Source organism: Urocitellus parryii, chromosome 1 (assembly GCF_045843805.1).
Source record: "Urocitellus parryii isolate mUroPar1 chromosome 1, mUroPar1.hap1, whole genome shotgun sequence".
NCBI classification, from domain to species: Eukaryota; Metazoa; Chordata; class Mammalia; order Rodentia; family Sciuridae; genus Urocitellus; species Urocitellus parryii.
Window position 1 is genome coordinate 235,468,885 of NC_135531.1, and position 144,179 is coordinate 235,613,063.

Genomic DNA, 144,179 nt, shown 5'->3' on the forward strand with positions numbered 1-144,179 from the left:
AATTGTAGACAGGTGAGGTATGGCTGGTGGAAGTAAGTCTAGGGATATGGACTACAGTTTATTTTGTCCCCAATTCCCTCATTCCCTCTGTCCCTCCCCCTCTCCTTCCTGGTTGCATAAGCTGGACAGCTTTTTTTATGACACCCTTGCACCATGGTGTTCTGCCTTACCTTGGGCCCAGAGCAATGGAGTTGGCTAACCATAAAAACCATGAGCCTAAAATATATTTTTCCTCCTCTAATTTATGCTTAGGTGTTTTGATCACAGCAACAAAAAATTGATGAACACATAAATAAAAGTCCTTAAAAATGATGCATTTAGTGGTGATTTTTCACTATCTATTTTTGTCTTGAACTGTAGCTTTGTCTTATTTCATAGATGATTTGAAACATATTAATTGGTATTCACTTGTAATGTTTTGCAGATAAAAGTTTTAAATATGTTATTTCATACTTTTACTTTTTAATATTAAAAGCTACATAAGTGGCCAATAAAACAGTTTCAATTTGCAGTAAAAACTTTGCACCTGAATATTTCTATATTGGTGTATAATTTTGATATTATTATGTGCTTAAATTGAAATTTAGACAATATAGGCACTCATGTAATTATCATCAAAATCAGGACATAGAATATAGATTTAATCCCAGAAATTACCTTTACGTCCATTCACAGTGAACTCCTTACCTCCCCAAGTCATAGATTTCTATTACATCTTAGAAATTTCATATGTAAATGTACTCTCCTATGTTTTGTTTCTTTCAATCAATGTAATATTTTGGTATCAATCTATGTTATTTCTTGTATCAATGATTATGGAATTATTTTCTAATTTATAAATATAAGATAAATTGTTAACATTCAAGTTATAACAATTTTTTTTCAGGTTTTCTCTTATAAATAAGCTGCTTATAACATTCCTGTACAAGTTTTTGTGGATATGTATTTGTACTTTTCTTACTAAATAAGAGTGAAACTTGAGTATCTGAGTTTTATTTTTCCAAATTGTTTATACCACTATATATTTCCAGTAGTAATATGTGTGCTTTGCAGTGTCTTATTCATTTGGGGCTGTTATTTCAAAGCATTACAGCTTTAGTGATTTATAAAGAACATTTATTTATTATGGAAGCTCTAGGAGTTGAAAATCTGAGATCAGAGTGGCAGCATGGTCTATTTCTAGGGAGAGTCCTCTTCTAGTTTCTATCATGACCTAGTAAAAAAAGGGTGAGCTACCTCTCTGGAATCTTGATGTCAGGGCACCAATCTCATTCATTAGGATTCTATCCTCATTGCCTAATTACTTCCCAAAGGCCCACTGTCAAATATCATCCTTGGGAATTAGATTTCAACAAATGAATTTTGAAGGGGCATAAACATTCAATTCATTACATCCAGATACTCCCCAAACCTTGGCTTTACCAATTAAAAACCAAATGCAAAAGAAGTAGTATTTCTATGTGATTTTAATTTGAAATTCTATGATGACTAATGCAAGAGTTATCTGAATATTCTTGGTACAACTGCTTTTCCAGACATATGCACTGTGAATATTTTCCCTCGGGATGCAATTTCCTTTTCATTTTCTTAATAGGTATCTTTTTTAAGAACACACATGTTAAGTTTGAAGGAAATTTAATTTGTCATTTTTAAAATTTAATGGTTCATTTTTGTCTGAATCCTAAGCTTTCAACAAATTTTTTTGCTTACTTCTAACTTTCCAATATTAATTCTATTTTTCTCGTAAACGTTTTTTATCTTTTATAAATTCTGTGATCTCTTTTGACAAAATTTTTGTGATTTTGTGTTTACTGAGAAATAAAGGTTGAAGGGCATTTTTTTTAAAAAAAATAATGGATGTGTACTTGTTTTAGCACCATTTGCTAAAACAAATCTTTCTTAATAAATTATCTTGGCACCTTTATCAAAAATCCATTGATCATATATGTGTGGATCTACAATTAGGTATCTATTCTGTTCTACCTTTTGTCTTATAAATAACAGTATTTCCTCATCTGACTCTAAAGTAACCCTCCACCCCCCAAAAAGAGCATTTATTCCTATCATGTTCTTTCTGGAAAAATTTCCATATAGATTCTAAAGTTAATTTATCAATACATGGAAAAAAGTTTGCTGAGACTTCCACTTCCAGAGAAGTACAGGATACAACAGAACACTTTTACTCTTCTACATGAAGCAACCAAAAAAAATCAATTAAAATAGTTTGAAAGACACTGGCTAAAATTTAAGAAAAATAATTCTGAAGAAATGGGGAAGAGATACTACAATTGACTCTCATTATAGACTTGGGAGATTTTTCCAGGTCTTTTATAGGGAGTAGAATGTGGGTAGAAAATAATGGAGTTTCTAAACTAAGGGCATGGAGCTGAGAGTTTGGGAACAACAAAGAGACATATTGGAGAAGAGAGCTACAGTGAGGGAATTCTAGAAATCTGTAAATTACTTCCTCTGAGTACTCAGCCTCATATCTATTACTTCATTTACGTGAGAAACTACTTGACCCTGGGAAAAAAGCTACCTAGAGAATTAGAGGTCACAGAATTCAGCATTCCCATAGGACTGAGAATGATTCCTCTTTCCAACAGTCAGATTAGAAAACAAGTTTCTTAAGGATTTGGGTAGAGCACACCAAAGTGTCACCTCAGTACTACAGAACAATTATTGTAAACTGAGCACCTTCACTACCACCTAACAAAGCTAAAAGCAAGACATGCAATAAAACATTTTTAAATAACTTAATTGTGTTTCAAATGAACACTCAAGAATATTTTTTGGAAACCAAATGTCTCATATGTATAAGATGAAGCTCACAATGTTCAATATCTGATCAAAATTCAAAAGGCACATAAGAGCAGGGAAAATGTGTTTCTTAAAGCTAGCATAATGCTATTCTGGAGTTGTCAGCCAAAGATGTTAAAACCATTATTATGACTGCATCCCACTAAAAAATTTACAAAGAATGTTGAAATAACCTAAAGAGTGATCAAATCAAAATTTCTAGAGATGAAATCTTCAGGTGTATGATAACAAATATACTGGATGGTATTAAAGTCATATTAGATGTCAGAGAATATACGTTTGAATTTGAAGTAATAGCAATAGAAATGAGACACATTTCTATTGCTACAGTGAAACATAAGGAAAATAATAACAAGTAATGAATGATGAATCTGTGAGCATTGGGAGAATTTCAAATAGCCCAATACATGTGTAAATGCAATGTCTTAAAGAAAGGTAAGAAAAGGGGAGCAGAATAAAACATTTGAATAAATGTCACCTACATTTATTCAAATTTGGTTAATCATGAAGACTTATAACAGGAATTATATTAATTAAGTTGTGATTTAAAAGAAATATATTATAGGCATAAAAGAGATACAAATTGTGAAGTAAGCTATGAAACAAAGACAAAGATTACAGCTGGATTTGGAGAAAAATGAAAGTGGGATAACAATGGATTAACATATTTAAAGTACTAAAACATATTATCAATTGAGAATTTTATACAGATCACATTTATTTATTTATTTGTTTATTTATCTATCTATCTATTTATTTATTTATTAGAATTGGGGATCAAAACTACAGCTTCAACACGCCAAGCAAGCACTACATACCCAGTATGCCACAATTTTATCTTAAAGAAGGTAAGATACTCTTTTGGACTAAACAAAAAAAAATATTTATCACCAGTATATCCACATTAGAAAAATACTTGAATGAATGACTCCAGAAGATGGGATGATGCGACAGAGAAGTAAAAATCTATGCAAAGAATTAAGAACACTAAAAATGGTGGGTGGATGTATACATACAATATTTTTTCTACTTAAATATCATCAAAATATGTTTGGAAGTTTAAACAAAGCAATAACAATGGATTTGGGAGTTAAAATATGAAAGATAAAATATAAAAATATGGAGTAAAATGAATGACAATAATAAGACACAAATTGGGAACAGCAAAATCTAACCATAGTATTTTAATGTTTTTGCATATGAAGTTTTATTTATTACTTGAAGATATAGTCTAATACATTGATTCTATATAATTTTGGCTCTGAAGCAATCAGTAAAATAACAGAAAACACACATGGCTTTATTTATTTAGTAAAAAAAAGGGGGGGATAATTAAAAAATGGAAAAAATAACAGAGAAAATATATATGTAGCCATATCATTAATCAAATTAAGTTTAAATGGTCTCAATATAACAATTAAAAAGCAAAGATTGCCAGATTATATATATAATTACAAGCAAGTATATAAAGAAATTAATTTCAAATATGAATAAACAAATTAATAATTGTAAAAGGATAGAAAACAATAGAACATGGTAAAATAAAATTATATTCATGGTAACTATGTAAGTATTAGAAAAAGTAGATTGCAGATAAAAACTTTAGTAGAGATAAAGAAATTTATTTCATAATGATAAAAGAATTAGTTTCATAAGGAAATAAGAATCCTAAAGATTTTTATTCATATAAACTCATATTTATTCATATAAACTCATTTATATAAGTTTCAAAATATATGACACACAAATGGATAGCTTTACAGGTAGAAATAGACAAATCTACAAATAGATGTTTCATTTCAGTATCACTCTTTTAATAATGAATGAAACAAGTACTTCTTATTTGTACCATATCATTATATTATTTTTAAAAAATTTACAGTGAGGAAAAGTGTGTCCATACAACTATAATTTTGTTTTACTTTCAGTACATTATTTGATAAATTACAAGACATTCAGTATTGTAAAGTTAGGCTTTGTGTTAGATGATTTTCCCCAATTTTCTAATAAAAGTATTCTGAATCTATCAAAGGTAAGCTAGACTGAGATATGGTAGATGTTTGTTAGGTTATGTGTATTAAATATATTTTTGACTTATGAGGTTACATTCATGATATGCCCCCATTGTAAACTGATGAGCATCTACATTTTGTTGAGAAATTTGGGATCTTATTTCATGAGTGATATTGGTATTTTTTAGTATATCCATGTCAGGTTTTTTGTTAGTGTTGCTTGACACATAAGTTATTCTGAAATGTGTTTTTAAAGTGCCAAAAAAATTGAGACTTCTACATAAAATGATGTTATTGATTTCTAATCTGTTATGGAAAGATTTACACGTGCATTTACACATGTGTTGGGCTATTTGAAATTCTCCCAATGCTCACAGATACATCATTCATTACTTGTTATTATCTTCCTTGTATTTCACTGTAGATAATTTCTATTGTTATTACTTCAAATTCAAAAGTATATTCTCTGACATCTAATATGACTTTAATAGCATCCAGTGTATTTGTTATCATACACCTGAAGATTTCGTCTCTAGAAATTTTGATTTGATCCTTCTTTATGTTATTTCAACATTCTTTTTAAAACTTGTTCTAAGTTCCCAGCATAGAGTCTGTTTGGGGGGTTGGCAAAGTATTGCTTATGGGCTGGCTGCTTGTTTTTGTGAATTAAGATTTATTAATTTATTAGTTAAATATAGCCATGCCCATTTAAGTATGTATTATTGATAGATGCCTTTCTACCAAGACGACAGAGCTGAGTAGCTTACAGTTCTTAAAATACTTGCTAATTATCTTTTTAATAAAAATATGTCTTATTGCTTATATTTTATTGAATGTGGTATGGACATTTTGAAAGATGTATTTTCTTTCATTGGGATAGTGTTTTATAATTATCAATCAGCACAAGTGAATTTATCGTGTTGTTTCATCTTTAGTATCCTTATCAGATTATGGTGTGTGGTTCTATCAACTCTTCAAATAGGAGAGTTTAAATATCCATCAATGATAGTAGGGGTTTCTATTTTTCCCATTAGTTTGGTCAGTTTTCATATTATTATTATTTTTTAAAAATATTTGTTTATTAATGACAATTATTTTGAAAAGAGCATGCCATCAAATGTTAGTGAATATGTGACTTGTGTCATGGAAAAAGTCATAAAAACAAAGTATAGATACCTTATATATAAAATTCAAAGACCTTTTACAATAAATTCATCCATGCCACTCCTCATACAAATCAAGATAGGATTATTTGAATTCTAGAAGATTTCCATTCCCTCCCAGATATGCTTTTTCCTGAAGTTAAGCATTATTGGAACTCCTAATGTCATAATGTTCCTTATCTTAAAATGTTTCACAAATAGAGTCATACAGTACATCACATTCTTTTCTGTCTACCTTTTTTCAGTCAGTCGCAAATAGTTGCTATCTCTTTGAAGGGACTGCTAATTATTTGAAGGTATTGTATGGAAGAATAGAAATCAAGGGAGGAAAAATGTAATAATTATAGCAACAACCTTGGATCTAATCCAAAAGTCAGTATAATGTAGACACTGTCTCCCAAATTTTCAATAGAGGGTACATTTTGGGTTCTTTATGTGTAGTCAAATTATTTATGATTGTTCAGTAATTATTTGCTTACTGATCTCATTGGTTCTTGGGGTAAGAGTTGGAAATTCATAACACAAAAGTAACATAATTATTTTATGTGCTTCTAATGATATAAAGTCTGTGAATCATAAAAAGTTTGGAGAACTTGATAGGGTGGAAAATGTATTAAATAACAAAAAATTACATAGAGGACTGGGGGAACTGAGATAATAGATCACAGAAGGACTATTTTTTACTCACATTGATATGTGAGTACATGATACTTAATTTTATCTAAAATTTAGCAATGTAAAACAGTCAATTTGAAATTTAAATAACTGTCTTTGGAGAAAACCTAGTTTTCATCTGTCCTCTTTAGATACTTCAGAGAAAAGAAAGGTTGGACGTGTACATATTTTACTCCCTTTGCTCATTAATTTTTAAAGTTCCATCTTTGAACCGCCTGCCTTACCATGATGTTTCACCTGATTGGTTATGGCAGACACATTACTGTCATGTCACAAAACATGCTGCTTCAGAGAGCTGATTAATTTTGAATACTTGGTTATAGATGAGAAAACATTGCTAAGTTTGTTTTAGAATAAAGAATCTATGTGGAATTAATAATGTAATATACAAGTTCAAGCAAAAATTGTTTATGTGCAACATTTATATTCATCATATAATCACTGGAGTGATTTGCCCAAAAGGCAAATTGATAAGGTAGCTAAATTGTTTCAGGCATCAGGGACATAATAATTAATGTTTCACTTATTTTCACTACACTGAAAAAAATGTACTTGTAAGCCAAAATTTGGACAATGTGGAAAAGTTATTACTTTAGAAATAAATTGTAGATATTTAATAATTTTTGTTTAAATTTTAATCTCTTAAGAAAAAAGTACTAATGATTTATAGTTTTCAAAATTCTTTCCAAATAAATATTTGCCTGAGTATGCATCAATATCCCCCATAACCTTTCCTCCATTTATGTGCTAAAATGGAGTTTTACTTCAAATGCCTGTGAAGTTATGTTATGAATACCAAATTCATTAGCAGGAATTATCAGGAACTAGGAAGTTGCTTTGGATCACACTATTTAAAACCCTACATTGAAGAAGAAAAAGAGAAAATGAAAGAGAAGGGAGGTAAGAGGAACAGGAACATTAAATTTAAAGGAAGTGAGCTGGGATTGTGGCTCAGTGGTAGAGGATGTGCCTAGCATGGATGGGGCCGGGGTTCGATTCTCAGCACCACAGTAAAAAAATAAAAACATTGTGCTGTGTCCATCTACCAAAAAAAAAAAAAAAATATTCATTCTCCCTCCCTCCCTCCCCCCCCCTCTCTTTCTCTCCTTAAAAAAAAAAAATTAAAGGAAGTAAGAAGGAGAGGCATGGAGAGAAAATTTTCAACAATTTGATTTGGTGTGTAATTCCCTTTCCTCCAAGTCTTGTCTTCCTTTTTTCAGTTACATTTTTTAAAAATTAATCTTCACTTGTCAAATCATAGTCTGGGATTCAGAATTGGAAGTCTCTAATTTGTATTTTAGGCTTAAAAATCTTGTGGCTTTCTCTAAGGTTTAAATCCACTCCTATTAAATCAATTGCTCCTAAACATCAGACAGAAAGAATTAGCTCTCTTTACTGGCTATATGTCTTTACTGAAAATACATGAATGGATGATCCACATTTTTTTTAAAATTTGCGGTTCAACAAAAAGATAATAAGTGTTAATTGAGAATAAAATGCTAAGGTAGTCTAGGTATGTATAAAGCAATAAGGCCTTGTACCAAATTATCAATAAAACAGACTTCATGCAATAATGCAAATATACCCTAAAACTTATCACTTGTTCTTAAAACCAATGATGTGAAAGAAGATAGCCTGGATAGTATGTCTTATCAGAAAGATTTACCAACCTGAGACAGTTTTACTACATGCCAACAATATAATTTTCTATTTGTTGTCAATACTCTCCAGACAAAGGCTAAGAAACACACTTACTTGTCCTTTGGAAAGTTGAGTTTATTGCTCATCCCAGTGAGGGAGAAGACTCACCAGTGGAAACTGTGGGATATCTCAGTGAGAGAGTGTTAGGGAAGACTTCTTAGAATTCAGGCTTTAGTGGGGACAGTCTAATAAAGCAAGGGTTCCCTCTGAATTAGGAACTTTCAGTAAACAGGAGCCCTTTTATGATGGGATATCTTAATAAATCTTATCCATAGAGTGGGAAAATAGGGAGCAAAACCAAATCTGTAGTTGTAATAGGCCTCCATTATTATTAGCCTGGAATAAGGATGTTTTGAATTTTGAAATTTGAACACTGTTTATGTTTTGTGTGTGTTTAGACATGATGTGTTTTCATCTCGCTCCATTGTGGTGACAGAGCAAATGTGCCTGTTGTTAATGTTCTATTAAATTGTCGGGTTCAACAGAAGAATGTTGAGTTAACTGTGATGCTAGGTCAAGGCATGGATGTCAGAAAGTAGATTTCTTTCTCCTTATGAAGAGTCATGGTGTATAGTGTTGGAACTCAGTGCACAATTATTATTCCTTCTAGTAATGGCAAAGACAAATTTTCTCTCTTTTGTCTTTTGATGAAGTCTTTCAATTTTTCTGTGTATTGAATCATTTCATCTGCAAACAGGAATAATTTGGCTTGATCTTTTCTTATTTGTATCCCCTTTCTTTCTTTCTTTTTCCAAATTTCTCTGGTAAGAATTTCTAGTACTATCTTGACAAGAATGGTGAAAATGGTCATTTTAATATTGTTCCTGGTGTTAGAGGAAATATTTTCAATTATTTTTCATTCAGCATTATGCTGTGAATTTGTCTTATACTGACTTCATTGTGTTGAGGTAATCTTTCTGTACTTATTTTGTTTACAGCTTTTATCATAAAGAGATGCTGATTTTCATCAAATATTCTTTTCACCTTTTGTGATAATTCTATTATTTTAATCTTTCATTATTTTATATGTACTATAGCTATTGATTTATGTTTGTTGAACTATTTTTTTCATCTAGAATAAAATCATCTTGGTCATGGTGCATGATACTTTTTCTGAGCTTTGCATTTGATTTTCTGGTATTTTCTTGATAATTTTACATCTATGTTTGTTGGAATTATAGCTCTATAGATTTTTTATTATGTTACATTTTTATATTCAATTATATGGCAATGCTGGCCTCAAAGAGTGAGATTGGAAAGGATGCCTTTCTTTTAATTGTATGGAATAGTTTAATAAGCATTGGTATTATTGTTTTTTAAAAAGTTTGGTAAAATTTAGTCATAGAACTATCTGGTCCTTACCTTGTATTTGTTGGGAAGTTTTTATTACCAATTAAAACTTGTTAATTGTTATTTGTTCATTCATGCTTTTCATTGATTGAATTTTGGTAGGTAATATGTGTCCAGAAATATTTTTCATTTCTTCTTTTTCAATTTGTCAGCATATAGTTTTTCAAAGAAATCTCTAATGATCCTATAAATTTCTGTAGTATCAATTGTAATGTCTCCTTTGTTATCTCCAATTATTCTTTTATTTTCTTGGTTAGAATAAATAAAGGTTTGTCAGTTTTACTTATTTTTTCAAAGAACCAACTGTTTGTTTCATAGATCTTTAACATTGTTTTTATTTTTGGCTCTATTTTATTTACTTCTGTTCCTTCTTATATCTTTCTTTATACTAATTTTGGGTTTAGTTTACTCTTGCATTTTTAAGTCCTTGAGATGCATCATTAATTATTTATAGAAAATATTTATTTTTATTTATTTAGGTAGACTATGCATATATATATATATTTTTTCTTTATAATTTTCAGTGCTGGGGACTGAACTAGGGGCCTCATTCATATTAGCACTCTACCACTAATCCACATCCCAAGCCCTGATTTTTTACTTTATATTTAAGCACTCGTTGCTATACACTTCCCTTTTCATACTGTCTTTGCTGAATCCCATAAGCTTTTCTATATTGTGTTTCCATTTTCACTTGTTTCAAGAAATTTTTAAGTTTCCATTTTGATTTCTTCAATGCCTCGCTGTTTGTTCAAAAGTGTGTTGTTTGATCTCCATGTATTTGTAAAATTTATAAAATTTCTCTTCTAACTGATTTCTAGTTTTATTCTGTTGTAATCAGAAAAGATATAGGATATAATTTTTTTTGCATTTTTAAGACTAGTTTTGTAGGATGATATATGATCTATTCTAGAGAAAGTTTCATATGCTAATGAAAATGATGTATATTCTGCCTATTGGGTACAGTCTTCTGAAATGTCTTTTAAGTCCTTTTGATCTCAGTGCAGTTTAACTCTGATTTTTTGTTGTTTTGTTTTGCTGTTGATTTTTTTGTCTGGTTAATCTATCCACTGTTGAGAGTGGAATATTATAAACCCAAAGTACTTAAAATATTGGAATCTCTCTTTTCCTTTATGTCTAAGAACACTTGTTTTATAAAATCGGTTATTTGGACATTAGGTATTTATACTTATATCTCCTTGATGAGTTGTTCCTTGTCCATTATTTAGTGACCCTTCTTACATCTTTTGGTTTATAATCTATTTTGTCAGATATATGTATAGCTTTTCCTAATTTCTTTAGGATTCCATTTACTTGAAATATCATTTTCTATCATTTCATTTTCAGTCTCTGTGTGTATGTAGTGGTGAAGTGAGTTTCTTGTAGGCAGCATGTTGTTTGGTCTTATTATTTTGGTAAATAAATCCTTTCTGTCAGTCTGTGTTTTTTATTTGGAGAATATAATCCATTTATATTCAAAGTTCTCAGAGAAAAGTATGGGCTTATGTCATGTAATGTAGATTTTCTTCAAGTGGTCTTAAATATTCCTTATTCTTTTTTTTTAAAGTTATTTTTTTATTTTTTTTTATTTTTTTTTATTGTTGGTTGTTCAAAACCTTACATAGTTCTTGATATATCGTATTTCACACTTTGATTCAAGTGGGTTATGAATTCCTTATTCTTCCTCTCTTATTTATCTTTGTGGTTTGATGGATTACTACATTAATAATTTTTTATTTTTATTTTTTCTGTTTTTTGTTTATCTATTCTTCGACTGGAGTTTATATTTTCATATGCTATCATGATGGCAATAATTTTATTTCACTTCCAGATATATATTTTTCCCTAAAGCATGTTTTGTAAGCCTATCTTATGATCATGAATTCTCTCAGTTTTTGCTTATCTTAGAGTGGTTTTTTTTTTTCTCATTTGTTTTTGAAGGATAGCCTTTCTGTATGTAGTAACCTTGGTTGGTAATCATTTTCTTTCAGGAGTTGGAATACATCATTTCACTCCCTCCTAGACAATAGGGCCTCTAAGAAATCTGCTATTAGTTGAATGAAAATCTTCTTCAACGTGGCTTGAATTTTTTCTTCCAGATTTTAATGTCTTCCATTGTCCTGCATTTTTGAGAGTTATTTTGTTATTTGTTGTGCTTAAGATCGTTTCAGGTCATGTTTATTTGTGGTTCTGTAAGCCCCCTGTATATAGATGCCGGTATTTTGCCCAAATTAGAAAATTTTTCTGTTTGTAATTTATTTACTAGGTTTTCTATGCCTGTAACTCTTATTTCATTGCCTTTGGACAGTCTGATGATACAGATGTTTTCCTGCTTAATGGTTTTCCAAAGATCTTAAAGGATGTCATTAGATTGTCTTCTTTATTCCTTCCTGTCTCCCTTTCTTTCATCTCAACATATTATTTCAAAAGACTTGTCTTTAATCACTGATATTCTCTTCTGCTTAATCTAGTCTCTTATCAGGGCTTCGAACTATATTTTTTATTTTCCTTATTGAGATCCTCAGCTCAAGGATTTCTGTTTGGCTCTTTTTCAAAATCTTTATTGTCTGCTGAATTTCTCAAACATATTCTGCATTGTCTTCCTAGTTTCACTTAACTGTTTATCTATCTTTCCTTGTATCTCTTTGAGCTTTCAAGAAAACATCATCATTTTGAAATTTTATGAAGCATTCCACCCATTTCTATTTCTTTGGAAACTGTTAGTAGAAAGTTATGATCTTTTGGAGGTTATGTATTTATAGGTATTTATATAGCAGGACTTTTGACATATATGTGCAAAGCATTTTCTTTCCTATGGTCCTCCATTGAGATTTGTGCATTGGATGTATCATATTTCTACCACTTTTATGGGATGACCTCTTAATAAGCAGCTTCTCCTAAAAACATGTCTTGAGTGTTGGTTTGTTATGCAGAGTTTGCTTTATTTCCAGCTGGGCACCACGGCATAGCCTTCCTATAGTTTCTTTGGATGTGATTAGTGAACCTGGGCACTGTTCATGTCATGTTGATATTGGATATACTCACTGTCTCTGTAGATTTTGTAAGAGTCGGGATACTCTACCAGTTCATGTAGGTGTGATGTTGAAAGAAGAGTGTGTATGGTGTCCTCAGGGTGGATACTCCTACAGTGGGAGTGTTGGGTCCTACCAGCTGATGGAGTTTTCCTCAGGCATTGCTGATATTGGATCTCTTACCTGTGAGTTCTCTGGCACTGGTGATATCAGTTGTGGCAAAGGTACTAAAGCACTTGACTTCTGACTAGACAGTGGTATGAGCCCAGGTGCTTTATAAGATAAGATTATGGCAGGAACCATAGCACCCTCTCTGTGTTGCTCGTGCCCAGTTTTGTGAGTAGTGTGTAATCAGACAAGGTATAGGGTTGATCAGTGAAGTCCTTCATTCTATGGTGGCAGCAAAAGTTTTAATGTTTCTCTCTGTAGTACTGTGAGCATGTCCACCTAGGAATAGGATCTTGGTGCCCACCCCTAACTGTGCATACCTAGGAAAAGGGAGATGACTGAAGGTTTTATCCCCCAATTCTTATAGCAATAATGCTCACTACTGAGTGAGAAGAGGAGGGTTGTAGCTGGAGCTGAGCAAAATTTGTCTTGGGGCCTACCTTGGTTGTATGTGTCTGCAGAGAGATGGATGGTTGGGACTTTTCTCCCCCAACTCTCTCAGCTATAGTTCCTATCAGGGAGTGAGCAGGAGTGGGTCACAGCTGGACCTGAGAAAAATTCCTCCATGGACCTCCCTTGGCTGTGTACACTCAGAGGTGGGGTGACAGCTTCTATTTTCTCCCCTCTCCACCATTTCTTTAACTGAAGTGTCTGTGGGAACAAGTAAACACAGCAAGCACCAGGCAAAATTTCTTTCAAGATCTCTTTAAATCATGTGCCTTGTAGGATGGGGCATCCAGAACAGGAGTTTGTTCTAGACCTCTCCAGCATGTCACTATGGGAAGGACACCAATGAAGTCATGGAGTTCTTTCCTCATCCTATCAGCAACAGGTTATGGGAAGTTTAGGGTCAGGGAGGGTGGGAACAACATTGTGACTGCATTCAGTCCTGGCACTAGTGTGAATCTCCACATGACTGGTCATGCCCTTTATCTCAGTAGTAAGCTCCCCAATCTTTTGATTTATTCTTGAAGGATGCACCCTTTGTTTCCCCCATTCCCCTCTATGTCACAACACCTGTTTCCCACAGTATAGCACCCTCAATGGGTTTGAGTCCATTACTCTGCTGAGCTTAGTTCACAAAGTAGCTACCCACTTATCCAGTGCATTGGAATGTATCTGGGATCAAAGAGAGAGGAATATGCAGGAGTTTCTGACCCTTAGAGCACTCCACATTCAGAAAATAACTCCCTTCTCAAGATGCTTCCTGGCTCTACCACTATGGGCATTTGCTGGGAGATGATGTGAAATACTTTTCCGAAGCATGGCTACTCTGCAGATTTCAGGTTACTTATCCAGTCAGGATGCAAGCCTCTGAGAGTTGTGAAACTTTGCAATAGCTAGAATTGCAGTATCCATGCTGATAGAGTTTATCAGGACTCTCTCTTGCATCCTTACTCCTGCAGAAGGATGATTCTGACCATGGAGCTGGGTTGCAGGTATTGGGATATTTTGTTTCTCTTACTATGCTATTTTCCCAGGTCTCTGGCTTTTACAAGCTTTCTGTGTTTTTCTCCTGTTGCTTTACAGTGTTCTCCCACAATAACTAGCCTCAAAATGCATTGTACACCTATTGCTTTGGTTCTTTGTGGAGGTACAGCTGAGTTCTTTCTATCAGTCGCCCTCAACTCCCTCCCATTACATTTTTCATTGATTTTAAGATGTTTAGTTAACCAAAAGTTTTATAATTTTTCTTAACATATTTAGGTTCTTGACAACTATTGTGGAATTTATGAAAAAAAACTACATGAGAAATCTAGAGATACAGTGTTCAATGGTATTTTAGAACATCTCTGAATAGGTAGACAACCAATTACATTCTTGTAGTTTTCATCTATGGACTTGTGTACATTATTATTTGGGGAGAGGATTGTCAATGATACAGAAGTCTCACTATTTTCAGTAACTCTTCTCAAAGCTTTAGATAGTTCAGACTCTAATCACTTGGAGAGTGAAACACCAATTTTTCTCTAAGTTGACAGGAAAACAACTTCTGTAACAGATGCAGAAATCAATACAGAAGTTATCATATAAAACCTGAAGTTTGTTTTTCTTTACTTCAAAAACTTCATTTTGACTTACATGGTACTGGGTAATAAAAATAAAACCAAACCACAAAGACTTCAAAAATCCAAGGATCCAGGACTTCACAAAACATTTTTAATTGTCTTAAGTATTCTTGAACAGAGATTCTAATATTTAGTTTTCACAAGATTATCTAGAAAAAAAAAAATGTAAAATACATATCCTAGGGCCTCTTCTTATACCGAATGAATCTGAATTATCAGAGAGGATTCCTAAGAATTGTATGTAATTTCCCCCCATTTCAGTATTTCAAGCCCCTCTGCAGAATGTTCTTTGAGCACTGCTGCCCTACTCTAACTCATTTAGGGTGGAAAACAATTGAGAAATCAAAAGAAAACATTCCACTCATAGTCAATGATCCCATAGGTCCTAGTAAGGAGAATATTTTGATATATTGAAACAAGAAAGTATTAAGCCTACTTAATCATTTTAAATTCTTTTCCCCAGAGAAGACATATTTGTTGTTATTCTCTGTCCATGACTGGAACTGTCTGTATTTGTGCTAAACCTGTTTCTTCGACTCCCAGCTGAGCTAGTTTTAAGGATCAGAAACTAAGTTGGCATCTGTCAGTGGTTCTTCAATATCACTCTGTTAGAGATAGAGATAGAGAAAATTAATCAAAAGTCCTCTCAGAGGGTTCTGGGTGTATTTGGAAGTGACGTTTTTATAAATTGCTTGCTGGTCGTGTGTGGGGTGAAGCAAGATGGATTGATGTCAGAGTACCTACAAGTAAGGGACAGTTTCCCACACTTACTTGATAACTGTCCCTCTGATAAATCCTGTATTATTGCTTCCTGCTGATAGCATGATATGCAAAAATCTAAGTAATCAAATTTCTCCTAAGTTGGAATTTAGAGTAATAAAGAAAAGTTTATAAAAAGTTAGTTTGTCTTATTCAAAATGTGAATATATAAATAGCTGAAGTAGGATTTTTTTTTTAACTAGCCATCATGCATCATGTTTTCTTTCTTTGTTTTTTTTTTTTGAGGAAACATATGACGCCTATAATATAATGTATTTACAGAAGTGAAAATCAGGGCTGGGGATATAGTTCAGTTGGTTGCATGCATGAGGCCCTGGGTTCAATGCCCAGCACCACAAAAGAAAAGAAAAGTAAAAAATAGTTGAATAAAAAAAGCTCTCCAGCATTTCTAAGTACAACAAATCTTTAAAATTAATAACATAAACTTCTGGCAAATAATTTCTATCCATTTGTTAGTCTATACTATTGGAGAATATAGGCTGAATATAATTTTCATAGCTTACATATTTGAGCTTCTCTTCATATTTGAAAATTTAAAAATTAAATTAAATATAAAATATTTAAATTACTAAAATATTTAAATCTTAAATTAAATATAAAATATTTTTCAACTGTTTATTGACTAGTTTTCCAATTTATTTCAAATATCAATTTCTTAGCCTCATACTTCCTAATATGAAAATATTTATAGCAAGTCTTAATATAAGTATCCATTAAGTATGCTTATTTATTTTCTGTGAATACTTAATATTTTTACAAATTTTCACTAGTTTTTTGGAGTGTGGCAAATTGATGGTACTGATAAGAGAAATACACATAGATCCACCTAAGTATCATTGTAGAAAGTGATGAGAGAGTTTGTGATTGTTTATTGCTGTAATTTGTGCTTGAAATATTTCATTGCTCCCTCCTGTGATACTGGAGCACATCATATTAAGGTCAATAAACTTCCCAATGATTCTACAAACCAGACTAGCTCACTGTTACACTGAGACCAGAAGGACCTCATAATTAGTAAGTAATATGTATTAAAGTCAACTTGTTCAAAATTGTATTGATAATTCTACTTCTTAGTGGTTGCTTTGGTAAAATTATATCCAAAATTAACTGAGCTAAATATTGAATAGAATAATATTTGTGCCAAATATATTCAAAATAGCACTTTATTAAAGTTTAAATTTATGTCTTAGGGTAATACTTACTACTCTTTTCATTAAATAACCCTTTTCTATATAATGGGTGAATTATCACTCCAGGAATACACTCTGTTAGACTGTACTGCTACATTCAGGATATTGAACATGATGACACTTTCATGTTTATGTTAAATTCTTGACACTCTTATGAGACAAAGCAGATGACCCAGCATTTATTTGCAGACACTTTTTTGTTCACTTATTTCACTCTAAGGCTGTTTGATCAGAGAACCAAATTTTGATCTTCCCTGACATACTTTATATTTATAAGAGTTATTTTTTCCAGTATTATAGCAGAAATTTTTAAAATGGAATTTACATTTAGTTCCATGCTTTGGAAGATTTAAACATGATATAGTTTTTATGGTCACTGTGACTATTTTGCTTAACCATTCATTGGAATCTACATTCAATGAGATTTTGCCTACCTCCTTTTGAATTTTTGTTATATCAGTTTTAAATATCAGATTATCTATGAAAATAAAAGTTTTTTTAAATTTTTTTTTGTAAAATGGCAGAAAAACTACTCTAATACAAGGGTTTGCTTCATAGTATATTTTTATGAAAGTTTGGAAAAAACAGAGAGTAGCAGGAGTAAATAAAAAAAAATAACTTTGAACAGAATGCTAGATATAACTTTTCAGAAATTCAATGGGTTTTCTCTGTAAAAAAATTTATATAAAATGTGAGCCTTCGAGGCCCATGACCAATTACATTCCTTGGCTGTGCTTTCTTTTTCAAAGTCTTTCTCAGCTATTTCTCCTTAATCAAGCTGCGTTCAATTTTCTTCGATCCATAGTTAATAATAGAAACATTAAAACAACCTTCCCTTGTTGATAGAGTGAGATAGTTTTTCTTTTTCATAGCTATGTTAAGGTAAAATAAATAAATAAATAAAATGCACATATTTGAAGGATGCAATTGATCAGTTTTGACATGTATGTAACCAATACAATCAACATAAAAAGCATTTCCATTACTTTTCAAAATTGAGATCATGGAGAGTGTGTTTCTTGCAATGTCTATTAAATTAGAAATCAATCACCTTAAAATATATACAACCTCACCCCAACATGTCAACTCTTTCCAAATTAAATGTCACATTTACAAATATCTCAGAGGTCAAGGAGGAAAGCCCAAGAAAAGTAAATAAAATGTGCTTTTGACTACGTGATATAATAAAAGCTTAAGATATCAGGGTCTCTGGGATGAAACAGCACTCAGTTGAACATTAATAACTTAAAGTACTTGTATCAGAAAGAAGCTAGAATAACAATGAAATTACTTTCAAATTATGGGGTAGAAAGGAAAAAAAGTAGGAGTAGGAACAGATAATATATGAAATACAGAAGAAATAATAGAGCTAAAATTTGATAAAAATCAAACAAGTCTAACCAAGCAAAAAGCAAGAACATAAAAATTAATACCAATGGAAAGGGAGCTATCAAAATAACCCTATAGATACTAAAAATATGTTAAGGTAATATTGCAATTGTAAACAAACCTATGTGATAGCTTACACAACATGGTCTATATTAGAGAAAGATCCATGTGCTGCTGAAAGTGTATTCAGTTATTGATGATGAAATATTCTATATATGTCTGTTAAGTCTAAATTATCAATTGTATATTTTTTAGTTTTATAGCTTCTTTATTTAAATTTTGTCACCATCCAGTGGTGACAGAGGCATGTTAAAGTTACCCAGTATTATTGTGTTGTGGTCTATTTGATTCTTGAAATTGAGAAGGGTTTTTTTGATATACATAGCTGCTCCATTATTTGTGGCATAGATACTTAGGATTATTATATCTTGTTGATGTAGAATTCCCTCAAGTAGTATGAAATAGCCTTCTTTATCCCTTCTGATTAATTTTGGTTCAAAATCCATTTTATCTGATATGAGGATAGAAACACCTACTTATTTATGTGATTCACGTGAGTGATGTTTTTTTCCCATCCTTTCACCTTCAATCTGTAGATGCCTCTTCCTATGACGTGAGTCTCTTGGAGACAGCTTATTATTGGGTCTTGTTTTTTTAATCCAGTCTGCCAGTTTGTGTCTTTTGGTTGATGAGTTTAGGCCATTAATGTTCAAGGTTATTATTGACATATGATTTGTGTTCCAGTCATTTGGGTTTATTTCTAGTTTTTAATTTGAATTAGTTTCCCCTTTGATTGACTATTCCTTTAGCGTAGTTCCTCCCTTTGCTGGTTCACTTTTGTTTATCTTCATGGAATATTTTGTTGAGAATATTCTGCAGTGTAGGCTTTCGATTTGCATTTTTTTTGCGGGGGGCGGGCGGAGGACTGGGAATTGAACTCAGGGACACTATCACTGAGCCACAACCCCAACTCTATATTGTATTTTATTTATAGACAGGGTCTCACTGAGTTGCTTAGTGCTTCACTTTTGCTGAGGCTGTTTGTGATCCCACATTCCTCCTGCCTCATGCTCCCAAGCCACTGGGATTATTGGTGTAAGCTGCCACACACGGCACAACTTATTTTAACTTTTGTTTATCATGGAAGGTTTTTATTTCACCTTCAAATCTGAACCTTAATTTTGTTGGATATAGGATTCTTAGTTGGCATCTGTTTTCTTTCAGGACTTGGTATGTTATTCCAGGACCTCCTAGCTTTGAGATCAGTTGAGATCCAAATTGGTTTCCCCTTATATGTAATCTGATATTTTACTCTCACTGCCTTTAAAATTATATCCTTATTGTGTATGTTAGGCATTTTCATTATAATGTGTCTTCATGTGGGTCTGTTGTATTTTTGTACATTTGGAGTCTTATAAGCTTCTTATATTTGATTTTCTATTTTATTCTTTAGGTTTGGGAAATATTCTGATATTATTTCATTGAGAAGATTATCCATGCCTTTGGTTTGTATCTCCATGCTTTCATCTATCCCAATAAATCCTAAATTTGGTCTTTTCATGTTAGCCTATAATCCTTGGAAGTTCTGTTCATGGATTCTTATCATGTTCTTTTCATAGTTAATTCATTTTCAAGATTTTATATTTTTGTCTTCATTCCTTGCCGCAGTCTGGCTGGGCACAGAATCACGAGCCACTCAAGCAGGAACAAAACTTTATTTTTGAAAATGCCGCCAATACCCCGTATGCGTCTGGCCAGCAAGTCGGTCCACCCCGAGGTTGCATCTACCGGAACCCGGGGCCCAGGACCTCCCCCGGAATTCCCTCCTATTATCCTTCCCCAACCAATGGGAACTCTCCAGGAGTCCCGTCCTGTACCAGGCCAAGGTGAACAGCAGGAGTCCAATTTCCATATGAATGTAAATCTTCTCAATGGCTAGCTGGTGTCACCTTACAACCAAAAGTGCCATGCATCATAATACTTTGCTGTGGCTCCTAGCAATTCCTAAGGTTCTATTTTCAGTGTGGTCTCATCTGTTGGCAATATTTTAATTTGGTTTATTTTTTCCTTCATTTTGATAGTTTCTGCTTGGATTTTTTTTTTTTTTAAGAATCTTTGTCTCTTTGTTGAAGTGATTTTTCACTTCCTGTATTTTCTCTCTGATTTCATTTCTTATACCATCCTTTACTTCACAGAACAGTTTAACTATGTACATTCTAAACTCCTTCTCTGACATTCTTTCACTGTGGTGTCAATGGGTTGCTTTAGTGAAATATCTTGGTTAGTTTGTGGCAATTTGTTCCCTTGCTTTTTCATGCTATTTGTTTTTCATTCAACAGTATGAGTCTGAGCCAGTAGAGTTTCTACCCTGTGGACTTATAGTATCACTGAAGGTTTCTAGTACCTTACTGTTTTGGGGGAGACAGATAATAACAACAACCAATGCAAACAATATTCAGCATTAAACCAAATACTTTCTCCTCTGATGTCTACAATGGTAATTATCACAATAAACATAAATGATGCAATCAGTTATTGGCTACAATAAAAACAGCAAGCTTGCAAAAGGGTTTACAATTTCAAATGGTAGACAGGGAGGGAACATAAGTGATAAAGAATGTGATGATTATGAGAGAGGAGTAGAGAAAAAGTATAAAATTAAAGGAAGAAAAAACAACAGAGTTGGCTATCAGCAGAAGAAAGGAGAGAATCAAGGGAAACATGAGAAAAAAAATTATGTATACACACAAATATATATATATATATATATATATAGTAAAATTTTTTATAAATAAAAAAATAGAAATAAAAGAATACAAGATAAAACTAAAATATGCTACTCAAGCATGAATAATAACTGGCTTCAAAAATGCAAGAAATGAGGGAAAAAACAAATATGAATATGTATAAATGTCCATGTACCATTAAGGTCACAATTAAACACAGGAAAATAATTTTTTAAAAATGTTGATGAAAAGTTAAAGATTTATTTCCATTGGAATGTAAAAGATTCTCAGTTTCTCTCCTTATTTGTTTTAGGTGGGGTTGTCTGGAGCATGATGCTCTACCTCCTGGAAGTGAGAGTGGTATTCCTATAGGCTGAATTACTGGAGGCAGGGTTTAGGTTTAGATGGGCTCCAGGCCCTTCACCAAATGCCAGTTAGTCTGGTGATTTTAAATCTGTTCCTACTAGCACCCAGTACTTGCTGGTCCATGCTGGAAAACCGTACCCCAGTGATCTCCCCTGGATTCCACTTGTGTGGTTGGGAATCCAATTCTTAGTCCTCTATGTCACCTTTGAACCCCATGTTTCCTGGTTTCAGGTTCAGTCTCCAAACAATCTCTCCCACCCCAGCTCTATGGAATTCCTGGCAGAGGCATTTCTTTCAGTCAGTCCTGGGAGCAGTCTGATTGGAGGGGGAGGCATAGAGCTGGGTGGGTTTCCATGACCAACTGTCCCCTGTAGAAACCTATTCCCATGTTAGATTTTCTCCTGGTCACTCAAGCACACTTCATGCCTTGCAGTGTGTGTTTACTGGTCCTGTATTTTGGGCCAAACTCGGGTTTGCCAGGAATTGGCCCCCTCAGCTGCCAATCCCATGCAGTAGCTGCAAAATGGTTCCTTCTTTTGTTCTCCAAATGCCACCTGGAGAGATGGTGGTTTCTTTCCCTGCATGCAGATATTGTACAGTGGATATCACAAGTTTGCCCAGGCAATGTCCTTGATCTCGAAGTGCTCCATACTCAGACATGCCTTATAACGCCCGAAAAATGTGGTTCTCTTAATTCCCTTATCCCTCCACTATATTCATGAAGAGACAACTCCAGCTGGTGCTTCCAACCCAGCCATGGCAGTAACTGTGCTTCTGGGGATTTCTTCCTTACTTTATTATTATATCCAACTTCCCAAGCGTCCAGTCTGCTTTGAATGTTCAGTTTTAAATTCCATAAAGTCCCTACACTTTTTTGTTCCCCCACCTTGCCGAGAAGCTGCCTATCTTCTTTCTTGGTTTCACTCCACAGAGAAGCCAGGAAATTGACCTCCTCTATTCTGCCATCTTGAAAATCCCTGAGTGATAGGTGTTGTTTTTGTACAAAACTGCTCCTTCCACACATTGGTGCAATCATTTGACTCATCATCCAAAACACATTTTCATGACTTGCAAACTGAGGAGACATCTTCCATGGATATTAATACATTTATAACTGAAAAGACTTGGTAATCAATTGGATATAGGATTAGAGAATCAAAATTGATTTCATGTTCCTAGAACTGGTAAGTTTGATATTCTTTATGGAGAGAGAGATTATTTATCTTAGTTTTAGGAATAAAATAATGAAATCAGTGTTTAGCACATCTAATTTGAAGTACTGAGTAGATAATTTTAGGGGAGGTATTCTACTTACCTAGGCCACAGATGAAAATGGGCAAAGAATTTGATGTACTGGAAAAAAAAAATCGTTCGTTTAAATAATGTGCTTTAAGATCTGAGCTGTTTAGGGAAGGAAGTAAAAACTAGATAGAATTAATATAGGAAATAAGGGATAAGAACTGAAGATTTAAGTATGGTTAAATAAAAATTAGATAAATGAGAGTTGAACGATGAATGGTAGTATTTGGATTTTATAAGAATTGAGGGATGACTGGATGTAAGGGGATGACTAAATTAGGAGTGAAGTTATTGCTGGTAAAAGTGTGAAAGTATCTTATAATTTGAATGTATATTCCACATTATCAGAAGCTACTAGAATCACGTTGATATTTAAATTGGCAAATAATAATTTGACAATGAGGCACCATGAAATTGACAGATTAAAATGATAATGAGAAAAGCAGTTATATTTATTGGATGGAATTGAATTTCATAGGAGAATGTTTTATCTAATGTTGTTGAAACACTGATAATCTGGAAGTGGCATTCAAGAGTCAGAGTCACACTAAGCCCATTTCAAATGAAAAGTTAATGGGGTACAGAAAAATGAATTTGTATTTCTATTTAGAAGGTGAGTAGGTTTAGTGGCACTCCCTCCTCCTCCAGAGAATCTTAACTAACCTTCTCCAGAGACCCTTACCATAATAGTCTTATTAATAGAATATCAGAAAAAATTCTGCAGAAAGCTCAATTTACTTAGGACGTCCTATTTGTGAGGACTTCCTATAATTTGTCTTGCAAAAGCTAAGTTTGGCTATAGTCTTGATGATGCCATTTCTGCTTTTGTGGTAAAACTTGTAAATCCTCAGACTAATCTAAAGAATGGGACAAAAATAACTTCATGTGAACTCAAAAAATTATATAGACTTTTTTTCAGTTTTATTTATTTTTTATTGGTTGTTCAAAACATTACAAAGCTCTTGGCATATCATATTTCATACATTAGATTCAAGTGGGTTATGAACTCCCATTTTTACCCCGTATACAGATTGCAGAATCACATCGGTTACACATTTTTACATAATGCCATATTAGTGACTCTTGTATTCTGCTACATTTCCTATCCTCTACTATCCCCCCTCCCCTCCCCTCCCATCTTCTCTCTCTACCCCATCTACTGTAAATCATTTCTCTCCTTATTTATTTTCCCATTCCCCTCAAAACCTATCATATGTAATTTTGTATAACAATGAGGGTCTCTCTCCATTTCCATGCAATTTCCCTTTTCTCTCCCTTTCCCTACCACCTCATGTCTCTGTTTAATGTTAATCTTTTCTTCCTGCTCTTCCTCCCTGCTCTGTTCTTAGTTGCTCTCATTATATCAAAGAAGATATTTGGTATTTGCTTTTTAGGGATTGGCTAGCTTCACTTAGCATAATCTGCTCTAGTGCCATCCATTTCCCTGCAAATTCCATGATTTTGTCATTTTTTAGTGCTGTGTAATACTCCATGGTGTATAAATGCCACATTTTTTTTATCCATTCATCTATTGAAGTGTATCTGGGTTGGTTCCACAGTCTAGATATTGTGAATTATGCTGCTATGAACATCGATGTGGCAGTATCCCTGTAGTATGATCTTTTAAGGATTTCAGGGAATAGTCTGAGAAGGGCAAGAGCTGGGTCAAATGGTGATTCTATTCCCAGCTTTCCCAGGAATCTCCATACTACTTTCCAAATTGGCCGCACCAATTTGCAGTCCCACCAGCAATGTACAAGTGTACCCTTTTCCCCATATCCTCGCCAGCACTTGTTGTTGTTTGACTTCATAATGGCTGCCAATCTTACTGGAGTGAGATGGTATCTTAAGGTGGTTTTGATTTGCATTTCTCTGACTCCTAGAGATGGTGAGCATTTTTTCATGTACTTGTTGATTGATTGTATGTCCTCCTCTGAGAAGTGTCTGTTCAGGTCCTTGGCCCATTTGTTGTTGGGTTATTTGTTAGCTTATTGTTTAATTTTTTGAGTTCTTTGTATACTCTGGATATTAGGGCTCTATCTGAAGTGTGAGGAGTAAAAATTTGTTCCCATGATGTAGGCTCCCTATTTACCTCTCTTATTGTTTCTCTTGCTGAGAAAAAACTTTTTAGTTTAAGTAAGTCCCATTTGTTGAATCTTGTTATTAACTCTAGGGCTATGGGTGTCCTATTGAGGAATTTGGAGCCTGACCCCACAATATGTAGATTGGAGCCAACTTTTTCTTCTATCAGACACAGAGTCTCTGATTTGCTATCAAGCTCTTTGATCCATTTTGAGATAACTTTTGTGCATGGCGAGAGGAGGGGATTCAGTCTCATTTTGTTGCATATGGATTTCCAGTTTTCCCAACACCATTTGTTGAAGATGCTATCCTTCCTCCATTGCATGCTTTTAGCCCCTTTATCAAATATAAGATAGTTGTAACTTTGTGGATTAGTCTCTGTGTCCTCTATTCTGTACCATTGGTCCACCCGCCTGTTTTGGTACCAGTACCATGCTGGTTTTGTTACTATTGCTCTGTAATATAGTTTGACATCTAGTATCACTATACCGCCTGATTCATACTTCCTGCTTAGAATTGCTTTTGCTATTCTGGGTCTTTTATTTTTCCATATGAATTTCATGATTGCGTTCTCTATTTCTATAAGAAATGCCTTTGGGATTTTGATTGGCATTGCATTAAACCTATAGAGAACTTTTGGTAATGTCGCCCTTTTGATGATGTTAGTTCTGCCTATCCATGAACAGGGTATATTTTTCCATCTTCTAAGATCTTCTTCTACTTCTCTCTTTAGGGTTCTGTAGTTTTCATTGTATAAATCTTTCACCTCTTTTGTTAGGTTGATTCCCAAGTATTTTATTTTTGTTGAGGATATTGTGAATGGAGTGTTTTTCCTCATTTCCGTTTCAGAAGTTTTGTCGCTGATATACACAAATGCCTTTGATTTATGCATGTTGATTTTATATCCTGCCACTTTGCTGAATTAATTTATTAGTTCTAGTAGTTTTTTTGTAGACCCTTTTGGGGCTTCTAGGTATAGATTCATGTCATCCACAAATAGTGATAATTTAAGTTCTTCTTTTCCTATTTTTATGCCTTTAATTTCTTTCGTCTGTCTAATTGCTCTGTCCAGTGTTTCGAGAACTATATTGAATAGAAGTGGTGATAGAGGGCATCCCTGTCTTGTTCCAGATTTTAGAGGGAATGCCTTCAATTTTTCTCCATTCAGAATGATGCTAGCTTGAGGCTTAGCATAGATAGCTTTTACAATGTCGAGGTAAGTTCCTGTTATCCCTAGTTTTTCTAATGTTTTGAACATAAAGGGATCGTGTACTTTGTCGAATGCTTTTTCTGCATCTATTGAGATGATCATATGGTTCTTATCTTTAAGTCTATTGATGTGATGAATAACATTTATTGATTTTGGTATATTGAACCATCCTTGCATCTCAGGGATGAATCCTACTTGATCATGGTGCACAATTTTTTTGATGTGCCTTTGTATCCGATTCGCCAGAATTTTATTGAGGATTTTTGCATCTAGGTTCATCGGAGATATTGGTCTGTAGTTTTCTTTTTTTGAGGTGTCTTTGTCTGGTTTCGGAATCAGGGTGATGTTGGTCTCAGAATGAATTTGGAAGAGCTCCCTCTTTTTCTATTTCCTGAAATAACTTGAAAAGTATTGGTATTAATTCTTCTTTAAAGGTTTTGTAAAACTCTGCTGTATACCCATCTGGTCCTGGGCTTTTCTTGGTTGGTAGTCTTTTGATTGGTTCTTCTATTTCATCCATTGATATTGGTCTGTTCAAATTGTGTGTATCCTCCTGACTCAGTCTGGGCAAATCATATGACTTAAGAAATTTATCAATGTCTTCACTATCTTCTATTTTATTGGAATATAGGTTTTCAAAATAATTTCTAATTGTCTTCTGTATTTCTGTAGCATCTGTTGCCTTTTTCATCCTGTATGTTAGTAATTTGAGTTCTCTCTCTTCTTCTCTTCTTTTGCATGGCTAAGGGTCTGTCGATCTTATTTATTTTTTCAAAGAACCAACTTTTAGTTTTGTTAATTTTTTTCAATAGTTTCTAGAATTATTGTTTGATTTTTTTATAATCTCTATCTCCTGATAAAGATGCTTAACTTCTTCTTTTATCTGTTTATGTAATTCATTTTCAATGTGTTCTTTCACTGATTGAATTTGCTGTCTCTTATCCTCTTTAAGGTTCCATTCCATCTGTCTAAGGTATTCCTTGAGTTCTTTATAAAACCATTTTTCTGATGACTCTAGGTCTGCCTGAATATTTAGGCTGTCCTGCATTGTTTGTGCTCCTTTTCTTCCTTGCTTTTTCATGCTGCTCATGTTACTTCTTGTTCTGTTTGACTGCTGAGTTACTGTTTACTCCTATAAATTTATTTGATGCTTGGGAGGAAAGGTATTAAAAGGGAAGGGAAGAAGTCACTAAAGAGAATGAGAGTAAGCAGGTAGAATTCAAGAAAGGGGGAATAAGAAAATTGAAAAGAAATGAAAAGACAAAAGAAAACAATATAAAAGAAAAAAAGAGAAAAATTAAAAAATAATAATAAAAATAAAAATTTAAATTTAAAAATAAAATAAAATAAAATAAATTAAAAAAAATTTAAAAAACAATAACAACAAAAAAAGAAAATTAAAAAAAATCCCAAATTAAAAAAAAAAATTAATAAATGCAGTCTTAGAGTTTGATTAACTTCTCTTCCAGTAGGTGGAGCTGTGCCCACTGGGTCAAGCTTCTCCTCTCAATACGCGGGAACCAATCACTGTGCAGCAGCTCCTCCTCCCAGACTGGGCGAGTCTCCAATCCTGAGTGCCTAGGGCCTCCTCTTGTGTCTAGTCACTTCCCCACTTTTCCTCTAGCCAGGCCCCTCTCACGGGTGCCGCTCACCACAATACTGGGTACACGCCAGGTCTGCTGCTCCTGGGAGCCCTGTTTTCATGAACGACTGGGCACACTCTCCCTGTTTGCCTCCCTCAGACCCTAAATTTGTAGAGCTTGGGGCTGAGATCCCCCAGCGAATTTGCTTGCCCTCAGGTAGCCACGCCCCCGGTAGCTGGTGCAAGAGACCTCAGTTGTCAGCACTGGTGGGAGCGATAGCTGGGAGTTCCGAGCCATGAGTCCCGTGCCACTCCTAATTCCCTCAGTGAGGCTATTGCGCTCACGGGAGAGCTGGGAGGGGCCCTTAAGGTTTCCCCGCTGTGTGGAGAGCTATGGCTAGGGGATTACACACCTGTCGCTGCTGGTTTCAATGAAGTTATCTCCTCAGCCGTGTTCTGGTGACGTCAGTTCTCTGCCATGGTGGTATCCCATGCAAATGGCGACAGTTTGTTTCCCTTTGCCGGGTGACCAATGCAACGGGTGGGTCCTGAGTGTCTCTCCCAAGCCCCGTTTCAATCCTGTGGCCATTGCCTATGAAGGCTCGGTTGGCATTTATCTCCGTAAGTTCAGAAGAGCCAACCAGTTTTTCAGTGGGATCTTTAGTGCTGAGTCACAGCAGTTTGGCTGTGAGAAGCAGGCAAACGGGAGCTTGAATGCAGCAGATCCGGGCTCGGTGTGTGTTCTGAGAGGCCCAGACTGTTCGCCCCAGATCCACGTCAGCTCAGCATTGCCTTTATATAGACTTTTATGTAGATTCCTGTAAAAATATGAACCTCCAAGCTATACCCCTCACCCCACAACTGGGGATGAAGTTCCAAGAGTTTCCAGATTCAGGGTCCAGAGAAATTTTTTAAGCATGAGCCTCACTGTACTGCTGCAGAAAATAATCCTGCTTTCTGCTAATTCCTCGAGGTGTCCAGCCTTGTCTGTCCTACATCATAGGAACACAGTCCCTAGAAAATAAACTAGGATTCCCTTATTGGGAAAAGGATAATAAATTGTATATAAACAGACTAATGGTTTACAAAATGTGTTCTCCAAGAGAATCAGAGACCATAGAAGAAAGATTACAAAGGAGGTAGGGACTAAAATGTTTGAGCTAGAGACAAGGATCACAGGTAATATGTGGATGAATGCAGGAGGCAATGAATGGGTCAGGGGTAGGAGAACTTACTTATAGGCAATGCTCAACCATAATGTTGATGTGAAGTTCCTATAGTGATCTGGCTTACAGGTAATTCTCTATCATTTTCCAAATTTTTAAACTCTACCCTTGTTGGAAAAATGCCTGTTTGACTTGCTATGGGAAAATAAGGGAACAAATTATTTTATATGGTCCTCACTATTATTTAAGAATGACTGCAGCACTAAAGGAATCTAGATTAAATTCCTTCAGTAATTATGAATATTTGTATAGTATTTCTTTTCTTCTAACACCATTCTAGAGACTGGACTTAAATTAATGATCAAGTCACATAAAATTCCTGCTCTCATGAAGCTAAGTCTATGGTGCTCAACTATGTAAAAAGAAGATCTCTGTTTTAGAGGGAGTTGGCACCAAGCCACTGGCAAAGTCCTTGAGTAATACTTTTGTTTGTTTTTTGTTTTTAAACTCCCTGGTTCCACTAAGGAGGAATCAGTAGCTAAACACTTCTGAATATTAAAATGAAATTATCCAGTTTCAGGGAATGGCAAGCCTGCTTCTTATTCCTAGAAAAGTGTACACAATGCAATTCCCCAACAGACTGAAGACTAATCACTTATGGTTTCTATAGCAATAATTATTTTATTAAAAAGAAGGAAAATAATTGCTTTCCTTATTTTGGAAGGTACTAGAACTTGACTTGATATTTTAGAGATATTGTTAACAATCAATTTTAGAAAAATAAAATTTTTCTACATTTCTTGTTTGGAGACATGAACTGAGTATTGTGTTAGATAGATATTTCAGTGAGTTTTAAGTGTGAATTTGTTATTATGTGTATGTCAACCTTTGTTTCATTTAGCTAAATGTCTTTCTTTCCTATTTGTTTTTGTACTAGCATCCCCACAATTTTTTTAATAGAATATTGAGACACAATTTTGCTAAGTCATTCCCAAAAAATTCCTTTTAATTTTTTTATATAAAATAGCTGACTCTTTGATACAGGAGCTTTCTGAGAACATATTCTTTATTCATTTATTAAAGAACAAAAGGTTATATTTAGTGGGGATACTGGCTTTTTAATAATTTGTTTTGAAGATAACTATTTTGGATTTATCTTTACATCTCAAGTCCATTGTTTTTCATACACTCCTCTTTCTACTTTTTCTAAGTATTCACCTGTGTAAATAGGAGTGGGCAGAGAAGAGAGAGGCATGTGTGAAAACTTACTACATCTTATGGTCAGTTGACAGACTTGTGAAATTGCTACAGCATTTAGAAGCATTAAGTCTCTATTTGAAATGCAAGGTTTAATTTGGAGCAGTCATACATGAATATCAATTTTGATTAATTATTTTTTTTTCTTTACAAAAAAATTTCTTTACAGAAATTGTCATTTGCTAGGGGAGACATTATTCAAGGGTTTGAAAATTTTGCAAGGATAATATTTTTGTCTAAGAGACCCAAAGAACCATTAATGTAGCTCCATATTACACTTTTGCATATTTACTTATTAATTAAGAACCAAATTCTCAAATATTCATGTACATGTATATTTACATGTGAGAAAAATTGATATAATTCTAAATTATGCATATTTTTGTTGCAGCTAATTTATTGCTAAAACTCAGTTTTGTATAAAACTCATTTATTTTCTCAATTCTCATTTTGCAGAAATAGTCTCATTTTCTTTACAGGGCCATGTGTTTATAATCAACAAAATGGAATGGACTTTCCCAACTAAATCAATTTCTAAACTATGATTTCAATTATGAAACAAAATTTTAAAACCTTAGGCAACCATTTAGGAAAGACAAATAGATTTAAATGCTATAATTTTAATGGTTATTACTTAGAGAATGTAGGTAGAAGTACTTTAATGGTAAAAAGGCTGAATCCCTCTGCTCTGAATCTGTTTGTTAATGTGAAATGTTACTGTATGTGCATTTACTATTACTGGAATTTATAAACTAAATATTTGGAAAAAAATCTCTTATTGAACTTTATCTCAGGTAAAAGTTCATGGTATATGAATTGCACCTCTATCATTTGATAGGTAGCATGTTGAAATATTTGATAAATTTAAATTATATAAAATTAGGTGACAACTCTCACAATCTATTTTTCCTCTGAATTTTCTTGCATTGTCTCACACATAACTTTTGGGGGGCACCTCATATCCAAACTGTAACAAATATGAATAATTATAAGATGAATATGAATCAAATCATCTCTGATCCTGTGCCCTTCCTTCCACCTTGATCAGAATACATTACTATGTTTGAACTTCCTTCCCAAATTGAAGATATTGTTATAGTTAATGTCTTTAATAATAATGTGAAAAAGACATAATTACCAAATCCTAGCCTCTTATATTTGATCTACTCTCCTAACTAGAAATTAGGCTCATAATACATTGTATGAGTCTTTGCATTTTAAATGTCCTTCTCTGTAACTTGACCATGAAGAACTTAGGTGTGAAGGATGTTGAATAATTCATCTTTGCCTTCTATCACTTGCTACAATTCTTTGCACATAATTATTCTACCTATAATTTACTGAGTACCTTCTCTGTGGTAAATACATTCATAGTTATCATATGAAACTTCAACTAATGCATTAATGAATGAAAGTTAACACTTTATGTTTGATGACTAGAGAAAAAGGGAAATAGAACCATTTTTTTTCCCCAATCTGAGTGTGAAACGGATGGTGTGATAGAAAAATGGGTGCAGATAGTAGCAGATTCACAGTGGCTGGAATGATATTGTATCTCTGTTAATCTTCTATAGATGAGGAGGAAAGTTGCTATAAGACAGAGAAGTATTAGAAAAAATACAAGTTGTGAAAAAATAAATGACTATAATTTGAAATAAGTTTCATGGAATTTAAAGTATAAATATTATAGAGCAGAATATTTTTTAAAAAAATAGAAAACATAGCATTAGACTGTTGAGAAACATTTCTTCATGGGTATATCTTATGTATGCACATTTCAAGATTTAATTGCTATCATGAAGGCAGTCTCATGGGTGCAGTCTTCAGATTCTCAGTCAGGGATATGAGAATGGGTCTTGGATGTGCAATACTTCCTTTCCAAGAGATATAAATCCCACGTAGCTTTTAGTTATTGCTTGTTGTGGGGATATCTTTCTCTATTTCAGACTCAATGAGCTCTTGTTTGTTCTGCTTAAGCATGTGTATTAGTGGTCCTCAGACACACTCCCAACTTTCATGATTGCAGACTCCATAGAGGAGGGACAGGGGCTTGTCTATTGTGGCACAAGGCAGGTGCATGAAGGTCCTTTATTCTACCTGCCGTGTCAGGGATAACTGTTGGCAAGGAGGGACCAACACACACTATCAGCAGATCTTGCTCTGTGTCTTCTGTATGTGAGTGAAAGTGTTCCAACCAGAACTTGAATATCATTATGTTTTCCTTAGTGATCCTGATACTAAGATGTAACTGGCAGAAATAGTAGGACCTCTATCCCTGATGGTAGGAATAATTGCTATCTTTGTTGTTTTCTAGGTAGTTGGAGTCCTTCTATGGCATTGATTAGCATGGTGTGCTGTTCAATAGGCAATTGATTACTCTTTCTTCTGGACTATCTTTAGAGGTTATTTGTAGAGTGAATGAGATTAAGAGAGACAGATCACATTTACCTATGGAATGAAGTGCAGGCTTGTCACCATCCATGAAAGACAGAGATAATACCAATTTAAGGCAAACAAGTTGACAGTTCAGTTGATAATTTATCTCTCCAGAACAAATTATAGGCATTGTAAAATATTCTTTTAAATAAAATTTTTATTTTATACAAAACTGCCTTAATACAACTTCTTTTTTTTCCTTCCTTTCTTTCTTTTTGGTTCTGGGGATTCAGCATGGGGTGCTCAACCACTGAAGCAATCCATAGCATCCCCTCACCCCTTTTTCATTTTTTATTTTTGAGACAGGGTCTTGCTAATTCCCTTGGGGCCTCACTAATTTGCTGAGGCTGGCTTTGAATTGGCAACCCTCCTGTCTCAGCCTTGTGAGCTGCTATTTAAACATAGAATGTTAACTTTCATGCATTAATTTGGGATTCAAAGCAATCCCAAATTGTTTTTTAAAAATTACCTTATAGCAGAATGTATTGAGGGGTCTCAGGACCACTTTCAGGCTCAATGATATACTAGAACAACAAAACAGGACTCAGAATGAGCTCAGAACTCATGGTTATGGTTTATTACAATGAAAGGAGGATAAAGATCTAAATTAGCAAAGTGCATGGGGTAAAGTCCAAATGAAACAGGCATGTGCCACCACACCTGGCCCTTGCCTTAATAAAACTCATTATTTCATAAGCTAAAGGTCCCTAGGAAGTAGTCCCATCATGCAGCCCATGGTGTGTGTTATATGGACCTCTTCATGTCACTCTGTTTGAATTGGGAAAACAGAATCTATATAAGAAATCAGTGATATGCTAGCTATTGCTTTTGATCAGGATAATATGTCTCCAACCCAGGAATCTTGTGTCTTTACCAATATCTGGAAAGTGTGGCAGTTTATCATAATAATTTTCAAGTAAAGTAAAATCTCAGTTCCTTTGGAACTCTTCACATAGACCTCTCAGGTGTTAGGTATCTATGAACATTAGCCATGTTTGACAAAGCATTACCATTTTAAATTATTATCTTTTCAAGTGTTCAGAATTTTTAGGGATGGATAAATGTAACAATTACCAATTTACAGTTCTTAATGAAGGCAAAATTGCCAGGAGAATTATTCACTTTGGTATCAATGTTTTATTCTCATAGAGAAACATAGGGCATGAAAATAGGTTGACATAGAAATTTCACCATGGATTTAGATAATTGAGCAAGATGAGAATTTTCAAAGAATTAAGTAAGTCAGGCAATAACTACAATGATCATTTTAAGTAGGTAATCTAGTGACTCTTTTGATACTGGCATAAGAGATATTTTTGATATATTTGTTAAGACGAAAGGTTTTAAAATTATGTATAATTATATGTAGATTGATCTATCCATCTACCAATTGTACGTTAAAAAAACAACTTATAGGTTATGGGTTCAGGATGGCTTATTTAAATTTCCTTACTGAATTTTAAAAATTCTAAGAACGTGTATTCTGTGAAATGCAATGAAAGTTCCTTTCAAAGTGTCTATGCTGAACATGTTAAATCCTCACACATTACTGCAGTCTCTAGACCACAGATCATGGCAGCTTCTCATGCTGAAATTGTGAAACTAAACATTGTTGTAAATTACAGCTGCTTAGCATAATATGTGACCTGGTCTCTCACCTCTAATAATAGTCTTGTTAAAGTTACACCATAGAATGTGTCGGTTTTAAGATACAAGATTATTAAAAGAAGTTGCAATTTTATATTTTAAAGTTTTTTTAATACTTACAAGTATTTAAAAACTATAAAGTAGACTTTAAAAGTTAAATATATTTTAATTTCCCCTAAAAATTTTCACTCTTCCTTCTTCTGAATATGTAAAATATTTTAGCAGCATATTTGGGGCAATTATTTTCCAGTACCTCTATTTAAATATTCTGTTGTATATATAAAATAGAAGAGAATTACATATATGGAATAGATCTATGTTATATAGAAAACTTTTAATCATAAATATATATATAAACATACATATATGTATATTTATTTATATTACATATAAAATAGTCCATTTCTTTCAGAATTCAGATTATATCATTTATATGTAATTAATGCATAGTCTATATGAGGTCATTCATATAATAATAAACAAGATCAGTGCTGGTATTCTGTTCTGTGTATTCAACCTACTTTTCCATTAGAATATAAAAACATGATGAGAGTCTAATGTTTATGGAACACTAGTTATGTTCCAAGTGATTCCAAGTTGTTTTCTATAATTACCTTATAGCAGAAGGGTCTCAGGACCACCTTCAGGTGTAGTGATATACTAGAACAACAAAACAGGAATCAGAATGGCTCAGAACTCATGGTTATGGTTTATTACAATGAAAGGAGAATAAAGATCTAAATTATGCAAAGTGCATGGGGTGAAGTCCAAAGGAAACCATGAGCAGGGTTCTTGGTGTCCCTTTTCAATGGAGTCACCTGTGTGTTTTCTCTTCCAAAGATAAAATGTGGCAGCATGTGTAAGGTGTTGCCAATCTGGGAAGCTCATATGAATCTTTATTCATGCTTTTTCCTGGGTTTCTGTCATGTGGCCATGGCTGACCTTAGCTATTCAAATCCCCCCCCCCCCAAAAAAAAGCATGCTCCTTAAATCATAGTGTTAGGATAGAAACCACCACTGTTTTCTATGTGTGTGTGTGTGTGTGTGTGTGTGTGTGTGTGTGTGTGTGTGTTACTTGAGATTGAACCTAGGGGCACCTTACCATTGAGCTACATCCCCAACCCTTTTTTATTTATCTTGAGAAAGAGTCAAGTTACATTGCTCAAGCTGGACTTAAACTTGGGATCCTCCTGCTTCAGCCTGCTGAGTTGCTGGGATTACAAGCAATGCCACCATTCCAGGCTTAAAACTGCTGCTACTGAAAAGAAGAATTTAGTGAAGATAATGTTACTGACCTAAGTGAGGAAAAGAGTTGTGACTGGAAGGATCAGGATGTTTTAGAGCAATTATGCTGGTATAACCAAGACAAAAAGCAAAAATATCACATTAATAGAACTCATGAAGATATTTTCTGACATTCAAACTATAATGAATAAAGTGTTGTAATATTATACAAACTTAGAAAGGATTATGGCAATTTTCCAAGGCATAGAAAGATTCTTACTTCATGTCATAGTTATATGGCAAATAGAAGAAGGCAAACACTATTCAAACTGTTCTTAATAGCTGCTTTTTTAACAAGAGTTTAATTCTTTATATTAAAATATTAAAATGTTCTAAACTATAGTGTACCAAATAGATATTAGTTTTATTAATATGTTTGTTTCCTATATATTTATAATTGAAATTTTGACAAAAACTTTTGGAAGGCATGAAACAATTGTAATCTTCCCATTAATTTTTAAATATATCATGTTTTTATTATGGCAAGAAATACATAACATAAAATTTATCACCTTATCCATTTTTAAGTGCATAGTTGAGTAGTGTTAAGAATATTTCCATTGTTGAGAAGCAGATCTTCAGAACTGTTTTATGGTGCAAAATTGAGACTTGGCACTCATCAAATGACAACTCCCATTTCTCTCTTTCCTCTTTCCCTAAAAATCACCACTATCCCTTCTGTTTCTACAAATTTAACTGCACTAGATAACTCATAAATTGGAACTAATAGTATTTGACTTTTGTAGACTGATTTATTTCACTCTGTGTAACATCTTCAAGGTTTGTCCATGTTGTGACAGAATTTTTTTCATTTCTAAGGCTGAATAATATTTCTTGGTTAACATATACCACATTGTGTATATCCACTCATCTGTAGATAGACATTGGGTTCATGTTTCCTGAGGAAAATCATGGAAAAATAAATTCAATTGAATACTCACATGACCTGATAGGAAGAATTTCACATTTAGACACATGCATACAAATGGCCAGATGATTATACACTCATATATATTTTGTGGATATTCCCTTTACTGATTTATGAATGCTTTATATTAATTTCAAGCATTATTAGTATGAATTTATTTACAACCCTTCATGTTCTAGGATTGATGTTTTAATCTACAGTTTTGACATTCATTCATCCACCAAATGTTTACTTGATTTTAAGTATCTTCCAGATGTTGTGCCAGGTGCTTTGAATACATTGGTGGACAAGGTCTCTGTCATCTTAGAAAGTACATTTTTAACATGAGGAGACAGCAAATAAGTAAGTACAATATAAAAAAATTGGAGAGTATGTTAGATGTTGTAAAAAATGAAAATACAGAAGATAAAGCCGATTGGATGTGCAGAGGAGCAGGCAAGTTGCAGTGCTCAATAGGATGGCCAGGGAAATTTTCATTAAATAAAACTTGAAGTTGGTGAGGGATTTGTCCATGTGCAAATTAGCATGCAGATAATCCAACCAGAGTAAATGGTCAGAGAAAAGCTGCTAAGGCAGGAGCAAGCCTCACATGTTTAAGGAAATAAGGAACACCATGTAGCTAGAATAGAGGGAACAAAGTTATCAAATATAGTAGATGAGGTCAGAGAAGAAGACAGATCAAGAGAGGATTTAAGATTTTATCCTGAGGCTATAGGGAGAAAGCTAAAGTAGGGTTTTGAAAACAGGGCTAAGTGAATGATCTCCTTTTATTAAATGACTCACTGCAACCACATAGTTCAGAAAAGAACTTGGGAGTGGTATACTGAAGTAGAGATGAGGAGGCTACATTTGAGCAACTATTAGATGAAAGATTAAGTTGGGAGTAGTGGAAAATAGGGAGGTTTCAGTGTGTCCTGGGTTTCCTGAAGGAATGGATTTGAAGTGTGGGAAAGTAACAAAAGTTTGATAAGCTTTGGCCTCCTTATTTGGATGTAGGGAATTTCCATCAGTTTAGATAGGTAAAGCTATTGGAGGACCAAGTCTCTTGGACAAAAATCAATTAAGTTTGTCACCTTGATTTTGAGAATTTTATATTACAAAACTAAATAGAGATACTGTGAAGTTGGTTGGATAAAGAAGCCTTGAATTCTGGACATAGTTCTGAGCTGATGCTTTATATTTGGAAATTGAATGAATGTAGACAGCTTTGGAAACAGAGGTAACTATATAAATTACACAATTTGTAGGTCCCAAGGCAAGAAATGTGGGGTACCTTATTTCAAAGGCAGGAAAAAATTTCTTCCTTTCTTTCAACCTATCATGATAGCTTTTATTTGCTATTTGATGTTGTACTTCCTGGGGCATGGGATACTCATATAATAAGTTCAGATTCTCACAGATGCCCAGGGCCTCACCTTACCATTTGGTGCAAAGGGCACAAGTCCCCAACCCTTCTCATAACTGCACCCACTTCTCTCATAGCATGCAGAAAGTGGTAGTGGTGACCAGGAAGGAGCAGTAGGTCAAGAGGCAGGGTTCCCATCCTGGGGAAGAGAAGGTCAATTGGGAAGAAGACACACTTATGAGCTGAAGCTTGAAGCACTTGGCACATGCTCCCTTTTCCTATCAGACTACACCTAAAAGCCAAAACTCAAATATAAACTTAAGAATGTCAATGTAAACAGTGCAGGTCACATCCTATGTATTTGCAATTGTCACAGTCTCATGAAGGAGTCTCCATTTAAAAGCCATTCTACTGAATTAGATAATTAGGGGACTTAGTGCAGAGAGAGCAGTGAAGAACTAACTAGCTGTGAAGCACCCCAACATGAGGAAACAAAGCAGCAGGGACTATACAGGAGATTGAAACGGAGGTGTCTGGGAGCTACAGGGTAAACTGAGAAAGTATGTCATTTTGGCATTCAAGTAAAGAAAGCTATTTGTGGAGAGGAATGTGGGTTGTCAAAATGCAGCGAGGCTGGACATGAAGGAAAATGAAAATGAGCTTTTGGAGAAGCAGTGAGGGTTGAAAATCTAAACGGTGAGGATTTGAAAGTAACTAAGTATTGTAGTCAGGGAACATCGGCAACTGTCTCAAGTTTTCCTGAGAAAAAGAGCAAAGACATAGGCTATAGCTAAATGAGGAAGAGAGATCAATGTCCTTTCTTTCGTTCTTTCTTTTAATGACGAAATGTCATTAGTAAATTACTGTTTATTAGAATAATTACTAATTTGGGCAAACTTGTAGCATCTCTCACATCTGCAAGTGAGAACTTGAGTCATTGAATGATTTATAAGTTGTGGGTAATTGATTCTCTTATTCTTAAAGTGAGTTATGGATTTAAGGCAGTCAAGTTGTTTCAAATTAAAATCTTAGCTTCTCCCTTGAAATGTGAGTGTCATATTTTAAATGACCTTGAATTCCTTTGTGGAATGTTATATGGCAAATTATAAAATTTCAATGATGTAAACATATTAATATGTTTTCTTAACATTTGAGAATGCAGCATTCTTAAAGATCTATGGACAACATAAAGGTGGATAAATCATTGATGTACTAATTTTTGTTTTCCTGAAAAATTTTTTCCATCATTTAATATAGTTTTTGTATATTTATGATAAAATTCATTTAATGATTCAGGAAAATATTATGATTGATATTCATTTTAAAATGAAGTATTTCTTTAAAAGTATTATTCATATAGTTATTTAAATAGTAATCCTTTTATAGGTAAATCAAATACTCTATAAAATTTCTGACCACTCTTTCAAGTAAGTTATTTCCTTGGTGTTTCTTTTAAAATAATCTTATTATAATATTAGCAGCCTTTCTAATTTTGTTTTACCACCTACATAACAGTTTATTAATGTGTAAAGCCTGGGTTAAAATAAATCTAACACATAGCACTTTTAGGCAATGATAATTATAATAGTATTCTAAAAGGTCCCTTTCTAACCTTGCTTTATCACTATTGGCTTTAAAATGGAAGGCATACTTTTGTCTAAAAAATGTACATGGAAATGCATGATTAAAATCAGAAAGTAGCAAAACCTGCAGTTAGAATAAATTAAATATAAAATAAAGAAAAACTGTTTTAAGGATAAATGCTTTTTCAGGAAGTAGATTACATACCAAAGCAATTTGAAAATTAAATTCAATTATTTTAAACAATGTTAATATTTAATTCTTCTGAGATAAACACATTTCTCTACTTGACATATTTACCATGTTCTCTTAGGTTAGAAGTGACTTAAAAAAGGATATGAAATTTATGCAAAATCAATTGTTAGGTTTCACATAATTAATGGTTCATATTTCAGATATGATTATCATATATAAATGCTTTCATATAAATAGTGATATGACAATACTGAAAATGTATTAGCCATATTTTCACATATTCTTTTTTTTCTATTTTTTTCCATTTCCCATTAATATATTCCAAAATCTAGTTCTGATTTAGAAAATTTAATCTATTAATCTACTTTAAAGCACAATTATCATGGGGCTCCACTTCTTTTTGCCCTAACCAAGATGTCAAGAAGCTCCCTGCTCACTCTGGGACCCATCCAGCTGCAGATTTTCCCTCTATGTTGAGCCTTCCCGGGTTCTGACAAAGGTCTTTGGGTTGTTGCCCAAAACTCTGAAAGAAATGAACTCCAGCTGAGCCAAAACATTTAAACCTCATATAAACACCACACCACAAACCCCTTGTTATGGACATAATTAGGTAGAACATCCCTTGTCCTACTGACCAGCAGAGCATTCACTGCATCCCCTCTCTGTAATTAACTTTCCTAATAAACACTTTGGATTGATAACCCTGATGTGTAGTACTCCTTTCTTTGGAACCCCAAATGGCCTCATCTCAGGACAATTTGGGGCACTGCTTTGTATGAATTCCCCTGCCTTTAGTTTTGGGACAAAGTCTCATGTTTGGCAGGATGGAACAATTATGTTTCAGTGCTTGATTAAAATCAGACGTTTTGATTAAAAAAAAAACTATAACCAAGACCTTTTGCCATTATTTTCCCTTCCTCCTTCCTGCCTGCCTGTCTTTTCTTTCCTTCCTTCTTCTTTCACTTTACTTATTTCCCTTTCCACATTGTAATATCAAATTCCTGTAACATTTATTTTCTAAATGATCAGTTGATGCAATTGTATTTTTCTTGGTGGCACATGTGGTAAAGCATTAAATTTTTATTTTTTTGTATTCAATTAAATTTTGAGGTTTTTACTTTTCTTAAACTTTAAGACCATCTTCAAGAGGCAAAATTTATTGTTCTTATTTTATCTTAATCTCCCAACAATTATTCAGTACAAAAATTGAACTGTCATTATGGTTTGTCCAAAGGAGAGAAGACTACAGTAAAAATTATAATTTGAAGTCAGGTACTGTGGCACATGCCTGTAATCCCAGCAGCTTGAGAGGCTGAAGCACAAGGATTGAGAGTTCAAAGCCAGCCTCAGCAAAAGTGAGGCACTAAGCAACTCAGTGAGACCCTGTCTCTAAATAAAATAAAAAATTGGGGTGGAGATGTGGCTCAGTAGTGAAGCATCCCTGGGTTCAATCTCTAGTACTAAAAAAGAAGAAGAAAAAAATTATTCTTGATTATATACACTCTGACCAAATACTTCTCACTTAGAGAAATGCTGCTCTGTAATATAGTTAATAATGTAATCAAATGCATCATTTTGAAAACCTGAACTGAAATTTATAAGAGAAAATTCTGTCTATATATAAATATATACTGGTACATTTCTTAGTGACTCTCTGTGGGTCTGTAACTAGATTACAAATGTCCCTTTCGTCAGTACCAATAGTGGTCTCCAGATGTGCTTTACATGTTCGCATGAAGACAGGTGCTTAAGAGTACTGTTTTGGTGAAAACTCATATTAACATACATGGAGTTATTACGTCATGTGTCTTCATATGTATTTTACCTCTTTTCAACTTTAGGCATAAAGCATATGAATATGAATATGAATAATCAATCAGTGAGTAGGATTCAAGTCTCTTTAACAGCTCCATGTTATGTTAAAAGCAAAGATTTCTCTATAATGACACTTCTATATGTAACTAAAATATCCCAGATTCATGAGACTTATAATTTAGACTCATTTCCTCCATTTTTTTTTACATTGAAAGCACTCTACCCTGTACATAAAATTATCTTCTTTCTTCAGAAATAAAATCAAAATCATGACTGTCTAAAAGAAGAAAATTTGGATATATTGTCAGTGTGACCCATTTAAGGCAGCTCTATTTTACGCCTTGCAGTTTTAAGCAGACCACCTTATTTAAGTAACCGAACGTGGAGAGGCTCAGGAGGAAAACCTAACGGCTGGAACAGTATGATGATCTTATTTTGTACATTTCCTTCCTTTGCGATCCATTGGTCTGCCTACATTTCATTTTTTATTTTTAAATTCTTCCCGTTTATGGAGGTTATTTCTAATACAGACAGTAGGAAAGAATGAAGGTATTCTTATTTTGTTGCTATTGAAAAATAAATCTTTATTTCACATCCAGTGTGGTGTTCTACTCTAAATAAGTAACTTACATATTTTATAGTTGTTGCCTACGGCATGTAATAATATAAAACAGAATTAATGAAATGAGTGAAAAATACATCTCTTATTGCTGTTTTAGAGAAAATGTCCATGTTTATGAAAATAATAAGTTGACTGCAGTAGCTACCCTAGTTCAAGTTGTTTTTTTCCTAACAGAATTGTTGCTGGGCTAAAATTCTGATTGGAGGCATCCTCTATGGAGGTCTTTCAAAGGACAGCCTGCTAATGAGGCAAGTTAAGAAGAACAGGCTCATGTTCTAGGACCGTTTGTATATGTAAACCAACAGTCCAGGCCTCAGTAAAGTGCCTGTCCTTGTCAGTGAGATGGGCTGTATAATGTTTGTCTGGCCAGTTTGTGAGATTAACCTTCCAAAAGAGACAAGAAGGGTGGAGATGTTATTTAAATAAGCACCACAAGTACCCTCTGCTTAGTTATTTAGAGCCAAAAAATTAGCATAAAATATCCTAATTCTGTAAAACTGTGTATTTCTTCAAACAGCATTAGGCAACACAGAATCTTTAGAACAGCAACTGGCACATTTTCTGACATGAAAAACGAACCCTGGCTCATATAATGGAAAACACAGACCAGCTAAAGTGCTTGTCTTCTCATCATGGATCACAGCCTTGACCTGGGGTCTTCCATTCCTCTTCACAGAATTACCAGCAGTGAAAGAGGCCAGTAACTTGGGGCTTTTAGTTGTATCAGGTCTTAGTCATGATTCTATGTAGGCAAAAATATGTCAGAGTATTTGGCAATATAATGACCTAGAACTGTTGTACCCATTGGCAGAAGGCAAGCTCACATAAGGTGGCTCCATATGTGCTTCCAACAAAACACTGATTTACCAGATTTGTGAAGCAGCCACGCAGATTTGAGGGCCTATCCCTAACCATCGCTGGCCTTGGAAATTTATAATGATGGCAAATGAAATGGTAAAATTGCCTCCCTTTGCCACATATTTAAACTTATGACAAAATTCTAGGTCATCCAAATGTCTTAGTTTGAAATCCAGTCAAAGTCATTTATGATGTCAATGAATGGGTTTTAGGTCAGGAGGAAATATTTGACATGCATTCATTTCAAGTTCCTCCCATTTGGGTGAGGAGACTAAAGTTCAGAGATATAATGTCAATAAAAATTTTTAAACAAAAACTTAAAATATAACTCAGATTCTCCAATTCCTGGTTAATAAATTTTCCTTACTGCACAAAAATTATTTCCATAGCTGGTAGTTAAAATGAGTTCATTTATTTATTCAATAAATACTTGTTACTAAATGTCTGTCAGATATTGACCGAGGAAGCAAAGATACAAAGGTAAACAGGACAGAATATTTCAAGGAAGTTACTTAGGTTCTAGAATAGAAAGGTAAATAATTGAGTACATAAATAAATTTTAAAAATAACTTCAGTTGTGGGTAAGTATTAACAAATCTTTACTAAGTAAAACTATCAAATAACCAATGTTAGATATATTTTGGAGACAAATTTGAAAGAATTATTGATGAATGAGATTTGAAGAATGAAGGAAACAGAGGTTTCAAAATAACTTCTGGGGTTATTTGATTTGAATAGCTTGTTAAATGTAATGGCATTTCTTAAGATAGAGAAGGCACAGAGAGAAGTAGGAATTTTGTGGGAGGTGGGTGAATATAATCCATAGTTTTATTTTATCCATAAAATAGATTGAGACAATCTCAGATTCATGGGAGAACATCAAGGAGTCAACAATGCATAAAACTATGTAAGTCAGAGGAACACTTGGTGCTATATGCAACTTTGAGTTGTTGGCACTTGCTTGTCATATCTCAAAGATCACCTCTAAGTGTATAGTACATGGCAAGGGGATTGTTCTTTTCCATTGCTGTTTGTGGAATATCCCATCTCTGTCATCTTAAAAAGCGCCAAATTCTCAGAGCAAACTTGGCGCATTCTTGGAGTTCACTCACATCATGATTGTCTGCCTCCATATCTCTCTTTCGAAATCAAAAACTATTATAATAAGAAATGTTATAACATTTCCAATGGAAAATTATGCATATACTTCAATGTGTAATGTTAAATCATGGTGTTATGTATTTATTTATTTTTTAGTTCTAATTAGTTATACATAACAGTAGGAAACTCCATTGTACACAAATGGAGCAGAATTTTTTCACTTCTCTGGTTGTACATGAAGTAGAGGCATGCCGTTCATGCAGTCATACATGTACCTAGCGTAATGATGTCCATCTTAGTCCATCATCTTTCCTACCCCTTTCCCCTCTCTCCCACCTTTGCCCCATCCAAAGTTCTTCCATTTATCCCAAGCCCCCATCCCATTATGGATTAGCATGAACTCATCAGAGAAAACATTTGGCTCCTGGTTTTTTGAACCTGGCTTATTTTGCTTAACATGATATGTTCTCCAACTCCATCCATTTATCTGAAAATGCCATAATTTTATTCTCTTTTAATGATGAGTAATATTCCATTGTGTAATGAATATAAAATCACTATCTTCATAGCCAGATAATTTTATAAAATTGCTCTTTAGTGTTTTTGTCATTTACTTGAGAGAAAATATTTCTCTCTGAATGTGATAACTGCAAGGGGAAGCCAAGTAAAAGCAGTAAGTTGCTTTAAACAGATGACTGTTGAGCAGTTCTAATAAAATAGAAATACTAAAATGAGAACACAATGGGTTCATGGTGCATATATTTCGGGACCTAGAAAATAAACAGAAAGCTAGAAAACTGATAATGTCATTATGAATTAATGAAAAATGTCATTTTTCAAGGAAAAGTTCACTGAATTTTAATATCTTTAGACATGTACTATACTAGGCTGATATGGGGAAGGGTCACTCATTCATGAAAAAACTAGTATCCAAAATGATTATAAAGGAACAATTTTTGTATCATAAAGGAAAATTCTAATTAGTAAGAATATTTTAAAAAGAATGTCTTAGCCCCTAACTTTTTAAAAAGTTTTGATCAAATTAAGCAATATTGTTAATTTCTAGTTCACAAAACTATTTGATACTCTGCTAGGGGGGGAAAAAAGTCATATTATTTAAGGGCAGTGATTCTGTTACACAGATTAAATTGGATTACTCGGTGGAATATGACTACACTGTGCCAGACTCATTTTAGGTTCACTATAAATATAGCTGAGAACTATGAAATGAATAAAAATATACTTAATATTAAAAAAAGCCCCAAACTCTGAGCACACATTAGAGATCATACCACCTGCTATTGTTCCTCAACATAGTCCTGTACAGATTCTCAGACTTCTTTATTCCCTGAAAATTTTAGGACAGTTCACTTTCTCTCCAATACTACACTTGCCATAGGTATTAATTAATTCTGCATATCCACATGGACAATCTTTCCCATACACTACCTTCAGAATTTCCAGACCTCAAATGATATTCTGCTCCAATATAACTGTGCTTGCTTAGCCAGTTTCCATCTAGATCTTTCAATCCCCTCCACACACTCAAATTTGGGCTTCCTATTTTCCAGACACCATCTTCTGTGTTTCTAGTGATCCCTCTTATACTTGGATTCCAGCAGTTCTTTCATTAATATTTGATTGTGTTTTTCTCTTTTCCTCTCCAAACCTTTGGTAATGAACCACCATGAATCTCAGTTTCTTCTGAATGTCTTTTATTTAATTTTTATCTTATGCCTTCACCTTCTTCTTTGGGATGAGAAACCTAAACACAAAGCATTTCACAGTAGTAAAGAAAGTATTTTTGAGCAGGACGGTGGCCATGGAAGTCGGAATCCGCTAAGGAGTGTGTAACAACTCACCTGCCGAATCAACTAGCCCTGAAAATGGATGGCGCTGGAGCGTCGGGCCCATACCCGGCCGTCGCTGGCAGTCGGAACTCGGTGGACGGGGGGGGGCGAAAGCTCGCGAATAGACAGCTCAGCAAGTCTGCTAAGAAACCATGAGCAGAACATCCAAGAATTATGGGACAATATCAAAAGACCAAATTTAAGAGTCATTGGGATACAGGAAGGCACAGAGCTCCATTCCAAAGGAATAAACAGTCTATTCAGTGAAATAATACGAGAAAACTTCCCAGAATTGAAGATTGAGACAGAATCCCAAATCCTAGAAGCCTACAGGACGCCGAATGTGCAAAATCATAAGAGATCCACACCTAGACACATTATAATGAAGATGTCCAACATACAGAATAAGGAGAGAATTTTAAAAGCTGCAAGAGAAAGAAAGCAGATTACACTTAGGGGTAAACCAATCAGGATAACAGCTGATCTCTCAACACAGACTCTGAAAGCTAGAAGATCCTGGAATAACATATTTCAAACACTGAAAGACAATGGGCTCCAACCAAGAATCGTGTATCCGGCGAAATTAAGCTTCAGGTTAGAAGATGAAATTAAAACCTTCCACAATAAACAAAAGTTAAAAGAATTCGCAGCTAGAAAACCATCTCTTCAAAAAATCCTTGGCAAAACATTACAGGAAGAGGAAATGGAAAACAACATTGAAAACCAACAATGGGAGGTAGGACAGTAAAGGGGGGAAAGTAGTCATAGAGGATAACAAATCAGGTTTAGTAACATCAATAAACAAATATGGATAGAAGAACAAACCATATCTCAATAATAACCCTAAATGTTAATGGCTTAAACTCACCAATTAAGAGACACAGGCTAGTAGAATGGATCAAAAAACAAGACCCAACAATATGCTGTCTACAGGAGACGCATTTGATAGGAAAAGATATACATAGACTGAAGGTGAAAGGTTGGGAAAAATCATATCACTCATATGGACCACGGAAACAAGCAGGAGTGTCCATACTCATATCTAATAAAATAGATTTCAAGCCAAAGCTAATCAAAAGGGATATAGAAGGACACTTCATACTGCTCAAGGGAACCATACACCAACAAGACATAACAATCATAAATATATATGCCCCAAATAATGGTGCAGCTGTATTCATCAAGCAAACTCTTCTCAAGTTCAAGAGTCTAATAGACCAACATACAATAATCATGGGAGACTTCAACACACCTCTCTCACCACTGGACAGATCTTCCAAACAAAAGTTAAATAAGGAAACTATAGAACTCAATAACACAATTAACAACCTAGACTTAATTGACATATATAGACTATACCACCCAACATCAAGTAGCTACACTTTTTTCTCAGCAGCACATGGAACCTTCTCAAAAATAGACCATATACTATGTCACAGGGCAACTCTTAGACAATACAAAGGGGTAGAGATAATACCATGCATCTTATCTGATCATAATGGAATGAAACTGAAAATCAATGATAAAAGAAGAAAGGAAAAAGCAAGCATCACCTGGAGAATGAACAATAGGTTGCTGAGTGATCAATGGGTTTTAGAAGACATCAAGGAGGAAATTAAAAAATTCCTAGAGTTAAATGAAAACACAGACACAACATATCGGAATCTATGGGACACATTGAAAGCAGTTCTAAGAGGAAAATTCATTGCTTGGAGTTCATTCCTCAAAAAAAGAAAAAACCAACAAATAAATGATCTCATACTTCATCTCAAAATCCTAGAAAAAGAAGAGCAAAACAACAGCAAAAGAAGTAGAAGGCAAGAAATAATTAAAATCAGAGCTGAAATTAATGAAATTGAAACAAAAGAAACAATTGAAAAAATTGACAAAACTAAAAGCTGGTTCTTTGAAAAAATAAATAAAATTGACAGACCCTTAGCCATGCTAACGAAGAGAAGAAGAGAGAGAACCCAAATTACTAGCATACGGGATGAAAAAGGCAATATCACAACAGACACTTCAGAAATACAGAAGATAATCAGAAATTACTTTGAATCCTTATACTCCAATAAAATAGAAGATAGTGAAGGCATAGATAAATTCCTTGAGTCCTATGATCTGCCCAGATTGAGCCAGGAGGATATAGACAACCTAAACAGACCAATAACAATAGAGGAAATAGAAGAAACCATCAAAAGACTACCAACTAAGAAAAGCCCAGGACCGGATGGGTATACAGCAGAGTTTTACAAAACCTTTAAAGAGGAACTAACACCAATACTTTTCAAGCTATTTCAGGAAATAGAAAAAGAGGGAGAACTTCCAAATTCATTCTACGAGGCCAACATCACCCTGATTCCGAAACCAGACAAAGACACATCAAAGAAGGAAAACTACAGACCAATATCTCTAATGAACCTTGACGCAAAAATCCTCAATAAAATTCTGGCGAATCGGATTCAAATACATATCAAAAAAATTATACATCATGATCAAGTAGGATTCATCCCTGGGATGCAAGGCTGGTTTAATATACGGAAATCAATAAATGTTATTCACCACATCAATAGACTTAAAAATAAGAACCATATGATCATCTCAATAGATGCAGAAAAAGCATTCGACAAAGTACAGCATCCCTTTATGTTCAAAACGCTAGAAAAATTAGGGATAACAGGATCATACCTCAACATTGTAAAAGCAATCTATGATAAGCCACAGGCCAGCATCATTCTGAATGGAGAAAAATTGAAGGCATTCCCTCTAAGATCTGGTACAAGACAGGGATGCCCTCTCTCACCACTTCTGTTCAACATAGTCCTCGAAACACTGGCCAGAGCAATTAGACAGTCAAAAGAAATTAAAGGCATAAAAATAGGAAAAGAAGAACTTAAATTATCACTATTTGCAGATGATATGATTCTATACCTAGCAGACCCAAAAGGGTCTACAAAGAAGCTATTAGAGCTAATAAATGAATTCAGCAAAGTGGCAGGATATAAGATCAACACGCATAAATCAAAGGCGTTCCTGTATATGAGCGACAAATCCTCTGAAACGGAAATGAGGACAACTACTCCATTCACAATATCCCCCCAAAAAATAAAATACTTGGGAATCAACCTAACAAAAGAGGTGAAAGATTTATACAATGAAAATTACAGAACCCTAAAGAAAGACATAGAAGAAGACCTTAGAAGATGGAAAAACATACCCTGCTCATGGATAGGCAGAACTAACATCATCAAAATGGCGATATTACCAAAAGTTCTCTATAAGTTCAATGCAATGCCAATCAAAATCCCAACAGCATATCTTGTAGAAATAGATAAAAGAATCATGAAATTCATATGGAATAATAAAAGACCCAGAATAGCAAAAACAATACTAAGCAGGAAGTGTGAATCAGGCGGTATAGCGATACCAGACTTCAAGCTATACTACAGAGCAATAGTAACAAAAACAGCATGGTACTGGTACCAAAACAGGCGGGTGGACCAATGGTACAGAATAGAGGACACAGTAACTAATCCACAAAACTACAACTATCTTATTTTTGATAAAGGGGCTAAAAGCATGCAATGGAGGAAGGATAGCATCTTCAACAAATGGTGCTGGGAAAACTGGAAATCCATTTGCACCAAAATGAATCTGAATCCCTATCTCTCGCCGTGCACAAAAGTTAACTCAAAATGGATCAAGGAGCTTGATATTAAATCAGAGACAAGGCATCTGATAGAAGAAAAAGTTGGTTATGATCTACACGCTGTGGGATCGGGCTCCAAATTCCTCAATAGGACACCCATAGCGCTAGAGTTAACAAATAGAATCAACAAATGGGACTTACTCAAACTAAAAAGTTTTTTCTCAGCAAAAGAAACAATAAGAGAGATAAATAGGGAGCCTACATCCTGGGAACAAATCTTTACTCCACACACTTCAGATAGAGCCCTAATAACCAGAATATACAAAGAACTCAAAAAATTAGACAATAAGATAACAAATAACCCAATCAATAAATGGGCCAAGGACCTGAACAGACACTTCTCAGAGGAGGACATACAATCAATCAACAAGTACATGAAAAAATGCTCACCATCGCTAGCAGTCAGAGAAATGCAAATCAAAACTACCCTAAGATACCATCTCACTCCAGTAAGACTGGCAGCCATTAGGAAGTCAAACAACAATAAGTGCTGGAGAGGATGCGGGGAAAAGGGCACTCTTGTTCATTGCTGGTGGGACTGCAAATTGGTGCAGCCAATTTGGAAAGCAGTATGGAGATTTCTCGGAAAGCTGGGAATGGAACCACCATTTGACCCAGCTATTCCCCTTCTGGGTCTATTCCCTAAAGCCCTAACAAGAGCATGCTACAGGGACACTGCTACATCGATGTTCATAGCAGCTCAATTCACGATAGCAAGACTGTGGAACCAGCCTAGATGCCCTTCAATAGATGAATGGATAAAAAAAATGTGGCATTTATACACTATGGAGTATTACTCTGCATTAAAAAATGACAAAATTATAGAATTTGGAGGGAAATGGATGGCATTAGAGCAGATTATGCTAAGTGAAGCTAGTCAATCTTTAAAAAACAAATACCAAATGACTCCTTTGATATAAGGGGTGTAAACAAGGACAGGGTAGGGACGAAGAGCTTGAGAAGAATATTTACAGTAAACAGGGATGAGAGGTGGGAGGGAAAGGGAGTGAGAAGGGAAATTGCATGGAAATGGAAGGCGATCCTCAGGGTTATACAAAATGCCATATAAGAGGTAAGGAGGGGTAAGTCAAGAGAATACAAATGGAAGACATGATTTACAGTAGAAGGGGTAGAGAGAGAAAAGGGGAGGGGAGGGGAGGGGAGGGGAGGGGGGATAGTAGACAATAGGACAGACAGCAGAATACATCAGACACTAGAAAGGCAATATGTCAATCAATGGAAGGGTAACTGATGTGATACAGCAATTTGTATACGGGGTAAAAGCGGGAGTTCATAATCCACTTGAATCAAACCGTGTAATATGATGTATTAAGAACTATGTAATGTTATGAACGACCAATAAAAAAAAAAAAAAAAAAAAAGAAAGTATTTTTGGACCCAAGCAGTTCATAGGTGTTATCCTGCTCTTGGGTACGTGATTGTCACTCTAAATAAGCAATCATACATTCAGATCTTAGTTTAAATTTCATAGTCACCCTTAGGCAACCTGTTGAATTGTTACCACCACTTCACTCTTCCACAGACACAGACAGTCTTTTTCTTCTGACTCTCAACACCTCTGCCTTTCCTTCAATTTTAGCTTATAATCTTGCCTTTGGTTTTACTAAAGGGAAAAAATGCTAAATGAAAATAACTTGAAACTCTTCACCACCAACTCTGCCAATCTCCTGAGCACCCATATTCTGTAGCAGTTCACCTCTCATGGAAAATTCTCCATGCTCATAGAAAAGACCAAACCACCCTTTTGGTAATTAAATCTCATCTTTCTCAGCCTATTCGAAGACAACGCCCCAGGAATGATATTCACTTTTTCCTGCCTCACTGTTTTTCCCTCAGACTAAATAATCTTCACTAGCATATCACATTGAATTTACATCTTCTATCTTAATAAAATCCTCCTCTTAAAGTTTACACTTCATATTTTGGTGATGTAGTCAGATGCTGCAGTCCGGCTGTAGTAAATAAAAGGGGGGGGGGTGAGGAGCAACTTGTGTACATTGATACAGCAGGAGTGGGAGCCGTTTATTGTAGGACAGGAGGGGTATATGTACATTCCACACAGCTTATCTTAATTAACATAAAATAGATACAGCTGTCAACCAATAAGGAATCTCCACACTTAATGGCTCCATGGTGTTACTTCACAAACCACTCCCTCTGGCAAAATGCCAGGCGCCATCCTGACTTGTTTACAGACTCTAACATTTGCCAGGTGCCATCTTGACTTGTTTACAGACCCTAACAGTCAGATTTTTTAACAACCTTCTGGATTCTACCTGTCTTTCTTTACTCCTTCTAACCATCACCCACATCTTTTGTACTGGTTGGTGGATTCTGCCTTCAAAATAGACTTCAAGTCCACTCTCAAATCCCCATCCCCACCAACACTACCATGAATCTAGCTGGTCATCTTGAGTCTGGATTAGAGTTGTCAAATTCGTTCTCCCTGTACTCATTCCTGCTCAGTGGAGTTAGTGATATTCTTAAAACCTAAGTCTGTTATGCTATTTTTTCTTCTTAAATCCCTTCATAATAGCTTGATATTGCATTGTAAAATGTAAATGCAATTCCTTTACTGTGGTCTGTGAGACCCTGCTTACCTTTCCATCTTCACCTTGAGCCCTTCTCCCTGTTGCTCTGGCCCCTGCCCTATTTCCTATCTTAACAATCTCTTTCCCTCTGGGGGTCATGGCATGCACTGTTGCCTCCTCAGATCGCTGGCTCTTTTTCACTTGTCAAGGAACAAGAAAGCCTTTCCTGAATCAGATCCTCTTTTTATTACAGTCCTTTATTGGTTTCTTTTATAACATTTTATTCCGATTCATAAATACATATTTACTTATATATTTGTTTTATCTCTTATTATACTATAAATTCCTTAACAGTAGAAACTATGTTTCATTCATAACTGCCCCAATAATAAACATACTGCCTGCTACACACTGTCAATAAAATGTTTTTTTTAAAAAAAGAGCTCTATATACTCCCTTCTCTTTCATCCTCTTTGAGCCAGCTGCAGATGCCTTTTCCCATCCAAGTAAAGAGACAAGTCTGACCATTGTCACCTGAGACTTCCATGTTATCAAATCAGCCAGTAATTAATCTCTTCCTCTGTCTCTCATATTTTTTTAAACTTGACTTCTGGGATATCACTTTATTTTGAATCTCCTCATTCATCAGCGCCTCTTCTCTATTTCCTGTACCTCTTCCTCCTAATTTCCACTTTCAAATTTGGAATATATTGAATTCAGTCCTAATCTGAAATGGCTTCTCTTATTTAGCTACACTAATTTCGTATAGCCTTAGTATGCTACAAACTGTAAATTCATATCTCAGGTGTGGAATTTCCAGAGCTCCTGATATGTACATATAGCTAAAAACTCAACCTCTTGTATTTTGATAAATAATAAAAATATAAAACTTAATAATTTGGAAATCAAATATCTGGTTTTATTGCACATTTTATCCACCTCAGAACACAGCAACATTATACCTTCAATGCCTCTGATTAAGGGCTTTGAAGTTACTTCAACTGTCCTCCTTTTTTCATATTAGTCTGGAAATCATGTCTTCTGATTAGGCTGATACCCTACCTCCCTTGTCCAAAGTATTATATACATTATCTGCCAATAGTATCTTTCAGTAGTCTCCTTAATTTCTACCTTTGCCCTCTATCTGTGTCCATTTTTAAAGTTGCAGACAGGTTAGTCCTTTTCTAAAACTTAGGTCATGTCATTTCTTTTCACATAATCCTGTTGTAAAACAAAAGTCCTTAAAATGTCCTACCAATGCTTCTATGATCTCTCTTTGGTGTGTTATGGTGACTTTGCTCACTCTGCTCCAACCATCTGAACCTGGTTAGTATTCCTTGGACAAGTGAAGAATACTTTCTTCACCCAGCATATGTGCATTTTCTAGTTCCTCCTCTTCAAACAGATTCCTGTGTGTTTCATGTTATCTTTTTCTTTCTTTCTTTCTTCCTTTCTTTCTTTCTTTTTTTTGGGGGGGAGGTACTGGGCATTGAACTCAGGGGCATTTAACCACTGAACAACATCCTCAGCCCTTTTTTTGTATTTTATTTAGAGACAGGGTCTCACTGTGTTGCATAGGACCTTACTAAGTTGTTGAAGCTGGCTTTGAACTCATGATCCTCCTGCCTCAGCCACCTAAGCCGCTAGGAATATAGGCCATAATTTTCTGATTATCTTCTTTTCAGAAAGCCCCTCTTTGAGAACCTTCTGTAGATGACAAACTCCAACACAGAAAGCCCTATTCTCATCAGTATATTTAAAATATCTGATAATATTCTGATAATGCAAATTATAGCTATTAATATTATCTGGAATACTTTACATGTTTTTTAAATTATTATTTGTGATCTTTATCTACAAATTATAATGTTAATTTCTTCAGGGAAGGAATATTATTTTGTTCACTGACATATTCTTAGGGCCTACAAGAGTGTCTGGCACAGTAGGCATTGCATAAATCTGTACTGAAAAAAAAATGAATATAGTAGATTGCCGCAGTCTGTCTGGGCACAAAATCATGAGCCACTCAAGCAGGAACAAACTTTATTTCTGAACTCCACCAGCACACTCCACACATGCTCCCAGGAAAAATGCTGAACGCCACGCCACCCGGCTCCTCCTGGGACACACTACACTGACAGAAAATCCCTCCTCCATAAATCCCTCCTACCACACTTCCCCAACCAATGGGAACTCTCCAGGAGTCCCCCAAGAGCTCCAAAGTAGCAGGCACAGACAGACAGCAGGGGTCTAATATCCAATTGAATGCAGATCTTAACATAATCATTATCATCTAAATGGCTTGCTGGGGTCACCTTTCAACCAAAAATGCCCGTCATTCCTACTTGGCTATGGCTCTCAGCAGTAGATATTAAAGGCTTTAAGATTTTTAAGTCACAGTTTTCCAACATCACTTTATCTTAAAAACTATGAGGTGTTATTTCTTAGGAATTCCAATTATGTGAGTTTTTAATGCAGCCAGAATTCCGCATTTATAATGACTATTACAGAATGATTATAGAATGACTCTTCCAGCTTGAAGACCTAAGCAGAGAAGGAAGAACTAGCCATGCCTAAGGTTTCATTCTGTGACATTACTCAATAACTAGTATTATTTTTATATTCCCTGTCACTGAGGACTTGTATTGTAAGGGCCCGGCAGAGCATCAGAGAAAGAGACCACACAAGAGACTGGCTCTATGCAATTGGCAAAAGGGGATTTATTGGGGATCCATTCCAGTGCGCTGGGGCCCCGTGCTCACTCAAGAAGGGAGAGCAGCCCGGAGCCCAGAGCAGAGGTCAAGCTGAGCTTAAGTACACTTTCTGGAGAGGGCAGTGGGCTTTGCATACATCAGAACAAATCATCATGAGGTGCGGGAAAATTGAACAACAACTCTGAGACATGATTGGCACATTCATTGGTGGGAACAGGTCGGGCGGGGGTGATTGGTCACTCCTAAGCGGGATACACATTCAAACTGATTGGTTCAGGCCCTGTGACAAACTGCACAGGGCCCTAGGCTGAATGGCCAGTAGGGCGTTGTCTTAACTATCTCAGGAATCTGGGTGTAACAGCGGAACTTAATAATACCTAATCTTTTACATTTTAATTCAAGCTTTCCAGCTTAGAAACTTTACCCTTTCAGTATAATTTGGTAAGCTGGACCCTCAAACCCAAAATTTAATTAATATGTTTTAATATCTACACATTTATACAATTCGTATTTTAGCAATGTATTAATATATTGCAGTTTTATTTTTAATCAATAAATGGATTCAAATTAAGCAGTCAAAATTTTATCTAAAGTCAAAGAGCATAGAAATATTTGCTTTATATACTTTTCAGTGTTTTATTATTATATTTTGGTCTTTATTTTTATTTAAAAATATCTAGATATTCAACATATCATCCAGTCTGCCAAATGGCTATGCAGGTTAATGAGCTTTATACCCTAAGACAAAATGAGAAACCATATTTAAGGAAAGAAAAAGTAATTACTTAACCTAACAAAGCAATCTTGTAGGTAGAAATAAAATAACTATTACTCTGAATTTTTTCTCCACTGATGAGAATATGATACTGTTTATATTTCTTTACTAGGTTGTCTCTGTACATATACGTACATACATCCGTCCCTTATGTAATTTATAATTTTACTTCTTGCCAACTGTTAAATTTATAAGTTATGAGAATATGGTCACAATTGCCTGAAAGTTGGGTTACAATATTACTTATTCTGGGGCAAGAGTTAAGGACAGTATTTTAGTTTCTAGATACTCAGAGATATTTCCCTTTTCCTACAAGTAACAGCTTAAGCAGTTCTCTCTTTATTGCCATAGCCCAATTGCTGATTGCATGTCAATTCAGAAAATATATTCTAGACCATTTAAAAGTAATTCACTCACAGCTGCTAATCTTTTGTGTTATGAAGGTGATTAAAAAATATAAACCTTGCAAAAAACTTACAAATATCTACTAAAAGAATGATAGAAACATAAAACTTTATTTTTTAACAGATTCTCTTACTCTTAAAAAATTATAGTCTTATCAGTGTCTTTTATTTAAATTTGCATTTTAAAAAATTTATTTTAAAACACTGATCTCTCATACTTGAGTCCTCCAAGAATAATTTGTGGCAACTCTATTAAATGTTCTTTGTGTAGAATATGATTACATTATTCATTTGGATGACTTTACATTAAGCTAGGGTTTATCTGGATAATGCTAATAATAATTGAATTGGGAAGATCTTTACATGGTAAATTCAATTTTAAATACATTTGCTAAATTTTATTTTAATTTATTGTCTATGGATTATAAATCTCATATGACTTCATATATTCCATTAATATTGATTAAATGGCATTTGTAAAAGCAACTTTCTTTCCATTATATTCATCATATAATATTTTTACCATTTACATTATATTACACACTGATGTGTGGTACTCCAAAGTGGTATTTTGTTCATTTGTTTGTTTGGTATTGGAGATTTAACTTGACGGCACTTTACCACTAAGCTACATCCCTGATACTTTTTAAAAATTTTTATATATTTTTTGAGTTCATATATTTATTTTTTATTCCAAGACAAGGTCTCACTAAGTTTATTAGGGCCTCGCTAAGTTGCTGAGGCTGACATTGAATTTACAGTTCTCCTTCTGAGCCCCTTGGATTACAGGCATGGACCAACGTGTCCAGCCTCCAAAGTATTCTTTGCAAAATTTAAAAGACTAAGAAAAAAATTGAATTAATATGAATTAAGTGTATAAAATTTAAGTGTATAAAATTTCTTAACATTTATAATTACAGATATACAAATAAAGATTACATATAAACTACCTATAATTGTAGAGAGAGCAAACTTTATTTAAAGCATATTACTCCACATTTGATTTAGAGATTTAGGAATTAATCTAAATGAATGAAGTATGTTCAACTCATGGAATATTTCTTCATAGAAACATACTCATTGATCTCTGATAGGATTTTTGCTATTCACATGAATTCAAGATCTTCAAAGTCATTTGGTCAAAATACTTGAATTGACAGTACCATGAAGTCCCTGAATATTATTAAATATGGATATTTGCTTAAGTCTCTTTATGAGATATGATTATACATATAATCTTTTTCTTTATATATAGCTTACTTAAAAAGAAAAAAAATGCCTTGAATTCTGTATTGTAGATATAGGTTTATTTGAAAGTTGAAGTTATTCAAAATGATACTATTGCAATATTTATTTAATGGACAAAATAGAATTCTGAAACTCTCTGAAAGGAAAAATATGGTGTATATACAATTTTAGATATTGATTGAAAGACAGCTGAACAATAGGTATATTAAAGAGAAAAACTGTAGCACAGGTTGAAGAGTGAACATTATAACACACTTGGCCCATACCCTCTTGGTCCATTTACCATTTTTATATGCCTGCTATTATGTTTGTTCCCCATCCCCCATATAAAATAAATAAATAAGCACCTGCTTCTCTTTGTCAAAGAGCTGCCTTCAGGCTACCAAAAGCTGTTTTGCCTTCATGCATAGAGAGCTGTCCACAGACAACTGGAAGTGTTTTGCAAACTACCGTTGCCATGGTTGCTGTAAAGAGTGACTGACTGGTGCAGCACTAACTTGTGCTCCCTTGACTCCCATGCTGTGTCCTATACTTTCAGAGGTACCATGAAAGGTTGAGGCAAAGTCATCTACCCTTCAGAGGATTTCATGTGCATTTATCTCTAGTTCAAATATGCTGCTGTGTTAGCTTTGGAAACCCTAAAATAAAAAGAGGTCCAGTTTTTATAATGTACATATGCCAAAATTGCCTTGAAAGGACACTGAGGCAAGAAATGCAAAGACTAAGAAATGCATACATGTGATTGTATTATATACACACTATGAAATTCTCTCCAAAACCCATCACCAAGTATGAGTGATCTCACAATGACCCTGGTCTGCTACAGTCCTGTTGCTCTCTGTTACTTAACTGGCCACTTATTTTACCTTTTCCCTAGAAGAGTCCAAAGTCACCCTGAACTTGACATTGTCCTAGGCCTGCCTCCAGGACAAGTCATTCCTTTAGAGGAATAACTCTCCTAAGGCCGTGATGGACAGTATCAGATATTTTATAGACTTGGCCTCTTTAATTTTAATGAGGATGATAGGATTCATAGCAGCTGGGGAAACAGGGTGTCACTTAATAAGGAGGTAAGTGACAAGCAAAGTAGACAGAAATACCATAACGTACAGAAAGGATGGAACAGTGAGCAGGAAGTTTCAACCTTTAAGTGATCATGATGATGGTTCCTAGACGATAGTTTAATAAAGGTGACCAAGAAGGGTTTTGCTTCTATTTAATAACCATATATACATAGCATCTATATTGTATCTATAGAGAATATATATAGTATCTATACGTTGTATGTATCTACCCAACTCTACCATACCACACACACTAAGAAAATCAATAGTGTTAACCAGAAGGTTTATGTCAGCCAACCCCAAAGCTATTTTCTCACTCATCTCCAGACAGAAGCTTATTCTCTGACTTAGAACTGTTTTCTAGCAGAGGTAGAAGCCGGGTGCTTTTGAGAGAGTTCCCTGAAGTGCCAAAGAAAGTATATGCAAAAGTGATTTTTCTAATCCATTCCCATGGATAACTTTTTGCCAGAGCAAGAGCAATACCCAGATATTTGAAGAGATATTGGATATGATCTATGAGCAGATGCTGATCTGAGAAGGCCTCAAATGCAATCATAACATCCTTGTTCAGAGGAGAGGGAAAATAAGGTTCCATAGATACACAGATGTATCTAGTGTTCATTTCTCCTTCACTTTGAGTTTATACTTGAGATGGATATGCTTATCATTTGGAAGAACATTTAACTTGGTTCCTTGACCTGCATGGTAAAAGTCATTATGATAGAAAAGGCCATGTAGAAGATTAAGTAGCTACATGTAGTTATGCTCAAAAGCTTATTGTTTTTTTTTTTTTTTTTTTTTTTTTGTGTGTGTGTGTGTTTGTTTGTTGTTGTTGTTGTTGTTCTGGGGATTGAACCCAGGGCCTTGTGCTTGCACTCACTGAGCTATATCCCCAGCCCAAAAGCTTATTGTTTTCCAGGGCTGTTCTCAAAGAAATAAAAACTGCAGCAACAATGGTTTCCAGAACATACCCATTAATTTACTAATCTATCCCCTGATCAAAGAAACTGGGTTGCTCAAGTGGCAGTCAGATGGCAGTGGCTATAGAATGTTAAAAATCCCTTGCCAAGTTTCTGTATGCAAACCAGATTTTTTTTAGACCTAGACTTCGCTGCCTGAAGGACTGACTTCCTCATCAAAGAACAAAATAAAGTTCTGTTTATTTAGAGCTAATAGTATTTAGTCAAGTAATTTTCCTATAGCTGACAATTAATTCTGATCCTTAGATCAATGAATGTTGTAAAATTTATTGAGCCTTTGCCTGGTATTTCATAAGTCTTTGGTAATATATGGATTTTGCTAAGATAATATTTATTTACTCTAATAATGTTTTGTGTTTAATATATTTTTGTATTATAAAAATTTGATATTACCAGATATATTTTTGGATTAAAAGTCCACATATATCTTGGTATCTAAATTTAATGTATCTCATGCCTTAAATTTGCTATGTTTGTAGGTAAAAACTCTCTCTCTCAAAAACAGTTCTCTTTACAAGTTTTACTTTTTCCCTAAGAATGAGTGTTTTAAAAGACTAAGTTCATACATTGCCTATTATGTTTTACCATTTTGAGGTCATGGTTTTGAGAACAACTCCCTTTTTAGGTGTATTCCTTGAGACACTGACACTAATTTTTCATCATTGAAAAGTAGATATTTGTGGGAATTTCAGGGTTGCAATTTTCACTCAGCCAGATGTTCATTCTAACATAATCCACTAACACTGAATAAACTTATTGCTAGTTCCTTTTGGAGTTCCTACATATCAATAAGATGGAGATTTTGAATTAAGGTATCCAACCCATTAAATAAAAATATATGGTTAGAATTAAAGTTGTAAGGTTTTTAAAATAAATTATCAGGATTACTGTAATGGATTTACTCTATTTTCATGGGAAAAGGAAAATCTTTTTTTAAAAAATGTTTATTTTTTAGTTGTAGGTGGACATAATACCTTTATTTCATTTATTTATATGTGGTGCTGAGGATTGGACCCAGGGCCTTGCACATGCTAGGTGAGAGATCTACTGCTGAGCCACACAGTTCCAGCCCAGAAAAAGAAAATCTGCAGAAAAACTCAAAGTATGAAATTGTATAATATGTAAATGGAAAGGAATTATTTTTTCCAGATTTGCAGTCCATGTGTAGATCTTTTTCTTGTTTTCTTCTGAATTCATTTTCTTCCATTCCATTCCTTACTATGATTATTAAGAGAGTAACACCTTCTGCATTGATTGAAAATATGTTATTTATACTTTCCATTTACATTTGCATATTTTTTCTTGAAATTTCAGATTGCCTAAAAATATGATCCATATGCTGTTTCAGCTTAGTGGCATTAGAAAATCGTGTATTTGAAGTGGCTGCAAGTTTGTGACTAAAATTAGGCTCACATACTCCCTGTATCTTTGGTAAGGCATTTATAAAGTAGCTCTTTTAAATTCCATGTAAAAATTCCAATATTCTTCAATAGTACACATTACTTTGGACTGATAGACTATTCCTTTGGAACTGATGTTCACTGTCGAGATCAATAAACATCTTCATGTTTTTAGTGACAAAAGTGCAGATCTAAAATGTTGAACCAAAATGGTATGTCTTTCCTAGACTGAATATGAAATCCCTTAAAACTGTATGTGTGCGTTTAAAGATCTATAAATCATTCTTTTAAATAAATAATTCAGTTCTGATTTTATTAACTTACAAAAGAGAATAACCCAAAGCATTAATAGGGTAATTACTTTTTCTTAATGAACTGATTCCAGAATGTCTTTAAAGCAATCTTTTTCTAGTGAAATTTAAAGGTATGTATAATTAATAGTAAGTGAAGAGATACTTGAGATATCATGTGCTATTTTAGTAGGTGATTATACTGTTGAAAAGGTGAATTTATGTGGCCAGGATAGCAGGTATCAGAGATGGTTACTGTCAAGCTTTAAATTATCACTTTCTTTATAAAACACAAATAAAAGTTATAACATTTAAGCCTGACACAAGAGAATTCAGGAGAAATTGCAAGTGCAATAAATGTTGTTTTTATTCTCAGTTCATTATTGGTATTTCAGTATTCTCTTCCTCTTCCTTTTAAAGCTAACCAATTCATTCATCAAAGCTCTTTAGTACTTGATTGTTTACCTTATTCTTTGTTTTTTTCTGTTTTCATTTTTATCAGTCAAAACTACTATAATAAATTCTAGCCAAGTTCCCTGTTTCATCACTAAATATGGAATCATGATGAGGCAAGTTTAATGGAGATGGTTGGAAATAAAATAATAATATTATGACTGCACAGAAATAGTAAGTGATTGATAACGAGGTCAATTTATAATTCATATGCTCTATCAAAAGAATGTGAAATGTAATTAGTTCTATTAAATTTACATTAGTCAAAATCAATATATAAGTAGTTCCTTCAGGTGGGAAAGACTAGGATTTTGGTATGTTAACTGCAGGGATCAGGAAGTAAATTCATAATAGTATTTTAGCAAAAGGCTAAGGGTCTATATAGAGGAGAAATAACTTCCCAGTGAAATGATTTAACAGGAACAAATGAGAGTGGAATTGTTCCAGGTCACTACATTGGCATTCAATGTAGTGTTCAAGCTCCAGAAAATTAGCATACTAAAAATGGGGAAATTAGGCCAATTGACAGTCAAAATGGACAAACTCAAAATTGGAAATTTGGGCAGGCATAATTAGAACACAGGTGACAAGTGCTTGCCTCTGGCAAGCAATATAAAAGATTTACAAATCAATACACATACAAACCCTAATATGCTTTCCAGGGAAGAAGAAGTGTTAGATCTTCATTGTTTGATAAAATAGCAACTAGTTACCTGTAGCTATCTATCTATTTAAAATTAATATTAATTAAAACTAAAATGAAACTATGAATCTTCCCTACGTATCCCCAAGTTCTCAGTAGTCTCTTGTGGCTTTTGACTATCATATTGCTTCGTGTGTGTGTGTGTGTGTGTGTGTGTGTGTGTGTGTGTATATATATATATATATATATATATATATATATATATATATATATATATATCTCCATCACTGAAGAAAATTAAATTGGTACCATTTTGGGTGAAATCCATTAGTGACTCAATTTTGAATAGTCTGGGGCCATCAGGTAAAATTTTTATGATTAAAAATAACATATTAATGGAGATTTTAAGCTATTCAGAGCCTTCAGATAAAGCTGAAATAATAAAACAAAGTTATGAAAAACTACAAACAGGTTTGTTCATATTTCCAGGAAATCTGAGTATGTGATTTTTCCCCCTCAAACTTCACTAAATAGAATTAAATTAAAAGTGCAGTAGTAAGACACCTATATTGAAGCCATAAAATTTAAAAAATCTCAAAATTTTAAACAAACTAAGTTTGGAAGAGAGTATGCTCAGAGCTGATATATATATATATATATATATATATATATATATATGCATATATATATACACACACATATATATAAATCATAAATAAAACTACAATGCTGTTTAGAACATCATCTTGTAGTTTCAGTCTGTTTGGGATATAGAAACAGCACATCACTGCTTCTTTAGTAGTAACTATAAAATAACTGAGACACAAGCAAAAAACCAAAACATATTTTAAGCAAAATATTTCCATATAAAAAGAAATTTTAAGGAAATAAATTTCAGTTCATAATGATTCCTTTCTAAGTGAATACTGATTGATTTGATGATCAATGGTAGGATATGCTGGGCCACTGGATAGATGACTAAAGAATCAGACATATTATTAAAGGGGGACTTTCCTGTGATTAAGGGAAACCAGCAGAAATTTAAAACCCACATGAGCTAGTGTAGTGGATAAGAGGGTTTTTTTTTTTTTTTGTATACCCAAAACAGAATTATTTCATTTACCTGCCAAGACTTCCCATGTGACTTTTGTTGAATGTACTAGAGGTAGTATGGCAGGCTGGGATCTGCTGTCTTCTGCAAAGGGGCAGGTCGGGGTAGAAGAGTTTTGAACTATTACGATGCTTAGACACAAAAGTTTGGCCAGAGGGGAAGTTCAGTAAGTATACACAATACAGAATTTGCTTCCAAGAATTTTTAAACTTTTATTGATTTAATTATAGCACAGTTCTAAAGTACCAGGATTCCTAATTAAATGAAAATGATCACGATTTCTTATTATGTGATGAACAAAGGAAAGTGATTTTTCTCCTCTAGAAGAATAATATTTACATGAATTTATTTGGTTCTTTTTAATAAAAGTTTTCAACACAATTTTCTTAAAAAATAAGTTGTGTAAATAATAATTAAAATCTGACTCATAACCAAGACAAAAAAAAGAGTCAGTAGATGTAAACTTAAAATCCAGTTGTTAAAACTAGTAATTGGATGTTAAAAAGCTATTGTAAATATATTTCAAGTATATTTAAAAATTAGGGAAAATTTATAAAAATAAATAAAATATGAAAATTTTAAAATAGATTAAAGGTCAATGATTTGAATAAATAAATGGACTTTCTAATAATGATTCAAAACAGCTTTTAGAACTGAAAACATACTTAGATTCTATCCCAGTCCAGTCAGAATGGCAATTGTCAAGAATACAAGTAAAAATGTTGGTTATAATGTGGGGAAAGCATAGACTCATACATTTCTAGTGGGACTGCAAATTGGTACAAACCCCTGGAAAGCAGTATGGAGAATCCTCAAAAATCTATAAATGGCACAACCATTTGATCCAGTTATACAACTCCTTGGTATATATCCAAAATATTTAAGATCAGCATACTACAGTGACATAGCCACATCAATATTTGTGGCAGCACAATTCACAATAGCTAAACTACTGAAACAACTTAGATGTCCATCAACATATGAATGGATAAATAAATTGTGGTATATATATACACAATAGACTATTACTCAGTCTTAAAGAAGAATGGCATTATGACATTTGCCAGTAAATGGATGGATTTGGAAAATATTATGGTAAGTGAAATAAACCAATCACAAAAAAACAAAGACTGAATATTTTTACTGATTTGTGGATGCTAAACCGCAATAAAGGTGGTGGGGATGGGTAAAAGAGAAGTTCAGTATATTAGACAAAGGGGAACAAAAGAAAGGAATGGGGGAATAGGAATAGGAAAGATAGTGGAATAAATCTAACACAACTTTCCTATGTACACACATGAAATTACCTAAGTGAACTTACCATTGTGTCCACCCACAATAGGGTCTTAATTAGAATAAGATATAACCTCTTCCTGTATAATTTTATCAAAATAGATTCTATAGTTATATATAATTAAGAAGAACCAATAAAATAAAATAGAGAATTAGTTTTAACAACATACCAGATAAAAGAAAGGACAATGAACATATAGACAATTCATTGAAATTAAAAAAGTGAAGAAAATGGAAACTTACAAATAACAGAACACAATAGCTAATAAATTATAGATAACATCAAATATTCTTACATAAATATAAATGGAATAAAAATTAAGAAAGAGAATCAGATATAAAAAAAACCTAAAGATATAAAGTTGGAGAATTTCCTATGATTCAATAATTCAGAAAACTAAACAGGTGAATAAATATTAAAATAATCACAACTTTACACATAATAGATATAATTTTAAAAACTGGAGAGAAAAATATTTAAAGCAAGAGAAATAACATGGGCATGTTTCATTCAGAAGAAAAAACTTAACAATCAACAATGCCAGAAATGAAAATAAATGGAAGACAATAGAAAAAATGTCTTAAAAGGTAGAAAAAAAAGAAACACTTTAATCTATAATTTGATGTAAGCAGGAAAAAAAAAGTCTTTAAAGTTAAAAGAAAACTTTAATTTTTTTTTTTTTGTAAATGAAGGGCTGACATTTTTCACAAGTATACACCCAATATAGTATACTACAGTTTAATAGTCTTTCAAAATGAAGAAAGACAATCCACATAGAAACAAATCCACAAGACAGAATGAAAGAAAAAAATTGACACATTGTATAAACCCATATAAAATACTATATTTTTATTCCTATTTATAATAAAATCTTTTTCTTTTATAGGATTATGATTTCTATCTTAGCATTTGTACTGTCTTTCTTACCTGTAGCAAAATGAAAACAATTAAAATAAAATTGAAATATTTTGTCCAAAATTTCTGCCTTAATTTCTGATGGTTATTATTTTCTTTTAAAATTTAAATTAATTTTAACTGATATATAAACTATGAAAGTAATGTAGATTAATGGTGGGACCTCGTTTTATGTCTTGAAGCCTGCATAAATTGTATAATGTTTACTTCAGGTTAAGTATATCTACCTCTTCAAGCATTTATCATTTTTCATACTAAAAACATACAAATTTATTTATCCTAGGTTTTTGACATATGTCATACCTTGTGGTTGTTTATAGTCACTCTACTGTGTACAAATCAGAATTTCATGCTCCTAACTGTAACTTAGTTTCCACAAATCAACCTTTTCCTGTCTGTCCACTCCCCCATAAATAATATATAAATTTACTAAAAAATTATATATTGATATATTAAGAATAATACCACTTTATTGTGAGGCATATTATATATAAGGTACATATGAAAAATCTGCCTCTGAGAAAAATTTTCTATGTGTTTCAGTCCCAACTGTATGCATTTATAATGCATTGCCAGCAGGCCTCATTTGGGAGTTGCCATCTGTACAGACATGGTGCACAGTCAGTTAATTGATGTTTTCTCCAGTGAGGTCTAGTGAAAGACTTCTCCCCTAGCTCAATCCCCTAGCCACATTCATATGCATATCTGCATTCCTAACCCATAAGCCTCAGTTTGGAGGCCTTCTGCTTAGAAGTCTGGACTCTCAGGCACTTTCTAGACCTCCTTACAGGGCAGACCTCACTTTGCCCCAATATAGTCTCCATACTTTTTTGCTATTAGTGTTTTCCCTACTCCTTCCTCATAGCCCCTCAGCCCCCAAACATGAGGAAGGCTTTTGGTAGGAGCTCTTCAGCTGTGAGTAATTTTCTTAACTTGTTTTCTTGTCCTCTGATCTTCACCTAGTGTTGTTGCATGGGAAATGTGAAACCCTGGAGCATGGTGCCTGTCTGTCTTGCTTCTTGCCTCTTGTTGCAGTAAGTAAATAATGACCTTTTCATTTTGGCTTGTCTTAAATGATGACTTCAATACCTAGCACACATGCACACACACATGTGCATGCATGCGCAATTTCATATATATGCACATATATATGAAATGTATGCATACATGCTATATATACTATTATAAGAATTTACATTTTTGGCAAAGTGGCAAAGCATTAATCCAAAATAGATAGGATATTAATAAGAAAAAAAATTCACATCAGATATTTTGCAGTTGGTTTAGCTCCAGACTATTCAGCTCATGTAAGAACAGATATTGTTTAGGATAAAATAAAATAAAGCACCATCAAAGATCCAGCTGAGAGAGTAACACTGTTTTTAAAAAAACTTAAGACACAATATTTGTACATCTTTAGGGGTTACATTATGGTAATTCAATATATGTTACAGTGAGCAGTAATCAGCTCAAGGTAATAAACATTTCCAACTCTTTAATCATTAATCGTGTTTATGTGTTGAGAATTTCATACTCTTCATCTCTATTGATTTTGAAATACACCATATATTGTATTAACTAACAGTTACCTTACTGTAATAAAGAACCAGAAGTAATTCCTACACTGTGTTTTGGTGCCTCTCTTTAAATTTCTCTCAATCCCCCTCCCTGCTGCCTTTTGCAGTCTCTGATTTACAAGATCTAAGAGTTACTTTACATAGGCACACATGGAGTTAAAGTAAAACCATTGAAAAATAGGATAATAATCAGATGCTAACTGTATGTGTTTTATATATATATATATATATATATATATATATATATATATATATAAATTAGTCTAAATATTATTAAGGATACTAAGCAGTATTTTATGATCATAAAAATATATTTTGCAAGAAAAGCCTAACATGACCCTAATGATCTACCTTCAAAATAGGTGAAGCAAAAATAGACATTACTAAAGGCCATAAGAGAAATCTAAAATTATCATTGAAGCTTTTAAATCACTAGTGATGAACCAATATATATAGTTCTCTCCTCTATCTATCTATCTACATACATACATATATACACGTATATGTATAAATATATTATGAATATATATATATATATACTTTGTATAATAAATTTTTAAATTCAAATATAATATATACATACAAAACATTTAAAATAGTAAAAGCATTGTGTATTTTCACAATCTAAACATATCTGTAATAAAAGCAAAGACTGTATCCGAATAGACTGTATCCGAATTCTGGAAAATACATTTATATCCTTTTCAGTTATTATCTCATCCAATGATAAATAATACTTTGACATTTTAACAAGGACCTATTTTTTTCTAGCATTTTCTGTATGATTTATTTAGCTCAGAGGCTATGTCTGTCAGATTTACACATGCTGTTACATGTAACAGTGGCTTCTTTGCTTCTTAGCATTTGATGGTATGGGTATACTCTGGTTTATTTTTCAATTCTACCATAGACATTGGATATTTGTGTCATAAGTAACCTTCACTAAATCTATGGAATATACTTATAGTTTTAGTGATTTTAATGAACAGATATTCTTAATTTTAATTTTAAGATAGTTTACATCATTTAATTTTATATTTGGGAATTTTGAGTCTCATTAAAATAAACCTCTGTATTTAAAATATGATTTTTTAAAAAATATAAGAAATAATAGTGTTTCTGGATGGAGAGACAAGAAATTTTTTAAAAATTGTTTACCTTTTTTGTACTTAAAACAGTTTTTGTTAATATTCTTACCTGTTTGTTAAAATTATCATATTTTCAGTTCCTTTTCTATTTATGAATACTGAGCTATAAAAGACTCTATCTTGTATAGTCAATTAACTAATTTTTCTTTATCTTTCTAGATAAAGGGCTAACTTCTAATCCTTTCCCCATGGCCACCTCTGGTCTATTTTTTCATAAATGTTCATCAAATCTGTTGGTTCTGTTACTTTATAATATCCCATGTCTAGAATTTATCATTTTATTTACCTTCTCTAAAGGATAGATAACCTGGTTGCTGCCAGTTCTTAACCACAAAAGTAATACCGCTATGTCTATTTTTCTATCTATTTAGCTATGTATATCCCAAAATGGGTCTATGTAAAAATTTCTCATGGAAATATAACTAGAATCAATTTTTTTTCAGACATAAGCTAATTTTAACTGACTCAGTTGTGCCACATTGCTGTCCTGAAAGAGCTATGCCTACCTCTATTATATAAGAGCATAAAGTTTGCTATATCTTTATATTTCCACTTCTTTTTATTATCTAATTTTCTATTTTTTTGAAACAAACTGGCAAAAAATAAGTTCCAGTGTTGCTTTAATTTGTATTTCTATGGCAACTATTGATTTGGAGCATTTTTATATGCTTTTGAAATTCCACAGTTTACTTATTTCTCAATTGAATTTTATGTCCTTTTAAAATTTTCTACTGCAGTTGTTGCATGGTATCTTCTTGATATGATGAAATTTCTGTATATATTGGATATAGTCACTTTGAGTTTTTTGGCACTTCAACTGTGTTCCATCATTTGTATCTCATTTCTACTGAGTTTTTCATGTTATCCTTCTTTGTATAAACATACAAATAACAGCAACAGCAGAACACTTCATTCACCGGTTAGATGGTCATGGGTAATATCAAATGCAAATAAGGATTTTTTTCTACCCTCTCAATCCTTCTGATTTTTATTTCTTTTTATTTGGTGAAATTAAGGGCTTGACCATGAACAATAACATGATATTCTAGTGGTAGTGAGGCTGAGAGGTTTAAAGCATCTTCATAAAATTTATTGCTTTCTGTGGGTTACTTCTCAATTTAACAATGTTTCCTGTTTGCTAAGGGTTCACTTGGCATCATGACTATTCATAAATATACGTTGAATCTTACTATAGTCTTCATGTTATGCATTCTTTGAGATAATTACTAAACATTGTTTGTTAAACAAGTGGTTTATTAGGTGCTGTGGTCTGAAAATGTCCCTCCTCCCAAATTTTTGGCACTTCAACTATTTCTATTGTGTACATATTACACAGTCTGGGTTTATTATAGTAGTCTAAAGAGAGTAAGACACTTGGGAAAACTTTATCACAATTTATATGATTCAAATAGGTAATACTTAGAGTTTTGCTTTTAAACCCTAGGTTAATAGTAAAACTCCTTGGTATCCAATTTGTCTTTGTGAGGTTTAATAGGAGAGAGAACCATTTGCATTAGCTGTACTGAAAATTATCCATTTATAATGATTATATCTGTTTTGTTTTCAGTTTTATAATTTGTCCATTATTTTACAGGTGAGAATTATAAGTTGCTGTCTGTTGTTTTCAGATATTTTTCTTACTAAGGCAATATTCTACTAAGCTTTGTAGCATTTTTATTTGTTTCCCGCTCATTTTAAATATTTCTTCTAATCATTTCATGCATTTTTTTCCTTTGAGCATGTGATCTAATGATTTATATTACCCAATTTTCTTAAAATATTAACTTATTCATGGAAATGGTTTACTCATGGTAATGTAGTATACTGTATATGTTTCAGATAACTTTATTTTGAATTTTTATTAGGTTTCTTTTGTGGTCATAACAATTACCACAAGCATAGTGGCTTAAACAACACAAATTTATCATGGTATAGTTCTCAAGTTTAGAATACTCACAAAGGTTTCAGTGGGCTAGAGTTAAGGCTTTGGCAGGACTGAGTTTCTTCCTGGAGCTGTAGGAGAGAATCTATTTCCTTGTCTTTTTCAGCCTTCAGAGGTCATCATGTGCTTTGGCTCATGTCCCCTTTCCTCTATTTTCAAAGCTACAGACACATAACAAAGAGTCTAAAAGATGCTTTTTATATCATCATGTCACTTTCTCTGTCCACAGCCAGGAACAGTCTTGCTTTTAGGACTTATGTAGATTAGTTTGGGAACAGTGGGATAGGGCAATTCAGTAATATTTCCTTTTCTTAGGATCTAAATATCTTTACTCACATCCTTTTGGTCATATAAGGCAATAGTCTAAGGTTCCAGAGATTAGGAGTATGGACATCGTTGAAGTCCATTCCATTCTTCTGTCTACAAAAGCAATATTTATTTTATAACCTATTAATAAGTAACATTGGTTTAGGTAAATATCATTCAGTTTTGCTAGATTTGAGTATCCATATCACAATGCTTTGCAATATGATTTCGAGATAGTCTTTTCTTTTTACTCCAGAAGTAAAATATTTGAGTTTAAATACTTGAAATAAACATATGGCTTATCTTTTCTTTGAATATTGGAAATATATTTCTTATGAAACCATATGTGTGCATCTCTTTGATAGTCTGGTTCATAAAATCTATATTCAGTTTCTTCCTAAAGTGTTAAGTGTTAGATGTTGTATGCTTTTATTTTATCTTGAGAAAACGTTACTCAGGCAGATTAATAATCTGTACATTTTCTGTCTATTAATACTATCTAACTCCATATCCCTATTGACTCTGGGCTTGGGCATTTAACATAAGACCTGGCACAAGTAGGGACTTAAAAAGCACTTGCAACATTGGTTTTCCCTCTCAGACCCCTTTGGAATAGAAACCTAGGTTGTACTGTGGAATAATGATGGGGTGCCTGGGAAGAGCATCCATAGTCTGCCAGCCTTCTCAAGCAGGCTGCAGGCATATTTGTAAAGCCATTTAGAATCCTCAGCCCTGACAAATCCATCAAGTAGCTGTAGCCCTGTGGGTGACTCTAGCAAGGCTAGCAACCTATAGCCAGATTAAACCAGTCTGGAATTAGTAACTTTATTAAATCATAAGAAATAATGAATGTGTCATTTTCTACTTGTTTGTTTGTTTTGCTTCAAGCCACTGTATTTGGGGGTGGCTTGATGAACAAAAATGGATAAAAGAACTGTAGAGGGAAGAAGGCAATACCATAATAAGCAAAAATGAAAAACATATGCCATTAACAGTGAGACTGGGTAGTGGATAGAGGATGGTAGGGTAATGAGTTTCTTGGTTTGAAGTTTAAAAAGAGGATGAGAAAATTGTTACAGGTGTCAGGAGAAAGGGTAGCCCATGTGATAAATTTGTAAAAAAAAAAAAAGTTGGTAAAAAATGTTTCCTTTAATAACTTAGAACACAGAAAATTTATCTAGTGAATGTGAAAGGTTTATCTAAATTTCCTGGCAGAATTTTTAAAGCACCAATTGGTTTCTTTAAGTAGCAATATGGGGTATTGCAAAAGAGAAATGAGCCAAAGAATAAAATATCCAGTTTGCAAAGAGAATTTAAGAAGTTAAAATGTAGAATTGTTTCACATCTCCATCCACTCCAGAAGGCAAAAGATACTCGAAGTAAAAAAAAAGAACAAAAAAAAGTAAGAATAAAACCAAGGGTTTAACTGAAAGGTCCCTTATTAGACATTTTGAAATGTATAAGCCAATGTTGAAATGTTTCAGTTAGACAAATGTTTTTTTAAGACTATTAAAGGCATTATCCCATAGTAGCCTCATATGTGGTAAAGATTGGCTGATCTCAAGGAAAACCTCCACAAAATTATGAATGTGACTTGTGAATAAGTGATGAACCCCATTCATATTCATAGGAAACTCAGAAAGCTATCTAATAGTTGTACCAGTATGGACTGCCAGAAATAGGGAGTCCAAAATGAGAAGGGTCTCAGGCAAGACAAAAATCTTTGATCAGAGAGAGAATTATCTGCCATCCGACCCCAGAATTCTAAGTTTGCAGTAGCTTTACCCACTTTGAAACAATAGGAAAATAAATCCTTTAAAAAGGTGGGCAGGATTTTGCCAGTCAAGAAACAGAATTAAATCTGACCACTATTATGGCTAAACAATAAAATTTGTTTCACAGAACATAGCCAAGTGCCCAGACGGTGCAGCAAGGAGCAGAGATGAATTGATTAGGAAACCACTTCCAGGGAGCAGACTCAGAAAAGGAATGTTTATTTATTGCCCTTATCCTGTCCCTGTATAATCACTGTGTGTGTGTGTGTGTGTGTGTGTGTGTGTGTGTGTGTAAGTGTGTAAGTGTAATAGATTGCATTTTCTGCCTGTAGATCTATGCATGATTAATTTCATTCAAGAGGTACCCAAAGAATTGCATGGGAAAGTCCCATCCATTGGCACTTGGGTGTGATTTCAGTGATAAGATCCTGAAACTTTAAAACAAAGCTTGGTTTTATAATCAGAGGAGACTTCTGATGATCTTGGGGAGGCATGGAATATTTCATATGTAAAATGTAAAAAATAGTAGCCAGTGTGTGTACTGTAAGTAAATTCAAAATGGTCAGGGACTCTTTGCCATTCCTCTGTTAAAGGTTGCATTGATACTGCACTTGGAAATAATGACAAGCTTTGATCAAAAAGATAGCTTAAATGTAATAATACTAGATATTTGACAAATAGTTACATCTAGGGTTAGTCACATAAAGAAGCTTGGCCTAGCACACTGAATGATGTGAGGCCACAGGTAGAGAGACCTCGGCCCTTCAGTCATTCCTACCAAAATTCAACAAATATTGAGAGAGAAGTTCAAACTTCCAGGTGACCACTTCCTCAGGAGTTTACCGATAATATCATGATAAACAGCCCAGCTGCCCAGCCCCAAATTAATAAAATAACAAATTCTAAGAATCAAGAAATAAATCTCTGTTTTACCAAAACAAAATCATGGATTTATAGACTGATTTTTTAATTGATGGTATGGAATCACAAACAGTAATTGCTCCTAATGTTTAGTTATTCAAGTTAAAATTGTATTACCTTCCACATTCCTAACATTGTAAACTTACATACTTTTTCTTTATTATAGTCTTGCTTTATTCATTTATCTCATTTACTCTATTATATAATTTTGCATATGGTCTGTTTTATAATGCACCTTTATTTTTATTTAGTATTTTAAATATCTCTTGAGTTTGTTTTTGATATTGTTACACTTTTGAGCTGCTTTATTGAGGTGTAATTGATACATAAAAAATTCCACACATATAATGTGTATAATGTGTTTGATTTGAACATATATATTTACTTATGAAGCCACTGTTTACAAAGCTTTCTTGAATTGTGTGGCTATTTCCTTTATTTTTACTCTTAATTTTTAATAATAAAAGTTTTAATATTCATTCATACTTCTCAGTATACTGTTTAAGCTGCTTGCTATAAGTTATTTTTTCTTCTTAGTGATATTAGCAGGTTTTTTTATCCTGTAGTTATTTAGGAAAGTGTTTTTAAAAATGGAAAGTATTTGGCTATCTCTTGTTTGTTTGTACATTCTATTTCTCTTTCATAGGCCCATATATCCAACTGCTTACTTATTTATTCATGTTCCAATTTTAACTTGTCTAAAATTGAACTCTTGATTTTAAGACTTCCAAACCAGAGAGTGGAAATTATCTAACATCTTTACCCAGAATTCTGTGCCCATAGCAGCTTTACTCATTTGAAACTGAATGTGAAATTAAAACTTTCAAAAGAAAGTTTGGAGTTCTCCAGTCATAAAATGAAAATAATCATGTAACTACATTGAAATAGACATTTGAGTTGAAGGTAAATAATCTATTCATTAATTCCACAACTGTATATTCTCTTCCTCTTCTGTATCAGGCATGGTGCTAGTTTAGAGAAGTTCAAGATTATACTTTAGTGTTTTGCTATCAGAGAATCACTGGCTTATGGAGACACATCAACACTGATGATAATAAAATACAGCAATAGCAATGAAAGGGACTCATAAGGAGTGACATTAAAGCAAAAGGAAAGAGACTGAAACCAAGCCACTGTACTGTAGCAAAATCAGGAAAAGCAAATCTTTTTTTTTTTAAACCTAATAAACACACTGTGCTGTTCTTTAGGCATAAAATAAATAATTTAACTTTTTTTCTTTTTACAATAAACCATAGAATATTGGTTGCATATCTATAAAGGAAAACTATCTTGGTTTAAATCTTAAGTTTCACCAATTAACTAGCTTGGTGAGTATGAACAAGTTAATTAGATTCTTCAGCTTCGTTATCAGTTAAAGAATAATGCTAATAAAAATTAGAGGTCTGTAAAGAGGATTAAATGAGTTAGAATGTACCTGGAAAATAGTAAGTTCAATTTAAAGGATTGTTATTATTCTTAAATAACTAACTAAATATTTGGATCAAGGAAAGGAATGAAAAATGACAGGATCAAAGCTTTATTTTAAAATTATGCTGATAAATTCTGAATTCTTCCAAAGTGTCTTCTCTTATTATATAGTTCTTATTTCCTCGTAGCTAGCCTTATTTGTTTGGAATGCTCTCTAAGCAGATGTGTATGGGAAATTTTACACAAAAATAAGAAGCAAGAAAGGACATGCATTTTGTCACTTTATGATTAACACTGAATTGGTCATAAAAAGCTTTCTTTTAGTTAACTGCTGTCATTTTAGGATTTCTCTCTATTTTCCTACCAGTTAATAACTTGGGAGGATTTCTTTAATCATAGAGTGATTTTCTGACTTCCATGTAGCTCACTCAAATTTCTACATTGTGATTTTGATGATTTCATCTCAAGTTTTATATCTTACAAAAGTCTAGGGCAGCAGATTAGCACTTCTTTGAAATAAATCTTCTGAAAATTTTCTAAACTGGTATGCTCTCTTTTCTCCAGTTGTCTATTAACATAGCATATGATGGGTGAAGGAGTACTTGGTTAATTAGTGCATTGTACTGAATCAAGCTCACTTCCCACATGGAGTCTCTTGGTTGTACTCTGATTCCCATCCACAGGTGGCAATCCAGCCCACTTAGAGTCAGATAAGCAGTGTATTACTGGTTAAAAGAAGAGACTGGCCAGGTACCTGTGAGAGGATTTGTTTAAATCTGTCACTATCACTGAGAAGGAGAAACATCAGTACTCCTGGTTTGCTGCTGGTATATTACTACTATTATTTTTATTTATGAAAGATAGCACCATTTGACCCATACCAACAATTAAGGTTCTTTGCAATCTTATAATTCTTGCTCTGAAATAACAAAAAGGCTGATTTCATTTGAAATAGCTGACTCACATCATAATAAACTTTGTCTTCACTATTCTAAAAAAAGGGATTAAAAAGGTGAGTGTATAGAGTCCTCCATTCAGTGGTCAACATGGGGAAATGAACAGAATTTTGACTGACAATGAGGAAATATATTCTCCTTAGTGCTTTGATTTTATAGTGAATACCAGATCTTGTAACAGATATTAAATTTACATTGGACAGACTTCTAATTTTCCAGGCCTATGACATATTCATTATAAGGAAAATATATTTTGCTATCCTGTCTGATTATTTGGGATTCTCCATATATTATTCCTCCATTTTTTAATGTTATATACAACATAATATAAATGTAATGGTTAAGGAAATATAACTGAGGGAAACTGTCTTCTGTTAGCTGTATGGGTCCTATGGAGAGTAAGAAAACTTCAGTATTCATAAAATGTTTTAAAAATCTAAAAATTATTGTCCTGTATTGAGCTAACAATGCACATAAATAATATATAGAGACACAAGCTTCTCTAAAATCCATTTTTTTAAAAAAATTTTACATTATGAAAACTTATTGAAACTCACTTTATTCACACACAGCATTGACATATTTTCATATGATACTTGTTGGCATTAATATCACACCTGAAAGACAGCAACTTCCTTGAACATTTACTGCTAAGCAGACACAAGCTTGTTAATGTCTCTCTAACGTAAATTAGTGAAAAGTGATAATGGCATCATTATTTAGACATACCATTTTATATTAGCATTCTTCAAAATAATAGTATTTAGACAGCCCTGCTTTAAGGAAAGTTCTTCAGTGACTTCATTTGAAACTTTTTCAGTGCATAAAAAACCAAAATACCCTAGTTTATGGTCACATCAAGAGGTGTATTAACTCATATCTTGATCTGCAAGGATGAAATATAATGCTAGACTCTTCATCCTGCTTTACCCTGTGACCGGAGCTATGATTGGAGTGTTCAGCTAAATTAGATCATCACCAGAGTCAAGATGAATCTGGCTTTGAATAATTGCCTTCTATGGTCATGATCACTGAGGCTGCAATGCCATGATTAAGGCAGCTGTGCTACTTTTAAGTAGGTCATGCTCGGTGATTCACTGAACTCCCCAGCCTTAGTTACTTCATCTGTAAAGTGTTGTGTGTGTGTGTGTGTGTGTGTGTGTGTGTGTGTGTGTATCCTGTTTTGGCAAGAATGAATAAAGTGGTTATGAGCATGAATGCTGGAGCTAGATATTGGAGTTCAAAATCCAGGGCTGTAGTTTATCTATGGCCAACAAATGTATATTGAGGAAAAGTGGTAATCTTTCTGTGACTCAGTTTGTTCATTTGTAAAGCAGAGGTAAAATAGTACCTATTATTATGTAAGGTTGTTGTCAGTGGATATACACATCCTCACACCTGCACACACACATACACAGTGCTTTGAACTGTATCCATTGTATACTAAACTCAACAAATACATTGAATAATATCATTCTGTTAGTTATAATTTGGAGGCTTCTAAATTAGGAAGTAACATAAATATCAAACTCTTAAGAAATAAAATTCTCTATTATTACCCTTTATTTCTCACTGAATATGTCCCAATGCCTGACAAATAGTCATTAATAATGGAGAATTGATTGAAAATACTCTTACTTTCAGTTTGGCTTTGAATATGTAAATTGGATTTACTTCATTTTCCTATGGCTTAAGCTAAAATTAATAATGAAAAATAATAGTCAACATTCATCAAGAGCCAACTTGGATCCCAGTCTTTCTTATGTTTATCGTACTGTTCCTTTTTATCTGTCTTTCCTATAACTCTACATTATAGAAGTTTTCAACTCTTATTTTAAAGATTAAGAAATTGAGATTTAACTGTAAATTAGTTTGCATATATTTATATTATATACTTTATATACATTGTTTTTACTTTATATGAAGTATCATTAGAAACTTATAGCCACTTTATTCATTCTTGCCAAATCAAATATAATGCTAGACTGTTCATCTAAAGCAAGTCCCATCTCTAGGTAATACAAAGAACTCAAAAAACTTAACACCAAAAAATTAAATAACCCAATTAATAAATGGGCAAAGGAACTGAACAGGCACTTCACAGAAGAAAACATTTGAATGGTCAACAAATATATAAAAGAACGTTCAATATCTCTTAGCAATTAGAGAAAATGCAAATTAAAATTACACTGAGATTCCATCTTACTCCAGTCAGTATGGCAATTATCAAGAATAGAAGTAACAATAAATATTGGTGAGGATATGGGGGAAATGTTCACTCATACATTGCCGGTAGGACTGCAAATTGTTGTAACCACTCTGGAAAACAGTTTGGAGATTCCTCAGAAAACTTGGAATGGAACCATCATTTGACCCAGTTATCCCACTCCTTGGGTACACACCCAAAGGTCTTAAAATTAGCATACAACTGTGACACAGCAATATTAATGTTTATAGTAGCTCAATTCACAGTAGCTAAGCTATGGAACCAACCTAGTTGCCCTTCAATACTTGAATGAATAAAGAAATTGTATGTATATACAATGTATGTATATGTTTTATGTGTATACATATACATATATACAATGGACTATTAGTTAGCCATAAAGAAGAAAGAAACTACAGCATTTGTAGATAAATGGATGGAACTGGAGACTATCATGCTAAGTGAAGTAAACCAGTTCCCAAAAACCAAAGGCTAAATGTTCTCTCTGATATGCAGATGCTAAGACATAATAAAGAGAGGTGGGGAGGGAAGAATAAAATTTCATTGCATTAAATAAAGGGGAATAAAGAGGAGAGAGGGACATGGGAACAGGAAAGATAGTAGAAAGAATTGGACATAACTTTCCTATATTCATATATGAATATATGACCAGTGAAACTTCACATCCTGCACAACCACAAGAATGGATCCTAAGTTATACTCCATGTATGTGTAGTATGTCAAAATATTCTCTATTCTCATGTATATCTAAACAGAACAAATTTAAAAAGGAAAAAAAACAGAAAATAACTTAATTAGAAATGGACAAAAGACTTGAAGAGGCAGTTCTGTAAAGGAAATATACAAATGGCCAACAGGTATATAGAAAGGTATTAGAGGTCATTAATCATCAGGAAAAGCAAATCAAAACTACAATGGAGATGACACTAACAAGTACATTTAAAAAAAAAAAAAAACAAGTGTTGGTGATAGTGTAGAGATATGAAAACTTTACCCTGTATGCAAAATTTTTCAATTATTGTGGAAAAGAATATGGAGATTCCCCAAAATAGTTAAAAATAAAAATATTCTACCACATTGTAATCCTATTTCTGGGTGTTTACCCAAATGAATTAAAATCAAGGTCTTGAGGAGATATGAGCAATTCAGTGTTTGGGGGATATTATTCACAATAACCAAGATATGGAAACTACCCAATTGTCCATCAGTGAACATCCATGAGTGGATAAATAAGTAAAGAAAATAGGTATATATAGAAATATTATTTTACCTTCAAAAGGGATTCCGAATATTTTGATAAAATACTCTCAAGTGATAAGCAAATTGGATCGAATTATATATTAATAAAAATGACATTCATACACATATATTATATATAACTACATTAGCATGGGGGAATAACTGGAAGGTAACTGTGATGATAGCAGACAGGAGAGAGAGGTAAAAATTAATTAAGTAAAAATTAAAGGACAGATTAAATATTGCATTAAATATAAAATATGTGATAATTGAATTTATGTCCATGTACTCCATACACACATGTGTGCATGTTTATGCACAGCTTTATGAATTTATTTCTTAAAAGTGAAATTAGTTAAAGATCTTTCAAATTCTTGAGGGATATGGCCTTGGATCTTCTAGACACAATTATAACATTTTCCTTGTAAATTGCAGTTATAAATAAAAGAAAGAGCAATCAAGTGTTCCCCAGTGATCATAAAGGCAAGTTACTATGTTGCAAATGTTAGAAAAGATGCACAAAACTGTGAGAAGATGTGGGTAAATGTGCAGAAAGTGAAGTGTCTTCCTTTTCTGCCTATTTTGCAACAAAGTCTTTTCAAATGTTAACTTCCCGTTCACTAAAAACTAGCAAGTGATCTGTGTTGAATTTGTGAGTATCTTAGACTTTAATTTACTTTTGAAAATGACTAATAATTTTTTTTACAAAAATTAATGAATAATTACAAACTTAATTATATGGGAACTAAAGGTCTTACCAAATATTATTATTTATTATTGTACCAGAAATGCATATGCTTTTACATATGCTAATTATTTTGTAGAACAGATGTTTATCATGTTTCAAAACATATTATGAAACAATATTTGTATTCACTTTTCAAAATACCAAGCACCATTAATTCTAAAAGTGTCCGGATTTCACTACCACTTCTCTAATCTCCTACCTTACTGGAATGAAGAAAGAATTATGGGAGAATAACAGCAAAAGAAAATACAAAGAAAGAAATGATCAAAATTTCTTAATAACATTGCAAAGGAATGAATTATGATTCTTTTCCCCACAAAAAATTTAAAAAGTAAAAAGATAAAAATGCAGTTTGCTTATTATCTTTCTAGGTATGATTAGTATTATATTTTTTCCTTCTTTTCAGTAAAATGCTTTTGACATGATTAATAGCTGAATGATGGGATTCCTCTCCTATTGTCTTTTTTTTTGTTAGTCCATTTTATGATTCTCTTTGGTTTGCTCAGTTATTCTCACATACTTTGCACAAGTTTTGGGTATGACACAACTCTTAAGCCACCAAGCACCATGATAGATGTCTGTCCACCTGCAAATTAGTAATGGTATCATTGCTATTTTTATTTACCAAATGATTGTTAATCACTGGAGATGTCCCTACTCAGTGCCACATTCTCAAGAATCCATGACCTCAATTGTGAATGGTTTCTTGGAAATAAAGAATGAATATATGCTTACTATGCAAACAGGAATTTATCCTTTTTTGAGTACAAAGAGCACAAAAACAACACAGCTGGTAATGTTAGGAGTGCTTATAAAAGCCATAGATATACCTACTTCTTCCTTTAACCTTTTGACTATAATCTCTGGATGTATGGTCTCATGTGTCTCCTGTGAAGTGGCAGCATTATAAACTAAGAAAAATGTACAGTCTCCTGACTCTCAGGCTCTCACTACTTGTCACTGGTAATGTGGTTATTTGTGCTTAAACTCTGTTACAGTTTGAATCCACAATTTTACCCACAGTCCCATATGTTGAAGGCTTGTTCTGTAATGCAGCAATGTTCAAAGTGGGGATTTTGGGAAGTGACTGGATCATGAAGGCTCTGACCTCATCAATGAATGCATTGAGGGATTCATAGCAGAATGGATTATTGGAAGGTGGTAAATCCTGTAGAAGGTACAATCTAGTTGGAAGAAGTGGGTCCTCAGGGAAGTGCCCTTGAGAACTATATCTGTATCAAGTCCTTTCCTCTCACTTTGCTTCTTGGCTACCACAAGGTGAACAGCTTTGCTCTACCACACCATTGTACCATAATGTTTTGCCTCACAATAGGGCCAAAAACAATGGGACCAGCCAACCATGAACTGAGACTACTGAACTGTGAGCCAAAATAAAATTTTTGTCCTTTAATTTTTTTTCTCTGGCATTTTATCACAGCAATGGGAAGCTGACTAACACAGCCTCCCTTCCTATCCTTCTGTGTTCTTTTTATGTCTGTTAAGAGATTGAAAACTTCAAACTACATTTCCTAAATTTCATTCCTGCTGATTTCTTGCTGACTTTTAGTGTGTTTCTGCCACACAAGGCATTGGTTTTAGAAGTCAGAGATACAGGAAGAAAAGATTTGTTCTTTATGTGGCTTCTGTGGACATACTGTGGATAGGTCACAGTCTCTGAACTGGGAGGCCAGCAGCAGTAGGTAGCAATTGATTGCAACAACCTTCAGCAGTTCTGGAAAATGCAGGTGAGAGATTTACTTCAGTCCAAGACCTAGTTCTGGGTATCCCTTATAAAGTCTCAATATTCACTCTCTTCCTGAACAATTCTAGTACCAACTATGTGGCAACTCAAGGGGTCTAGTACCTACCATGTGGAGCTTCTATATAAAGTTGGAGCTTCATCCTCAGTATGTTCCCTTGGTGTTCTTCCCATTACCTTCATCTTCTTATCTGAGATGATAAACTGTGATCTCAATAAGCCCAAATGTGCATTCCTTTATCCTGAGAGACATTAGCTGCTTACTATGGTTAATGATATTGAGGTATTTCACTGTAGTCTTTTTGTTCTCTCAGTGCTTCTCTGCTTCTAGTGAAAACCTTACATCAAATTCCTTTGAAAAATCTGGAGCACTTTGTTGTCCTAACTAAAGAGAGAGGGGGAAGTGCTGTATAATCATTTAAACGAGTAAATATTTAAATACCTATTTTAACTACTATAGCATAGAAACCCAATATCTAAATTTCCAAAACAAAATTTCGACTAATGTTGCAGTACTAGGAACTTTACAAACTCACAACAAGAGGATTCAAAAATCAGAGATTTTTTTTTTTTTTTCCAAAGGATTGAATCAGGCCACAATTCACAAAATACCCTTGAAAGAGTGACTATTCTTACGGTTCCACTCTGACAGTCCCTACTGCAACATAGCAAGTCCCCTTATTTCAGCCACACCAAACTACTCGTGTATTTCTCCAAATGCCATATGCTATAAATTTGTAGAAGGCATTTGTCTTCATAGTTCACTCTTCCCACAATTCTCTTTACTGCTTATTTTATGCTAATTTTTAGATCAAAACTCACCTTCGTCCAGAATCTCCCCTACTCCAAAGATGTCTCAGCATCCGGTGTTTATCTGTCTACAGCATGAACATTAATCATTGGTTGGCTTGTTTAGGTCTACCTCTTCCCTTTTATATCTCTTCTAATTCTTAGTTTATTATAATGCACAATGTTGGTCCCAATAATGAAAAACTTGAAGTGGCCTTGTAAAATTAAGGATTTTAATGTCTGTGTTTACCAGGAATATTTGGTCTCTAGTTTTCTTTCCTTGATGTGTCTTTGTTTGGTTTTGGTATCAGGGTGATACTGGCTTTATAGAATGAATTTGGAAGTATTCTGTTCCTTGCTATTTCATGAAATAATTTGAGAAAAATTGGCATTAGTTCTTTAAAGGTCTGATAAAATTCAGCTGAGAATCAATCTGGTTCTGGCTTTTCTATGTTGGAAAGCTTTTAATTGCTGCTTCAATCTCATTGCTTTTCATTTGTATAATCTCTTGTTTCAATTTGGGTAGTAAATCATATGTATCTAGAAATTTGGCAATAGCTTCTAGATTTTCTGGTTTATTAAAGTCTAAATTTTCAAAATAGTTTTTAATCATCCTTTGGATATTAGGAATGTCTATGGGGATATCTTTTTAACTGTAATTTTGTTATTTGGGTTTTCTCTCTTGATTAGTTTGGTATGTATGGATATGTAGCAATAAATCCCTCTATTATGTATAATTATAATTCACTGATAAAAACAGCTCTGGAATCTATTGTTAGAGAGGAAGAGGTTAAAATATCATATTGCTTGCTTACTGATGGTGAATGTGAATTGTTAATAGCCTTTTGGAAAAGAATTTGGTAATATTAATTAAAATTAAAAATACAAAAATCTTTGCTAGCTTTTCTTCTGCTACTAGATTAATATCCAGAATATATACAGAACTAAAAAACTTAATACCAATAATATCAATAAATATTCAATATCTCTAGCAATCAAGGAAATGTAAATTAAAACTACACTGAGATTTCTTCTCAGTCCAGTTGGAATGGCAATCATCAAGAATACAAATAACAATAAATGCTTGTGAAGATGTAGGGAAAAAAAGACACTTCTGTGCTGTTGATGAGACAACAAATTAGTACAGCCACTGTGGAAATCAGTATAAAGATTCCTCCAAAGAGTAGGAATGAACTCACCAATTGACCTGGCGATCCCACTTCTTGGCATTTATCCAAAGATCTAAAATCAATATATTAGAGTGATACATGCATTTCAATGCTTGTAATAGTATAATTCACAATAGCCAAATTATGGAACCAGATGAATGAATAAAGAAAATTTGGTACGTATACACAGTGGAGTTTTACTCAACCATAAAGAAGAATGAAATTATGGCATTTGCTGGTAAGTGGATGGAACTGGAGAACACCCTAGTAAGTAAAAGTAAATTAGGCTAGACTCAGAAAGTCAATGGTGAAATATTTTATAAGCATAAGGTAGAGAGAAATAAGGAGGGGGTGGTTTCATGAAAATAGGGAGAACAGTGAAGTTGAAGAAGAGGATTGAGGGTGAGAGGGCAGGGATAGAAAAGGAGAAGAATTGTAGAATGAGGTTAACCAAATTATGCTATGTGCATGTAAGAATATATCAATATTAATTCCACTTTCATGTATAATTATAATGCCCCTAGTTTTAAATATTAATAGAAGGAAGATGAATACAGTAGAGGTAGGAGGATCAGAGAAAGGAGGATAGGGAAGTGGATAGTATCAAGGATTGAAATGGAACAAATTATGCTATATGGATTCATAAATATATCATAATGAATCCGACAACTATGTAAATCTATAATGCACTAATAAAACATAAATTTAAAAATGTTGAATCAGGATTTCTGGTGTAAAATTATCGCTCCAACAGTTGCTACCTGTGTAACTTTGGCAAATATCCTAAGCCATCTTATCTTATTCCTGAATATGAGGTTGCATAACAATAGAATGAGTTCATATGTGTAAGGAATGTAATATTGTTATCTGTCACATTGTAAGAAATGTGTAAAATGTTACTATTAGTGTTTCCAAATAACTATGCTTAACATGATGATTACCGAGTACAAATGTGGCAATGGATTACCATTGTAGTTCAAAGAATTTAGGGCTGGGTAAAAAGAAATATTTACTTATGAGAAATATAATCTGCATATAGGGATTTATGACTATAACCAAGAAATGCAAATCAAATAAAAATTTTAATTTAATTTATGAAAACCATGTAAATATCTGCATAGAAAACATAATATGTTGGACTTAATTTTACACAATAAAATTTGGCATAACATTTCTTCTGTTTTATTATGTCATGGCTTTGGTGTAGCTGCTATGACACTTTGGACTTAGTTTATTTCATGAACATCCAGAGGGTAGAATGTCACCTAATGAATCATTAATATTGCTGTAGCAGCATGATTTTCCATTATATTTTCTTCCTGAATGGTAACCTGACTTGACCTTAATGAGTCTGGGAACTAATAGAATCATAGCTCATCTGGCTGTACATATGATAATAGGGACAGATGTACATAGACCTTCCTTTCCTTTTTGTCAGCAATGGAATGGATCCATTTAATAGTAATCATTGAGATGAGGAGATGATTGCTTTATCCTCTCATTCATGGGCCTCATGTAATTTTCTTCTTCAATTGCCTATGAGAAATGGATGATTTCTTCAAAATAGAAAAACTGAGGTAGACTTTTGCATTACTCAGAATAAAAAGACTTCTAAATATGAAATATGAGGCAAAATATAAGTGAACTCCTTTGTAAAAAAATTATTTTAAAAAATCACATACTCTTGTACATGGGATTTTCAGGAAATGGGTCCTGAGTCTGATTTGTTTACAGGAAGTTTAATTGGTGTCAGAACCATTACAATACCTGTAAGAGAGCAAAGGCAGCAGAATGGTCAGAAAAGGAGCCAACTCTAATGCAGTGTACACCTGGTTCTGCTGATCCAAAATACAATCTACTGGATACTCTTAGGCTGAGATGGCCTGTCAGAGATGTTCCAAATTGAGGGAAGGTTTTGTAGTTTTGTGTCAACCCATCATTGATGACAAGTTGCCCATGGAGACAACATAAACTTGAGTGAGGCCACTTAAGTCAGAGCTGAGTCATTAGCAGCTGAAGAAACAAATGTGGTGGCACACCACTATATCCCTACACACATGAAACTCCAGAGATCAGCCATGATGTGCTGAATCTTCTGAGTTGAACCATGACATCTCCCAAATGTTCCAAATCAAACAAAATAAATGTGTGTGTGTGTGTGTGTGTGTGTGTGTGTGTGTGTAGTGTGTAGATAAAGGGGGGGGGTGGGGAGGGAGGGAGAGGGAGGAAGATTGAGAGAATATCAATTAAATCATTGATATTTGGAGTATAAAGTATATATTTAATTAGAGAATGTGAGAAAATAAGAAATATCTAAGCTTTATTTAAGTAATCAATAGAATATTTGCTTTGGCTTTGGGATTGTCTACCAGGGATCTCTGAAGCAATATTATTCTGAAAAGTAATAAAAATTGTAAGTGGATGCAAATTATTTATAGCTGTGTAAAGAAATTTAAAATACTCTTTTAAATAAAAAATAATTCTTCATACACAGCAAGTATTATAGTGATTCATTTAGCTAAATGTTAAATAAAAATGTGATTGTGATAACTTGTAACTGTACTTTTTACAAGTATGTCAATATTAGTGTGAATTTGTCTTATTATTTTGATAGAACAACACCCCTTTCATCTGTTTCATAGATTATAAAGTATTAGTAAAGTTAAAATTGCTATTTGTGCATTTCAATTAGTGACAAATCTGGTACTTTCAAAGAATAGTTAATATGGACCATCATTAGGAAATAGTTTAGCCAATTAATTGGACATATCAATATAAGCGTCCCAATCTCAAAAAAATTATATTATGTACAAGTATAAACATGGCATAATGAATCACACTATTATGTATAAGAATAATGCACCAAGAATTAATATCAAGAATCAATAAATGGATGGATTCAAATTAAAAAGCTGCTTCTCAGCAAAAGAAACAATCAGTGAAGTGAATAGAAAGCCTACATTTTGGGAGCAAATTTCTACCACATGCACATCAGATAGAGCCCTAACCTATAAGAGTTCTTTTTAATCTGTGCTCTTTATAATCTAATATATAAAGAACTAAAAAACTTAATACCAAAAAAATCAATAAACGGGCAAAAGAACTGAACAGACACTTCGAAGAAGATGATATAAAATAAATCAACAAGTATATGAAAAATGTTCTACATCTCAGAATGGCTGCTATTAAGAATACAAACAACAATAAGTGTTGGCAAGGATGTGGGGGAAAAAGCACATTCACACATTGCTGGTGAGACTGCAAATTTCCAATGTGGAAAGCAGTATGGAGATTCCTTGGAAAGCTGGGAATGGAACCACCATTTGACCAGCTATCGTACTCATTGGTCTATACCCAAAGGCCTTTAAAAAAGCATATTACAGGGACACAGCCACATCAGTGTTTATAGCAGCACAATTCACAATAGCTAAACTGTGGGACCAACCTAGATGCCCTTCAGTTGATGAATGGATAAAGAAAATGTGGTGTATATATCACAATGGAATATAATACAGCATTAAAAGAAATAAAGTCATGTTATTTGCAGGTAAATGGATGGAGTTGGAGCATATAATGCTAAGTGAAGTTAGCCACCCCCCCCCAAATAAAAGCAAATGCTCAATGTTTTCTTTGATAAAAGTATGATAATTCATAATGGGGTTGAGAGTGGGTGCATGGGAGGATTAGATGAACTCTTGATAGGGCAAAGGGGTGGGAGGGGAAGGATGGGAACATGAGGGTAAGAAAGATGATGGAATGAGATGGACATCATTATTCTAAGTACATGTATGAAGATACTTTGTGTACAACCAGAGATATGAAGAATTGTACTCTATATGTGTAATATGAATTGTAATGCATTCTGCTGTCATATACAACAAATTAGAATAAAAATGTATCTCAAATAAGAAAAAGTAATAAAATAAAATATGCTGCTATTGATTATAGCAGCCAGATTTTCCAACCCTGCTTATTACATTTTGTTGAAAAATGTGAAGAGAGGAAAAACTTCTCTTTATAGTATAATATAGTATAATTCAGAGTCTTTGACATATTTTAACAGGACTGATTGAGAGGCATTAGAGAAAGGCACTTTTACCTGACAGAAACTTATGATGAGACTATGGGATAAAGAGTAAAGTGACTTCAGTATAAAGTAGAAAAATAATATTTGAAGTCATTTCCTTCCTATATATTATTAATTATTTTTATAATGGATTTAGTTTTCTCCAAAACTGAAGTGTTTTTTTTTTAAATTTTACACTTTTCAAAATAAGGTAAAAATGATAAAATTAATATTTTATTATTGCAAAGATAATTGAAAATTAAGTGAAATGTAAACATAGCATGATAGTATATGTTATGTTATTCCAAAATTAACCATTATTTGTTGAATTTATACACATACACATCATTTTTTTGTATGTATACACACATACACACATCTCTATGTCAAATATATATTCAAATAATGTGTGTATTTGATGTGTGATATGATCAACATGATCGTATCAACAGTTCATTAATTCTTCATCTTAGAATTTCATAATCTTTCCCAAGTCAATAAATGGAAATAAAGACTTCTTAATAATCACATGTGCTCTAAGATATCCATTTCCAATTGTAGTCTTTTAAAAAATGTGATCATTGCCTAGGTTTACTGTGAGTACTATAACACACATGGATATATTTACATCTTACTTGATTATATATAGTTTTCCTCAGCAAGAATTTCTAAGGTGTTTTTATTCCTTTATGTGTTTTAAACAATTATTTTGATTCACATTTTAATGTAACCTTTAGTAAAGATTTACTATTTTTACCTTCGCTGCTAGTGTAGAAGGGTGCCAACTTTGCTCTTCCTTTTTTGTTTCATGGTATTTCTATTTCTTCTTAAATCTTCCTAGTATTCTAAGTGAAAAAAGTCAGGGGAACTAATTAATTTGCATTTCTTTGAATACTACTTCTGCTGAACATATTTTACATTTATGGGCCATTGCATTTCACTATTAGTAAATATAATTTGTCTACTTTTTAATTCTGGTTTTGTCTTTCTAATACTGTCTTAAAATTTTATTAACAATCATATCATTAAGGATATTCAATCATAAATCCATTGCCTCTGTAATATTTACTTTCTGATAATTTGTATTTTAACTTCATTTAAGGCCTTCATAATGTTTTTATTTTTTAGTTGTATGAGAAAGAAATTTTTAAATTTTATGTGATCAGATATCAGTATGTTTTTAAAATAATTTCTGGCATTGCTGTTTGATTAGAAAGATTTTTGCTTTCTGGATTTTGTTTAATATTAATGCTGAAGCACTTCAGTGTTGTATGCCCTCTTTTAAAGTTTATTGGAAGTGCTAGAAGACTGTCACATAAACATATTAAAACAGTGCAAAATGAGGAAAATCAATTACCTATAAGGATACTGAAGAACGTTTTTAAATACCAAGAAAATGATATTAGATTAATATGAGGTTACTTTGTGATAAGCATCCCCCAGCAAAATAAAGCTAAAGAATGGTATCCTACTCTTTTCAAAAAGTCTTCCAGTGAAATTCTTGGGATATTGACATTAACAAGAGCAGAGAATGGAAACAAAGTGTGCGTTTAAGAGTTAGTGGAAGAATTCATCAGATGTTTGCAGGGCAGCTGCCCTCTGAATTAAAAGCTTCTAGTACCGTCAATTTCCCTTATGTTGAGGAATATTTTCCAAGTTACCAATGCTGCCAAATCGCTGCCCTCTTATGAATCAGCAAAAATAATCAGCTTTTAAAGAAAACCAACACTACAGAATAGCAAAACTAGGACGCCCAAACAGTGGGACTAAAGTTCAAACCATAAAAAATCTTTGGATTATTTATTATTTGATAGCTCACAGATGTGTTAAAGGATAATAAATCCCCAAACCAGCAATATAAAAGAAATCAAGGAATTAGACATCTCTATACTGATTGTTATTTTTTAAGTAACATTGCTTAAAAATCCTTATTGCTGTTTTTATAACATCAATTTTTAATAACTCTGATATTTGAGTTTAACATATGAGAAAAATTTAATTGTATTTTGTTTTGTTACTTAGCTTGTATAATAAAATCTATATCTGTTCCATTTGTTTTTACCATTTTTTTGTTAGTACCATAGTGTTTTAAGTTTGTCCCTTATTATACATTTTACTCTCTGCTACCAGAAATACTTTATCATTGCTCCTTTTTATTAATTATACCTTATATTTATTAAATTAAATTTTATGTGTAATTATTTTATCATTTTTTGAATCTCTAACATCAAAATATAAAATGTACTTTTTACAGATTTGATTAAACTCTGATGAATTTTTGATGAGTATCAACTGAGCAGACTTTTTAATATTTGATGTTTTCTATAATTTGGAGTTTAAATGTCCCCTAAAGGCCCATGAGTTAAAGACTTGATTCCCAGCCTACAGTGCTATTGGATATGATAGAACCTTAAGAGATGATACCTAGTGGGAGGAAATTGGGGCATGACTTTGACAGTGATACTAATGGACACTAATATCACTAATGGACAGTGACACTGTGGGACACTAATCTCTTGTTCTTTTTTACATTCAGCCATGAGGTGAATGGGCCGCCTTGTCCAGGCACTCCCACCATGATAAACTGTGCCACCACAAACACAAAGCAATGAGACCAATCATTCTTGGACTAAAATCTCCAATTTTCCAGCCAAAATAATCCTTTTTGGTTTTTTATTGTTATTTTATTTTATTTTTTGCACTGGGGATTGAATCCAGGGATGCTTTACTACTGAGTCACCTCCCCATCCATCCTTTTTTTTTTTAATTATTATTTTTTAAGACAGAGTCTCACTACGTTGCATAAGCCTCACTAAGTTGCTGAGGCTGGCCTTGTCATCCTCCTGTCTCAGCCTATCAAGTCACTGGGCTTGTAGTCCTGTGTCTCCATGTCCAACCATTTCCTTTTTCTAACTTGATATTTGTCACATATTTATACAGTAATGGAAAGCTAACACATATTCTAAATCAGTAATATGATTTCTCTCTATCATATGCCTAATCCAAAGTTCTATGCCTTCAGTAAAATGGTTTTTGTTCATCATGTATACATTAGTCTTATTTTAGGGCTATCGCTATCAGTCAGATATTTAGTTTTGCTCTTTTACACAGATTATTTTCCCAATACATCCCAAAACTGATATATATATATAGACAAGCACATTTTAGGAACAATAATGAATTTTTTAAAAACCCAGCATATTGAAGAGATTATTTATCTTCTTTTGGAGGCAATTGAGATTTTATCATATCATCTACCAGTGTCTATAATGTAATCTTTTTCTTTCTTTCACCTGAATATTCCAATACTGGTTTTAATATTTATAAATGCATATACCATGCTCCATTTCAATTTCCAGTACTTCCCCTTTCCCTACTCTCCTTCCTCCTCTGCCCTTTTCCTCTATTCTACTGACCTTCCTTTAATTCTTCTTTTTACTTATTGTTATTTTAATTGGTATATTATAATTATACATATGTATTTTCAGTTTTCTCAGTACCATTTGTTGAAGAGGCTATTTTTTCTCCAATGTAGGTTTTTGGCATCTTTGTCTAGTATGCAATAACTATATTTATGTGGGTTTGTCCCTGTGTCTTCTATTCTGTACCATCAGTCTATTTTGGTGCCAGTACCATGTTGTTATTGTTACTGTTGCTCTGAAATATAGTTTAATGTCTGGTATTATGGTATCTTCTGCTTCACTCTTCTTGCTAAGGATTGCTTTGGCTATTCTGGGTCTCTCATATTTTCAAATGATTTTCATGATTACTTTTTCTAGTTCTATGCTGGTGGGAATGCAAATTGGTGCAACCACTCTGGAAAGCAGTATGGAGATTACTCAGAAAAGTTGGAATGGTACTGCCATTTTACACAGTTATCCCACTCCTTGGTTTATACTCAAAGGACTTAAAATCACTATAGCAGTTCAATTCATAATAGCAAAACTATGGAACCAAACTAGATAACCTTCAGCAGATAAATGGATAAACAAAATGTGGTTCATATACTACAATTAAGTACTACTCAGTCTTAAGGAAGAATGAAATTATGGCATTTACAGGTAAATGGATGGAGCTGGAGAATATTACGCTAAATATAATAAGCCAAACCCCTCAAACCAAAGGTTGAATGTTTTCTCTGATAAACAAATGCTAATCCATAATGGGAGGGGGTGTGTAGGGAAGAATGAAGAAACTTTGGATTATGCAGAATGGAACAATGTTGTGGGAATGGGAAGGATGGTGGAGTAAAACCGACATTATTACTCTATATACATATATGATTAAAATACTGGTGTGACTCTGCATGTACAGCCAGAGGAGGAAGAAGTTGTGCTTCATTTGTGTACATTGTGTGAAAATGTATTCTGCTGTCATGTGTATACACTAATTAGAACAAATTTAAAAATGTAAGAAAAAATTTGTAACAAGTGTATGTTCTCAGTGTCATTCCTATATAGTACAATGGTTCTTTGGTTCAGTGAACTAAAATATGGTAAGTATAGCCTTTTTCCCTATAATAAACACATGAATGTCAGAGCTCATGGTCTTCATTAAAACAATATTAAGAAGACTGCCTTAGTGTTTCACTGCCAAAGACAATATTTGATCTTATGGGTACATCTTATTATAGTTAGTGACTATCTTTATAATTCTTGTTTAAAAAATGAGCAAACTAGAACAAAAGGTACACTTCTATAAAATGACAATTTTTGATAATTACTATGATTATAATAATTTTCTTCAACCTATGTTTTAATAGATATGATGCCATATTAATAGTTACCCAGGATTGATGTTTATATTTCCCATGTTAAAGCATATATAATTTTTATTGTATTGCTGGAACCAATATGTCATTATAAATTTAAGGATTTTCAGATTTGGATAATAGATTTACTATAGATCCAAAAAAAAAAAATAGGTTGAGATTTTGTCTCTTTTTTTTTCCTTTTTTCCCTTTTTACTTACTAGATGCAACATGGATGTGTCAGTTTTTTGTTTCTGTGACCAAAATACCTGACAAAAACAAACTTAAATGAGTAAAGACTTATTTTGCCTCATAATCTCAGAGATTTCAGTCTGAAGTTGGCTGGCTCCAAAGTGGAAACATCATGGCAGAAGGGAGTGACAGAGGAAAGCTGCTCAGTTCATGGTAGTGGAGAAGCAGGGGGAGAGAGAGAGAGAGAGAGAGAGAGAGAGAGAGAGAGAGAGAGAGAGAGAGAGAGAAAGAGAGAGAAAGTTAGGGAAAAGATATTCCTTTCTGACAAGTCCTCAATGAACTACTTCCTTCAACTATGTCCCACCTCCCACTAATCCATTTAGCCTTCAATGGATTAATCCCCTGTTAAGGTCAAAGCCCTCATGATAAAATCATTGTCTAAAACCACTATCTCTGAACCTCAGTGCTGGTGATCATGCTTTCAACACAAGAGCCTCTGGGCAGGGAGATATTCTAGATCCAAACCATAAAAATTACTTTTTGTTTCTTTTCTTTTCTTTTTTGGTAGATATTTTCCACCAAGCTATCTGTGTCCAACCCAACTCAGTGGGAAGGATCAGATAGTTCTTTGAAACGTTTACAATTTCTTACTTGGTTACAAATTGTTTCATATGGTAAGTATCTTTAACACAGTCTTTTTTTTTTTTTTTATGGGAGGGAGAAGGTATCAGGGATTGAACTCAGGGGCACTGAACCACTGAGCCACATCCCAGTCCTATTTTGTATTTTATTTTAGTGACAGGGTCTCGCTCCAAGGAAAGATTCTCTTTATTTACCTCTAGTCTGATTTCCTTCTAATTGTTACATGGTTCTCTTTTGTAGCAATTCCTCAGGAAAAAGATTCATTTTTAGTAAAGATATGAGGCCTCTCTAGTTTCCTGTAAGAGTGATAATTTTAACTATTATAATAGTTGATTTATCTTAGGAAGATACTGTGAAAGGGCCCACGAAAATCACACTTTAAGGATTGCCTTTATTCTTTAGTAGTCTTTATGCAATCTTTAAATAAAAATCAATCATATTTCAGCTGGATAAAATTCCTCCTAATTGCACCATGACTACTTTCAGAATAAATAAATAGATATATGTAAACTAGCCTATAATTTTGCAGAATATTACAAGGGAAAAAACTCTAATAAGAATACCAAAGAAACTTTCAGTTAACAACTCTGAATTTTGTCTAGAGTCCTTTCTTCTGATTGAACACACTGTAAGACTGTATGATGGTGATGGTCTATTTCAGCTCTGGCATTGTTATGTTCCTGGAAAATTTTCTCCATTCTCAGTAACTTCTTCCAAAGCCTATTTATTTAAATAATAACTAATGAGTTTAATGAAAATGATACCTTTAGAGTCAGAGAGTACGAATTTATTTTTAGGTGCTCTCTTTTAGGTGGTGAGTCACCTAATTTTATTTTTTAGCCTCTGAAATGATTAAATTGGCATTAGCTGTATGAACTACTTTCAGGAAAAAAAATCAGCACATCTATTTCATATTGCAGTTTTCATGTCTTGTTTTTGAATTAAAAATAAATTTCCAGCATTTTTCAATTTGTGTCTATGAGCATTTGGCATCTTTTTTCATTTCTTGTTTACTTTTGATCATTGGATGGTAGAATGTTGCTGTGCTAATGATAATCTTTTCTTTTTATCAATTGTGTTATTATTTTGCAGATATGTGTGCATGCATATGTGCAAGAGGGAAAAGTCTGGGACCTTTTCCTTTCTTTTAATTTTCTAAGAAATATGAACATCAGTGAGGATGGTAACTTAGATTCTTCCCCTTCATCTTGTCAGCAGTATATTATATACATCCCTTTTGCTGAAATTTTAATGTTTAAGTGGGTTTTTTATTAGGATGAGGTCTCAGAGTTTCTAATTCAGATGTCAGAGGTTGGCAGCAATATCAATAAGAAGCCATCAGCAGGGCCCTTACTCCTAATTCTCATCCTGACATGTTACAAAAATAAGCATGATAATTTTATGGCCCCTTTTTCTGCCTAAAATGTAACTACATTAATCTGAAAGACAGCTGATTTTTCAAGGTCAAAAGTGCTTAGTTACAAATTGATGAGCTATTATGCGTGTCTGTGGTTTTCTTGATGACACTGTATTAATAATATGCGTGCAGAACAGGCCATAAAAATTCCATTTAAAGGTATTAAGGCATACTGGGACATTTAATCAGGTTAAAATTCCTGTCAGTTGGCTCCAGGCACGATGCTATTCAGCCAATGATCAACAAAGTGTGTGGAATATAAAGATGCATGCCTATTACATGAGTTCAGATTTCACTGAAATGACCTATTTTGTTTTCTGCATCTAGCAAATGATTCAACTAAAATGCATTACAGTGGTATTCATTGTTTTAAGTAGCTCCTACTGTCTCCCAGCCTGGATTGTTTTGATTAGAAAATCAGGAGATAATATACTTGTAAAGGTGCTGACATTCTTTCAAGGTAGGAGAAAAAAAATCACTCAGTGATGAAATGTTTTTAAAATATGAATCACATTGTAAGCTTTCTTTCGTGATTTACAAAAGCTCTCTCACCAGGTGTGCACTATGCTCTTAAAAAAGCAAGAAAGATTAAATGAGAAAAGGCTATGGAAAGGTTTCTTTTGATAGCCTCTTTGAGTATACCTTGCAAGTTCATGGGGAATGCTATTTAAGAGATGGGTTATAATACAAGAGAAATGAGAATTAGTCTGCACAAGTTTGTGCATATTATAAAAACAATGTCTTATTTTTCAGGTAAATGAAAGAATGAACAATTCCTAGCCTATGAAAGTCTTCTTTCTTTTATTTGTGGATAAATAATAAAATTACAGATGGACATGTTTCTAATAATACTTTTATGTAATAAGCAAATGTCCCAACATTCAACTGGCAGCAATTACAAAGCTGTATGAAATTTATTTTTCTAATGTATTTATTTATGAAGATATTTATGCATTTATGTATGTATCTATTTTGTGTTACAGGAGATTGAACCCAGGGGTGCTCTATCACTGAGTTATATCCTCATCCCTTTTATTTTATTATTTTGAGACTAGGAGTTGCTAAGTTGCCCAGGCTGACCTCAAACTTGCAATCCTCTACCTCAGCCTTTGGAGTTTCTGGGATTTTAGGCATGGGTCACTGTTATTAGCCCTCTATTTTTAAATGGTGTAAGTTAGCTCAGATTCACACTTCTGTTCCATGCACATGTTTATATATCTGTATGAACATGAAAATATTTTAGTAATCTTCATGCTTGCCTACATGTTTATATATTTGTATGGGAGTGAAAATAGTTTGGGAAATACTATACTACATTGATTCTTTAAAATATCTTTCAGTAAACTGAATTACATTATTTTTTTACACTGAGGACAATGTAGATTTAGTTCAGAGAGACAAATAGTCTTTCTCATATATTAAAAACTTAAGTTCTTTCTAACATAATCTCACATATTGATTTTCTATTTAAATTAATACATTTTATTTATTTTCATACTTTTAGGTTAAAAAAAAAAGAACAGAGAGTGCTATATTTCCTTCTCTCACCCATTTTTCCCTATTAACATCTTACTTTAGTGTGATACATTTGTTACAATTGATGAACAATTAGGATTAAATAATGTCTATGATTTAAATTAAAATTTACTCATTGAGTTGTATGATTCCTAAAGTTTTACAAAGTGCATAATATCATGCATCCACCATGGCAAGATCACACTTGTCATATAAATCCCCTGTGTACCACCTAGTCAGCCATTTCTAACACGGCTTGTAAACCCTGGAAACCTCTGATCTTTTTACTATCTCTACTAGTTTACCTTTTCCAGAATATTATATAATTGGAATCATACAATAAGTAGTTCTTTAAAACTGGCTTTTTAAACAATATATAATTAAGGTACTCTTATATCTTTTTTATGGTTGGATGTCTCATTCATATTTATGTCCAAAGTTTATGCTTCTGTATGTAGCTGTAGCACAGTTTACTTATCCATGGACAAATGGAAGGAAAGATTGGTTGCCTTCAAGTCTGGCAATTTTGAATCAAGCTGTTCTAAACAATCATGTGCTATTTTCTTGCAGCTCATTTGGGTAAATACAAACAGTACAATTGCTGGATTGTCACTGAATCTTTTTAAATTCTTGAGAGTAACACATTTTTGTTTGATAAATTTCACTGTCAACTTAAAATATAATTTTAAAATTCAGTGATTTCATTCTGATTGATTTTCAAACATGAAAAGTAATTTACATTCTCAAATTACATATAATTCCTATAAAATGTCTATTTTCAATTGTAAAGGATATGATAATTTCTGAGGTTATTTCTTTCTGTAAAATCTATGCTTTGTTTATTTTGATAAACAAAACTCCATCACTTAATCAATGTTTTACATCATTAATAGTGTCCTTTAATTAATTTGTTATATCCATTAATGTATTAAAATATTGGTAGCCCTTCTTGATCAATATTAAGAAATAATTAATGATTTTAAGTATCATATTTACCCCTATATTTCGATTAATTATTATCTAAAATACAGGACAAATGTTATGTCTGTTATAAAATATTTGTAACATGTTAATGTTGAACTCAAAGTTTACCAAAGTTATAAAATCTCAATACTTCATGAAAATTAAACAAGTTTATAAGTGTATTAAAATCTTTTAAAAACACAGTTATAATGGATTATTACCAGAAACTTTAAGTATATATAATAAAAATTGTACACATATATACATATACAAACACACATACTATATATATGTACACACATATATACATATACCATATATATATGTGTGTGTGTGTGTATGTATGTATGTATGTATATGTGTGTGTGTGTGTATATATATATATATATATATATGTATATATATATATTTGCATAGTGCCATGAAAATTGTTTTAAGATATTTTATTTACCTCATTCACCTGTTGTACTTTATTGATTAAACCTTTAGAATATTTTAAAATTCTGAAAAATAAACTCTGGCAAAGTACTTTTAGGCAAACTACTTGAGTTAAATTCACAAAGAATAAAATATGAGAAAGTAGAAGTTATTTGTGAAAAAAAAATCAAACTCAAATTTTCAGAGTAAGCAAGTAAAAAAGACAATTACATGATACAGAAACTCGACATTTCTCTGTTCCAAATACCCATATTAAATTTCTACCTCAATATTTCTTCAATGGATATGAATATATACATACAAATTTATACCTTCCATATTTCTGTGTATTATTTCTGAATTATATAATAGCTGGCATAATATTAGCATTTTGTTTTGTCTAATTTAATAGGTATGGTTTTTATAAGATACCAAATTAACTGTGTAAAGAGTAAAAATGTTTATTAATCAAATGGGCCTTGATTATATGTGGTATGCAGACACTACTCAAAGTCTTCTGTAAAAGCCTAAGTACAAAGTCAGGTGGAGTCATGAGGAGGAGAACAGTACCAAAAGATAGAACAGAAAATACAAAATAAAATTATAGTGTGAGACCATTGCAGTTAAAATTAATACCCTCTCCAAATTATGAAAATAAAAGCTAACAATTGGTGAAAACTTACCAATGAGCAAGGCATTGTTCTAAGTAAGTATCTCATATGAGTTTTCTGTTTTATAATCACAGAGTTGCATGAGGTTGTAATGTTTGATGAGAAATATTTAGATATTTTTATTTAAAAAACATTTTTACCATTTGTGGAGGAAACTGAGGCTAAAAGATTAAGAAATTTTCCAGGATCACGAATATAGTAAATGCTGAAGTCATAATGCAACCCAAGAAGATCAATTCCAATGACTATGATACCCTATTAAAAGTTCTCTCTGTGTCTTATTTGGTACAATGTATATATCTTATATTGTGCATTCTCTTATATTCTGTACTCTCTCTTATATTCTGTAACATAAGATGCAAGAAGTGAGAAGAATATGAGGATAATAGATATTAATTAGTATAACTCTAACCTGTTTCCTGTCTCTCTGCTTATAGTTAACCTATGTTGCAGGGTCTAAAATAACCAAGTTTGATAAAGGTTGTAAGATTGTAAACATGGATTATTTGGGGCAAGGCACATTTTTGGCAGAATTACAGATAACTGAATTATGATTTTAACAATGAGAATACAGAAGGAGAGAGAGTAAATAGTCTTTTAAACATGGAGTAGGTATAGAGGATCAAAACATGCTTCTCTCTAGTTTTTCTCCTTCATTCCTTCCTTGAGTGTTTATTGAATATGTCTGACTATATTTCATATACTATGAAACATAACAATACAAACATGAATAGGACAGTTTCTAGTCTTGAAGTTTGACTAGTATAAAAATAATAGAAAGAGGCAGAAGTTCCATTTTATGTGTTAAAAAATGTTATGGCCTTCTGAGCAGAGCTTTGCAATAGCACACAGGAAAGGGGTGTGATTTCCTGAGTGGGGAATAGGAGAAGATTAGAGAGAAGATGAGTTTTGATCTGAGTTTTTATGGGAAGGTAAAGCAGGCACAGGGGAGCATATGCTCCAAGACAGGATAGTGCACACATTGAAAGCACTACAAAATTTGTGGCCACTGGAGGAATGATGAATATTTATTGGTATGAGCAATTCCAGCATGGAAAGTTGAACTTAGAGTTGTGAACACAGATTGGAATTAGACTTTGAGGAACGCACAGTTTAATCTATTGAAGTACAGGATTCATAGATGTTGCAAAACAGAAGACTTAGACAATCATAATTGTTTTAGCAGCACAATTCTCATAACTATCTAGAAGATGGTTTGAAGAGAAAGGGAGTTGGCTATTAGCAGACAATTAGAAGATAATTGTGGGATCCAGGAAAGAAATAAGGAAGCCTTATATTAGCGGATGTATAGAACAGAGACTGGGTTGAAACAAAATAAATAAGAAACCATTGCATAGATTGATTGAATTTAGGACTCCTCCTACACTATTTGACCTGGAATTATTATTATGTTAAGGTTTTAACATTCCCCATTAACCCAAACTTAATGTTTTTATTACATTTGAAAACTCAAATTATAAAATATAAAACTCAGCATAATATTCAGATATAATACTATTTTATATAATTTATTTATAACTACCTACATTAAGTTTAAACCTTATTCAAAAGTAAGAGAATAAAATAATTTTACTGCCTTGATAATAAAGATAATGTCATCCACATTCACTGATTGCTTCATAAGTATGAAAAACTGTTCTAAGATTTTTGCAATGACTATTATATTTACCTGCAAGAAAGCAAAGCTCAGAGAAGTTGTGTAAATTGATTAAGGTGCTGTTGTGAGTTATCCTTTACAATTGTGTTTCAAATACAGGTCTATCTGATCCAAGTGTATGCTCTTTAAAACTAGAAGATATGGTTTCCCTCAAAATTTTTTATTTATTGAAAATGCTTTTAATAATAATAATAACTTGGCTTTTAATGATTTTTTTGTATTTAGTTGATTCTATATTTTTTTTCTTAGCCAGCCATAACTTGGCTTCATTGACATAAAACATAACCTCTTCAGTAAGGTATTTGATAGCTCATTAATAGTGACTGAAATATTTTTGTTGCATTAACTTTGGCATGGTTTTCCTTAATATAGAGGTGAAATTATTTTGCCTAACTGCACCCAGGGTTGTTGAGCAGGAAAACTCACTTGTAAAGGCTGCATTTGGACTTGTGTTTGGACTCAAGTTTGAGTTCAGATTATAAGCCTCCACTAATCTAGCCATAAGAGAAAATTGTAATATGGTAATATGTACCAATTGAATGTCTTTAATATTAATGTTCAGCTTAAAAATTTTATTAATAATTTCCAACAATTTTTGTATGTTTTATATAATGCTTTTGTTCTTTTCATTTAGTGAATGAATTTTGCTGAAGTTCTTTTCTTCTCTGAATTTGTAGCATTGACAAATATTATATGTGTTGTCAAAATTCAACCACTTATTTAGTGACATTTTCGCTTTAAGCTATGCCCACTTTCAGGCTCTGAGAAAATTCTAAGGAATATTTTTGAGTCTAATAGGTCAACAGTTTATGAAAGGAACAAAAAAGTACTTTGTGCAATTTATTTAAAAGCTGTACAGGAAATGTCATGATAAAGTTAAGACAATTGTTTTGTTCAGTAAAAATGTAATGTTGACTTATATAACAAGACTTCACCAACTCAACATTTATGTTAAGTGTTATTAATTCTTTTTAAATAATTTAAAGATTGTTTGATGTCATTTATTGATGGTGATAATTGGTATAAATAATTCCAACATGTATTAATTTACAAATGCTTTAATTAAAAATTTGGGTCAGTAAAGGTATGAGGGAATAGCAGAGTTGATTTTATAGAATATCCTTTTATATTAATTAATGTTTATTTCAAGCAATTTTAGTGAGAAACTCTAGACTCCTGATTGAATTCCTCTTTTCCTTTTCTTCCCTCATAAATATTTAACACTTTGTGATTGTACCATCACTTAGCTTTACATTTCCAAAAAAGGGCTTCTATGATGTATCTGAGGGATAATGGAGATTGAGGTCATGTAGTTTCAAATAGCTACTTGCTGAAAGCAGCAACAAAGTGCAGGAGGAATAGATTAATTGACCTCATGGATCATTCTTCATTCCTTTTAAACCAACATGTAAAAGTATGTAAAAAGAGCATTGTTTATGTGAGTAGACAATGTAAAAACTATTCTGTAAGCTTAAGTGATTATATTTCCATTATATATTTTATAATTTATCTTTTAATTGATGAAGCATTTATTACAGGGAGACAACAATTTTGACCATTAAATTAATTATTCCTGGTAACTTGAAGTAGCTTCTTAAATTACAATGGGTCTTTACTAAAAATCTGTTCTCTATCCTTGTATGACATATGGTTATCTAACATTCCTTTAAAATAAAGTTTCACATTTAGCACCATTGGAATCACTATTGCACAGAAGCCCATGAGAACTCATTGCACAACAGTATCAAGAGAGGATAGAATAATATAGTATCCATGATCCTGTAAAACTGAAAAGCAGATCTGAGGGCTTATTTTCAAAAGACCAAGAAGCTGCTGTTAGGCTGCCTTAGAACATTTTGTCTTTTGTTTTCAGATTTTAGTTGCAATTTGGATGTTGTGTCTTGAAATTTTTTTCTGTTTCAGTTCCTTGGAAGGTGCAAGTTTTTAAAAGCTTTTCTAAAACTATTTTTTATGGACTATCCTTAGGTTAAAGAGAATGGAAATTAAGATGTGATCCAACTAATAGATGGCCAAGAGTAGAATAAATACTATCAAACAAACCTGTTAACACCTAAGCATAAACATTACAGGATGATGCTGTATGTTGCCAAGGGGTGAGATTCCACCAAGGGTTCTCTGAGGGGAACACCTCCACTAAGAGATGACTTAGACATGCCCACAGTTCATTCCAGACTTCCAACATGTTGTTTTCTGTTGTCCAAACTGATGGGGCTAGGGAGTGAGGATGGGGAGCAGTGAAACAATGTTCAGCACAGCTGAAGATTTCTCACTAATCTGAAGAAGCAACAAGAAATTTTCAATCACATGGAGAGTATTTTCTCTGTAGAATTCATGTGTTCACCAAATTTAGGTTCTATGTGAGTTGTTATTAATGGTGAAAATTGTATAGGTAAAGTTCAGGTACAATATCCTTTACTATCCAAGCTGTAGCTTCTTTGTAGGTCGATGTTCTTTGACTGTTACTACCTACCATAGTCTATGTTGCAAATTAAGATGCATATTTTTTAAACCCATTTCAGGATATTTCATACTCCAAATTCATGCATGGTACTAAGGGATTTTCCTTTTAATTTTTTTTAAGCCAGAAGGCTCTTAACATATCAGTGAGTCATGCATCTTACACATCTTTCTCAACAAGATGTGTATTTCTTCATTGTATTTTTTTGCATGTAGAAAGAGTCTCAAGATCTGAAAATAAATAGTAAATTGTTCTGAGTGAACACAAACCTCATGAAGTATCAGTTTATCATTTTATAATGAGAATACAGAAAGCATTTATTAATAATTATTTACTAAGCACTCGTAAAGTATGTAAGTAGGCACATAGGAAATGACAAAAAGACAAAAGCCTTTATCATTATATCCTTTTTGTAATGGCTTTATAATAATTAGGGAGATAATATATATGCATAAACATGATAGTGATTACATATATGTACATTGTGTATAAATACAATTCTACTATTCAGAATAACTAATGGTTAGAGCTGAGAAAAAGTTCTATAAAATAATATACTTTGTAACACAGTGTGAACATAAACATAAAAGTAGAATAAATTCTGAAACTTTGAAATTTCAAATTCATGTTTTTTAAAAATTTTAACGTTATATTTGTTGCATTAAATTTTTGCTTTGATCATATATAGAGAAGTATTACCGCTCACAATTATGATCTTTCAGAAAATATTTTTCAATCCTTAAAGTGCTGTAAATAATTATCTTAACATCTTTTCATTGAAATATAGGTTAATTAAGAATATATAAATTAAATAGTTTCAGTGACATAACTACATTAAAAATATAACAAAGATACCTTAATTATTTCTCTGTAGTAGCAAATGTCCATCCTTTTATGACACTAAAAAAAGCGCTATGATCACAATTAAAAAACAATCAAAGAAGGTAAATTTCTGATCTGAATGGCAATATTAAAGAACCAACAGAAAGTTAATAAATAAAATTTCATATTATTTAATTATATTCTTCATATTGACTCCTTAGAGCATATTTTCCTTGAAAAATATATCTCCATTTGAAATAAAAAGTCCAAATTTTAAATTTGTAGTAAAATATACTGTAGTTTTCAAAACATAGATATATAATACCAATTCACATAATCCTAACTATATGTTACATGAATTTAAATGTTGCATTAATAAAGATGACAAAATCTAGACATAAAAATGTGCATCTCCCACAAAGGGAAAATAATTTAAAATCATGTCCTTCATTGATCTTCTCAAATACACGTTTAATTCTAAATTCTTTTGTTCTTTGTCTTGATGTTCTAAAACTCATTTTCTGTGAAAAATATTCTAAGGATATTATAGTCTTTATTGATTGCAAACATTGCAGAAAATATAAGAGTTAAAATTTTAAGCTTGATATTTGAAATGTGATTGAAGTTTCAGAACTTTATAATGAGTTTCTGCAGGTTGGCCTTGAATTCTATTTTCTTGAAAATATTAATTATAGTACTATTGCTTAGGCTTTAGGCTTCTCTCCTGAATCTTTTCTTCTTTATCTTAGTATTTATACATCCTAGAAAAACTTTTTCCTATCTAATAAAATATTTGTGCAAATACTTATGAAAACTTGTCTTAATATTATAAAAGTATCTCTGATGCTTCTGGTAATGAAGAAAAATATTGAGAAACAGATTTTGTAATCAAAGTTTTTTAAAAAAGTAAAAAGAGGATAAAGTATAGACATTTATTTGTGAGTTCAGGCCTTCATTTTTATCATGTGCACTGTATTTAACAATACAGAAGTCATAACCAGGTAGCAGGCAAGAGTTGAAATCCAAAATTCACTCATATTTATAACATTGCATGATTTTTAACAAAAATTTTGATAAAATATGCTGCACTGAAAAAAACAGTTTAACACTACATCTTTTAAATTGTCTTATAATTTAGAGGACATTTGGTAATACTATAACAGGAGAAAAGGCAATAGAGGGAGACCAGTTTGAAGAAGTCATGATATTTATGGGTCAGTCTTCACAACCCAGGCATAGGTTAGGTGAGCTTCCTTAAAACATATCATAGACTATATTTTTTTTTAAGCCATAAAATGACAGCAATACTATATGGGTGTATTGGTGATATCATTTAAAAAAAATTGTTGTTGTAGATGGACAGAATGCCTTTAATTTATTTGTTTATTTTTATGTGGTATAAAGGATTGAATCCAGTGCTTTGCACATGCTAACCAAGCACTCTGCTACTGAGCTACAGCCTCAGCCCTGTTGATATCATTTTTATAACTTATTAGTGTGTTACAATCTATCCTTGATTTATTTGTTTTTGTTGTAATTTCTAAAAAGCTACTTAAAACAGTAAATGCAATATATAAATGAAAGATAGATTAAAATCAAAACAACACAGGAAAATGAGATTACACAAAACAGTTGTTTGTAAAATCTAAATTTAAAATTGTATATTTTATTAGAAAAATGTGAAACTAAAGAAATTTTTGAAATTAAAATTGTATTGTCAACAAGAAACATTAGATTCTAATGAAATTCTCCTGAAGTTAAAAGATTATGAAAAAAGTATTTTTAGTTAAGTTTTTATTTTTAATTTTTTTTCCAATTTTGTAATACCTCCTGGTTTTCAGCTATAAAAAAGTAAATTAACATACTTTTGCTCTACTTCCATCTCCTTGTTGTTCTGCCAAATTTTTAACTCATATTTTTAATTTTACATATTGTGTATTTATAATTATGGCATACATTAGTGCTGTTCATAAATATTTCTCATGCTCTGCTTTTTAAACATATGGTAGAATTTTACTTTATATCCTATTCTCAATCTTTTCAAGTTACCATGATAAAATATCACACACTGGGTGGCTTAAATATCAGAAACCTAATTTTACACTTTGGAGACTAGAAGTTCAAAATCAGAGTAACAGCATAATGAGGGCTCTCTTGCTGGCTTCCAGACAGCTGACTTCTTGCTGTGTCCTCACATGGGCTTCCTTTGATGATTTTGCATAGGATTAGGTGAGGAGAGATGAGGAAAAAAAAGAGACAGTGAGCAAGAGAATCATCTCCAATTGCCTTCTAAATGCCCTGTCTCCTAATACAGATACAGTTACATTGATGTATAGGGTTTCAAAATACGAATTTATAAAGGACAATCCCTAATAGAATTCAAGGTAGCTTTGTGAATTCCTTGGGGGTAAAAAGAATGTAGGAGATAATTTTAAACCCCTGTCTGACTTGCCAGGTTCCATTCCTGCTGCTGCAATGAGGGTGGAAGTTCTGTAGAGAGGAGGCCTTTCCACAATCTGGTTATCTAAGGGGCTACCATAGACAGAGCTCATGCTGAAAAACAAGCAAGGAATAAATAATGTTTGTTGTACTAAGCCACTGAGATATTGTGGCATGCATCGCTATAGTGTAACTTAGCTCATCTGGATGCAAGTGCTAAACTGTATAATTTGATCTTCTTCAGTAGTTCCACAAGTTTTAGTCCTACAATCCCATGCTATCTATCTATCTATCTATCTATCTATCTATCTATCTATCTATTTGCAGCACCACTTTACTTTTATCTTGTATTATGTAATTCATTATTGAATAATTTTCTTTTTTTAAAGTTTATACAATTTATTTATTTTATTTTTTATTAGTTGCTCAAAACATTACAATGATCTTGACATTCATATATCATACATTTGATTCAAATGGGGTATGAATTATTATTTTTCCCACGTGTACAGATTGCAGGATCACAATGGTTATACAGCCACATTTATACATACTGCCATACTAGTGTCTGTTGTATTCTGCTGCCCTTCCTATCTCCTTCCTATCCAAAGCCATCAAAAGACTACCAACCAAGAGAAGCCCAGAGTTTTACAAAACCTTTAAAGAAGAACTAATACCAATACTTTTCAAGCTATTTCAGGAAATAGAAAAAGAGGGAGCTCTTCCAAATTCATTCTACGAGGCCAATATCACCCTGATTCCAAAACCAAAGACACTTCAAAGAAAGAAAACTACAGACCAATATCTCTAATGAACATAGATACAAAAATCCTCAATAAAATTCTGGAAAATCGGATATAAAGACATATCAAAAAGATTGTGCACCATGATCAAGTAGGATTCATCCCTGGGATGCAAGGCTAGTTCAATATATGGAAATCAATAAATGTTATTCACCACATCAATACACTTAAAGATAAGAACCATATGATCATCTCAATAGACGCAGAAAAAGCATTCGACCAAGAATAATTTTCTTTTAAAAATTTAATATTCACTGTTGTGTTATTTCTTTCCTAGGTAGTTCTATTCGCTTTTTTAAAGGTAGAAAATACAACAATATGGTTCATTATCTTATGGACATATCTCCATTCTGCTTTTATCATTGAATTCTCTTTAGAGAAGTCTGAGAAAAGTCTGATATTTCCCCTTTACATCTCACCTGATTTTCTGTTGGAAAGAACAGGAATGTTTAATTTCTTTTCATTGAGAAGTATTATACACATATGGATAAGTAAACAAAACATAAATGATGACATAATGAATATTACAAAGCCACCTTCCAGATAGAAAAATAGAATACTTCCAGAATCATAGCTTGCACTTCAAGAAGACTTTCAACATCTTCTCTTTCTGCTCCCTCTAGACTTGTAAAAGTACTCTAACATCCTGGTTACTACTTCCATGCTTTGTTTATATTTTATCATCACTGTGTGAGTGTATGTATGTATGTATGCATGTATGTGTTTAGTGACACATATATATTATGCATATATAATTAGCTATATGTATGTTTATATGCACTGATTTAGTTTAATATTTAAAATTAAAAAACAAAATTGGGTAACAATATATCAAGGAAGAAATAAAGAAAAATAACCCTAAATATTAGAAAATTTATGTTGGGAAAAAAAACCTTTTTTTTTTTTTCTTCTTCTTCTTGGTACTGGGGATTGAACTGCATTCCCAGATGTTTTTATTTTTTATGTTGAGAAGGGTCTTGCTAAATTGCTTAGGGCTTTGCTAACTTGCTGAAACTGGCCTCAAACTTGAGATCCTTACACCTGGCTAAAAACTGGTTACTTTTGATGGAAATCAGGATAAGTGGTAAAATTTAGATAGAATGCTTAAAATTGCTTTACAGTTTCATGTCAACGATACTGGAGCATAATGATACTACTCAAGCCTGTTACTGTTTTAAAAGAATTTCATTCTACATTTTTGGTAAATTATAGTTATCTGTGCATTTGGATACCATGGGATAGATAGAAAGAAGAATATTGGTATCTACAGTACATGAGGAGAGTTAGATTCTTTCATGGCAAATATGGAATCTTTCAACTTCTATAATATATTCTGGGAAAAAATTATTTTGTGATTATATAAATTGCTCAGGGAAACACTACTGTTAGACAAAAAATAATAGGTTTTTATTAGAAATAAAATTTGAAACTATTCCTTATTTTATGATTAAGGCATTTTTAGCATATAGTTTACCTAACAGTTTATTTGGGGGTGTGCAGAGAAGAGAAAAATAGAGTACTACTTAATAGGTTTTCTCTGAAGAATCAGTACCATATGTTCATAAACAATTAATCTGAAAAAGGTTTTTCTATTTTTCTTCTTTGTGGCTTATTTATAGATTGTTTGGAAGCTTAAAACAGTTTATGATTACAAAGAGAAAAGGTTTTAGAATGTACTAATAAAAGTTTTTGGGCATATTGGCTTTTCTTCACTTGACAAAACACCAGATTAATAGTAGACATATTTAAATCCTTTGGCTATATTTGGGAAATAAAATTGCAAACCCAGAAATGGTGACAAAGGCCTTTAAGAGATATCTAATACTTTCTCTGTAATTAAATTTTGATTATAGATTCATATGTGACATAGTTTTTTTATGCATCAACATTAAGATGTTAACAAAGCATGTACCTTCTTAATGGTTTAATTCTTCAGGAAAAGAGTAGATTTATTTTAAAAGAATCTTTCAAAAATTCACAAAGTTTTCCTCCCATTTTTCTACTTAGTGCCTTAAAGATTTTCTTTTTTCTCTGACCTTTACAAGAACACAAATTTAAAGCTTTAAATACCGAATGTCAGAATACTTTCCTGGAGGCAGAAGGAGCGCACTTATAGAAGAGCTATTACACAGCTCACATACCTGTATATAGTTTCTGCTCTAGGAAATAAAAGGTTAAACACACTTTTCATAACACAAAAGCCAAACAGTGACAAATGGAAGGGCATGTTTTTTAACCTCTTTTTATTATCTGTTATGTTGAAGAAATACTAGAGTGAATAAGACATTTTAAATGGAAAATTAAATTCAAAAGATTGTGTCTGACTGACATGAATGACATCTTATGTCCCAATAGCACAGAAACAAATTTGGAAGTCATTGTAACAGTTAAGACTATCACAATAGAATTTTAATTACAGGGCAATATTTTGATGTAAAGGATAAATGGGAAATTTCAGCCATTCATATTCAAAATCGACCTAGCAAAATCTTAATAGGGATATGTGATTTACACTTACTGTATATATTAATGCATTTAAGTATTTTAAATTCTGCCTTCCACTTTGTAGTCCACAGTAGCTGAATTATTTCTTATTAACAATGACAACTTTCAATTCTAAATATTACAGGAAGCTTTTCCCCCCTTTCATCTTTATTGAAAGAAGTATCTTTTACAGACAGAAAAGTGTTGACTTTGTTTTACTATTTCTTATATTTGGAGCCTTTACGTGTTGAAGAATCAACTTGGAAAACAAGTTTCTACACTGATAATGAAGAGATATAGAATAAAATGTTGATAAATAAGATAATTAAGCTGGATTTGAATACTGAAGGATCCTATGGGCTATCTGAGGATGTGAAGGACCAAAATCAGTTTGTCAAAATCAGAGATATTTAAACAAAGAGCATGATGCAAAAATATTTTATGAAAGGCTAAAAATCATGCAACGTTAAAAAGTTCTAGGTCAGAGAACTTCAGATGCACATGTTATTTAACTTTCTGATATTGAAGTTACATTGCACATTATCATGCTACCTTGCCCAACAGAAATGTAGATAAATGTTAAGTGTAAAATGCCACTAGATTTCAAAACTCAGTAGAGTTGAAAAAAATGTGATATACTTAATCAATAATTTTTTATCTTCACTAAACAGTAACATAATATTTTGAATATTAAACTTACTTTCATCTGCTTCTTTTTACCTTTATAAATATGCCTCTAGAAAATATCAGATTACATATGGGGCTCAGAAAATTATTGTCAATTAATAAGACTGTACAAACTTGAAGAATCATTTTTATTTTACCTAAAAATTTCTAATCACTAAATTGATCAGGAAGATTGACCAGCACCATCTAGCAATATTTATAACTTGAGAGGGTTTCAAAACCTTGATTACCGAGAAAAGCACTTGCTCTTGCTATATTTCATAACCTTCTTTCCTTCAAGAGGGACATGGTTAAGTTAATTTCAGTTCTTCATTTTTTTAAAATTCAAAATTTTATGTATTTTATGAATGTTTGAATTATAGTTATTTGAATTATTACTTATTTTAGGAACTAAGTTATGAAGAATTGAGAAATGTCTAGACTTAAAGAAATTAAAACTTAAATGTAGCTATAGCTTTCTCTCCAAATAAATATTTTCATGTAAAAAAAGAAAATGCATTGAAATTCTCAAGTCTCAGCTTGAAAATCTGTACATAAGATTTTATAAGCCAAACCATTTGGTTACTGTTTTACCATTTTCTGAAAATATTCTATAATCACAATCTGTATTTTACCTGAGCACTCCACAAATACTACTGCGTAATATTAAATATATTTCATATTATATATTTAGAAGATATAAGATAACATATTTAAAAGGATCTTAAAACTTCTTTGGACTTCAGTTGAACTAGGGAGGTAAAAGACAATGTGAAAAAATGGCAAAACCTCTTTCAGCACTATTAGTCTTTGGTTTTGAATCAGATTTATAAAAATTAGATGTAATATTATAAATATAGTAATGTGTTTTCATATTTTGGTTTTGTGTCTACAAATTATTTTGAAATACAAGGAGATTTGAAGTCATTAGTGTTTTCCTTGATTTGACTTTTTCCCCCACAGAGTAGTTTCCAGGTTTTTCAGTAGTATAAGCATACAAATTTTCTCCTTATACTTTAATGATTATGAAAGTCTGTTTCTTCAGTATGAAATAGTCTTAATGTTATTAATTTTAGATGGCAACACACAACTAACATTTCATCCATAAAATATTGAGTAAACCTAAAATTTTAATATCTCCTGCATATGTCTTGAAATTACCCAATGATTTAAGAATTAAATGACAATATCTATATTACTATAAATTAGTCACAGAAATATATATGTATACTTTTTTAGATGCATTTCAAGTCAATTGACTCAAAGACTTCTATTTTTGTGAGTATAATGCCTAGGTGCTTAGTGTATGTGAGTACAGCATATTCATCTTTGTTAGTTAAAATGTAATTGTTGCATTATTTATAAGGTAATAGTAACAAAAACAGCATGGTACTGGTACCAAAACAGGCTGGTGGACCAATGGTACAGAATAGAGGACATAGAGACTAATCCACAAAGTTACAACTATCTTATATTTGATAAAGGGGCTAAAAGCATGCAATGAAGGAAGGATAGCATCTTCAACAAATGGTGTTGGGAAAACTGGAAATCTATATGCAACAAAATGAAACTGAATCCCCTTCTCTCACCATGTACAAAAGTTAACTCAAAATGGATGAATGAGCTTGATATCAAATCAGAGACTCTGCGTCTGGTAGAAGAAAAAGTTGGCTCCGATCTACATATTGTGGGGTCGGGCTCCAAATTCCTTAATAGGACACCCATAGCACAAGAGTTAATAACAAGAATCAAAAAGTGGGACTTACTTAAACTAAAAACTTTTTTCTCAGCAAGAGAAACAATAAGAGAGGTAAATAGGGAGCCTACATCATGGGAACAAATTTTTACTCCTCACACTTCAGATAGAGCCCTAAGATCCAGAGTATACAAAGAACTCCAAAAATTAAACAATAAGATAACAAATAACCCAATCAACAAATGGGCCAAGGACCTGAACAGACACTTCTCAGAGGAGGACATACAATCAATCAACAAGTACATGAAAAAATGCTCACCATCTCTAGCAGTCAGAGAAATGCAAATCAAAACCACCCTAAGATACCATCTCACTCCAGTAAGATTGACAGCCATTATGAAGTCAAACAACAATAAGTGCTGGCGAGGATGTGGGGAAAAGGGTACACTTGTACATTGCTGGTGGGACTGCAAATTGGTGCGGCCAATTTGGAAAGCAGTATGGAGATTCCTGGGAAAGCTGGGAATGGAACCACCATTTGACCCAGCTATTGCCCTTCTGGGACTATTCCCTGAAGTACTTAAAAGAGCGTACTACAGGGATACTGCCACATAGATGTTCATAGCAGCACAATTCACAATAGCTAGACTGTGGAACCAACCCAGATGCCCTTCAATAGATGAATGGATAAAAAAAACGTGGCATTTATACACCATGGAGTATTATGCAGCACTAAAAAATGACAAAATCATGGAATTTGCAGGGAAATGGATGGCATTGGAGCAGATTATGCTAAGTGAAGCTAGCCAATCCCTAAAAAACAAATGCCAAATGTCTTCTTTGATATAATGAGAGCAACTAAGAACAGAGCAGGGAGGAAGAGCAGGAGGAAAAGATTAACATTAAACAGAGACATGAGGTGGGAGGGAAAGGGAGAGAAAAGGGAAATTGCATGGAAATGGAGAGAGACCCTCATTGTTATGCAAAATTACATATAAGAGGTTGCTAGGGGAATGGGAAAAAACAAGGAGAGAAATGAATTACAGTAGATGGGGTAGAGAGAGAAGATGGGAGGGGAGGGGAGGGGGGATAGTAGAGGATAGGAAATGTAGCAGAATACAACGGTTACTAATATGGCATTATGTAAAAATGTGGATGTGTAACAGATGTGATTCTGCAATCTGTATTTGGGGTAAAAATGGGAGTTCATAACCCACTTGAATCTAATGTATGAAATATGATATGTCAAGAGCTTTGTAATGTTTTGAACAACCAATAAAAAAAGGAAAAGGAAAAAGCAGAATAAAATACTGGAAAGACCTAAAAAAAAAGTAAATATACAAGGAAAAACAATTAAAATAAAAACATAAAACAAAATAACCTCTGTTTTTTTATCAAAATAGGAAATATCTCATCATTTTGGTTTCAGATATTCATAAAAAAATCTCCTGTAGGGAAAAGCCTGATACAAATCCCTTCCTCTTACTTTTTCTGACATGTACAATGAGTCATTGATCATCTAATCTTCACTGTTCAATTGATATAATATGCTAATTAGGATTTAAGACCATAGCTTTTGCATCATTTTTATGATGTCATAATGAAAAGAAGCCTATGTGTTTTTCTTTTTATTGAAGATATTGCACTCAATTATGTAACTCTTGTATTTCTTGAAGCATGCCCAAATATAAATAACTACATCTCAAATAGTGTCTTTTCAGAGCAAACAAATGTTCTCTGCCATAAACTGGATCACATGGTTTGAAATCATTGAAAGAATGATTTCTGAACTTTATAGCTTATATAGTAGTAAAGAATATAGTTGAGAAGATAATTCAACCTTTATTATAATTACTGCACTTTACAAAATGTCCTGGAAATTTTCATTTGGATTTCAACTACTCCCATCATTCTTCATATAGAAGACTCTTTTTTTGACCAAAAATAAAAAGAAAACATAAGTAGATTAATCTTGCTGCAAGATTAAGCAATCTTAATTTGATCATATGCATTTGATTTGTGTATATTTTGCTGTGCATTTATAGGATAATAAGAACGGTAAAGTTAGAAATATAAATTGCACTTTTATATGGATTCTTAAAATTTATGTATCTAATCCATATGAAAATGAAATTGAATAATGACAGTTTATGGTTATAGAAGAAACATAAATTTCACAAATATTTTTTAATTACTGAGAGGATATTCAAAATGTGATCAATATTTTTCAGTTAATTCCATGTGCCCTCTTAAGATTTATTTCAAATGATGTTGCTTCATTTCTGTCTTACCATTTAGAATGCAATGGAATATGAGAGATTAACATGAATTAGTACTATTTCAAATGTACCTCCCCCCTTTTGGTGACCTCTGAAATTTATAATTTTACATGCTGTTTTAGTCAGCTTTTCGTTAGTATGACTAAAATAGCTGACAAAAACAACTTTGAGGAGGAAAAGTCTATTTTGGCTCACAGCCTTAGATGTTTAGTGCATGCTCTGGGCCCAAGGTGAGACTGAACATTTTGGCAAAATTGTGTGTGAAGGAGAGCTTTTATACTCTTGATGCCAGAAAGCAGAAAGGAAAGAGCCGAGATGACAAGGTATAATTCCCAAGGGCAAACCCTCGTGACCCACATCCCATCAGCACACAGGTACCACACAGAACTGCAATCTTTTCAAATTAGTAATCTATCAAGTGGATCAATTCACCAATTACCTTATAATTCTCATAAGATAGTCATTTCAACTCCAAACATTCCTGCATTAATACAGACATTTAAGAGGATACATCCTAGTCAAACCCTAAGACATGACATGATTTTCTTAAATACATCAGATGTATGATCAATTTTCAAAACAACAACAAAGTATGATAGTTATTTCCTAAGAAAAACAGAATCTAGACTCTTCCCTTTAGGAAAGCTCTAGTAGATTTTGGCTTTCTCTTCATTTTATTGAGGTGCCATTTATCTATTATTATAAACTTAAAGTTTAAGAGATGTCACAGAAACTCTTTAATTTCTTCACACTTCCATTTGTATTTAAAACCTACATAGTTAAGGACTAACCAGTTAATGTTAGTAAATCTCAAGTGGAAAATAATATTAACATTCTCAAAGTTTTGTATTTCCTGCTATTCAACCTCTTTGCTATTGTGGTTCCATCTAATAATAAGATGTATGCTTCCCTAAGCTATTGATATTGAGCTCAGAATATGATATATTTTGTTCAATGAAATGCTAATTGACAGTAAATGAGTATGTTTTTGGTATGGACACAGGCAAATGGGCTTGCCTTCTTACATTTTGTGAACTCATGTAAATTTGAAAAAAAATTACATAGTTAAAATACCATTAATAAATTTTCATATCAGATGTAACTAAACAAACTATGTGTAGTTTAAGACTAAGCACATGCATAATCAAATGCACTGAGAATATTCAAAGATTCTTTTAACTTTTGTAGTAAAAAAATAATATGGTTGAGGAATGGAGAAGAGGGAGCACAAAATCATACAATTTATAAATCTGGAAATTTGAGTATTATTCTCTTTTGAAAATAAAATTGTATACAACTTCTGTAAGAGAGTCTTTACAAAACCAAACAGAATTACATTGTTTTATTCATCTTTTAATTCCCATACACTAAACATAGTATTTAGAAACAACTAGGCACTTAAAAATATATATTGCATTGAAATACAAAGAAAAGCATCTTATTTGGGGGTATAGTCACAGTTCAAACAGATATGTAAGACACCCCTTGCATATACTGCTCACCATGGCTTCAAGAAAAATTAGAAAATACAGAATAAACTTGTTATTTTTCTTCTTTCTTCTTTTTTATGTTTTATTGTTCATAAAAACTATAGCTTAGTTATAATTAAAATGGTTATTATGAAAGATAGCAGTAAAATAATATCATAGATTTACTTCTGCAATAGAAATCTGAAATGTATTAATAAAGCATTTAATAATAACTCTCTGTAACAGTTGATAAGAAACTATTGGCAAGAGTGCAAGAGGTAGAGCCAAGAAAAGACAGGCTAGAAACAGTGTGCCCTGTGGGTGCTCATTAAAACTTATGGCTTGATTGATTGACTCACCTGAAAAATGTCTCAGAGAATTTTGATCTAAGTATTGAGTTCTTAGTAGGCATTCGTGACACTGGACTTAAAAGGTTCAGATGTTAATGGAGAAACTGAATCCTGTTGATAATTTTATTCAGTGAATTATAGTTTTCTGGGGAGCAGGATGGCAAATATATTTGAAATTTATCACATTTTCAGAGATGAGCCCTTTAGAAAAGCCATGTCTGGTTCTTGACCACAATGATAGGCCTCCAACACTACGACATTAGTTCCTACCTAGGCTTTGGTCCCAAACTTCTTTTAAGAAATCAGTGATTTATCTTTGGTTTTCAACATTGAGTGTTGACTAAATTTTATAGTTTATAAAAGCTACCCCTTTTATGGTCAAATTTGGAAACTTATATTCTGTTATAAAATGCAAAGACCCTTTCAAGTTTAAAATGTGTCATCCACATGAGATTTATTTTTAATATCTTCTAGGCTATGATTATATTTTTACTTTTCTCAACACTATTTTTTTCCCTTTTGGCTATTAGAATTTCCCAAATGTTTGTTTATACTATTTCTTTTCTTTTTTAGGGTAGAATTCCACATTCTTTATTGTATTGTTTTTGCTTTGATTTTGTTAATTTAAAATTTACTTAATACGACCTATTTTCTTTTGATTTTTTATTCCTCTTCTAAGTTAAATTTTATATGTATATTAATAATATCCATTATTTATGTTATAGGTATTCAAACCAACTATAAAATATTACTTGGGTATGCCTTTAATATTTTAGCATTTAGTTTTTTAAATTTTTTCATGACTAATTCCTTCATTAAAAAAAATCAGAGTTCTTTTCCCTCTTTAACATGGAAATTATAATTTCCAAGTTTTACTTATTTATTTTTTATTTTTTTCCTGGTTATTTTAAAAAGTTTTATTATAAAATTATGGCTTACTTATAATTAATCATTGTAAAACAAATCAGTATAATTATATAGACATTTATATTTATTAAATATATATAATTTTGTCTATATAGATACAGATTTATAAAATTATTCCTTTGGTTGAAACCTATAAGGGAAATTTTTAAAGATAATATATTTTCATTAGAAATAAAAGAATGCTTATGGAGAATGCTTTCTCATACTTTCCCAAGAATATTCTTTGACAAAGAATATTAGAAGGAATGACTAGTGTGGGTATAGTCTTGGGGATAAAACAACAACAAAAAAAAACACTTTTTTACTTATATCCACAATATTTTTTACCCACTGCCTATGCTCATCTGTAGAAACTACTACCCTTTTAAAAATGAGAAGCCAAGGTCAACATTATTCTGAATGAAGAAAAACTGAAAGCATTTTCTCTAAAAACAGGAACAAGACAAGGATTCCCACTTTCATCACTCCTATTTAACATAGTTCTTGAAATTCTAGCCAGAGTAATTAGGCAAGAGTAGGAAATTAAAGGAATACAAATAAGAAAAGAAGAGATCAAATTTTCTCAGTTTACCAAGGATAGGATCCTATATTTAGGAGACCTCCCCCCCAAAAAAAAACTTCACCAGACAACTTCTAGAGTTCATAAATGAATTCAGCTAAGTAGACGGATACAAAATCAACATTCATAAATCAACTATTGCATACATATATACCGATAATGAATCTGCTGAAAAAGAAAATAGGAAAACTATCCCATTCACAATAGCATAAAAAAAAATATGGGAATCAATCTAACAAGAAGTGAAAGACCTCTACAATGAAAATCACGAAATACTAAAAAAAGAAATTGAAGAAGATTTTAGGAGATGGAAAAACCTCCCATGTCCTTGGATAGGCAGAGTTGATATTGTCAAAATGGCCATGCTACCAAAAGTGTTATAAGGATTCAATGAATTCCCATCTAAATTCCAATGATGTTCTTCACAGAAATAAAAAAAAAATAATCATGAAGTTCTTTTGGAAAAATAAAAGACCCAGAATAGCCAATGCAATCATTGGTGAGAAAAGGAAACAGGAGGCATCACAACACCAGATCTCAAATTATAGTACAGAGCTATAAGTAACAAAAACAGCATAGTACTGACACCAGAACAGATATGAAGACCAATAAAATAGAAGACATGGAGACCAACAAATACAGTTATCTCATTTTAGACAAAAATAATAAAAACATTCATTGCAGAAAAACTAGTCTCTTCAACAAATGGTGCCTAGAAAACTAGAAATCCATATGTTTAGTCGAATTAAATTTAACCCCTATCTCTCACCCTGCAGAAAACTCAAAATGGATCAGAGACCTAGGCATTAGAAACCCGGTACTTACCAGAAGAACATGTAGGCCCAACATTCCAACATGTCAGCTCAAGAATTGATTTCAAATTAATAAGTTTCCTATAGTAAAAAAGTAACATAAAAAAATCAAAAAATGGATGGCATCAAATTAAAAAAGCAAAAAAAAAATATGAAAAGCATTAAGAGAGAACCTTACTGGTGGGACTGAAAATTAGTACAACCACTCTGGAAAGGAGAATGGAGAATCTTCAAAAAGCTCAGAATGAAACCACCATTTGACCCAAATATCCCATTTTTCAGTGAATATCCAAAGGATTTAAAATCAGCATACTACAGTGATGTAGAACATCAATATTTATAGCAATGTCTAAGCCTTAGAGACAAACTAGTTGTCCTTCAACAGATAAATGGATAAAGAAAATTTGCTCTCTCTCTCTCTCTCTCTCTCTCTCTCTCTCTCTCTCTATATATATATATATATATATATATATATATATATATATATAATCTAGCATTACTCAGCAATTAATTTTTTTTTGTCATTTGTTGGTAAATGGATGGAACTGGAGACTATCATGCTAAGTGAATTAAGCCATCCCCCAAAAATCAAAGGTTGAATCTTTGATATTCACAAGCTAATCCAAAATAAGTAGGGAAGATAAAAAGGGGGAAAAAAAGGAATATAGTTGAGATCAGAGGAGTAGACAAAGGGGAATGAAAGTAAGGAAGTCGAAAGGGAATAGGGAAAGTCTCTAGAATAAATCTGACCTAGCTTTCCTATGTACATATACCATGATGTACATTCATAAGACAGTAATTTAAAAAAGAAAAACAATAGCCGAAAGATCAATAGAGTAGAGGGAAAGAAACAGGTGGAGGGAGGAAGGGAGAGAAAGGAAAGTACTGGGGACTGAATTAGAACACATGTATTCCATGTTTTTATAATTATGTCATAGTATATTTTATTGTCACTTATAACTAAAATAAACCAATAAAAATAAATAAATAAATAGATAGATAGATAGAAATGATAAGGGAAGAAAGGAACAGAATAGATAGACACTTAAATGGTAATTGCTCCTAAATTCAGCCAAATATATCAACATGCTTACCCTGATTTGAATATTACACATTGTATACATGCATAGATATGTGATGTCATACTCCAGAAATATGTATGATTATCGTGTATTTTAAAAAAGACAAGATTAAACAAAATTTTTTAAAATTGAAACAACCTGAGGAAAGGATAAGAGGAATGAAAGAAGGGGATTGGAGAGCTGCTCTGTGGTAGATTCACAGCAGTGGAATTGGTACCCCTAGTCCTGAGAATTTTGTGGTTTTTAGCCTCTCCCTTAGCTCTCCTCTTGCTCCCCTCTCCTCATTCCCAGGTTATTTATTGCAGAACCACGTGGTATTATTATTACCATTCCCATTTTCATTACTACAACCAGTTAAAGAGACTATCTTGTTTTATCAGCATTATAATTCTCTGACCTCTCATTAGAGCACTATTGCAATTTGCTTCAGTAAGAACAGTGTTGGCAATTATCACAATTAACACTCTCTACATCAATTTTAAAAACATAGTCATAATATATATTATAATTTATCTGTAAAACCTATCAGTGAATATTTTATCATTTTCTTGAAAGTTAGAAATATTATCATCTTAGAAAACAGTACAAAAGGATCATGGCTAGATAGAAAAATATTTTGCTGATTGCAAAACTTCCTTCAGCTCTAAGGAAAGAGAGAGATAACTGCTTTTCCTGAAAGTTTTTTCTTAAAGAAATTATACATCTTTATTTTCCTGGGATGTTTTATATTGAGTCCTAACTATAGACAGGAAAATGTATGAATGTTTTCTAGACCTCGAAGTCTATGAGATTTTTAAATTACATTTAACTTTTTTTTTCTCAAAGTATTGCTTTTTCAGAGGTGAGTCTTCCAGGTTGATAAAATAGAACTAAATTCATCAAATTGTTCTCAGGATTAAATGAGATTCCCTTTATTAAATACCTAGCACAGTGCATGTCACATAATGTACACTCAGGAAATGTTTACTGTCATTACTCGTGCTTTTTAAAAAATAAACTGAAATACAATTCTGAATATAATTTTAAATTATACTTACAAGCACTTGATTATTTTATTTTTCTCCTGCGATAATTGTGGTGTAACAAAATTAGAGATATTCAGCAAAGAAATTTGATCAAGTGAGGTGAGGATGAAATTGGTAGCTGAAGTCTGTTTCTTTAGGGTCTGTCCTTCTCTATGCTTCCTCATGGGAATTTCTAATTTTAGTTTCTATGCTGACAACCCCAGAGGATCATTTTCTAATCTAGACCTGTGAAAAATTCAGTTACAGTGGAAACATGAAAAAGTGAGAAAATAAAAATTTTTTTTGCTATAAAAAGTCATAAAATTTTAAATCTGGGAAAAATATTTCTATAGACTCACTACAGTCTTATTTTGCAGATACATAAAGGAAGGCACACAGTAGTTAGATGATTCATCAAAGGTCACGTAGTAAATTCTGAAAATTCTGAATAACGAGTTCAGATCTCTGTTTTCCCCTCCAAAACTATATCCACTGTAATGAACTAAAGACAAAAAAGTATTAACAGGTTATTAACAGGTTAAAATGTGGATTCTTTTATCTCATAGTTGCTCTGTACCAGGATGATAAAAGAAAACTTCAGCAAATCCATGCATATTCATGGTCAGATACCTTATGCAAATATAAAAATATACATGTTGGAAATACATCCAATGTTCATTAAACATGAACATTGGACATGAGCACACATGAACTAAATTTTGAGAACTATTAGGATTAACATGAAACAATCTATGTTATTAAATAATGGTAATGTTTTGCTAAACAATGTCCTAAAACAGTTTTACCAAAGGATGTTTATCTCTTGGGAGTATAAAATTTGTTTCCCTTCAATTTATAACATATATACACTTTCCTGAATTTTGGACATTTGATAGAATTCATATTTAGAAAGAATACATCATAGTATGGCTAACAGGTAGTTAGCCATACTACCCGTTGTCCATATACAATAAAACATATATGCCTTAAGTTTTAATTTTACTACTACCCAAAATGTTCACCAAGAGAAGTATTAACTGAATAATTCAGGGAAGAAACACAAAAAAGCAAAAAATGTTATTAGCATAATGTAAGTTCTACACAAATACATAAGATGCTAATACATACATGCATTATTCTTTTAAATTAAATTGTTTTTAAAGTGGGAAGATTTTCATTTATATGTGAAAATATACATGTACTTTTATATAACTAAATATACCCTTTATGGAAAATAATCCCTAAGTGGTAAGTAGACTGTCCAATTATTACTTTCAGATCTTGTTTAGCCAATGAATTGGCTCCAACAACATAATTTTGTGTATTTTTGTCTTGAATGTAATTGAGATAACATAAATAATCATTTTAATAAGTGTATTCTTTTTTATACAGTGAAAATTGTATAAAAACAATGTGCTCTTAAATAATGTTTTACTAAAATTATCTAACAATTCTACTCACTCTTGTCAAATAACAAAAAAAAGAAACTATGCAATATTACTACCTTTTTTCTGTTCTTTTAGCACAAATACCATAGGATGGGTGACTTCATAAAGAAATTAGGTTTATTTGGTTCACAATTCTGGAGATGACACTGGCTTGTGTTTGACTATTTGGTGAATGGCATCCCAATGGCAGGAGTACATGTGCATGCATGAGAGAGGGAGAGAGAGAGAGAGAGATTTAACATCACTAGACAAGAAGTCAAAGAACAATTGTGGTCAGTCTCAGTCTTTATAACCACTCCCTTTCACAAGAACTAACTCAGGGTCCCATGAGAACTACATCAATCCCTTCTTAGGGCAGTTGCTCCAATAACTCATCCGCCTTTCTTTATGCGCCTTCTCTTAAGGTTTCAAATGTTGGACCAAATTTCCCACACATGAACCCTATGGAGAAAACTGTATCCATACCATAGAAGATACAAAGTAAGATTTCTCAAAATACAATATAATTTCTGGGTTGTGCAGAGTATACCCATTTAATGGCTTCCAGAAGAAAAGGTAAAGAAATTTTTAAAAAGACATAAGTTTGCCTATAGATAAAGTCTTGTGGCTGGAGACAACTCATTAGCTAAAAGAGATCTGACAGTAACAAGTGGACAGTCCATTTATCACCTAGGGATTAGTTTCCATAAATGATATACTTAGTATATATTTGCTTGTTTACACTTTGTTTTATATTTTGCTTAAAAACAGTTAAAATAAGATGTATCTGATAAAATAGGGAAAGGCTGTGCCCAATAAAAAAACATAATAAAGGAAGTTTGTCCTTTAACATACTCAGTCCTCTTCAGTTGAAATTATTTTATATAAAAAAAAGTTCTAAATTTTTAGTAAGTAGAGAAAATGATGCTTCATTTAATTCTTTAACTTTGATACATAACGACTATCATGAGATGGCATTGGCTATTGGTGCTTGGCCTTTAATTAAGCACCATTTTATAAATAGCCAGTGTGGCCTCCATACATGTCTAGCTATCTATGAATGAAAAATAAATGAACCTTATCTTTAAAAGTTCTTCAGGCAAGTTGTGAATATGTATCATCTACCCACCTATTTTAGTCAGCTTTTTGCTACTGTGACCAAAAGACCAGATGAGAACAATTTTAGAGGAGGCAAAGTTTATTTGGCACTCAAGGTTTCAGAGGTCTCAATTCATAGATGGCTAACTCCATTGCTCTGGGCTGGAGGTGAGGCAGACATATTGGCAGAAGGGTATGGAGGAGAAAAGTAGCTCAAGACATGACTATCGGGAAGCAGAGGGAGCTTCAATCACAAGAACAAAAGATAAACTCCAAAGGTACGCCTCAGTGACAATTTCCTCCAGCCACAGCCTACCAGCCTACAGTTACCACCCAGCTAATCCACAGTGGATTAGTACACTGATAAATTTACAACTCTAATAATCTTATTTTACCTCTGGATGTCTGTTCTGTGTTGTTTTCACACATGAGCTTTTGGGGGACACCATATAACACCATGTTAAAGTGAACGTGCAATATGCATTCTTTCACAAAAGTTTAAATGTTGTGCTTTAAACTTTTAAAATGATAGGTTCTATATTGAATGCTAAGTTTTATGGTTTTAAAATAATTATTCTTTCATTCATCTGTACATCCATTCCATTTAGTTTAATACTTCCTAAAATCATTTAGAAAATCCACTCAAACAGTATTGTTTCCTTGAATATTTTCCCAAATGGTGCTATAATTATGTAATAATAGAGTCCAATCAGTGAATAATATTTATCTAAATTTTCTGCTTTTCTTTCATTATAAATATTAAACTCTTTGTATTTTGCTTCATGATATTTAGATCCAAAATATTTTTTCCTCTGGATTTAATTTCAACATTCCTTGGCTTAAAATTTTGCTGCAATTAGCACAATGGTAGGAATCATTTCTAAATGCTTATCAGATATTTAGAATTACATTCGGAGAGAGTCTCCATTCAGGTATTCAATCAATTCCAATTTCGGTGGTTTACAGTTTAATTATAATTTACTTAAAACTTTGAAAAATCTAAATCCCATGGTACTGAATAATAAATTTTTCAATAATGACTTTTCCTTTGATATGTAAGCAATTTTTTTCTTAATGTAAAACTATAATGATTTGCTCAGGAAAAAAAAAATTTCCCTTTCTTTTAGATGTACTTGAGAATCTCTTAATTAAACTATAGCATATACAGGGACTTATCAAATGTTTCTTCAAAATGTTCAGATGTGAAGAGATAAGACATAGTTTTGAACAGAGCTGAGATCTTGTAGGAAAGTCAAAATTAGAGTAGAGCATATGACTTACATAGAGAACAAATTTACCTGAAGCAGTGCATAAAATGACTTTGGGAAGCATTGTATCCTTCTCCATGGTGGGGACATAAAATTAAAAGTGGATTATTTAGTATATTCCTGGATCAAGTAAGAATTTCTGGGGTTCTGATGGCATCAATGTATAGGGGATTGAAGAAGAGATACCCTGAAACCTATTCAACTATTATAGTAGCCTGAACTACCACTCGTCCAAGTTTTTGCAGAAAAGTCTGGATTTGTACTACTTTTCTCAACCTCCTTAATGCTAATATTCTGTTTCATTCTTTCTGTTGCCCTGTTTGATTGATAAATTATATGAGCACTCTGTCAAAGAGTCAAATGAGCCATTAGACAAGTGGTTTAGGTAAGGGATGGAAACAAAGTAATATTATCTAAGCATTATGTTATGAGGAACTGGGGAACTCAGACAGAGGCATAGGCAACAGAAGATGATTCAGAATCTTTGTAGTACTACAGCATTGGTATTTTCAATCATATTGGCTGCAGTTGCATTTTAGGGTATTTGGGTTTTGATTAAAATAATGTGTATGAATGAATAGGCAAATTGAAAAAAAAATCTAGAGAATATGATATACCTATTCTTTTTAGAGACAAATGAATACAGTAAACATTCAAAGGGAAAATAATTTTTCCTTGAGAGAAGTAATGTATAGAAATTGCCATCTAGAAGAATATTGGATATAAAACAGAAATGACTCTCCTACCAGCACTGAGTAGTGGTGTTCTATCTCAAAATGGAATGTGTCAAATAGTAGTTGTGGTCTCAGAAGTTCAATAAATGCTATGAGAACTGGTAATGACACACAGATGAAAAGATCATGATGACCTGAGTTTAAATTTGCTTCCTCATCACATACTAATTAAATATCTAAAACAAATCGTAATAATGAATGTTACTTTAAAAATGCTTTTAAAAAAGCACATGTACAAACATTATTTGGTAAGAATGTTTTCTTTTCTATTCATCATAAGGCTTGTTCACTCAGTGAAGCCCAACAAGAACATTTGTGGCCTAGAAAATATGAAGGAAACATTTTGATGCAGAAGGGAATATGAATATTGTAAACACAAAACAGTGAAGGAATAGGGTTTAATTAACCAAGAAGCAATAACTTCTAAGCCAGGAATATATTTTCAAATCAATAAATTATTCTATATTTGAAAAGAAATTATGGGTGTATATGTATTTTAGGATGTATTTTCTTATTCAAGCATTTGAATGTAATTTATATCATACATTCTTAAATATTTTATTTGTCTTGGACCTAAAACAGAAATTGGTTCGTTTATTTATATTTAAGTCCACTTTATCATGACAAATACACAAATGCATTGTATTACTCATAATACAATGAGTTGCTATTTATTAAAAGTAACTAGATTTTACTGTTAGAGATAGAAATAGGCATATTTTTATTTGTGTTTCATTTACTTATGTTGTAGATATGCAGGGGACTGATTCAGTGTGGTTTGAAAAGTGAACAGATGGGATTTTATTTTTAGTTTATATTAGCACACCCCATCAAACACTCATTTGCTTGATATACCAAACAGCATTATATAGCTTACAACTTTAAAGTACAGCTCTGCCAGTCATGTAATATTTAAATAATAGAAGACAAATATGACTCTAATGACCTCTGAGTTGCTAAACTGTTTATTGTAAACACATGGTGAAAAAGTCATTTATATTGCAGGAATATATCCCTCTCTCAGTCGTGTAAAATTAACAAGAGCCTTTTTATTTAGGATTTTTTAAAAAGAAGATTTGCAGTAGAAGAAGAGGAAATAATTATGGGTACAGAGATACCTGGTGAAATAAATTAATGAAAAAATTTCTTGTATTACAAGATCACATAATTCTCTTCCATTTTGTTAGAGGTATCATTTCTGATACAGTATAAACTCCCAGTGAATATGTTCACAATATTTAATTGAGAAGTCTACTGCAAGATAAAATTAATTATCTATTTTGCCTACAAAAAGTTTAAGCATTATTTTATATTTAGTGTTTGTCCCCAAACTTTAAATGACATTTTAAATATTTACTTAGTTTTATTGCATCGATTTTAAGGAAATTAATTTTATTCTTCACTAAGTACTTTACTGGTTCAATTTCTCATTTGGGAATCTGGATTATGGTGGTTATAATTAATTTTAAAGTATCACTTTGATAATTCCTACAACCTACTGGGTTATCCACTTACTCTAATTCATGCATTCTCAATAAGGGCAATATTACCTCAACCCAAGTGAAAATGAGTTTAAATCAAAGATATTTGAGGAATATATAAAATATATATCTGTAGTTTTAAAATTTCATGGACATAAGGACAGAGATAAGGAAAATAAATGTCTAAAGTTGCCTTAGAGTGAGGTATATAATGAAAATAAAGAAGGTTGACTAAAGGAGAAACAGCACTTCAGTATTCCTCCTTTTCCTGTATTCCCCTCCTTCTGAAATTGAGGTACATTTTACCTATGCTACAATATATTGATCTTAAGTTAAATGGATTTGACAATTGTACTCACCCAAGTTGAGAAAATAAAAAACTTTTATCCTGCTTAATAATTCCAGTCAGCCCATTCCAGGAAATATCCCACATAGGCAAATTTGTGTGTGTTTGTTTAATTTCTACCACCTACAAATTAAATTTGCCTGTTTTTAAGTTTTACATGAGGCAATCATACAGTACCTACTCTGGTTATCATTTTATATAATGCAGTTTCAGTGAAAATTATATGACATGAATTTGAAATAATTTGGTTATCCTTTCTTCTGCTATGGATTCAAGATTGTTACACTTTTTGACTATTATTAAACTGCTGAGATATCTCAGTATATGAGAAGAATGAAGAGAAAGGAGAGAAATTATTGGTGAAATATATAATTTCAGAGGAATACAAAAAACATATGCTCTAAAACTAAGATAGTATATCAAAAGCCTTATCTATGTTGTCCAAAGGTTCATATTCATATAAAAATTAAGCTAAATTCATCTTGGATTAGGACAATTTTAAATAAAAATAATTGAATATATATCACAATATCAATGTTACTTTAGAGGAAAAAACTCATTAAAAGAATCAGAAAATGTCAGCATATTATATTCTTTATCTTACCCTTTAGACATATGCTTCTAATATTAAAAAAAATTTCTAGACCAATAACAGTCAAGCAAATTGTACATATTTTTTCCATGATGTACATGGTTGATTAGGAAATAAATCATCTAATTTATAAAGATTACAAAATTTTATTCATGTATTTCATATCTGTCTTATACTTGCATATCTGAGAAATAAAGCATCTATTTAAATATTTTCCTCCTCCATAGTTTTCAGTTATTTCATGATTAAATGTTGATACAAATGCAATAATTAGGGACATTCTGTAACAATACAAAGATGATGATTGCATTTGTAATTTAAGTCAATTTGGCAAAGTTAAATTTAAACAAAATTTGTTCCTTGTATAAAACAATAAACTAATCCAACTTACAAAACAAATTGTAGAGGTATTTGTATTGTTTCCTCAGAATTGTCTCTACTTTTTTTCCAGTAAATTATCTTCAAATGACTATGATTAAATCTATTTGATAATGGGTCATAGTTAGGGAGATGGAAAAACAATCTTTAAATGCCACAGTTTTTTGCTACTATATTTACATCTAAGAATCATCAGTCTTAAATCTTTTCTAATGTATCACTCACAGTTGCAAATTTAATATTTAATTTTTACACTAAAACACTATTCAGTGTTTCTTGATAATTCCCACAGAGATAGACAACTCTAAAATAAAAATACAAAAGTGCTCTTATTTTGTGCCTACTTGTCTCTATCGAAAGCTGAAAGATGCAGGTGTACCCTATTCCCTGTACCAACATCAATCATTTGATAGTTTCCTACAGTTGGTATTTATTGTCAGTTCAGTTTTGCAATTAATATTTATTTGCTATGGTCCAAATGTTTGTGTCTCCCTGCCCCCCATACATATGTTTAAATACCAGTTCCCAAGATGATGGAATAAAGAAGGAGACCTTTGGGAAGGAATCTTAAATTATAAGGGTGGAGCCCTGATGAGGAACAATTAGTGCCCAGATGAAGGAGAACACACAGCTACCTTGCCCCTTCCACTGTGAGCACAGTGATAAGATGCTATCTATGAGGAACTGGTTTTCCCCAGCCAAATCCACTGGTACCTCAAGAATTGTGAGAAATAAATATTGTATAAAACCACCCAGTTTATGATATCCTGTTATAGGAAGCTTAATGAAAAAGCTTACATTTTAATCAAAATATTGTTTTACGTTTGAAATACAAAAAATTTGAGAAGTAGATCATAAAAAAAATAGTAACTGAAATATAAAATTTCTAGTAGAAAACTTTGTAACATTGGTTAGACAAGGGTTTCTGTGACACAATACTAAATAAATGCTTTATTAAATTGTTAAAGGTTATATTTCATCAAAAGTAAGAACTTCTGCTCTTCAAAAGATACAGCTAAGATAATGACAAAAAATGCCACAGATTAGGAGGGATGTGTTGCAGCCATCTGTGAATTGTGTGTGAATCAAATCGACATGGAAGCCATGGAACAGGAAAATCTGGTATCTGGTATCTGGTATCTGGTATCTGGTATCAGCATCACTCCTGCTGATGAGACTGCTCAAATACACGTACGCATTGCTGCTATCCACCTCTGCCACAGTTTCCACACAGTACCCAAGATGGGGTGACCCGCTGGAGCCACATAGACTCAGCCTCTCAGAGATGGATGTGCCTTATCAAGATGCCAGTCGACCTGTTTTCTGCAAGTCCCCTGCCACACCAAGAAGCAAGACTCCTTCTACTGAAACCCTATCCCTGCCTGTGATGTACTCCCTTTAAAATAAAAAAAAAAACTGGAGACATTTTCTAGCTGTTCTGTTCCAGCTCCTATGTGGACTGGAGGAAGTTTCCTTCAGGCACTCCCTTAAAACCTATTTTCTGACTCTGACTATTCTTCACTTTTTCAGACTTTCGTTCTCTCAGGTGGCTTATCATCCCCTGTGCAGGAAACTGCCCTGGCAGAGTGCTGGCTGCCCCAAGATAGAGATGATTGAGGATTATGTATCTGTTGAAGTACTTGTATCCACAATACATAAGAAATTCTCAAAGTTCAATTCATAGCAAAGAAGAAAAATAGGCAAACGTTTTACACAGATAATTGATCAAATAATATGTATGGGTGGCAAATATAAACACATGAAAAGATGGGCAACATTATTAATTATTTGGAAAATGAAGTTGAATAATAATAAGGTATGATTACAGACCTAGAAAAAATGCTAAAATTTTTAAATCAAGCAAAATGTTAAAACAGGAAGTGTTAGCAAGTATGTGAAATAAGTAGAAGTCTCATATATTTCGATCAAAATAAAAAACAACAGTCATTCCAATTGAAGGATGAAAACAGTTACTGTTTCAAAAATTGTGCTGAGAAATAAGAGTTCATAAAACCACAACTGGCAAAATGAATGTGAATATCCATTTGACTTTAAGCATCAAATAATATTTCCATTTTTCAGTAAAAAATATTTTTTCTCAGTAATTCTCAAGAGTCATTGAATCAATTTACAAGGAGCATCAAATTTTTAGCCAGCCTTGGTTGAATATTTACCTTGACAGTTATTTAGATTAAGATATCCTGATGTTTTCAGGTCTTCAACACCCATGACTCCTGTTGAGCTGGTGAAGATATGAAAGCAGTTGTTTGATAAATAGAAAGTGAAAGCTGTGTATCTGGGCACAGAGACCCTCATCCACACACCTGGGAAAATTTCATCAGAGAATTCTTTTATAAAAATTGTGTGTGTGTGTGTGTGTGTGTGTGTGTGTGTGTGTGTATTTCAAATATTTTTTATTTTGGCTCAGACATTTACTGCCTTAAGAATTGAACAGATTATTTGTTTGATAATGGATAGTTTCCATATACCACTTATTTTATTTGTTCTATTCTTCCTTTCCTCTTTTTTTTTCACTCCAGAATTTCTGCTGAACTGTGGTGTTCATTAATCAAATCCTTAAATTTCTAAAAGGTTTTTTGAAGATTCCCATATTTTGTGTACAAATATTGACTTCTGGAAAACTCAGCTGTATTTTCACATTTATTATTTCAATCCTAGTTGTGTGTTTTGTATTACATTTGGCCATGATTTTTTTCCCTAAATTTTGGCAATTGAATTTTTAATTTCCATTACTTGCAACAATTTCATTTTTACGTAACAGCATTTTTGAAGAGATATAATCCATATAGAATGAACTCAGTTGTTTCAGATGTTCACATCCTTCAATATCTTCTGTTGATTTTTCAGTACTTAGTTGTTTTTATTCAGATGGATTTGATGTTAATCTTTTAATAGTTTGATATTCTTAAATGTTATCCACCCTTGTTATTATTATTTTGTTCTTAATATTTTCTTTTTGAAGCTCTAAAATGAAGATTATCTGTAATAAATGTATTTCCTAAGGCAAATATGAAATTTTTTCTCTTTCAGTGAATGTCAGCTTCTGTTTAGAGACACCCGCCTCTGACAATTGCCTATGTGTGGGGGTCGGGGTGAGGACTTGGGATGTGGCAGTGATGATTCTTGGCATTTATAAGTACTGGGCAAGCTAAATGATATCTGGATGCATGATGATGTCTCAATCAACTCTTTTGTGTTGTTTTTGTTTCTTTTTTTCCACCCTACCCCCCCGCCCCGGACATGGAAATATAGGACCCTTATATTTCAGGTGTTGTAAGTTGACAGTGAGACTGCCCTTTATTTTGACCCAATGAACATTGGGTATTCTCTCTCTCTCTCTCTCTCTCTCTCTCTCTCTCTCTCTCTCTCTCTCTCTCTCTCTCTCCTCTCTCTCTCTCCTCTCTCTCTCTCTCTCTCTCTCTCTCTCTCTCCTCTCTCTCTCCTCTCTCTCTCTCTCTCTCTCTCTCTCTCTCTCTCTATATATATATATATATATATATATATATATTTAAGGTGAAACTATTGGGGTCAATTGCTATTAATGTGAAGAAACTCTAGATGAATTGTTTCTTTTTTATTAATCACTTGCCAAGAGAAACTCCTCTCTTCATTTAGCTTTCATTGGCTTTTATCTTGAGATTATTCCATGATTTTAGGAAAACTCACTATGTAAATCCTGTCACTTATCCTAAAAAATTGGTGGAGAACTAAATTATTATTCAGATAGAAGACTCAGCCCATAAATACTGAATATTTTTGTTACTATAGTTGTGGCAGTTTTATATTATATACATAAGCACCAACATGCTAATTTCTGTTATTAATCAACTCATCCTTTCTTTTAGTAAACTGTTGGAGAAAGATTGAACACCTCTACATGTGCTACAATAGTGCTGAGATGCTGAAACATAAATTACATAACTTGGCAAACAAGAGTATATTAAGTTGGGTTTAAACATTCACATTTTGTAGAGAAAACTGTTCAAGAAGTTATATACACATATTGTACTGGCATACAAACATAAAATTGTTTCTTTGAAATAAATGTAAAAAAGCAATCTTTGGTAACCAGAGTTTGACTTTAGTAGTCATTCTTTTTCTTATTAAAATTAATCTCCATTTTGGTAGATTCAGTGTTTGGGTTAATTCTGTTTCAATAGACGTGTTTTAAGTCTTGATTTTAGAAAAGATAGATTCTATAAAAATGTCTCTATTTTTCTTTCAGGAACTCCAAAATGTTTGTTCTTGGTATATGATTCATATTAATTTTTACTGAAGGCAGATGCAATAACCAAAGAAGGCGTTAGAGAAGAGAATTTAGCTCAATCTCTATTTTTAGTTTGAACTGCAGCTGTAATGGAAAAAAGAAACATAGAAATGTAACTTGGAAGCATTGTTGACTAAGCTTCTGAATCTATTTTATATGTGAATTACTTTTAGTTAATGGAGTTTATCTGTCAACATAAATGTTCATATGAGGTAAAAGAACTTAAAATATTTCATTCAAATATCTTCACTTAACACTGGTTTTATTTTTACTTATATGAAAGATCGGTGAAATCAAATGTTCCTTCCAAATAGTATATATATAAAAAAAGCTCAACTACAACTGTTCTACATCCCCTTAACATTTTTTACATTGTATTTGAAGTCTAATTTGCATTCAACTAAAATCATCAACTTTGTTTTTATAAAAATCAATGAGTTTCAGTAAATTTTTAAAGTTGTACAACTAAAACCATACCTATTTTAGAAAAATTGAATCACCTGCCCAGAAGTGCTCTTTAAACCTTTTATATTTGATCTCTTTGATCTCATGACTCATTCCAGATAAATATTCATCTACTGTTGCTGTAGTTGTGCTTTTTCTAAAAAATTATATGAATAAACTTAAGCAAGTAGTAATTTGTCTCTAGCTTCTTTCAATTAGCATATTTGTGTGTTTGTGTGTGGGGGGGGAGTGTAAGTCATTCATATTGGTGCATGTACTGATAGTTTATTTCTTCTTTAGGATAAGTAGTATTACAATGCATGAGTATAGCCTATTTTATTCAGTATTGGTTGAATATTGGGTAATTTGCAGTGTATGGCTATTTTAAATGCTGTTTCTTTAAACATTGTTTATAGGAATTAATTTCTACATGGAAAATATATAAAAATGAAAAATCTGGGGCTATGGTAAGTGTATGTTTAATCATGAAAAAATTCCAAAGTGTTTTCCAAAATGTGATTCTAAATTCCCACCAGTGAAGCATTTAGATTAGAGGAATACTTGCTAATACTTGCTAATGTCCCAATTTTTCCATGGCTTGGGAAAAAAGCAAAGAAAGTACTGCTTTTTAGCAAAGATAGGTGAAAGAGAGAAATCACTGAAATTCAGTACTAGACTATCAGAGGGTCTCAGAGTCTCAGACTTTTGGGTACGTTGAACAATGAGAAAGAATGAATACATTGGAGATAAGTGGTTTGTAGTACCCTTTGTGGTGACCCATCATCATTTCTGGTACTGCAAACAGAAGAGAAATGCATTGGACAAATCTGGCATGGAAAATTCTTCAGATTAGAAAAGAAGTTTAAACTTAGTGGATCCGGAGTCTTAACAGTGAACTGGTGTTCGAAAAGTGCCAGCATTTTCAATTGTCAATCAGAGAGCTGAAGCAGGATTCATCTTGAGGAGGTCAAACTGCAGATTGCTGCTGTGGGAGCTCAGAAAATTGTAGCAAACACCTATATATGGTCTCAGAAAGCACCTGTCATGTGTTCTAGAGTGTACCTGACAGAAATGAGTTAAATTGACACAAAGAAATTGTACCCAGAGTGATTTGAATCAGAAATACAGATGGGAGGGCATCTTGCTTTCCCTTTGATTCCGGAAAGTCAAAGGAGAGGGTCAGAAAACTGGACAAGTGTGAGTAGACTCAGGGACTAAGCTTCAGAAGACAGTAGTCCTGGGCAACAGAGTGTGTGAGGCCAATGGAGGGTTGGTTCTCCTGCCACATGAGTAAAATTCTTGGGAGGTTTCAGAAATCTAGATTTCCAGAAGACACAGCATCTGCCTGTCCCTAGGTGTGGATTGATTCAATGTTTCCACAGAAGATACCACCCCAAAAGTCCCTAAAGCTTGATTAGATCTAAGCCACAGACACCAGAATTTTTCTCTTAGAACTCTTCAGCAGCCCCACCCTGAAAGTGCATCTATCTGGTCTATCTGTACAAGACTCAAATTAACAGTACTTCCCATTCCATTCTACTTTTTACTGGTGAAAAGAGAAGTTGAGAGCTCTTTCAACCAGCTTTAGTCTTAGATGACTCAAACTGGATGAGCCACACAAAGAGAGGAAGGGGTTAACAAACTCCAGCTCTTGACCATATGTACTCTTGTGCTTTCTCTATCAGTATGTAGCCCAATAAGAAATGGAAAGAAGAACATTTGGTTATAGGCAGTGACCACCCATCCTCATTTGCAGTTTTGACCACCCATCCTCATTTGCATTTTCTCAGTGGAGAAAATGCTTTCCTTTTCTCATTAAGAATCTTTGAGTATGAGAGTGTGTGTGTGTGTGTGTGTGTGTGTGTGTGTGTGTGTGTGTTGTGTTCTGGCTACGCTAATTGGTTCATGGAGATAGTATATGTGATATATTTCAGTTTTTCTTATTTTCAACATGTTTAATAATTGTTATCTTTTTCTTATCTTTCGAGGACTAGGGATCCATGTTTGCTTAATTTGGTTTTTGTTTTCTTGTATTTCTTTCTCTTCCTGCTAATAGCCAAATTCTATTATATCTCCTTTAACTTTCTTTTATTTCTATTTTTCTTCTCCCTATTTAGAGCTATCACTTGCTGCATCTCTTCTGTATTCACATTATTCACATTTTGAACATTTTTAACTTACTTTCCTATCAAAGTTTATTTTCTTTTAATGCAGTATATTTTAACCATCTGTTACAGCTATTCAATTTATATATCTTCGTACAGAACCATTAATGTTGTTGCAGTTATTAGTACTATGAGTAGTATAGTTGATACCTACTGTTTATTTTAATGCTGTATCTAGTTTACAGTCATTTATTGTTTTGGCTGTTTGCAATCCCTGACTCCACCATTCCTGTTTATGTGATAATTAGTGCTGTAGATATCATAGTAGGCATCAGGTATTTATTTTAATGCTATACATTGTTTGCTTATGACTATAATTTTTTCCCCATTTTTTTGTGAAGTGCTGCATATCTAAAGGGGTATTAAAGTTCACAGTGTAGAGACTCTGCTGCTGACCTAAACTGAGATAAAAACAGCTTACCTTGATCCACACACAAATTAACCACACTCAAACTTTAGTAATACTTTAATACAAAGAATAGAAGACACGAAAACCCTTCACAAATGATCAAGCCTCCAGTAGAAATGGCTCGAGGAAGCCTTAGGCCCCACTCATGTGATCTACTATTACAGTAAAAACAGACAACATTAACACAAAGCCTGTGATACCATACCCATGAGGTGTTTTATTCTAGATTACTCAAGAACAGTTTGGCAGGAGAATGTTGTGCTCTAAAATGACCCACACAAAAGAGTGGAAGAAAAATCCATCTCAATATATACTTAAAACTAACACAGATATATAAGGAATATGAAACAAGGCAACATGATGCCTCCTAGTCAGTTGCTCATAATTCATTAGTAACTGACTCCAAAGATAATGAAGTGGATGAAATATCAAATAAAGAAATTGAAAAGAATGAATATAAAAGTGATGAGTGAATTCCAAGAGAACACAGGAAAACAACTGAATGAATTAAGGAAATCAGTACCTGAAATGAATTAGTAACTCAATAAGGAGATAGAGATATAAAAAATGACCCAAACAGATATCTTGCAAATGAAAGACACAATAAATCAAATAAAAATTTTAGCTTAAGGTCTTACTAATGTTGAAGACAGAATCTCAGAGCTAGAAGATAAAGTGGCCAGCCTTGGACATTCAGACACTATTAAGAAAAGAAAAGCCAGGCATGGTGGCACACAACTGTAATCCCAGCAGCTTGGGAGGCTAAGACAGGGGGATCATGAGTTCAAAGACAGCCTCAGCAACAGTGAGGCACTGAGCAATTTAGTGATACCCTGTTTCTAAAAAAATAAATAAATAAATAAATAGGGCTGGGGATGTGGCTCAGTGGTTGAGTAACCCTGAGTTTAATCCCCAGTACCCTACCCCAAAAGAAAAGAAAGAATCATCACAAAAATAAATAAAAACTCTGGGACAACATATGGAACCAAATTTAGGAATCACTGGAATTAAAAAAAAGGTTGTGAGTTTCAGGCCAAAGGAATACATAACTGCTCCACAGAAATAATAACAGATAGTTTTTCCAAACCATGAGAATTATATATATATCAGGATACAGAAAGTATTCTGAACCACATTTAGACAAGATCAAAAAGAACTTCTCCACAACACATTATAATTAAATTCCTCAGATACATAGCAAGGATAGAATTCTCAGGAGAAAAATATCATTTCACATTTAGAGTTAAGTCAATCAGAATTACTTCTGATTTCTCAGCACAAACTGTAAAATCCAGGAGGGCATGAAATGATGTCTTCCAAGACCTGAAAGTAAATAAGTATCAATGAAGATTGCTATATCCAGCAAAGATGTTTTTCAGAAATGAAGAAACAAAAACCTTCCAAGATAAACATATACTAAAATAACGCATGACTACTAAGCCAGTACTATAAAAATACGTATAGAAATAATTTACACAGAAGAAATAAATCCCAGAGCTAACAAATGTACAAATTTCATTTGAAGAGTAAGGACATGAAAAAACAGGACCACATTAAGCATTAGAAATAGATTCACATGACAGTAATTAATAAACATCTCTTTATAATAACATTGAATATAAATGGTCTCAACTCTCCAATTAAAAGACACATGTTGAAAGTGAAAGGATGGTAATTGATATACCATGCAAATGGAGCCCCAAAATAAGCAGTGGGTACTCTCATAAAAGCATACTTCAACTCAAAATTTATCAAAAGCAACAAAGAAGGTCATTTCCTACTGTAAAGGATATACCAGTAGTAAAATCTGTGCCCAAATGTCAATGCACCTAATTACATAAAACAGACACTACTCAATTAATGTCTTTGATAGGTAAAAGTACAATTACAATGGGTAATTTCGACCTACTTTTCTAACCAATATATATACATACAAACATAAAGTCTTCAGATCTAAAAAATATTACAAATCAAATGAACTTAACAAACCTTTATAGAATATTTCATCCAAAAAATGGCTGATTTTTTTTTCTAGTTAGAGACAATTTATTCTGGCTTCTTTTTTTCCCGAGTATGAGTCGCACTTCTTTTTTTTTAATTTTTTAATTTTTTTTTAAATTTTATTTTTTAAATTATTAGTTGTTCCAAACATTACAAAGCTCTTGACATATCATATTTCATACATTTGATTCAAGTGGGTCAGCTGAATACACTTTCTTCTCAGCTGTTCATGGAACCTTCTTCAAAATAGACCATATTTTAGGTCACAAAACAACTCAAATACAAAATAAATGATATAATTTCTTGCATCTTATCTGATCATAATGGTGTTAATTTAGAAATACACACACAAAAGAGCCCTACAGAAACTAGATAAATACACACACAAAAAAACCCTACAGAAATATATAAACATATTGTCTCATATTGAACTAGATAAATACACACACAAAAAAACTTACAGAAATATGTAAACATATGGAGATTGAACAATATACTTGAATGATAAATGGATAATAGAAAAAACCAGAGGAGAAATTAAAAAAATTTTTTTAGAATCAAATAAGAATAGTGATACAACATACCAGAACCTCTGGCAAACCATGAAGGGAGTTCTAGGAGAAGAGAAAATTTTATTGCTATGAATACTGACATTAAGAAAAATCAGAATGATCCCAAATAAACAACCTAATGATGCATCTCAAGTTCATTGATTAAAAGAAAAATACAATTACAAAAGAAGAAGAAAGAAAGAAATGATTAAGAGCTAAAACCAATAAAATTGAGATAAAAAATCTAGTGGTGGAATTAAACAGTTGGCTGTTTTAAAAGATAAACTAAATTGTTAAGACCCTAGCCATGTTCATGGTTAGGCAGCATTTATATTGTTAAAACAGCTGTACTAACAAAATCATAATCAGATTCAATCCAATTCCCATCAAAATTCCAATGACATTCTTTACAGAACTAGAAAGATATCCTAAAGTTCATTTGTAAGATGAAAAGAATCCATAATACTAAACCAAATCAATTCAAACTCAAAAAAGCAATGCTGGAGGAATTATTATACTGACTTCAAATTGTACTACAAAGTCATAGTAATAAAAACTGTTTGGTACATGTACAAAAATGGATAAATAGACCAGTGGTACAGAATAGAAGACAGAGAGACAAACTCTTCCAGATAGAGTCATCTGATCCTTTAAAAATTTTTCAAAAACATACACTGCAAAAAGATAACCTTTTTAAATAAGTGGTGCATGAAAAACCAGTTATCCATATGTAGAATTATGAGACTAGATCTTTATCTCTCACTCTGCACAAAAGTCAACTTAAAATGGATCAAAGACCTAGGAATTAGACCCAAAACTATGCAACTCATAGAGGAAAATGAAAGAACAATGGTTCAACACACGGGTGCAGGCAACAACTTTCTCAATAGTACTCCTAAAACTCAGAAAATCATGCCAAGGGTTAATAAATGGAGTGTCATAAATTTTTAAAGCTTTTTCATAGCAAAAGAATATATTAAGAATGTGAAGAAAAACAGGAGAAAACTTTATTAGCTACTCTTTGACAGAAGATTAATGTCTGGAATACATAAAAAAATGAAATCTTTTTTTTTCTTTTGGTACCAGAGATTGAAATCAAGGGCACTTGACTACTGAGTCACATTCCCAGGCCTATTTTGTATTTTATTTTGAGACAGGGTGTTACTGAGTTACTTAGCACCTTGCTTTTGCTAAGGCTGGCTTTGAACTGTCGAACCTCCTGCCTCAGCCTCCAAAGCCACTGGGATTACGGGCATGTGCCGCCATGCCTCACTAAAGAACTAAAAGCTTAACACCAAAAAAATTAATAAATGGATAATTAAACTAAACAAACACTTCTCAAAAGATGAAACAGAAATGACCAACAAATATATAAATAAATATTTAATATCATTAGTAATTAGGGAAATACAAATAAAATCTACTCTGAGACTTTTTTGCACTCCAATTAGAATGGCAGCCCTCAAAATTACAAATAATAATGAATGCAATAAATAATAAATGCTAGAGAAGATGTGGAGGCAAAGGAAAAAAAATACGTTACTGGTGGGATTGTAAATTAGTGCAAATCACTATGGAGTTTTCTTTAAAGACTAGGAATGAAACTACCATATTATCCAGTTATTCAACTCTTTGGTATTTATCTTAAAGAATAAAATCATCATACTTTAGTCATACATGCATACCTGTATTTATAATCGCACAATTCACAATAGTCAAACTTAGGGAACCAACCTAGGTTTCCATCAATGGGTGAATGAATAAAGAAAATGGAGATACACACACACACACACACACACACACACACACACACACACAATGAAGTTTTATTCAGTAACTTGAGAGCATTATGTTAGGTGAATCAAGGCAAACTCAGAACATCAAGGGCTGTATGTTTTCTCTCATGAGAGAGCTAAAGTGGAAAAAGAAAAGAATGTCATATGGAGGGAGGGAGGAAAAATTCCCACCAGACATAAGTAAAGATTGCATTTATTCCTCATCCTTTTCAATATTCTAGAGTTAATCATTTGCTCATTCTCTATTCTATGGGATATGATTTTTCTCACTGTTTTTATTTGCATGTACCTACTGAAATTAAACACTTTTCCATGTGCATATTTGCATTATGGGAATTTTATTTCCTGAGACATCAACTCATTTATACATTTTTAAGCAATATCCATTTATTTTAAGTTGCTTATTGTTCACTTTCATTTTCTTCAATTGTGTTTTTAAATATATATTTTGTATAAATTTTAAAATTTTTGGTTAAAAGTACATATCTTTTTATGAATATCTATATAGATACATGTATATCTATCTATGAATTTCTTTCTATTTTCTATCATATTTTCTTGTTTTCTGTGGCTTACCTTTTCATTTGTTTAACAAGGTTTTTAAAATGTTCAATTTTTCAAATATATCTTTTGTCATTGTGCTTTTTGTGTCATATTGAATTTCTTTCTAACCTAACATCACATTTTCTTTTATTGATTTCTCTATTTTAATAACTACTTTTAAGTTTGTTTCATATTGAATTAATTTGTTATTTATGAGAGATGTTAAGATTAAATATTTATGCCTACAGATATCCAATGTTTCACAGATTGTAAAAAGCTCCCTTTCTAATGTGTTATTTTGTTGTTGTTGAAACTCAGTTGACCATATAGATGAGAGTCTATTTCTGAGATCTCTATTTCAGTAATCTATTTTTATATCCGTACAATACTGTCTTATTATTATTGATTTATAAACTTTCTATAATGAAGTAATAAAATCATTCAGCTTTATTTCTTACACATTTTCCCCCTGCTTACTATAGATACTTTGCATTTTCACATAAATCTTAGGAAAATTTTGCCTATATCTATCAAAAACCTTGCTAAAACTGATAACAATTGCCTTGAATCTACAGATCAGTGTGAGGAAAATTGCCATCTTAGCAACATTCAATATTCAAGTTCATAAAAATTTCATTTCTCTCCATTTATTCAGGTCTTCTTTGTATATTTTTGTATATTTTTTAGTTGCAAATATTTATGTCTTATACTAATTTTGTAAGATGCACTCCTAAATATTTTTTCTTTCTCTTTTACTATTATGAGTAATTTTTTAAACTTAATTTTCACATTGCTTATTCTAGCAGGTAGAAATACAATTGTTAGTGCTTATTGCCTCACATCCAGAAATATTAATTTGGTTTATTGTTGTGTTAACTTTATTTATTTGTGTTACTTTCTTATAAATAATTAGTAATATAATAGAATTTTGTCATTTTCTAATAATGACTGTTTTGCTTCTTTTTAAATTTATATTCTTTTAATTTTTTTCTTACTTTATTGAATGGGTTGTGGTTCAATAACATGGTATAAAGATGGTAAAAATTGTGTGAGCATATATCATTGTCTTATTCCAATTTCACTTTAGAAAACCAGTACATATGATGTTGCCTATAGATTTCTTTATTGATCACTTTATAAGATAGAGATAGTGGACTTATATTTCTTGTTGGTGAAAGATTTTATCACAAATGTTAGGTTTCATCTAATTTTGTCTGTAACTATTAGGTTTGTAATATGATTTGGTCTTTATTCTTTTATGTGGGGAATTATGATATTGATTATGAATATTAATACAATTTGCATTCCTGGGGTAAATCTTAGGTAGTTGTGATTTTTAATCCCTTTTATATTGGTTGTAATTTTTTATCCTATTTTGTTTAGGCTTCTTGCATTTGTGTTTATGAGGGAAGTTCTATTTTAACTTTTTTCCCCCCTTAAAATATGCCATCAGACTTTGGTGTCTGCATAATATTGTCTCAATAGAAGAAATTGAGAAGTTTTCTCTACTTCTTGTTTTTTGTTTCAAAGATCTGTGCAGAAATGGATATTAGAGTGAACTCTTAGGTATTATAATTTGACTATGTAATAAGAGTTTAACTATTCACTTAATTCTGCTAAATGATAGATATCTATTTCTCATTTTTGCTTTCTTTTGAGTCAGTTTTTCATATTGTGTGTTTCTAAGAGTTCATTCAATTTTACCCCTTTTATTTTTTTATGTTTGATTTACTGATCTTTTAATAACTTTTATAAATTAAAATTACCAGATAGCTAATTTTCATTTTTCTTTCCTATATAATTATTTAGAGCGCTTTCCCTCTAATATTGCTACTATAATCAGATACATTAAAACTGTATTTTAATATTTTCCAAGGTTCTTTTCAAATTTTTCTTAAGATTTCTTCTTTGACATAGAATATTTAAGTCTATTGCTTGCTTTCACATTTGTCATTTTCCATATTATTGGTCATTTATTTCTAACTCAATTTCATAGTGCTCACAAATTGTGGGGACAAGTGCATGGAGTACTGCATACATGGCATACATTAAGGGCATATGAGTGGCAGGCCACTCCCCTCATGCTAGGTGTGTGAGCAGGCTACTTACCCAGCAGGCACAGCCCTAGGCTTGAAGCCATGTGTTGCAGTCCCTGGGCTTCCTCCATGTCCCACTGCTTGATTGGTTGCTGCAAGGACAGTTAGCAGACATTGCATTGATGGCTGCCTGTAATATGCTTAGCTACTGCCTTAGTATATATACATGGTAACTGCATAATACAAGCAGACCTGCTTCCTGTTTGGTCTACAGAGGCCTTGATTAGCAACTCCGCAGCCATGCTCTCCTCTACCCTGTTCCATGGACCTCCTTGCTGGACAAGAGAGAGCCTATGCAACAAATGACTGTTTATTGAGGGTCTATACATGATGTAGCCTGGAGAAAGTATTAGGTAAACTTGAAAATACTGGGTACTTCATTATTTTCATATGGAGTTTTCTGTATAGATCATTTTTAACTGGATTTTCTCAAGTTTTCTATACTTTTATTGGATTTCTGTGTTTCAATTATGTCAAATTCCTAGCATTATTTTGCTTGTCTTTTGTAGTAATAATATTAGTTTGTGATTTTTCTCTTTCTTTCCTTTATTCCTTCTCTTAAATTCTGTGTTGTCTATATTAGTATATCCTCGCCAGTTTCTATGGTTATGATTGAATGGAACATCTTTTCTATCACTATACCTATTTGTGTCCCAGAAATTAATATAGCTTATAGTTTTTAATCTTGACTTTTTAAAATGCAGTCTGACAATTTTTGTTTTTTATTTGGAGTATATAGTACATTTATATTCAAAATAGTTATGATACTTTTTGTAGTAAGGTTTATCCTTTTTGATGTGTTTTCTATATGTCTTTTTCTTCCTTAACTATATGCTGTTATTATTACATTACAGTTATATATAATAACAGGGTTAATTTTGACATAATTATACAAGCATGGAATATAATTTACTCCAATTAAGTCACCACTACTTCCCCCTTTTTTTCCCTCCTCCATTCATTGTTCCCTTTCCTCTGTTCTACTGGTCTTCCTTTGATTTATTTATATTTTTATTAAATTTTATATAAAAGTCAAATTCAATATGATATATTCACATATGTACAAAGTTTGATCAATTTTGTTCTGTATGGCTTAATGTGATTTCTACTGTTATAATATTCTTTCCAATTTGGTCCTAAAGTCTTTATTTTTAGAGTGCCTGTAAGGTCTAGACTTTACCTAACTAGAGACTTAAGGGATTTTCTGTGGACATTTACATTGTGCCTATCCTGGAATATGTCCTAAGTATTCAACATATAACCAGCTGTCTCCTTCACAGAAAACTTGTATATTCTAGCAGATGCTCTTGTAACTCTTCTCTTTTCGACATCTGGTTAATTCTTGCCAAGAGTACTTTTCTAAAAGAGATTGCCAACCTTCTCCTGGTGGAAAAAGGTTAGGTTTGGCTATATTAGTTAGGCTGAGATAAGTGAATAGATAAAAATAAACATGCAACAGAAGAAACTTTTTACTTTCAGATCCCAGAGAGATTAGGATGCTGACAGGGAGCTGACAGGAAATCCCTAGCTGGTAGGGAGAAAGAGTGAAAACCTGTGGGATCATGCCTTCATTAATTCAATGGGCATTAACCCTTAGCCTTTCCCATGAGAGTTGTAGATAAGCTAGTTGAAAGAAATCTCCAGCATGAAGGGAGAATTTGCATGAATATGATATTGAGGATTAGAGTTTATCACTGTCAGCAATGTCACTGACAACCATTCTCAGGGGTGCTGGTTTAGGTCAAGTTGAAGAGCAAGGAGGCTGTATCTCAAACATGTGGGGAGGGAAAGTTTTAATTAGGTCAAAGGTGAGAGGGTATGACTGGGTTTTGAACTATTTATGTCAAACCTAAAAATAACTGCTAAGGCAGCAAAGATATTAAACAAATTTATAACATGTCTCACAGTGTTTTTATTCCTATTTCTTATATTCCTTTTACTTCTTTATTTTAAAATAATCTTTGTTAGACAAATATACAATTTTGTTTATTTTGTTGAAATTCTACTCATATCTTTGAGTATTTTTTAGAGGTTGATCCAGGAACTGTAATGTGCATCTTTGATTTAATCACAGTTTATTTTAGGTATGTATTCCCTTAATGCTCATCAATTTTAGAAACTATGTTTAGCTTAGTTCTATTTGTCCTTTTTTCTTTGTGCTATTATTATCGTGTATATTTCACCCAACATTTTTAAATACCCAGCAATATTATATTGTGATTTTTCTGCTTTATCTCATCATGTGTCATTTAAAAAAATTAATGAATGATGGTGTGTGTTTATTTTTATTTATTTGAATAGTAATTCTGGTGGTATTTGTTGTTTTATATAATATATTGTAGTTGCTCTGAATTCTATTTTGTATTTATAAGAGTAGTTGTTTCCTTATTAATCTGTAAAATCTGCCTCCTTCAAAATATGCTATCATTAATATCTTTGTTCAGTTTTTGAAAATATTTTTAATTTTAGTTGCCAGTCATCACACAAATATTCGGTGATGAACCAGTAATATGGGCAGATTTTGATAAGACACTCATTCCTCTAAGACTTTCATTCTTGTCAATTTCACTGTGTCTATGTGAAGAAATTTATTTATTTAAAGTTGCAGTCGGTTCTCAAGTTTCCATTGGCTCTTGTTTTTAACTAGAATCTCTCAGATCTACCTCACGTGTTTATATAATTTAAAGTTAGTTGGGGATATATGGAGAGTTTATTTCAGAACTTCTATTGTACTCTTACTTCCAGGATCTTATTAATTTTTCTTTGCTCTCCTACTTGTACTAACTTGAAGTACAGAGCTATGGGTTCTAAGCTTACTACTCCCTATAAGTTCCCCAAATCCAAGGGTCACCCCACCTCTTCTCAAAACCAATTCTTCACCCCTAGTGATGAAGTTGCTGGCTTTGTAATCAGACACAATCCAGTGAAGCTACAGTATTCACAGAGGGATGAGAGGGGGGGAAATGGGAGCTGTCAAAAAGTACCTACATGTCACTGTGGTTGGATGGTGTAGTAGTGTGTCGTAAGGAATTCTCTTCAATAGGTTGCTGGGCTAGGCTTAATTTCCATGTCACAGTAGCTGACATTCATGTCCTCATGAACTATTCAACAATGGCCATAGAACACTGTCGAATTAATAATGAGCCCC